The 108,635-nt window shown below is 33.2% G+C and overlaps 5 protein-coding genes across 14 annotated transcripts; 1 reads left to right on the forward strand and 4 right to left on the reverse strand.

Moving 5' to 3' along the window:
* Positions 1-2,015: 2,015 nt before the first annotated feature.
* eIF3d1 (eukaryotic translation initiation factor 3 subunit d1) lies at positions 2,016-19,770 on the reverse strand. Of its 3 annotated transcripts, none has more exons than XM_080169837.1 (21): positions 19,616-19,770; positions 19,001-19,049; positions 18,534-18,650; positions 18,203-18,249; positions 17,549-17,622; positions 17,028-17,099; positions 16,448-16,514; positions 15,949-16,008; positions 15,374-15,480; positions 14,861-14,969; positions 14,524-14,622; positions 12,827-12,901; positions 12,141-12,241; positions 11,642-11,713; positions 10,403-10,473; positions 10,052-10,152; positions 9,631-9,731; positions 8,704-8,860; positions 8,250-8,358; positions 7,332-7,401; positions 2,016-2,070 (listed from the first exon to the last, which is right to left on the reverse strand). In XM_080169837.1, exons 1-20 carry the CDS (start codon positions 19,646-19,648, stop codon positions 7,370-7,372), a joined length of 1,653 nt encoding a protein of 550 aa, XP_080025963.1. In that variant the 5' UTR covers positions 19,649-19,770; the 3' UTR covers positions 2,016-2,070; positions 7,332-7,369. The 3 variants fall into 3 exon arrangements, with proteins under 3 accessions (XP_080025963.1, XP_080025961.1, XP_080025962.1); XM_080169835.1 differs by having other exon boundaries at positions 17,028-17,111; positions 19,616-19,769; XM_080169836.1 differs by lacking the exon at positions 7,332-7,401 and having other exon boundaries at positions 17,028-17,111.
* A 5,221-nt stretch (positions 19,771-24,991) lies between these two features.
* LOC145326474 (histone-lysine N-methyltransferase SMYD3-like) lies at positions 24,992-60,813 on the reverse strand. Its single transcript, XM_080169838.1, has 17 exons — positions 60,753-60,813; positions 60,395-60,462; positions 59,912-59,961; positions 58,477-58,594; positions 58,108-58,160; positions 53,037-53,119; positions 49,836-49,907; positions 45,049-45,184; positions 44,304-44,399; positions 43,911-43,970; positions 43,236-43,339; positions 42,815-42,863; positions 42,556-42,648; positions 42,219-42,306; positions 41,932-42,009; positions 41,518-41,665; positions 24,992-26,224 (listed from the first exon to the last, which is right to left on the reverse strand). The coding sequence occupies exons 1-17, from the start codon at positions 60,798-60,800 to the stop codon at positions 26,132-26,134; spliced, it is 1,437 nt and encodes a 478-aa protein (XP_080025964.1). The 5' UTR covers positions 60,801-60,813; the 3' UTR covers positions 24,992-26,131.
* Positions 29,014-38,242, reverse strand: LOC145326471 (uncharacterized). 3 transcript variants are annotated; one of them, XM_080169830.1, is made up of 4 exons: positions 37,879-38,242; positions 36,063-37,249; positions 32,059-32,198; positions 29,014-31,827 (listed from the first exon to the last, which is right to left on the reverse strand). In XM_080169830.1, exons 2-4 carry the CDS (start codon positions 36,529-36,531, stop codon positions 29,989-29,991), a joined length of 2,448 nt encoding a protein of 815 aa, XP_080025956.1. In that variant the 5' UTR covers positions 36,532-37,249; positions 37,879-38,242; the 3' UTR covers positions 29,014-29,988. The 3 variants fall into 2 exon arrangements, with proteins under 3 accessions (XP_080025956.1, XP_080025957.1, XP_080025958.1); XM_080169831.1 differs by lacking the exons at positions 29,014-31,827; positions 32,059-32,198 and adding an exon at positions 32,697-34,576.
* Positions 60,814-70,172: 9,359 nt separating the features above from the next.
* Positions 70,173-85,851, forward strand: LOC145326475 (major facilitator superfamily domain-containing protein 8-like). The gene is made up of 22 exons (XM_080169839.1): positions 70,173-70,239; positions 78,602-78,704; positions 79,224-79,267; positions 79,880-79,980; positions 80,431-80,520; positions 81,048-81,118; positions 81,505-81,626; positions 81,869-81,945; positions 82,215-82,394; positions 82,475-82,593; positions 82,760-82,845; positions 82,953-83,028; positions 83,959-84,027; positions 84,156-84,225; positions 84,320-84,372; positions 84,502-84,554; positions 84,669-84,759; positions 84,886-84,968; positions 85,074-85,184; positions 85,265-85,304; positions 85,384-85,458; positions 85,705-85,851. Exons 1-22 carry the CDS (start codon positions 70,213-70,215, stop codon positions 85,779-85,781), a joined length of 1,818 nt encoding a protein of 605 aa, XP_080025965.1. The 5' UTR covers positions 70,173-70,212; the 3' UTR covers positions 85,782-85,851.
* Positions 85,852-85,945: 94 nt separating this feature from the next.
* LOC145326476 (uncharacterized) lies at positions 85,946-101,288 on the reverse strand. Of its 6 annotated transcripts, none has more exons than XM_080169844.1 (19): positions 101,240-101,288; positions 100,014-100,075; positions 99,461-99,553; positions 98,503-98,588; positions 97,309-97,333; positions 97,093-97,162; positions 94,701-94,794; positions 93,582-93,659; positions 92,976-93,087; positions 92,665-92,790; positions 92,289-92,356; positions 91,951-92,044; positions 91,286-91,407; positions 90,748-90,836; positions 90,274-90,330; positions 87,490-87,562; positions 86,950-87,060; positions 86,577-86,619; positions 85,946-86,298 (listed from the first exon to the last, which is right to left on the reverse strand). In XM_080169844.1, the coding sequence occupies exons 1-19, from the start codon at positions 101,275-101,277 to the stop codon at positions 86,171-86,173; spliced, it is 1,569 nt and encodes a 522-aa protein (XP_080025970.1). In that variant the 5' UTR covers positions 101,278-101,288; the 3' UTR covers positions 85,946-86,170. The 6 variants fall into 6 exon arrangements, with proteins under 6 accessions (XP_080025970.1, XP_080025967.1, XP_080025971.1 ...); XM_080169841.1 differs by lacking the exon at positions 97,309-97,333 and adding an exon at positions 97,528-97,552; XM_080169845.1 differs by lacking the exon at positions 97,309-97,333 and adding an exon at positions 97,601-97,625.
* Between the last annotated feature and the right edge of the window lie 7,347 nt (positions 101,289-108,635).

A 108,635-nucleotide genomic window follows, 5' to 3' on the forward strand; every position in this document is an offset into this window, starting at 1 on the left:
AGGACTGACTGTCAGTCAAGATAGTAGTCCCGCGGTTTCTAAGCCAGCTAATAGGAGTTCTCACGTTTATAAAACTTTGGGTACTACCAGCACAATTTACAATTTTTTGTTCACTACTTTCCTGAGCAGTATTATAATGATGTGTCTTCAGATATTGGAAAAAAGGTTTTGTATACTTACTCTCACCAGATATAAATTGAACCAACACCAGGGATCTCAAGGGATAAGACGATACAGTGATGTATGTATAGCTTCTATCGTTATAAATAAAAATACTCCATGTGTAGACTAAAATTATTGGTGGAAAAATTAGGACCATACGATCAAGTTTTATTTGAAGTAGGTGTCTGAATTTTTAATTCAACGAATAAGAGAATGTCACTGTAAATAAAATTTTAATAACCAGTATAATTCATGATTTTCCTCTCTGGCTAATAGAGATGCTATGCGTACTGCGTAGAGCATTTTCCCGACTCTGCTGTCCCACTAACAAAGAATTCTTTTAAAGTATAGGTAGAAAACAAATGAATATCCATTAGGAAAATAATTAAGCAATTCGAAAATTTTTATAATTGTAAAAAAAATCTTAAGAGAATTCCAAAACCTCCGTGTCTTCAATGCGACGAGCACCGAGACTACCATGACTTTCAAATAAAAATAAGGGTAGCGGGTAGTTTTTCTTCTGCCTAACATCTGTGGGGCTACCCAGCATACCATACGCTTAAAAAAAAACAATGAAGAAAAACGAGGGCAAATTATCGTAACCTGTGCTCTTTTGAAAAACGACAGTTATAAATATATTTGAAGTTTTTACTCTAATGAGAACTAAACAGTTGTGACTGACATGTTTATAGATTTTCTTTAAGAAAAGTTTACAAGTTCTGTACCAATAAGTGTTTTTACTGGCAAAGATCTAAAGAGATAAGACAATTTCCGATAAATTGATGAACATCCCCAATAATGATCCAAAAAATACCTCAATGTAAGAATAGTTATTTCTCGCATCGTATTATAAACGGCTCTCCGCGGATATAGAAAGTACAATTATGAGATTAAAACTAGTTTTTTTAGCCCCGAGGTGCCAAAGGCACCGGCTAAAAAACTGGTTTTAATCTTATGATTGTACATTTCTATATTCGTAGAGAGCTGGATATAATACGATGCTAGACATAGTTTTTTCGTATGGATGAGAACCGGTTCCTATCCACTGGATTCGAATAAATACGAGAAAAATCATTATGTTAAGTTTTATATAGCTAGGACGATCCTAACGTGCCAAAATTAACTATCAGAGCAACCCGTTACGGACGTCTTAATTCTAAATGTAGATAAGCTTCGTTTACAGGGGTGTATATTTTCAAATTTGACCCTGCTGAGAGGGGTGAGGGGGGGGGGGGGGTAAAAAAATTTTAAAATATGTGGTTGGGGGGAAAAAATGTAAAAATTAAGAGAACTAAAAGCATTTTTTATCCATTTTTCTCACATTTTTGGTGAAAAAAAACTAAAAGAATATGAATAAAATAGAGTTTTGAAAATATTTTTCCATTTCATTTACTTCCTTGCGGAAAAAACCTAGAAGGGGAAAAAAATAAAAAAATTTGCAGCAGGGGAAAAAATGAATCTTGTGCAGAATATACACCTCTGTTCGTATATATAAGAAAAAGCTGAACTGCAAGACGAGGTTTTTATTCTCCATAATTCAAGTTCAAGGGCTTATAATAACTATATATCCATAATCCGTACATAATATATAATAATATAAGATAAATTACAATGATACATTAGAAAATCAAAAATAGAAGTATACATAAAATGATTCTTAGCTATTAATTTCAAATTATAGCAGACTTATATTTTTGACAAATTAAGATGCAATAATTAAATCTTTAAGAAAATGCGGTTAAAAAGATGTAAAATCCGCTAAATTCTTATAACAATGTCAAATTGACAAAGGTTGATGTTTGATTACTGTCAAAAAACAGTTGCTTTTGTTTGAGATGGCAAATTGTTGGTGGTTGAGGAAGCTTTTGATTGGTTGGTATTAATCTTCTTCTTCCTCTCCAGTTTGTTCTAAAAAAAAACATAAGTCATGTTAACAAGTAGCACAGCTATAATAGGAGATTTTTAAGTAAGCTTTTTTGTCTGTAGTGAAAGGATCTCACTAATCAAATTGTAGCTTCTTATAAGTCCAGAGAAGAGTAGGTCTACCCCCCCCCCCCCACAGTGGGTTTTTTGGCTGTTTTGGGGATTTTTTAACTTTATGAGTCACAAATACCAACAAAAGCTTATTTTATCTAAAAATAAAGTTAAAACCTTTCATATACAGGTTATAGCTTATGTAATATAACATATTATAAACATATTATTGTGATTTTATATAAGAAAAATGTCCCTAGAACTAATCTACTCATATAGTTAAAAGTTCGAAATTTCTGAAATTATTCATATTAAAAAAAAATTATTTGAAATTTCTGAAATTATTCATATTAAAAAAACATCGACTGAGACCTCAATTAAAACTTTTGGAGAGTTTTAAGGTGTATATGATTAATATACATAATATATTATTCTAAGTTATCAATAAATAGTATACAGGGCTCGGCAGCTGCGCAACAGCTGTGACTAAGCCGTAAATTTAAACCCGTTATAATGCTTTAAAAGATTTTTGATAAGAGGGATTGTTATACTTGGGTCAGGTTCAAACTTTCAGTTGATATTTAAAATTGTAAATGGTTTCCCGAGGTATACAGGCTGCCGAGCCCTGCAAACATACACCATACAAAATAGGAAAAAAATGTGATGTTCTTCAAGATTTTATATGCATTCTCAATTCGATACTGATTTTAAGTAATGATGTTTATAGTAAAAATATTCTTCTATTCTTCTGGTTTCCAGGGGCTTTTATTTAAAGGGACAGCGAAGCGCTAGAAAAATAGCCTAAACCCATCCCAAGTCTTAATTTTGAGAATAAATTAGCATAAAACCAACACAGGATTAATTTAGAGAATCCAATCGGTTCAGTATTTACTGAGATCTTAATGTTTGGACAAAAAAAATCTTACTACTTTATATTATAGGATATCTAAGAGTTTTTTTTAATGTATCGTGGTATTACTTATACAAAAGTTTTTTTTTAACTTCCTTGTTGATCGTTTTCTTTTAACTATCTCCTATTACTTATCAAATATGACTTTTTAAACATTAAAAAAAAATATAATATATGATATCAGTCCGTAACGCTATGGGGAAAATGTAATTTTCACAGCTAAAATATATGTGCATCTAATCTATACATTATCTTGTCCGTTTATCTGTCATGCTTCAAAAGAGTTTTTGCATATTATCTCTCTCTTTTTATGTTAAACAACTGCTCTATAACTCAAGTTGCCTTTTTGTTTATGCCAAGTTTTTTGGTGCTTTATTACTTATGGATGTTGTCATCCTTATTATATTGTAAAATCTTTTTTAAAAGTGAAGCTTCTCTATAATTAGGGTCCGTCCGTACGTCTGTCAATCTGTTTGGAACGGATAACTTTTTTTCGTTAATATAGGCATGTTAGAATTGTCTTATCAAACTTATCATACTTTGCATGGTGATTCCTGTAGTAGTTATGTACGATTTAGAATGTGTAGCAACTCTATAATCATAACCAGAATGTCCACTTTTAACATGGCAATTTTTAACTGTTTTTAAAAACAAGTTTTGTAATTATCCTGTAATTATTAAGTTTTTCAACAAATTTACTTACATTTCTGTTCAACTTTTATACATTTATGCTCTGATTATTTATGACAATCTATAAGTGGTAATGTTCGTTTTTCCCACCGTCTCAGAGCTTCGCTTTAATGGATGTTGTCATCCTTATTATTTTCAAATTTTAATAGTTGGATGGAAAATTTTAGTAATACAGTAAATGAAAGTGGATTCAGGGACTAATATAAATTTAGAAACCAAGACCATTGAAAGGAAAGAACAATATAAATTAAGTATTTCAAACAAAGTTAAAGGACAGACAGAAAAAAATAGTGGCTTAGAAATCAAATGTTTCAGAAATACAGAAAGGAAGACATACGCACATTTATAAAAATTGAGCAGCTTTGTTACTAAAACTATTTCATAATAATCATTGTATATATGTTTTCAGTATATCCTATAATATAAGGTACTAAGCTTTTTTGTGTGTAGCGAAGGATCTCACTCACCACTGAACCGATATGGTTCTTCTTTAGAGGGAAGCTTCTTATAGGATGGTTTTAGGCTATTTTATTTTTATAAATAAGCCTGAGTATTGTTTTAAGCTATTTTTCTGCCCTTCTATATCCCTTCAAATACCCTAGATGCTAGGGGCGCAGACGTTAGTTTTATATAGAGTAGATTATCATCAATGAGGTAAATCTTTACCACCTCCCCCGAAAAAAAGCTGTCTATCTAAAATTACAGCGAAGCTTTTCTATAATTAGGGTCAGTCCGTACGTCCCTGCGTCCGTAACGTTAGCTTTTTCGTTAACTTAGGCATGTTAGAATTGTTCTATTGATTCCTGTATTAGTGCTGTAAAGCGTATCAACCCTATAATCATTACCAGAATGTCCATACGTTTATGTTGATTTTTAAATTATATTATAAGTACAATATTATAAGTACAATATTATAAGCGAAGCATCTCTATAATCAATTCCTAACAATGTCCGTATACCCTTAAACAGTATTTTATATTTAAGAACTTTTGCAAAAAAATTAGGCAAAATTTTGACAAGACTTATTTATATATATTTTACATATTCACGCTCTACATGACTTAATGTTTGTCTGTCACCCCGTTTCAGAGCTTTGCTTTTATGAATGTTGTCATCCTTGTTCAAATATAAATCAACTGGTTGTCAGACCATTACCGATAGACTGAAGGACTTAGTAAATTATAATCTGGATGCTTCTTAGTATGGTAATAAAGTCTTTTAAATAGCAGCCGAGAAATTCACGTTTTCCCTAATAATGTTTCTAACGGACAGATGTACCGACAGACGGACGTATCATTTACAGAATAGCTTCACTATTAAAAACGGAAAGGTAACCTTTAAAGATTAAATATGTGTGTTATTAAATTATATCAATTTTTAGTAGTTTGACTTCATAATGGTATTTAATTTATATTAATACAACTTCACAGTATCTATTTTCTAAGCTGGATTTCTCATTTGGGGCTACGAGGTGCCAAGAGTTATGAACTAATCCTGAATTATGAATACTTGAATTTAATCAGGGCCTAAATAACTTTTGGCACCTCGTAGCCCCAAGTGAGAAAAACCTTTAAACGTAAAAAATACATGTTATTTTAAGATGCAATATTAGGTGTTCTTGGATTTTAAATTACAGATTTATGACAACTTTTCTTATTTTTCTTTGCATTTTAAAGTAGAAACATCTGTATATATCAATGAAATATTGTTACATATCATTTAATCAGATTTTTACACCAATTTATTCTAGGAAAAAGTAGGAAAAGCAATGTATGATGATTTTAATGAAAAAATTCACTTTTTAAAAATATTCCTTTGACCACGTTCAGCAAAACGGCTGTATTTTGCCTAATTTTGTAGTATATAAAAAAATCTGTTGCATGGCAACTTTTGAATGGTAATACTAGCCCCTGGGACATTTAACTCAAAATTGAGGAAATTTAAAAAATGACCAAAAATCCCACTGTGCCCCCCCCGAAAAAAAATGAAAATAAAGGGTCTACTTTCCCCACCCCAATTCCATCAAGTGTGCCTAGAGGCCTTTAGGGGCGTAGCCGCTAGTTCTTAATATTACACTAGTGTTTTTTCTTTTCGCCCCTTGCATCAAGGGGGAAGGGGGAAAAGTTTATACAGTTCAAAGAACTTAATAGTCTAAAACCATCCCACTAGCTTAAAGAAACTTCCATAAAATGAATAACTCAATTGACCAAATAGTCAGCAAAATCTTAACGGAAACACAAGAAATACTACTTTAATCTATATTATGGGAATAAATATCTAAAGAGGCCAATAAACAAAGAACTAACAGTTGACATGTTCATTATAATGCTACGCTTTTTAATATATGTAAAAGTTTCATGATTATTGTTTTGTTAGTATAAAAAAAACTGGGGCAATTAAAAACAAGAACTCAACCCCACAACAAACCAGGCAACCCTTGCATGACATTACAGAATAAATATAAAACAAGAATGGCTTTTTAAATAGTAGCGCATAAACCATCACAAGACTAATGTAAATAAAGTAGCCAAAAATTAATCCAGGAAAACTCAAACGGTTCAGTCGTTGGCAAGATATCTATGAACTATAATCCTATTTTTTCTGGTATACGTTAAGGTACAAGAATAGATGGGGTATGAGCCAACTGTAAATCTACTCACGGGGTTGGGACCCTGTGTGCTGAGTTTCAATTGGGTCTTTAAATATAAACCATTAAGGTTGGAAATACTAACACAGCCAAGTCGCTAAAAATCAATTTGCTGACAGACGAAAAATGTCCCCCACCACCTGGGCCAGGTTTGGGCTACATTTTTTAACGATGCTTTTCCGACAGACGGAATAACGTACACGTAAAACTTGCATTTAAGTTCATGTTTGCTATTAATAGTTTAAATAATAAAATAGAAAATAAACCACATCAAATGATTATTTGATTCCTTTCAAACATGATACCTACAGGATTTTATTCAAGATTCTATGTCAAATAAACTCCCTAAAAGTTTAAAGGGATAGTTGCACAAGTGCATTTACAGAGTTAAGGTACTTTGAGTAGTGAACTTTAATATGTTTTAGTATAATATATTAGGCATTGGATAGTTATGATTATGAATGAAAGAATTTTTAACTTTGACTTTACCGAACTTTTTTTATTTGACAATATCTAAAAAAAAGTTAAAGTGATTTGCCACATAAATTACACGAGATTTTTGTATAACCAAAACACCAGTATTATATAAGGATTTGTCGCATTATTCAAAAGAGTTATATAAAAAATTTAACAGGGGTTACCCTTGGGGCAAGTTCTCTAAAGTTACTTAAAAAACATAAATAATAACATGATCCGGTTCATCATAGGACAGGTTTTCTATAGATACTTATATTATGCATTACTACGTTATTTAAAAAAGAAAAAACTTACAGTTCGCTATATTTTTTTAAATGCACTTCGTGCAACTATCCCTTTGCATTAGAGGCTAAAAAACATCTGGTTTTGTTGAATATTGACGTATATACCAAGTTAAAGGGATCATCGCATCGATACATTTAAAAAAAAAAGTTACTCCGTTTGCCTATGGATAAACAGATTACTTACTACCTCTAATCAATAGAAAGAGAATGGTTAGGGGTTAGGGCTTAAACCCGCAGTTGCGCGTCCATATCACCATCTAAAACAAGAAAAACAACACAAATCCCAATGGTTAGTTCAAACTAAAATAAACACACGTTAAAGGATAAAAAATTAACTTATCGCATCGTATTTTAGACTTTTGGTCGTGCAGATAGGAAAATGAATAGCAAGGTTTTTTTCTTGGACATATCAAATGTCTATAATACGATGCAATATAATTATTTCTTATGGCTCAGAACTCGTTTTATCCAAATAATTGGATCTGATTCGAAGTCATTCTGGAAAGATGTGATAAAATTTAAAACAAAGGTAGAAATTTCATTTAAAAAAAACTTTTTTGAACAGTTAGAAACATCTCCCATTTTAATGTATTTTCTGTAGGTACAAACACAATATAAAAATCAAATCATTCAAAAATCATCAAAAACGCTAAAATCTACAAACAAAACATACCCAACGCCTAAATAATCCATTATAAAAACAGGTAAAAAAGGATAAATATAAATCTCAAAACAAGTATTCTCATAAAAATGGCGAATCTATTTACAACTTAAGTTACCGTTAATCTATGTAAACACTTTTTTTGAATTGTCAAAATGGGTACTTGATTATACATTTTTATGAGACTACTTGTTGCTATGATTATAAAATGTTGACGCAGTAGCTGTCTATAGTGCTCTAGCAAAATGGGTATAGATGTCACTACTTTTGACGTGCCTATTCTATTGACGTCATAAAATACCCTAAACCCCATCTCTTTTCTAGGGGGTTTCTTCCCCCCCTTACCTTTCCCCTCTACTATGACGTCATTAGAATACGTAAGCCAGAAGCAGTTACATCTATCCCCATTTTGCTAGGGCACTATAAACAGCTTCGTTGACTCACCATCATCACTGGATTCTTCACTGTCCTCACTGTCGAATGTGTTGTCAGGAATGTCATACAGTCTCAGGATGGGCTTGTTAGGGTCCTTCACTATCAAGTACTTGCCATCCTAAATAAAAAAAACGTCCAACAGACGAATTTTTGTTTGCTTATTTCAGGTCACATACACAAATCAATCCCTTAATAAGAGCGCCGAGAATATCGGACGATATAATAGCTTGGTCCCAATAGTGTACACTTTCTAACCTGTAATGTGACCGAATACTGAGTTTTTAATAATCCAACTTACGAGATTGTTCATTTTCTATATTTACTCATATTTCAAAATAAAACAAAAAAATAAAAATACGAATTTTGTGTTTATTTCACCTGTTCCTTATTACACTTTTTAGCAGTCATATTAATTCTACATGTAAAAATATCGGGTTTAAAAGGGTCCTATCTCATGTCTGACCTTAAGCTTCATGATGATATCGAGGATGCATCTGACGATGCCCCAGGCGTTCTCCATGCTCAGGTTGATCTGCTGGGCAAAGTCTGTTGGCTTGAAGTGTTGCATACCAAGGATCACGTGACGGCCAGAATCCTTCACGTTGTAACGGGTCACATAACTAAAATAATATTTATGATTCCTAAAACCGTTCAGTTGAACATCCGACCATTTATCATGTTTTTTTAAGTATGTGTATTTAATGAACCTAAAATCACAAATACTTTCATACAAAAAAAAAGTAGAGAACTAATTATACAGGGGTGTATATTCTGCAAATTTGACCCGCCGAGGGAGGGGCGATGGGGGTAAAAAAAAATGTGGTTGGGGGGGGGGGGGGGGGGTGTAAAAATTAAGAAGACTGAAAGCATTTTTTTTCTTTTTTTTCTCCCCTCTTTGGTGAAAAATAAAAAAATATGTGGAGGGAGGCATAATAAAGAGTTCTGAAAATATTTTTTCATTTTATCCCCCTTCCTTGCTAAAAAAATGAGAGGGGGAAAATATACCTAAAAAATTTACAGAAGGGGAAAAAAATGAATTTTTTTCAGAATATACACCCCTGGACTAATATGTAGTCAATTGTTCTATTCACTAAATATAACTATATAAATATAATAAGTATAATATTCATTCATGCTTAAATCTCTCATTAAAGTGCTAACTTTGGGTAAAATAATTTCAAATCGTGTAAAAGAAAGATACCTAATAGGTATTTAATCAAAGTAACTAAATATTGTAATATCAGTTTTGTTCATTTAAAAGAATATAAGAATACAAAAAAATACAAGAAATTGGACAATTTAGCTTTATGTTAGATGACTAAAGGCCTTTTAAGTTAACACACAACAACGAAATTCCCTATCTAGTACCTAGGGAAAAAATGTGACTTACCCAAACTTAATATAATCAACGCCAGCTAAGATGGCCTGAACTGTCCATTTTCCAAGCTTACTGTTGTTACTCTTCAGCTCATTAGCAAGCACTGCTCCTTTCTAAATATTAAATATCATTAATTTTAGAGGAAAGAATATATTGTGTTTATGGTTTAATCGGTGCGGGGGGCCGGTGTACATTACTAATACGGAGGTGGATTTTTAAAAAAAGTTTGCCCCAGTAATCACTCAGTGGGGCAAAATTGGTTTCGTGATAAATCCACCAAAATCACATTAAAAATCTACCAAAAAAATATACAAAATCATAGAAGGGTTTATGAACATAAGATTTTATTTAATTTTTCTAAAAAACAATCATAAAGATAAGGCTAATTTTTCAATAATTTATCTATCCCATTATTGAGAAAAACGGTACCAACCTGTTGATCAAGTTTCTGTCTCCAGTCAATACCGCCAGAATACCTGGAATCCCACTCGTTCAAGGCCTTGATGTTCAACAGTTGGGGTTCGCTACCGGGTCCTGTAACAGCAAATTATGATTTTTAGAACTGTAAATCATGTGAAATCGCTAATCTGAGTAATATTATTTGTGTGTTATATTATTTTTTTTAAGGAATGGGGAAAAAATGTAAATTTTGTTTTCTCTTTGTTGGCTTCAAACTTAAGACACATCTATAAAATATTAATATGTTGGTAAAATCTAATATTAACAGCGTCCAAACAACTAAACCAATAATTAAAATCTACATAAGGAATGTAAGTAACTGTACCTGTCTGGCATGCATCCACCTCACTTCTGCACACAAGTTGTAGGTTGTTACCAAGGTTCCATTTTCTATACCTGTTTAAATAAAATATTATTAGTATAACTATAATGTAAGAAATATCTTAAGTGGAGAAGGTGGATTGGTAACTTTTATACCCTTTTAGATAGCAGTTTTCGACAGTTAGGTCCCCTTTTTTTTAAAGTTTTACAATGCACTACATTTAAGCAACTCTCGAGCAAAATCACTACTATCATTAAGGCCAAGTGTTAGTACCGAAAATACCAAAGTGTCCCTTCCGCCCTCTCCCTTAACCGCCACTTTTGGCAAGAAGTAGGCTAATTTTTTCCTTTATATCTTTTCTCGTCGAATTATAACACAAGTAATAGTATTATGTACTCAAGGTTTTTTTTTTTAATGCAACCATCTCGTAATCAGTGAGCAAATGGCACTTAGAATTCGAATTTCGATCTAAACTTTTGCATGAGTAATCCTTGCATTGGTAGGACTATTTTCACTAAATCGAACAAAAAGTTGGAAAATTAACAGCTGGCGGCTCAGCCGTTCAGCCGTTTTTTGCCTATTTTCAGGGTAAATTCATCCTCAATTACGTAGGAATCAACTATTTAAAACATATTTTTGGTTTAATTAATGTTAAATAATAGCAATAACCATTTTAGAAACTTCTAGTACCAACAGCTACCGTCTAAAACCGTTTGATAACGTTTTGGAGTGGCAACGAGAATAAGGTGGAGATAGGTTTCGTGAATAATTTGTACTTTAGATATCCAAAAAATGGCAAAACTGCTGAGCCGCCAGCCGTTAGCCGTTACTTTTCCAACTTTTTGTTCGATTTAGGGAAAAAAAACCTACCAAGGGTTCCTCATGCAAAATTTCAGATCGAAATTCGAATTCTAAGTGCCATTTGCTCACTGATTACGAGATGGTTGCATTAACCCCCCCCCCCCCTTATATGAAACCAAATTATTTTTTCTTAATAAAAATCCCTCTGAAAACATTAGACACTTAAATTTTCAGTAGCCAAATTTTTCTTTTTTGCTTTTGTATCAAATATACACTTACAGTAAAACTTAATCTTACCCCCCCCCCCCCCACCACCACCCGTAGGTATGTAATTTAAATGACCTTAGTGAGTTTTCTAAATTTCATATAATGTTTTTATTGTAGCTCTTAGTTAATTCCAATACAGCCATGATACGTCCGTACGTCGCTTCATCATATTACCTGTAAGCAACTGAGCACACCTCTCCCTCTTCGTCAGGATCGTGGAATGGATTGGGCTCAGGGAACTTATACCTGGAATGAGAAAATATTAACAAAACCTACAATCTACATTACCTTCAAGTGTTGGAATAGTTATTTCTAGCATCGTATTATAAGCATTAAACAGCTTTCCGCGGATAATCTTGTTTTAATCTTGTAATGAATGTTAATGATAAATGTACATTTCTATATTCGTAGAAAACAGGATATAATACGATGCAAGACATAATTTTTCCGTATGGCTGAGAACCGGTTCTAATTCACCGGATTCGAATGAATGGAAAAAATCTAGAACCTGAGAAGGCCTCTAGCTCGACTGGGCTCTATTACTTTTCAAATAATCTAATATACGAAATAAAAATTACTTCAAAAGTTTGTTTTTGGTTAAAAAATGTACGGGATCTCTGGACTGGAGTCAACATCCTCCCTCCCCTATTTATAACAATAAATATTTTATTACCTCTCCTCCCCGCTCTTGAGAACCTGCTGGCTAAAGTTATGGTTAATAAAGGTGGCTTCCAGGGCCAGGTTCCTGGGACTGTTTGTGCTGTTACCTTCATCCTAGCAACAAAAAGTATTTTAATACAAATACCTATAGTGAGGATATATTAATGTAAAGGAACCGATATCAAGAAAACACTCTGGGACCAATATATAAGCAGATTAAGAAAAAAAGCTACATGGAATCCAGTATTAAATGTACCATGTAAACCACAGTTACCTGAATCTTCTGTTACTATTTCTAACAGATTAAAATAATAATAGGGAAGTAGCATATTATCATAAGTATTCCAAATACCTACCTATAGATAGAATATCATTTTGATTTTTCCAATTACCTGCTTATAGCAAAAGGTATTAAGTGTTGGCTTTCTATGTTTATTAGCGTTTTAAATTATATATATTTATTTACAAGATTTTAAAATACTACCTAGTCTTTCTTTTTTGTTGGTTTAAAAGAGAAACTAGTACAAATGACTGTAAAAGATACTTTTTTGCATTCAAAACTACGTGAAAAAAGGTTTAGGTATATTCAGCAGAGAGGTTATTGAGTTACACTCTATTCAGAAAAAGAAATAACTATTAGGTCAAAAGAAAAGAGACCTATTTAAAATGATTTTACATCAATCGGACGATTCTAGTTACCTGTGGGGGTTCCGAGCTGGTCTCGCTGACGGTCAGAAGGTCAAATTCAGTGTTCTCGCGCTTGTCAAAAAAGATCTAAAAGAATAAACAAACAATTAAGACAGTAAAAAATATCATTGTATTTTTAGAAATTAAAAAAAACCTTAGGTATCTTTGTACTTTTTTCGCAGTCAATTTTTAAAAGCGAAGCTTTTCTGTAATTATGGTCGGTCCGTACGTCCGTAACGGGTAGCTTTTCCCGTTAATTTAGGCATGTTAGAATTGTCCTATAGAGTTCAAATTTTGCATGGTGAATCCTTTAGTAGTAAGGTACGATTTAGAAAGCGTAACAACTCTATAATCATTACCAAAATGTCCGTACGTCCATTTTAAACATGTAGATTTTTTTACTTTTTTAACAACGAATTTTTATGTGATCTAACCAACCGATTGATCTGATTTTTGGTATATTGATTCCTGGGACAACAAAGTATGATGTTATAAGCCAAGCAACTCTATAATCAAGTCCTAAAAATGTAAGTATGTCCTTAAACATTATCCTGTATAAAGCAGTTTTTTATAAATTTACTTAAGATTTTGCTTCAACTCTTATACATTTATTTTCTGATTATTCAGTTCTGACACTATATAAGTGTTAATGTCAGTTTGTCCTACCGTTTCAGTGCTTCGCTTTTATGAATGTTGTCATCCTTGTTTGGTTTTATTTAATTTTTATCAGCGACTGCTTTAAAAAAAAAGGGGGGGGGGGTTTAATGCAACCATCTCGTAATCAGTGAGCAAATGGCACTTTATTAGAATTCGAATTTCCATGTGAAATTTTGCATGAGTAATCCTTGGTAGGTCTATTTTCCCTAAATCGAACAAAAAGTTGGAAAAGTAACGGCTATCGGCTCAGCTGTTTTGTCATTTTTTTGATATATATATATTGCAAATTAGTCACGAAACCTCTCTCAACATAAAACTCTTTTCTACTCCAAAACGTTATCAAACGGTTCTAAAGTTTTAAAAATGGTTATTGCTATCATTTAACATGAATTAAACCAAAAATATGTTTTAAAAAGTTGATTCCTACGTAATTGATGATGGATTGACCCTGAAAATAGGCTAAAAACGGCTGAGCCGCTAGCCGTTACTTTTCCAACTTTTTGTTCGATATAGGGAAAATATACCTACCAAGGATTACTCATGCAAAAGTTCAGATCGGAATTCGAATTCTAAGTGTCATTTGCTCACTGATTACGAGATGGTTGATTTAAACCCCCCCCCCCCCCCCCTTTGTTAGGTAGGTATATTTTTAGAGTTCACAGGTTAATAGGAAATGAAGCCAAAAGTAAGTTTAAAAGTGGAAATATTTTCATTAGCGAAGCTGCTCTATATTTCACTGTCTGTCCGTTCGCTAAACTATTTGGGTAAATATGAATTTTTCGGTTGCTAATTAAGACAGAAAACTATTTTTGTGTGTGAATATACCCCTTAACGAAGAGCATTCAGTAAATAACTTTTCTTGTCAGTAGTTGGTCGGTCATGCTTCATAAGACACATTATTCATGAAAGTTTAATTACTTTTTAAATAATATTCACATATTTTTCATAACTGCTCTTTAAATTGGATGCTCAAATAAATCTCAATTCCCCAATAGCGAACTGTACAGACAAAGTGAACTATGGATAACTTCGCTACTAAGAACGCGAGTTACCTTGCCACCAATTTTGTCGACAACAATATCCCATGAGTAGACAGATCTGGTGCAAGTCATCAGTGTTGACAGGATTGAGTCAGTCACGAACACGTTAGCCTACAATAATTCATATTAATTATAAGAATAACAGGATTTCTATTTGTCTTCAAACGAAGGATCTATTTAAACAAAAAATCTACATTAATATCACTGAATTCACCTCACCAAAAAAAAACCATTCTATTACACAAATAAAATGTTTGATATCACTTGCATATTGTTTATAACTTTATTGCAGCCAAGTCCCCTTTGGAAATGAAAAAAATCTTGAAAAAATCCCAAAAGGATATCATACCTCGGGCTCGGCCTTAACCAGTTTTCTGATGATGGGATCGTCGGTGGTTGTTACGGTGTGGAAAATCCTGTCGATACGCTGCAACGGTTTCTCTGCCTTTACGTTCACCCTAATAAAATGGACATTAGAAAAAATAAATTGTGGTGTCCATTGTGTAAGCCGAAATTTACAGATTATTAAAATACTTCAAAAAAGCTGAACTAATTCTGCCTGTTAGTCCTTACCGCGTTGGCAAAAAAAAGTTAACAACCTTTTAGAGAGGAAGGGGTAATTAAACTTTAAATAATAATGGCACCCAAAGTTTTATTAACAAATAAATAATCATATTCGTTAGTAAAATTTTTTTGGTGCAATAATTCAATTTTAATTAGCTACCTAGTTATTTTTCAAACTGGTAGTTTTGTTTATAATCATTACATACTGATATATTATATTTTTTCCGTAATAGTGGCTTATCCGTTTGGATCCCTGATTAACTTTTGTTAAAAAAAAATAAAAAAATAGACAACTTACTTTTCATATTGTTTGTCATAATATTCGAGAGAGCCAGCTTGGATTAGATCTGTTGGATCACCAACAGTGGGTAGAGTCAGCTTTCCGAGCCTTGGGAAATCCATTTCCTTGAAGAGACAATACATTAGTATAGTATAATACAAAGTAACTTGATGCCATCTCCATTTTATTAACAAGAGCCAAATGATACCTCAATTTGGTTCGTATCTTCAGAAAATATAAATATTGCTCATGTCATGGTTTTATTTTACAAGGTGTGGGTTAGAAACCCCAATTCTAAAAATAATTTCTTCAAGCCCAGAATATTGTATCTACTAAAGTGGACATTTTTTTAAACGTGTGATATTCTTACCGTTTCAATGAACAAGATATCCAAAACAAAATACCTACCTGCTAAATGAAAATACAAATAAAGGCAATAATACTAGTAACACTTAATAAACCGTCCTTTAAAGTAAGAAATATTAGCAAAATATATCATGCATTTTGCTCATACAAACACCCTAACTAGAGTGTAGTTGCGTTTTTTAAAATAATACAATGCCACAATTTGTAAGAATTTTTGTCATATTTACCTCAATAACAATCCAATCACTCTTAACAGTCACAGAAGATTCTCTGGATTTTATGGGCATCTGAAGTTGCAAGCAAACAATAGTTATTTATTGCATTAACGTATTATATACAGCTTCCCGCGAAAAGTATAAGATTAAAACAAGTTTTGTAGAGTATTAAGGTTCAGGTCAATAAAACAAGGATTAAATGCTAGGTACCTACTGGATAAATTATTTTTAAGTATGTCTCTGAAAATGAGTGCATATTAGGGCAGGGGGGGAAAAGTCGTCTTTTTAGGTTGCAATGTCCCCTCACATTTATTGGCCGGGCCGTTTATCAAGTAGGAGGAAAGAGAATGAGGTAAATGAGGGGGATGGGGGAGATAGTTATTTTATGCCGCTTCATAGTTCACTTTATTACATACAAATCTGGTGTAAGATCCAAGTAATAGTAAATCCATTGCTCTGAACCAGTTTTAAACATCAAAATCATCGAAAAATCAACTTTTTATTTGCTTTCCTGTCTTTGATAGTTGACCCTTCCAGCATTCTGTTTCTGCCACTTCTGTGCTTGCATTAGACGATTCCTGAATAAATAGGTAATAACTGTAGGTCATCAATTGAAAGTATAGAATAATATAATTACGCCCCTAGCATTTTGCTCAAGTTTCATTATTATGTCATTTATCATTTAATTGTTTTTTTTTTAAATGTATAATAACAAAACGTTGATGCCGTCTTTAAGTACACACCAAAGTCAAAGATATCTATTCAAGAACAGAAAATTTACCTTTTGTGAAAAAAAATTGCGGGTTCCCTTAAAAGTGCCAAATCGAGCACGAAACTCTTGCTTTGACACAAATAGAAAAAAGGGGAGGATTGGGGTATTTTTGTGTGATGATTATATTCGGTAATGTTTAGACCTGCTGTGTTAAGGAACCGCAGTTCTTAGGCATAAAGAACAACTACCCTCTCCTTATTTTCAACCGATTTATCATTTAAAAATTGGAAAGTGGAGCGAAGGTTTTAGACAACAGGCCAATTGAGAGGAAAATTCACCAAACCAAATAAATAACATATAAATGGCATTTTAACATTACCTCTCCTTGATCTTCTGCGCCTTAGTAAGTGTCTGCAGCTGTGTGGCTGGCATCGGCTTAGCACTGTTCCACCTACCAACAAATCTAGGTAATATTATCAATAGCTTACACAAATATAGAAGGCAGTGGACCCTTTAATGCGATATCTCCATACCGTTACACTATTTAAAATAAGAATATAGTAGGTTCCTTTAAAGGACTATTTATGAATAAGGATCAATGAAAAATATAACCACAAATATGCAACTTAATACGGAATGATGGTATGTTTAGAAACGACCCCCGGAACTGTAAGCGACGGGGGTAAGGCTGTTATTGTAAAGTAGGACTTCTGCCATACGCAAGCGAGTTTAGTAGGTAAAAATGAGAAAGCTCCAATACGATAGCGCATCTGACACCCGAAGCTAAATATATATCCACTTGATTTAAATACGTAGAGCTCTCACTGAAAAGATTGTATCTCATCTTAATCCATGTAGGTAAATAAAAGACAACTACAACCAATGTACACATAATGTTACCTGCCCCTGAAGTTTCCTCTGAAGTTGCCTCTTCTGCCGTACATGGGCTTCGGTGTACGGGAGGTATCGACCAGCTAAATTGAAATATTCAGTTAATTTTTATTAGTGTGAGCAAAGCTTCTCTAATGATCCAATTATCTGTCTTTCGTCACGTTCGAAAGTCTAGGTATAAGATTCTTATCTATAAAGGGAAGGGCACAATGACATCTGAACTTAAACAGTGAGCAAACTGGTCTAAATATTGAGCTAGATTCTTGAAACTTGGTACATAAGCCTAGTCCTATAGGTACTACATCTAAATGAAAAAAAAATCAAATTCTTATTTTTAGGTTAGATAAGAAAACCCTGCGGAAATGGGATTTTAATTTAGAAACTAACTTTTTTGTGTTTTTTTTTCACCAAAGGAGGTGTTGTAAAATGAAAAAATCTTTTCAGTACTCTTTATTTTTATCATTTTTCCCCCTCCCACATATTTTTCTTGTTTTTCTCTCTAAGAATGGGAAAAAATGGAAAACAATTTTTCAGGACTGTTTATTTCTTCATTTTTCCACCCCTCTTATATATTTTATACACCCCCCCCCCCCTCTTTTACCAGGGTTAACAATACAGAATATCTACACCCCTAAAAAATAAAATATGATTTAGAAATTGTACCTGGAAGCTAGATTCATCCTCATCGTGATAGTAAGAGTACTGCTGACCTGCAAAGAAAAATATATATAGAATAAATTACTTCATATGCATATTTGAGAGATGATTGAGTATTGTTTAAGAAGATTTAAATCATCCAAATATGCAAGACTTTAATCTTTATTGTACTAAATTAAATATTAATAAAAATTCTTTTTTAAAACTTCCCAACAAAGAAAGCCTTAAGAAATATTTGAGGGGTTACTAAATAGATATGTTGTTAATTGCACTGTCCCTTGTTAATTTAAAATCAATAGGTAGCTATGAAAAATTTCTCCAAATATGTCATCCTTACCTCCTTGGAATTGTGAAGCATACTTGTTGGTATGTCTCCTATCCTGGTAGGTATTACCGGTCCAGTCAGCTACCTTACCAATACGGTCAGCCTTGCTGAATGGCTGGTAGGGCATGTCTGTGGATTTTAATAACTTTTCAATTAAAGCTCATAACTAGTTTAACATAACATTTTGCAAGAATCATACATACATTTGATGGGTTTCTGCATCCCAATTGAAATCTTACTCTTGCCCTCCTTAAGTAGGGCCATCCACAAAAGGAGGGGCCATTCCTCAAAAAGGAGGAGAGGGGCTACCTAACGCCACTGTGGAGCTGAAAGTACTGCGTGAATTGGCTAAGGATGTACCCTTTCTTCAAAAGAGAATAGGTATTAAAATTGACATTATTTTATTAGACGTACAAACTTTCTGAAAATGATGATAAACTACGTTCTAAATACGATTTTTCAATAGAAAAGTTATATTCCTTTGTATTGGCTTGGAATAGTATTTGGTCCCCATCCCGTTGGATTATCCTGAAAAATAACAACTCCATAAGTATTTGAAAAAAACATTTTACATTTACAATGGTTTATCTTGCAGAATATCTCCATAGGTATCTTTAAACATGTTTAATTGTAGGTATGATTTACTAATTTAAATAACCAGGAAGGGTAGTCAGGCAAGAGATATGACGTATTGTAAATAGGTATATATGTATATTTTCTGGATATATAAATATAGACACTTTAAATGCAATTTTGCTACGCTGCATTACAGCAATATTAAAAACGGTAATATCCTATTATAGAATTTTTTTCCAATTTTGAAAATTTCCCGGGACCTATGAGAAGCTACCCTGTTAAGGAGAACCCAATCGGTTCAGTGGTAAGCGAGATCCTTCGGTACAAACACACAGACAGACATCCTAATACTTTGGTATAAGGATAATCAGACTTAGGTCTGTTTTATTGGACCCTAGGAACCGCGCGTATGCTCCGGATCAACAAAGTAGCTTAAACTTGATTCCTTTAATATTTATTTACGATTATCAGAATTGCCTAAAACCGGTTTATAACCGGCAGAAGTGATATTAGCAAACCTGAACTACTGGAGGCTCGAATCTTGCAGTCATTTTTATCACTCTAAAATTATGATAATATTTAAACACTTGAATATAATATAACCTTTCATCTAATAAATAGAACACAAATATCACAAAATGTGATTTTCACTATTCAAGTACAAAGCCGCTAAAAATTAGGGCCGCTAACAGCTTAAAAGCAGCTAAAACATAGAATTATCACTAGGGATGGGAATCCGTCGAATTTTTGGGCCGGATTCGGATTCCGGATTCTGAAGGAATCCGTCAAAAAAAGTGACGGATTCTTGCGGATTCCGGATTCTTATTTTTGGCGGATTCCGGATTCGGATTCCGGATTCTAGCAGTATTTTAAAAGGCCGTCCGTCACAGCACAGTGTCCCTAGCGTATCTTTTGCTTAAAAATCGTGACCTCATCAGTTGAAAACATCATAACTTTTTTATTTTTAGGAGTTATGACTTAATTTTTACCATTTTAGAAACGGGATAACATGTATTTTAATTAGAAAGTCTAAAAAAAATAATTTATTTTATAAATTCTACTGTTAATGTAGCAAAATATGCCAAATTTTGACTAAAAATCGTACTTTTTTACTCAAATCACATTACAGAAGTTCTGACAAATTTGCTTAAACATGGTGTAACGGCTTTATCTTTTGAGTTAGATGATAGTTTTAAATATAATAAAAGTTTTTTATATAATATATTATCTACAAGTTTTGGAATTTTTTGGATAGGCCTCCAGGTTCAGATCCTGCAGGCTTCCAGATCGACTCTCTGGACAGGTATAAAAAAAAAAAAAAATTCTTGACTTAATGAAAAAATTCTTTTACAAAATATTATACTATAGGGTGTTTCTCAGAAACGACTTGAGATAAATGGAGCAAACCTTGGGATAACACTTTTGTAGGCCTATATTTAATTTTAGAATTATCATTGACCACCCACCCCCAAACCCCTAATTTAGGGGAGGGGGCAGGGGGATTATACTATAGGGTGTTTCTAAGAAACGACTTGAGATAAATGGAGCAAACCTTAGGATAAAACTTTTGTTGGCCTATATTTGATTTTAGAATTATTGCTGACCACCCACCCACCCCCAAACCCCTAATTAAGGGGGGGGGGGCGGGTGGATCATACTATTGGGTGTTTCTCAGAAACGACTTGAGATAAATGGAGCAAACCTTAGGATAAAACTTTTGTAGGCCTATATTTGATTTTAGAACTTTTGTTGACCACCCACCCACCCCCAAACCCCTAATTTAGGGGGAGGCGGGTGGATCATACTATAGGGTTTTTCTTAAAAACGACTTGAGATAAATGGAGCAAACCTTAGGATAAAACTTATGTTGGCCTATATTTGATTTTAGAATTATAGCTGACCACCCACCCACCCCCAAACCCCTAATTAAGAGGGGGGGGGGGGCGGGTGGATCATACTATTGGGTGTTTCTCAGAAACGACTTGAGATAAATAGAGCAAACCTTAGGATAAAACTTTTGTAGGCCTATATTTGATTTTAGAATTATCGCTGACCACCCACCCACCCCCAAACCCCTAATTTAGGGGGGTGGGCAGGTGGATTTTACATTAGGGTGTTTTTCAGTAATCACTTGAGATAAATGGAGCAAACCTTAGGATAACACTTTTGTAGGCTTCTAGTTATTTTCAGAATTATCGTTGACTACTTACCCACCCCCAATCCCCCTTAACTGAGGGGAGCTGTGAGGCTGGTTTAATACTTAAATAAATATTGCTCACCCCCCACTCACCCCCAAACCCTCTTATAGCAAAGGAAAAAGGTGGGAGGCTGGTGTTTAACACTAGTGTGTATAACTTAGAAACCACTTGAGAACCATGGAGCAAACCTTGGATTTAACATTAGTAGGCCTAATACTATTTTATACTAGTGTGTACTACTCATATACCACATCTGATACATGGATCAAACTTTAGTAATAAACTTTTGTAGGCCTAAAGTGGCTTTTGAAATATCATTGACCCTCCACCCAACCTCAAACCCCTTAATCTGAAGGGGAAAGGGTTGGTGGTTAATACTATTCAAACTTTTGTGTTTTAAAAAAAAAACACTAGGGATATAACCCAAAAATTTTAAAATCTGGATTTTTCCTTGATTTTAGATTTGTATTCTACAAGGATGACAACATTCATAAAAGCAAAGCACAGAAATGGTAGGACAAATGGACATTAACCCGTGTATAGTGTCAGAACTGAACAATCAGAATATAAATGTATAAGAGGATAATCAAAATTGTAAGCAAATTTGTTGAAAGACTGCTTGATACAGAATAATGTTTTTGGACATACTTACATTTTTAGGACTTGATTATAGAGTTGCTTTGCGTTTTCCTAGGAATCAGTATACCATAAATTAGGTCAATCAGATGAATTATATCACATAAAGATTTGTTAGTAAAATGTAGAAATCAGCATGTTTAAAATGGATGTACGGACATACCAGTAATGCTTATAGAGTTTCTACGCTTTCTAAATTGTACCTCACTACTAAGGGCATCACCATGCAAAGTTTGAAATTGATAGGACAATTCTAACATGCCTAAATTAACAAAAATAAGCTATCCATTCTGGACGGATGGACTGACCCTAAGGAAGGGAAGTTTGTACACTTAAAGGAAATTAAATTCATTACCAAATTTTGGGTGGTACATGTATGCTTGTTTTTTAGTTATCAACCTAATTCTTTTTGTAAAGTATCTTATGTTACTGAATGTATTGGTAAAACTTAGAAAATTGAATTTCGGTATTTTCCTTCTAGGGGCTAGTGGAGCAAAAGACCCCTTAAAACACTAAAAATATGAGTTCTGAGCTTCTTTTTCAAGATATCAACCTGATTTTTTAAAAGTAACTTTATCAAAATTACTGAACTAAGTAAGCATTACACATTTTATTTTGGGACTTTCCTTCATCATTGGCCTTTTGGACTAAAAGACCCCATAAAACTGAAAATAGGAGTTCTAAGCTTATACTAAAGATATCAAAGAATAGTCATTTCTCGCATCATAATATAACACGCTTTCCGCGGATATAGAATGTACAATTATGAGATTAAAACTTGTTTTTTTAGCCCTGAGATGCCAAAGGCACCAGCTAAAATAAGCTGAGAACTCCTATTTTTAGTGTTGGGGACTTTTGCTCCACAAGCCCCTAGAAGGAAAGACCCAAAATAAAATATGTGATTGTAACTTAGTTCAGTTATTCTTAGTGGTCATTGGTCAACGATAGTACTAAAATCAAATATAGGACTACTAAAGTGTTATCCCAAGGTTTTTGCTCCATTTATCGCAAGTATTTCTTAGGAGCACCCTATAGTATAATCCATCCGCCCCCCCCCCCTAAATTAGGGGTTTGGGGGTGGGTGGGTGGTGAACGATAATTTTAAAATCAAATATAGGCCTACAAAAGTTTTATCCTAAGGTTTTCTCCATTTATCTCAAGTCGTTTCTGAGAAACACCCAATAGTATGATCCACCCCCCCCCCTAAATTAGGGGTTTGGGGTCGGGAGGGTGGTCAGCAATAATTCTAAAATCAAATATAGGCCTACAAAAGTTTTATCCTAAGGTTTGCTCCATTTATCTCAAGTCGTTTCTGAGAAACACCCTATAATATAATCCACCTGCCCCCCCCCCCCTTAAATAGGGGTTTGGGGGTGGGTGGGTGGTCAGTGATAATTTTTTTTTTTTGGGGGGGGGGGTTGGGGGGTCGAAGATAATTTTAAAAGTAACTTTGGCCCTATAGAAGCTTAAATCCAAAATTAGCTCCCTCTAGCTCTAAGGGTTCTCGAGTAACCCCCCCCCCCCCTGCCCAAATGGGAAGTATGCACATCCTCCTTTATAGAAAATCTCTGCTTTAATAAACAATTATTTTATTCAATAAAAATTCAATTATAGTACGACATATAATGTTAAGAATACAATAATAATCTCCCGTTTATATAACACTACACTGAGAAATAGCGCAAATCGCGAAAAATCACCATAAATTTGCGGCTAAATTAAAGTATGACTCACACGGGGTGAGAGGGGGTGAACTTCCCACGGTTCAAATGTAATAAAATTTTGCACAGTCACGAATAAGCGCATATTCTTGCCGCGTTTTTCTGCGTGTAACGATATCTCTATTTTTAGGCTTATAATAAACGCTCAAAAATACCTTATATTTAATGACCTAAATTGCCCTTAAGAAAAATTAAATATTAATTTTTTTTATAAAAAACGATAAATGAGGTCATAATTAAACTATTTATGCAAAAAAAATTATTAATTTATCTTAAATAAGAACGAAGATACGATGTTTTTAACACCTACTAAAAGGATTAATTTTGTCGGGATTTGGCCTAAATATCGCGTCGACTAAAGTTGTTTACAAAAGATACACTACACTACGCTGCAGGGCCACTGTGACAGAGGGATAGCTTTTTTCATTAATTTATCACTATGTTACTTGGTTGAAGCCTTGATTTGTTTAAAGTGTTGACTTCCAGCATAACTAAAACATTTACATCACATTAGTAAATTTAAAAATTTAAGTGCTACGTATGTCCTAAAAATGTGCTTGGTATTTTCTAACCTATTTAAATTAAATTTAGCCTACCAATTTAGAATCCGGAATCCGCTATAAAAAACGGATTCCGGATCCGGATTCCAAAATTGGCCGAAAATTGGGCGGATTCCGGATTCCGATTCCGGATCCGGATTCCCATCACTAATTATCACATAATGACCAATAACTTACACGTGTGCGTACTCTCTCCTTGATTGAATTCAATTGATTGATTGATTGCAGAAAATCTGTAAACAAAGCGCATTTAGCGGCATTTTTGGACTTATAAATGTCGTATTACATATAAGGAAATCAAAATTAATAACACTAGATATTTATAAAGTAACAAATATTTGTGGCGTGCGAACGAAGGTGGGGCGTTTGAGGCAATTGCCTAATATCTACAATGCCCCTCCCTGCCCACTAGCCAATGTCACTCGCATTTAAATTTTGAAAAATACCACTTTTTGCTCCTCCCTTTTAACACACACGGTAACAAAAATACCCCATTATTTATATTTTATCTAAGGTAATCAAACTCATAAACTAGTTTTAAAGATAAATTGTTTTCTTTATTACAAACTGTTTTGCTTTGATTTCAATATTTAAAATCACAACTACTCTGTTGTAACTAGAAAATGTTTGTCTGGCTATCTAAAAGACTGCAAATTGACACTTCATCATAAAAAAGCAAATCTTTGGAGTCCCCTTATTGTGGCATTTTTGTTAAACTTCGCTCGCTTGTATGGATGTTGTCATATTAATGTTAAAATTAAGAAAAATAATTCACTATTATATATTAAAATTTATTAACATTGATAAATATTTTGATGAAACTTTTAAAAAGAAAAAATATGGAGACATTTATGAATTAAAGGTTAGATCTAGCTACAATATAATAAAACATTTTTAATTTTTTAGAGTGTTTAGATAAAAATATAAAATTAGTCTACTCTAAGCGCATAACTATCACAAAAAGCTTAATCTATATGTTAAAATGATAAAACAGCATTTGGTCTCACCACGCAAAATATAAAAAAAAAATATTTTTTAAGACCGGAAGTTCGAGGCACAAAATTAAGTTTATTAGTACCTATAATATTCAGATAAGTTCAAAACCTAAAGAAATAAATAATTTGGAACCATTGTACCCTGTAAAAATATGTGCAGTTATCCTGTCGATATTTTGTCACCCATAATCAATTTTTATCAAAGCAACACGTATAAGTAACATGTTGTCTGTCTGACTGTCTGTGTGTAGCAGAGAATATCTTAAACCATTGATATGCTTTTCTTTTACAATTACTATTCATATAGGTTCAGGGAAGTTTTTAACTAATTTGAGGTAAGTAAGTAGGGTTCCTCTATAACTTCCCAAGAGAAATAGCCATATAATTGTAGAACCCCCACCCACCCCAATGTTTTACTTTTCTACTTAAAAAGTTAAAACTAAAATTGAAAGTTAATGTTTAACTTGTTCCCCCCTCACTAATCCCATTTATCTCAAGTGTCAATGTCCATAGAGGCCTCTAAGGTTGAGAGTAGTAAAATTAAAGAATCTAACCACCATTTTTTCACAGGGTAAGGGCAACTAAGCTTTATAGAACAGACAATCAATATGGTAATGATAATAATAATGAAAGCACATATTATAATAAGTTATTGAAAATGAAAATATAAAATTTTGTGTTTTACAGTATTTCTAAAATTCATTCAAGTGTTTTGTTGCCTTTAAACGAAACTTTAATACGTAGATTTTATGCTCGCACATAGAAAACGCGGCACAATAAGACCAATCATGAATTTCCAAGATATAGTGATGCACAGGGATAGCTAAATTAAAGAAAACATGCGAAAAATAGGACTCTTTCGTGCTTTTTTGTTAGCTACGAGAAAACAGTGTTTTGTTTTCTTGACTGTTACAAAGCATTCGATTATGTACTGTTTGTTCTTCTGTAGTTGAATTCCTTGGTTTTTCTCATAACTTCTTCTAACAGCTGGGAATCAAGATATGCTTCTACTTGTGCCTATAAAATATGTAAATCATATTCTTAAAAGCGAATCTTTTCTATAATTAGGGTCGGTCCGTACGTCCGAGATAGATAGCTTTTATTCGTTAATTTAGGCATGTTAGAATTGTCCTATCGATTTCAAACTTTGCATGATGATTCCTGTTGTAGTTAGGTACGATTTAGAAAGCGTAGCAACTTTATAATCATTACCAGAATGTCCGTACGTCCACTTTTAACATGTTGATTTTTCTGACTTTTTAACAACAAATTTTTATGTGATCTAATTATCCGTTTGATCTGATTTTTGGTATATTGATTCCTGGGACAACAAAGAACAATATTATAAGCGAAGCTACTCTATAATCAAGTACTAAAAATGTAAGTATGTCCATAAACATTATCCTGTATGAAGCAGTTTTTCAACAAATTTACTTACAATTTTGCTTTGACTCTTAAATACTTTTATTTTCTGATTATTCAGTTCAGACAATAAACAAATGTTATTGTCCGTTTGTCCTACAGTTTCAGTGCTTCGCTTTTATGGATATTGTCATCCTTGTTTATGCTTTCTTTATGGATGTTCTTTGTTGTTTAAATGTATATTTAAGTACAATTTGGCCACTTAAAGTTGCATGAAAATGTTATTTTTTATGCCCTATCATTCTGTTAAAACTAATTTAGAAATTTAGGAATATGTTTATGATTTTTTTGTTTTAAATTTGAGAATCAAGAATACCCTTTTCATGAACTGTGACATACATTATACGACTATTATTTTATTCCCTAAAATAAAAATAAGTCATCATTTACAGACATAAAGAACTATAGAATATAGTCGCATTTAAATTATACAAAATTACGGACATTATTTAAAAACATCCCCAACCCATTATTTGGAAAAAAATTGAAAAACGGGAGGAAATTTTTCAAATGTTTGTTTTTACTTTAAGTCAGGTAATATTGGATAGGCCTGCAGTGTTAGGCATAAGTTACACCCTCCCCCCCACATCTTATTTCATTTCATTTCAAAATGAGGTAGGGGGGGTTCTGTGATCGCTAGTTAATTTGAGGGAAAGACCAAATTAATTTGCATGGAAACTTTGTGTTGCAAAAAATGATGAATTGCATATCTTAAAATATATCAAATCTGTGCAAATTATACAGAGTTTAAACATTATTAAGCAGAACTACTTCAAATCTAAGGTTTGAAAATTTAGCACAGCTACTTTATAACTACTGTATGTCCCACCACCAGTCCGTACGTTACAATGTAAAAGTATTTCAAGAAAGTGAGATGGGTATTAAATGAAAGGGGTATAGAGGGGGAGGGAAGGCTATGGGAAATTAAAAGAAGTGAAATGACGTGGAGGTAAAAAGGTAAATATTTTACACATATAATAAATCGCACCAGTCTAACATTTCGACAGGACAGAAGTACTTAAACTGTTAAAGTGTAGATTGGCTACTAAAAATATGTAGATATGATACGCATTTTGTACAGAAAATTTGGATAGCAACTAGAAATTACAGGGATTAGACAATAGACATAGATGACAAATTATTTATCCCCCAATTTCATATGTAAAAAGTTAAAATTAAGCAGTTGGTAATTGGAAAACAAAAATAATTTTGCACTCTCCCTCCCTGGTTAGCAACAGAACACTTGACAAAGTTTATGTCATTCTCGTCCGTATATTATCATGTCCGCATAGTGTTTCATATTCGCAAAATATGCACAATGGCAAATGTGGGAGAGTTGGAGTTTTAAAAATGAGGTGTAGCAAAGCGAGAACACAAACAGTTTTTCCATGACGGCTTCAAAACCGCTAAATATCCGCTGGATTAGAACCGGTTCTCAGCCATACTGAAAACTCATGTATAGCATCGTACTACAGACAATTTTCCACGATTATTAAAATACAAATTATAAGTTTAAAACCAGTTTTGTTAGCCCTGAGACATACTAAAAATCATGTATAGCATCGTATTACAGACAATTTTTCATTTTAATAATTGCGGAAAGCTGTCTATAGCATGATGCGATGTATAACATAAATAATAGCCTTAAGAATCTCCCATACCCGACATAACCTAACCTATCACTATTGATCACTATAAAAAAATATGCTGTTAACAAAGATTTTAAAGAAGTTTATTAAACCACTGCACTGCTACTTCGCAAAATATATCAAAAGTAAGCTTTAAGACTTATTCTTTTACTAGTAGATTCAGCAGTTTAAGAGATCAAACTGTACATGCATACACATACATACATCAAGCTACTTTCATATACAAGATAAGCATGCGTACATTTAACATTGAATAGTACTAATTACATGTTTTCAGTCAGAAGGTCAGAATGCAAAGAAAATCGGGCACAATAATGTCCAAAAGTAGCCCAGTAATATAAAAAGCAACATTTTAGATGGTAAAGGTGTTACATAGAGTAGTTGTTAGGGCACTACGCTTTTTTTGAAAAAAAAACTGAAGATGCCCTAAGGTGGTAAGGAGTGAGATATGTAAAAAGTTAGAATTCTTCCTAATAAGGAACTTTAGTCATACTTTCCTTCGTCCATACTTCTCATTTGTGTAGCAGTGCCATTAATTAGGGGGCTTAATATAGAACACCTTCTAAAACTCTAAGCTAGAATGGTGTTATAATGGAGTAGCTTCCAGTGGAATGGAAAAAATTTGTTTGTGTGGGGTAATTACCACTTTACCCCCCCCCCCCTTGGACGTCCTTGGCAACAATCAGCTGTTAAGAATAACATAAGGATTCTCATTTCCAAATACTCTGAGAGAAGTTAAATATATTTTTACCTTAATTATTCAAAATTGTAGAAGAATGTAGATCTAAATATAAGATTTATCCTTTTTTCGCGAAGAAAGTGAGCCTTATTACCTAAATTTAAGAAAACTAACATATAATTATGTTAATATTAAATAATACTTAAAATTTCATAGGTAGGTAATAGAATATTAAAATCAATATAAACAAATAAGTACCTACCTACTATAAACATTAATAAAATGTAAAGTATTATATAAACCTACATAATTATATGTTAGATTTTATAAAATAAAATAAAATAATCAAAAAACTCCATAGGGAGAGGAGGGAGGGACATCTTTTAAAATAAAACTGAAATAAAGATATTTTATTAAATATTAAATCTATAATTGAAGAAGTACATTAAATATGTATACTTACTAAATAAAATATCTTAAGAATTATATTAAGTTAATAGTTGTCTTATTATATATTTTAAATAAAATATGACATGAATTGGCTAGAATTTATTTTAATTTGCGGTGGAAAAATATATCCAACTTCACTTTATTTTTACCACGTGTAAAAATGAAATGAGAAGTTAAATATATTTTTACCTTAATTATTCAAAATTGTAGAAGAATGTAGATCTAAATATAAGATTTATCCTTTTTTCGCGAAGAAAGTGAGCCTTATTACCTAAATTTAAGAAAACTAACATATAATTATGTTAATATTAAATAATACTTAAAATTTCATAGGTAGGTAATAGAATATTAAAATCAATATAAACAAATAAGTACCTACCTACTATAAACATTAATAAAATGTAAAGTATTATATAAACCTACATAATTATATGTTAGATTTTATAAAATAAAATAAAATAATCAAAAAACTCCATCCAAAAAGGGAAAAAAGAAAAAGGTAATAAGACTCAAAAAAAGCACGCCAAAAAAGGAAAAAACAAAACAAAAAAAATAGTTGTATAGATAGAAAAGAAAAAAAATCATGTTGATAAAAGGTCTTGAAGGATTTTTTCACCAAGAAACCAGTCTTCAGAAGGTTGTTGAAACCAGGCAACCAATGAGGAAGGCCATCCAGTAGTCAGGTCAGAATGCCATTTTTGGACTAGATTCAAACCTTTAGGGTCTGTTCTGGAGAGCAGGTCCGCCATTATAGCTGGTTTGGAAGACAATCTTGGACAATGTTGTACATAAAGTTTACATTCCAAGGAAACCGCCAAAAATTGTAGAGCTGATATAATAACACTTGAATATACATCAGTTTTTGAACGACCTTTCTTGAAAGCCCAGACAGTGGGAAGATTATCTACAAGCAATATCACATGGTGGTTTTTTACTTGTTGAAATCTATGGCAAATAGGTAGTAACAAACCTATAGCTTCAAGTAAAGTGGTTTTTCGTCCAAACAATTTTTGTTTAATGTCAGAAGAACAAACGAAGGCAGGAGGCCATAAAGCTTGACCAACATAAAAAATCGATTGTAGAGGTTGATAATATCCAACTGCACCAACACCAACATCAAAGGATGGAACACGTTCAGGGTCAGGAAAACCAGCTGCATCAGTAATGAAAGTGATAGCTTTCAAAGGTGGATGGGGCATAGTTTTTGGTATAGGAAAACCAAACTTCAAGTCATGAAAAACATGTAACCAAAAATGTAACATGACTTCAGAAGAAGCACTTAAAACTTGAGGAGAAGATTCATAAGCTTCAGAAAGTTGTTCAATTAAAGGTGTCCTAAAATATTTCAGAGGTGGGCACAACAAAACCAAGGTGTTAATTACACCGGCGACTTTTTGGAATTGATTTAGAGTGACACTGGGAGAATTGAGAACATCTTGTAGAACTTTCATGTGTGTCAAACGTTTACGTTCATTATAAGTCCAGGTCATTGTTTTTGTATCGAAATAAACACCAAGTATTGTTCCTTCAGTACGATACAAAAAAGCTTTATCATCACCATTGGTGTCCGCTAATGGTAAATTTATTCTTTTAGCCATTTCTAGGTAGGTATTTATGAAGGATTCACTTGCTTCAATGGAAGAATTAATATGAATTTGGTCATCTAGAGTTCTGTGCACAGTTTGGAGATCAGTATTAGATTTTATCCTTACCAAATCACTGAACATATCATGAAAGTTATCATATTTAGGAACACTAGAAATACTTCCAAAAATTAATCTGACTTCAATAAAAATCATGCCTAACCAGCGGAAACCTTGCAGAAAATAATGATCAGGATGAACAGGAACTAACTTGTAAGCTGAAACGTGATCAACTTTTGACAAAACCGAGTTTTGGCCCATATTGTAGATGGTATTTGCTACTTGTCGAGCAGTGGACATAGAGACTTTTCGTATTTTATGTGGAATAATTGCTTCGTTATAAGCATTCCCTACAGGCTTTGACAAGTTTAAAATAGGTCTGTATTTATCCGCTTGATTTACTGCAAATAGACTGTTTATTCTTAGGTTTTCAATTGGCGGTTCGGGGAAGGGACCAGCAACAAATCCTTTTTTGATCATTGTGACCAATTGATCAGTGTAGGCGCGACCAACCTCGGAATGTAACACACTACGGCTATTCTTGTCGTCTAATTCATGAAGTTTATTTATGTCGACTAGAGACTCTGCCCCATAACGCATGTCCAATAAAGTTTGCTCCATGTTAAAAACCTGCAAATCATCCAAACGATGTTTTAACTCTAAAAATTCATTCTCAAAAGCATCAACATCAATCTGTGTATTTGGCTCCCCAACTTTTGGTAAAGGATGAAATGGGAAAGCCTCCCAAAACTCAGAAGGAGCAGTTTTACTGTAATCCTATAGAATGAAAATAATACGTCAAAATGTATATAAAAAAAAAAAAAAAAATAAAAGAATAGTGTAAATAAGAAAAAAAAATAAAAATATCACAAATAACAGAAAATAGAATTTAGGTTATGTATAATTCACTTCAGCAATCTTAAATAGGATTAATAAAATGCCGTAGATCGTTGTGAAAAAAATAAATGTCGTCTTTGATGAATTAAAATTACATTTTGACGTAAAAACCTTTAATGCGATAACTTCAGGATTTTTAACTGGTTTAGGTTTACCAGGAGGGACATGTATTGGCGATAAATAAGGTCCAGCATCTAACCATTTCTGTATGTTGGCAGAAGGTAATCCCAAAAATTGTGAACTCACACCACCTTAAAATATTTTAAGATAAATTGTAAAAGGTAGTCAAATTAAGAAAATAAGCGGCTGCGCCCCTAGCGATTCTGTCTTAAAATGATAAATAAGGACAGAAAAAGAACTAAAACTATACCCAGACTTCTTATTTCTAATAAAATTATATAGTCTAAGACCACCACAGGATCAACATAACACTTCAATGTAAAGGACAACCATATCGGGTCAGCGGAGAGCAAGATCCTTGGCAACAGAAAGAAAATCTTACTACTCTATATAATAAGATACTGTTTTAGATTGGAGTAAATGAATGTAAGACTTAACCCTAATAATTATCTTCGAAAATAAAATGCATGTTAAATAATCCTTCTTGGTTTAATTCCAAGATATATATTTAGTATCAACCAAAATGAAATATTCCAACAAAATAGAAAAGGTCTAAAATTGATTATAAATTACACATTTTTTACGAAAATCTGAAAAAATTAAAATAAAGAATAAGTAAAGAACAAAGGTTTCTGATAAAATTCTTCTATTCAAAGAAAAGCACAAAATACAAATATATAAATGTAAAATCAAAAATTACATATTTTAATATTTAAACAGTTGAAACAAAAGTTTCAAAATCGATATTTTTGTTTATAAAAATTGATAAACAATAAAAATTATATAAAATTACCGAGTAGACAGATTGTTTAAATTATCTGAACAATAATATGTATATTTTCATAAAAAAACCAATGAAAGATAAAGCAAAGAAAACTGACAAAATAAAATCCTGATTAACTAAGAAAATTTTAGGAAAAAAATGAAATCCTGATTAACAAAGAAAATTATTGGAAAAATAAAATCCTGATTAACAAAGGAAAAATTATGAAAAAATATACATCCCTAGAAATATTGATAATTTTTTTCTGTAAAGAAAACATCCACGATTAGGTTGAGGGATGGTCTGCTATTTTATGATCACCACCACAACAAACATTAGGACTGACTTCAAAATTGCAAGAATGCATTCTGACATAGCCATTTTTGCCACGGCATTTCTTACCATTTTCTAACTGAAGACGTGTACAAGTACCTTCGTTATAATATTGACAAATTTGACCTTTATTAGTGCCAGTCTTTTGGCCTTGGTGGTTTCGTTTAGAAGCAGTTTGAGAACGAGATTGATTTGGCGTTTTGTTCACAAAACGATTACTAGTTTCTGGCGGCATACGCAAGTCTTGAAACTCTCTCTTGCCTCTACAAAAAGACTCAAAATGATAATTACTAATATCTTGAGTAGATAAAAATGGTTCAGCTCGCTCAAATCTACATCGGTTTAGTCTAATAAGATAATCGCACAACATAGAACAAAACTTGCCAGCGTTCATATCACCGCGGCCTAAACCACGATAATCACAAGTTGAGCTTTGAAAATAATTATTTTCAAGAAGAAATAGGTCAATGCTTTCATTAGAACGGTCAATTGGAAAGATTCTACTGTGAAGGGTTCTGAACCAAAACCATGCACTTTTAAATTCTTTTATATCACTAATTTCATCGAGAACGAAGTTCGTGATTACAGCTGGATCTTCACAATCATTTTGAGCCAAAAATTTCATTGATTTTACTCCAGATGAAATTTTACTAAAATTACTAGGAGCAAAATACCGTAATGTAATTTTCTGAGATCCAAGATTGGCCGCTTCAACAAATGCTTGAGTAGGTATTTGTGTGGATAAACGTAAATGACTAAAATCATCAGCCATTAAAGGAATTTGTTTAGAATTCATTTTTGAACTTGCAATTTGAAAAAGTTTGACTGCAGGCAGTAATGGAAATCTTGTAAAACGAACATCATGTAGATTTGAAGTTAAATTATCATTTTGGGCAGGAAAATGTGTATTATTTGTTACTTTCTTTTCATTCAATTTTAGAGTATCTTCTAAAGATTTTGAGGAATTTGAACTAGAAAAAGCATGTGCCTGCGCTTGAGCTTCCATTTGACTAAGATAACCCATAGTTAGAAATGAGAGTGCAAAATCACTTTGACGGTCAAAAAATGAGGAGGATTCTAAACCAGGATACTCCACTCTCAATTTATCCTTGGTTAAATTTAAATAACCTACAGTAACATTTGAATCCGAAAAATGCGAATTTGTATAATTTGGTTGACTGCGTTGAAAATTAGGGTTTTTTGGTGGGGGAGGGTTTTTATGTTTGGTTACATCAGAAATATTAGTTTCGTCTTCATATTGATATTGAATATCTTCAATTTCACTGTAAACATCGGCAATTGAAGGTGTATTATCAATTTGGTTATTTTTAACGGAATGAGAAGATTCTAGAATTTGTTTCTCCTTTGCAACTTTTAAAGCATTCGTCAAAGTTTCTTGTGAAAGAATAGGACCTAAAATTAAAATCTATAAGATTTAACTCAAAAAAAAAAAATACTTTTTTTAAAAATAACCAAACCAATATTATTAAAAATATATCATAGAAGAAAAACATAAATAAGCAACCATGAGATTATAATTTCTACACAAACCTACTACCTACCTATTATGTAGGTTATAATTTTTTTTAAAAACTTAAACATTAAAAATACCGCAACCAAGAGATTTTAACTTTTAGACAAAAATCCTACTACCTATTAAATAGGTTCAAAATCAATAAATGTTAAAATTCTTAAATATCCAACCAATCAAATTTAGTCCACTAAATTAATAGAATTAGCACTAATATTAATTAAATCTTATAGATAAAATCCTTGAGAAATAAAATTATTGAAAATAAAATATAGCTTCATTTAAGATTTGTCATAAAATTAAAATTGTAAAATTATTTACTAATATTGCTGTAAACTCGTTTAAGAACTCTATTTTGGGCAATACCATGTAAACGAGTGTATCTACGGACTGTATCACTTTTCCATCTGCATGTATCTTTAATATCTTCTACAGAAAAAATTTGAGGGTTTGAAGCCATAAAGCTAGGAAGGGCAGCACGAAAACTATGACAGGTATAATTGCAATTGAGGTTTGGAAAAAATGGTTTTAAATAGAGTTTCAAATAATAATTCATTTTGGAAGTAGAAAAATAATCTCCATTATCCATCATAAAGGCAGCATCAGAATTTTTACCCCTTCCCAGTTTTCGACAAGCTTTGTACAAAATATCCAAGTTGAAAATGGGACAGTAGTTTTGATCAGAATATTTGTAAATATCCACTACTGTACCTTGGGGATTTTCGCTACATTTTGGTACTGCGTAAAAAATACTGTAATGTGTGGCAGAAATGAATTTGATTTTTCCCCAAGTAATACAACGAATCAAATCAATGGCTGAATTGTTTTGTAACAATTCCCCCATACGGGAGGCAGTCCAGAAGGCTAGAAGGGATACAGTCCAGATCAAAATTTTGTTGAATTCCACTAAATCTGAGACAAAAATTGCATGTCCCCAAACTTGTAAAACTTCATAAGAAAAAACATTTCGTACTAGACCAGGTAAGTTGAGACAATTTTGCCAATTTTCAATGCCTTGAAGGGTCATCCCAAGATGAAAATCACTAAATTGAGATGTGTTGCATTTATTTCCTTTATGCAACATTTTAACATGGGATAAATAAGATCTTATTGATTCAATCTTCAATTTTCTCCAGTGAGCAAGATATAAAACGAATTTAATCAAAATTGGCGCCGATGCTGGTAAAGTAAAACTAGATCCTATATGTGCATTGAAACAAAAAAATGCTTCCCATCCGGATCTATAGGATTTCCAAGAATTTGTAGCCAAAGCTAACGAAAAAAACTTCTGTAGGTATGCAGGACATTGTGGCATATACGTGTTAAATAAACTAAAATTGCACCCATACTTAGAAAACATGTAAGTACCTGTTGGTATGTTTTCCGATGGTTCAGTCATCTCTCTGCCAGAATGAACAGGAATATTCGGAAATCTACGCACATTACCAGAGGCTCTCTTTGTTTCTTGTAAGAAAACTCTAACTTCATCATATGTGCAATCCTTCAAGACTCGAAACTTAAACATCAATAATCTGAATCCATCTATAAGAGCCTTTTTGTATTGCTCACGGAGTATGGGTGTGTCAGAAAAAGTTACAGCTCCACACGGATATAAATCGGTAAGCTCAGAACAATGAGGAGGCATCTTATAAGATATAACAGGCAGTTGTAGAACCAGCATTGAACTAACATCACTTGACGCCAATCTGACGTCATCATTTAAATAATTTGACGTAGCGGGAACTGCCCGAACCGAAATAACAAAACCATTATTTCTATTTGAGGGAACTAACAGCTCAAATCTGTAAGATAAAGAGTTTTCAGGTTTCAATAACATTTGTAAAGCTTTGTCTCTACTTTGCGTTTGAGTTTCATCATTGTTCTTAAATTCTACTTTAAAGCCAGCGGCTTTTTCATTGAAACTATGCCATTCGGAATACAGGCAATTTTCCTATATGCATATATAAGTTTTAATGGGTTTTGATTAAACAAAATATGAAAACTTTCAATAAATTTAATGCATTAATAAAAGAAAAGAAAATCTTAAAGGATTCAATAATTAAAATATCAAATCTAAAGAAAAACGATTTTAAGAACCATTGTGCGTGGCCTATGTTTAGTAAAAATAAAATAAAAGGTAACGAATGAATCAACCAAAAAAAAAATAAATATGATTTAGTTAAATTTAAATAAAACAAAATAATATACTATCAACTTATTCGAATTTTATTGCATTTAATATTTAAAGTTTGTTTTGAAAAACCTTTTCACCATTAAAACTTAAACATCCCTGAAAAACGATTTCTCCTGGTTCTACCAGTAACTCAGATTTTAAGGTTTGAAGAGAATCAAGATTCAACAGTTTGTTGAGATTAAAAGGAATTCTTATTCTTTCCGGTCCGTCGACTGCTACACGGAAAATTCCGTTCGGCGAACCTTCTGAATTAAGTCGCATACAAATAGCAACAGTTCTCTTTTCACGCTTTCTACCATCAACATGATGAGAAGGCTTGTAAGTCTCATACTCATCCATGCACTTGCGCATCCCATCAAATCTAAAATAGAATTTTAGATTAAATGCGAGACAAATACGAGATAAAACTAAAGAATTTTTAATTCTATAAAATTAAAAATCTATTCAAGCATATTTATAGTAATAACCAATAAATTTTGGTTTAATAAGAAAAATTCAAATTGGATCACAGTTTTAGCTACAAGAATTAAGGTAAAATAATATTAAAACCAAAAAAAAAATTATATAAGTTAAATCATAAAACTTTAAAATTACTAGAGTTTTTAGAGAAGGGGAAAATTATTTATTTTTAGGAGAAATTATGAAATAATATTTATGGGGAGGGAAAAGTGATTATAACATTCAATGAACAAGGAAATTATCTCAAAATTAAAATAAAGTCATTAAATTTAAATCTTATTTATTAAAAGGGATAATAAAACTGGTCCAATTGATTAATCTTCTATCATTTATAAATTAACTAATCACATTTATCAGTTTTTAAAGAAAATCGATTTCATTTCATTATTTTGTGATAAATGGTCAATTAAATTCAATTAAAATATTTAAAACATATTCAATTATAAAAAAAATGATATGAATTAAATATTTCAACAAAGTATCTATCTAATTTTCAATAGTCTTATAGCTAAATAATATCAAAATACTTACAACGCTGTCTCCTCATGTTCAGCCTCTTTACGTCCAGATCGCCGCGTTCCATCAAAACCTCCTGATCCTCCAGCACCCCCGCCACCCCCAGGACCACCCCCAGGTCCACCACCCAAACCAGACATCTTTTAAAATAAAACTGAAATAAAGATATTTTATTAAATATTAAATCTATAATTGAAGAAGTACATTAAATATGTATACTTACTAAATAAAATATCTTAAGAATTATATTAAGTTAATAGTTGTCTTATTATATATTTTAAATAAAATATGACATGAATTGGCTAGAATTTATTTTAATTTGCGGTGGAAAAATATATCCAACTTCACTTTATTTTTACCACGTGTAAAAATGAAATGATGGGTTTTTGAAAGATGCCGCGTTTTTTCGACAATTTTTTAGACATTATTTGATTGAACGAAGACGATGAAATTTCAACACAGAGTATACAACATAAGAATTCAAAATTTTAAAATTATTATTTTAGCCATTTGTAAGAATTCAAATATTAAAATGTCTAATACAACTTAAATCCATTTTCGTTGCATATTTATTAATGCATCTTTTTAGAGCTGTGTTAGACATTATACAAATGGCTAAAATAATAATTTAAAATTTTGAATTCTCAAGTTGTATACCCTGTTAAAAACCTTATTCCATCTTGAAGATCAATGCCCAGTACGATTTTAACAGAGTATTCAACTTGAGAATTCAAAATTTTAAATTATTATTTAGCCATTTGTATAATGTCTAACACAGCTCTAAAAAGATGCATTAATAAATATGCAGCGAAAATGGATTTAAGTTGTATTAGACATTTTAATATTTGAATTCTTATGTTGTATACTCTGTGTTGAAATCCCATCGTCTTCGTTCAATCAATCAATGTCTAAAAAATTGTCGAAAAAACGCGGCATCTTTCAAAAACTCATCTCTGAATCATAACTTTATATAATCCCGGCTATATACATAATTACATACACGGTCTAAAAATAAAATGAGTGACAAATGAGAAAATTAAAATGCAATTAATATATTGTTGGAACGCCAAGAATATTATTGAAGTCTATAGAGTGGCTCAATTTTGTTTCTAACTTAAATATGTAGCACGAAATAAGTACAAAACAGCAAAAAAATTAAGATGACCAAAAGTATTATTCAGTTTATGTGCTCTTTTAATGCTGAACATATGGAATGCATGGTATATGGATTTACTCAGCTGCTATGTAAGATAGGTGTATGTTTTTTTTTGTGAGTAGATTCCCATTGTTTGTAATATAACCTACATACACAACGTTCGAAGCTAAAATACAATTCAATTGCTTTTTTGTTAAGCAAATTTTGAACTACACAGTGATTATAACAAATAGTTATATCTCGTCCTTGCTACGCGATTTATGGACATAATTGTCATTGTTTAGTAATATTCACCAAACATTTTACAAGGCTACAACTTTATCTAACAATTAGAGGTGTAAAGTGAAGACTTTTGGTGCTTTCCCTCATTGAAATTCTTGAATTCAGAAAACTTCTATCCCCCTTACTTTTTGATTTATTTAAAACTAGCGGCTTCGCCCCTAGCCTCTAGGGGCTTTGCCCCAAGAGGTTTAATCAAACCAATTTTTCGTATTTTAGATTTAAAATAAAAATAAAAAACTTTTTTTTTGGGGGGGGGGAATTTTTTTTTTTTTGGGGGGGGTATTTTTCATTTTTTGGGAGGTTGGGGGTGTCTCACCCCCCAAGAAAATAGTTTTAAACCTTCCCGGGACCTATGCGAAGCTACCCTGTAAAGGAGAACCCGATCGGTTCCGCGGTTAGCGAGATCCTTCGCTACAAACAAACAGACAGACAAACAGACAAACAGACAGACATCGTTCTACTTTGTATTATAGATAAAACCTAACCTAACCAAAGGTGAAACATTAATGCGGTTAATTTTACAAAAAAATTACAACATTGCCTTATTATCTATTTATTTCTTAAAATATGTGGGAAGGGGTCCCTAAGCATTTTGAGGGAAACCGCCAGACCTTTATATTAGGGACATGGAAAGATGCACCTGAAGTATAATTAATTTTTGCCATATTATTTTCTTTATCAGCAATAATTGCAATACTGTTGTATAATGCCTTAAATCATTTTGTTAACAAAATAAATTTTTTTGTTTTGTTTGGTCTATTCGACAAAAAAAATTGATTGACGAGTAGTTTTGCAACATCAATATAACGGTTTTACAGACTTTATCTGAAATATAAATATAGTCATTGCTGATCCATACCAAAGCTAGCAGAAGGGAAGATAGGAAGGTAGAGGGGCCCGTACATCAGCCATAACGTGTCAGTGTCACCCATACTGGATGTACTTATTAAAATAACATAAATCACATTATTTATGTCTCCGTAATGTCATTTAATAAAAGTTAAATTATATTTTGAAGAACAAAATATTGACAGCAATAATATACCCAATACATTAGAGAGGGTCACTGACTGTATGATAGTCAAAACGACCGACGACATAGAAGTTTTGTATTATAGCTTCGTTGCAAAAAATGTTGCAATCTTAAGTTGCAGTATTCGCAACGTCAATCGCATTGTGCAAATTATATTAGGCCGGTGATTTAATGAAAACCACCAAAACACGAAATAGCACAATTTTTTTCCTAATACTTAAGCATAATCGGTTAGATTTACTTGTCTTGGCTTCAGGGGGAAGCTTTGTATTGTTCCGTTCTTCTTAGTAAATTATTTGATTACATGACTTTTTTTACTGAAAGTTTAGCCTTGAGAGTTTTTGACTGTTTTTTTTTAGTAAAAGCATTTCCATCTTACTATTAATGTTATACTACAAAAGTAGTTAAAAATGGAAACTGTTTTTTTTTACATATTCTTAATTTTTGTTAAAGCTACGCTTTTCTGCATTTAGGATCTGTCCGTGCATCTGTGCGAAATGGATAGCTCTCAATTTAGGTATGTTAGAATTCTTCTATCGATTAAAAACTTGGCATGGTGAATCCTATTGCATTTAGGTTCAGTTCAGAAAGCATAATTACTTTACAGCAACAACAGTTTTTGCGCTAGTTTTTAAAAACACTCAACTGTATTTAGTAGGAATTTCATTGTTGATAAAAATTTGCCACATTTTTGTTTAAACGAAAAAAAAAATATTTAAGAATTTAAAACGTGATAATTTTAATTAAAGCAAAAACAGGTATGCCCAAAAATTATGCAGCAGTATTTAGAACCATTTTTGTGTATTTCCCTTGTTTGATTTTAGACTGTATGTTTATGTCATGTAGACTTGTTAGATAAGCTGATGCTTAAAATTAAATAATTCTAAAATTGTCTCAGCCGCCATTTAAAGATTGCTGGAGACCTGGAGGATTAAGACCTGTAGGATCTTTTCTGAAACTGCCTATATTTAGTTTTGTTTTGTACTACAATGTGATATTTAGTAATTTTGCCAAATAAAATGCTTTGTTAAAGTCAAAAATATGTTTGTTAATTACCTGAATGACCCTTTTAGGTTTGTTTGCATCCTGTGCCCGCCAGGAAAAACCAGATTGGGCTTGATGTGCAATAAAAGCCCCTCCCCCGTTATGGTTAAGGAACACTATTTAACAAAAAATGAAATACCTGCTTCATAAAATCTGCTGCTTGGTCCCACTCTCCTAGTTCCTCATGTAGCCGCGAGGTTCGCATGATCAGTTTAACACATGCGCTTGAATGCCGCGCAAATCTACGACATGTTTTCACCAAACTATGGCAAGCGTCAGCTGCTAGTCTGTTTATAGATATTGTTCATATGATTTTGCTAGCCTATTATTAAACTTAATATAAAAAAGCAAATTAATAAGGCATAAGTAAACTAAATATACAGCAACAACAAAAATGAATCAATGATATTATGGACCATGGTACGTTTTTTTACATTTACAAAAGTAAAGACTGACAGTCGCCTTTAAAACTTAAATTTTATTCCTATCAAACGCTTTGTTTCAATCAAACTGCCTAAAAATGAATATATTAAATTGAAAACAATGAACATCCCTAAAGTTGTTTTGAAAGATATAATCATCAACGGCTAGCTCCAAACATTTAATGTAAATTGTAGAGTAGGGATACACTATTCCTGGTTATTTTAGAGTTATTTGTGATGAAAAGATAGATAGATGATTAGATATATTAAAAAAAGATAGACTTATTTAGAAGCATGTGAGAGATAGATATTTTTGATGGAAATATGGATACATAAATAGGTAGATGGGTATTTAAATACATAAATTAAACGATTTTTTGTTTGGTTGTTAGAAAGATAGATATACAGATGACTCTAAATTCCTGTCATGAGTTCTAAGCACTCTTGAGGAGCATCCAGAGGTGTGGTGTCACTGTCTAACATCTGAGTTACTGCTAGTATAACCTCCTGGACAGATGGAAAAGTAATGTTGCAAGGCTATTAAAATTTTAAAAAGTAGCAAACGAAAGTATGTTTGTATGTCCGTATGTCTTTTTGTCACTCCATTACAATGTAATAGTACTGCATCATTACAACATACAAAGTTCGGTTATTTTAGTTTTCAAAATTCTGTTATATTTTCTTAATTTTTCTAAATTATCTTTTTATATTACAGTTCTGCTCTATAATTACAAATACAATATTTCTTTTCCTTCCCTTGTATTCATTGATAAATTTATCGTCTACTTTATTCTGACAAAATTTACAGATGGCTTCGCGTTGACTTGGGGTGCACTTCACCGGTCGACCTTTGGTAAATGTGTGCCTTGTTTTTTTATAATTAATAAACGAAATGTTTTTCTGTATGTATATTTTTATATTACTAGATATTACTAGATAGTCAATCAGACACTCGAATCAGTTCAAATTAAAAAGAAATTAAACTAGCAAGAGTTAAATGAACAGGGTATAAACCTGTACAGTTTGGACATCTCAGGCTCCAGAAATAGTCTCTTTCTTTACCCTTCAAAGTTGTGTTCATTACAATTTAATGGCGAAGCTTTTAAAAATTCTAATGGAGTAATAACATACGTAACCCTTAAGGGGCGTTTCGTCGTATTTTCTCAGTAGCTTTTAAAAGGTTATTTTATGTCAGGTTAATGAATTGCCCCGCAGGGTTATACCCCCGCATAGAAATAGGGAAAAGCTACTATGAAAATACGACGAGCCACGAAAAGGACTATACCCGAGGTTGCCTGTAGGGGTTAAGAACCATGTTCCTAAGAGATTATATATGATAGTAGGTGGTCAAATTTTCAAAACTATAAATTATTAAATTTTGGATGTTGGGAGAGTCATTTACTCCACATATTCCGAATGTAATGAACAACTTTGCCTTGGCGTAATCATTGATGGCGTTAGAAATGCTTGGATTGTTGGAGAGAAGGTCTGCGTGCTTGGGGTTAAATCTTTCAGCAGCCACCCAACTTAATTTCAACCCTAAAGAGATGATTTTTTTCATGATTTCAAGATTGAGCAACTTTTTTAGTGCCTTGTTACATTCTGTATTGCCTACATTCATACGCACGGGGTTTTCTTTTTTACCCATTTTTAGTAGAGAAGCTAATCTATGTTTGTGCCTGTCCTTTTGTCCTTCTGTAATGTTGGAGGATGCAGATTTAAATTTTTTTAAAGTGCCTCTCAAGGACATTAGACATACAATAAATGTATAAGTATAGATGTATAATCCAGACAACTACCTGCCCTAAGTGGTGGAGACCCTTTTCGTATTCTTTGTTCGTTTGATGGGACTTGGTTGTGTTTATATTTTCGTCGCTATTAAGCTGATTTCAAAGACCAAACAAAATCCGGGCAGGGTCCCCACTCTGTGGGTAGAGTTACATACAGCTCATGATTTACTTTGAGATAAAATTGTTGTCGAAAAATCTGCATATTTCAAATTTCTGGTGACGATCGTAGAGTTGCTAAGTTTTTTAAGTTGTACCCAACTGTTACAGGAATCAATAGGCCAATTTAGAAATCAATAAGACAATTCTAACAAAATACTTACCCTGACAACGTAAACAAAGGCATTCAAAATGATAATACTTGAGCAATTTGGCTTTTCTTACTGAGGGATAGTATGGGATCATATTCAAAAAACATTTTTTTATAGAATAAATTATAAGTGAATTAAAAAAATAGAATAAAAGATTAGGTAATCTTTTTTGTAAAAATCAAGGACATCCAAGGAGGTGGGTTATAAGGGTGTTCCCCCAACCCCTCAATATCCTCCAAAAAGTTTTGCAAATACATCAGGTTAACCCTGGTTAAATAATACAATAGAGGACGTCCCCCGCATTAAATAAAAAAATTGATATCTCTTGAAATAATATAATCAATTTAATCTTGTTCTTTCACTGCACATTTGGCTGTTTTAAATTTTGTTGAAATGATCGCACACCTTCTGTAGGAGCTGATAGGCTAATGTAGGAGATAAATATATCTTCTAGCTTACAATTTTCTATGTTTACTGTCATTCGTATCACTATTTCTTTACCTATATACATAAAAAAGAAAACAAACGGCCTTCGTTGCATTTTTGCAGTAACTTTTCATAGGTTATTTTAGGTTATGTCAGGTAAATGTTAATGATTGCCCCCGCAGGGTAAGGCAATAGGCCCCACATTGTTTGAGCCTCCCGCAGTGGGCAGAAATAGTAGAAAAGCTACTGTGAAGATACTACGAAATTTGCTACTTCGTTTTCTTTATATGATCTAAGACAAATTATACATATATGGAATATGGATAGATATAGGCAGATAGGTAAATCATAAAGTTATTATATTCTTGTTGATTGTCTGTTGTCTTTCATTTGAATTTAAATTATTTCCCTACATACATAGAAAATTATACACATAGATAGATAGGGAGATAGGTAAATCATAAGAAAATGGTCTTTAATTTGTATTAATATTTTTTTTACTTATTTACATAGAAAATTATATACGTAGGTAGATAGATAGGCAGGTAGACAAAACATTATGAATTTAGGTTCTAATTTACAATTCAATCAATGTCATTCGTATAAATATTTCCTTACTGTAATACATAGAAAATTATCTAGATAGATATTTATATATTTAAATAATCAGTTTTTAACAATCAAACTTTCTATCGGTCGGTTGATCTGTCGGTCTGTTAATTACCTTCAAAATTAGCTTCTGCGTTGGGTACACAAGAATGATTTAAAATTGAGGGTGCGAGGTATAGCCCCCATCCCACGGCAAAATCGTCTACATCAGTCATTTCAAAACTGTTGATTGTGAGTCGGCCATAAACCTCCTAGGATAAAGGTTGTTAGATTGGTCATAAATTTAGGCAAGATAGAACCACCCTATGCAATTCAAACTCTGCATGAAAATTCCTTTACCAGTTAAGCACAATTTAACAGCTTATAAACATATAATTTTTGTTCAATTAGCCTAATGGTGTTATTATTCTTCAATATCAATTAATAATTGTTTAGCTTATATGAATGTTGCCATCCTTGTTTTCTAGAACATTTGTTTAAATCTTTGAAGGAATTTCAAGGAATTATAATTAGAATTGACAAAAGGTAAAAAAGTGTTTTCATGGATTTCAAATTCCTACAACGAGGAAAAATGTGCAGGGATATATTGATAGATAGATGGATATACCTATTGACAGACGAATAGATAGATAGATAGACACATAGATAGACAGGTAGATAGACACATAGATAGATAGATAGATATACACATAGATATACAGCTAGACGAATTTATAGATAGATAGATAGGAAAAAAACTATTTATTTAACGATTAACCTTAGCCTTGAAATCTAAACTATTATTTTTCTAATTTTAACATATTTTTTTCTCCATTAAAAATATCATTTACATGTCTATCTTAATTTTTACATAATCTATAATACAAAGTAGAATAATGTCCGTCCGTCTGTCCCTTAAGATATTGGTAACCACTGAACCGATCGGATTCTACTCTTCAGGGTATATACCTATTGGTCCTGTGGTGGATTTAAGCTATTTTCTTGGGGGGGGGGGGGGGTGGGACACCCTCAACCCCCCCAAAAAAACAAAACAAAAAAAAAAAATCTCCCCCCCCCCATTTTTTTTGTTTATGGGGCAGTTGGTGACATAAAACTACTGGCAGCACCAGTAGTACGTTTTTTTAAACTACCTCTTGGGGCAAAGCCCCTAGAGGCTAGGGGCGAAGCCGCTAGTTAACCTATACTGTACAACTGTAATATACATATTGGTACCACAAGCTGCTCTATAACGAGGATTATACCGTCCGTACGTCTGTTTGAGCAAGTGAACAAAAATTAGATTTTCTCATAGGCTATGGTAGATTAGTGTATGCCTATTTATATATTCAAATATTTCCCTACAGAACATGTTTGGCCATTTTATATCATTGACAACTTTTTAGATTTTTTCTTTATTTCTAAAAATATTCACGCCACTAATTACAAGCTAACTATCATAAGAAGGTAATGGACGGAAGAACGCACGAACTTAAGTTTTAGTATTGTAGCATATATATATCTGCTACGCTACTTATGGATTGGACACAATTGTCTTATTTAAACTAAATTGAGACAAGCTTAACTAGTGCAAATCATTCTAGACAGATAGATAGATAGATAGATAGATAGATAGATAGATAGATAGATAGATAGATAGATAGATAGATAGATAGATAGATAGATAGATAGATAGATAGATAGATAGATAGATAGATAGATAGATAGATAGATAGATAGATAGATAGATAGATAGATAGATAGATAGATAGATAGATAGATAGATAGATAGATATATAGATATATAGATATATATATAGATAGATAGATAGATAGATAGATAGATAGATAGATAGATAGATAGATAGATAGATAGATAGATAGATAGATAGATAGATAGATAGATAGATAGATAGATAGATAGATAGATAGATAGATAGATATATAGATATATATATAGATAGATAGATAGATAGGTAATAGATAGATCTGTTCGAGCCTCAAAACGCAATTTGCATTGCTAATTTCTTTTTAACTGTAGATTATGCAGAACTACTTTTTCGTGATTTTTTTAGTAGCGTAGCTACTCTATAAATTGGTTTCCTTTTTTTCATACTATTTAGATTTTAAATCAATTTACCTTCCATTGTATTATCCCTATAAGAAACTTGATATTTATGTTTTCATCTCTGACTTTAGAACTTATCCTTTCACATTAAGCTGCGTTGCTTATCAACGTAATTGTCCCCGTTTTAAAAGAAAACATTTGACATGAAAAGTTAAAATATTTCTGAAAGATCTCCCCAACAAATTTTAACTTTGTGTCCGGTGAAAACAACCTAAAAGTTTCCATAAAATAAAAATACGATTTAGGAATACAACGTATCTACTAAAAGTGTAAATAGAGCTTAAAAATTGATTTTAACTACTGCTATGTCAGAAGCGTGATTTTTTCAAAAGTAGAAAAATGGGGGGAGGCTTAAGAAACCCTTAAAATTAGGAAGTATGCTTTTACCCCTTCCATCCGTAATTGATTGAGAGGTGTTGGTCTCCCCTCCCCCCTCTCATTTTTTCAGCTAGTAATTAATCTCCTTCCATTAAAATCTGTCTACAATGTTTTGATTTTAGGGAGCTATTTTACTCCTCTCAAAGATATAAAGATGTTTAATGTTAGTGATTAGTGCCTTATTAAGGTGAAGGTTAATAAAATCAGTAACATATCTATTTTGTAAAATCTTATTTCGATATTCAGTAAATGAATGTATAATATTTGTTTTGTATAAACTCTAGATAATGTGCAGAAAAGTGAATATTCTAACAGGGAGGAGGTGAATTATGAACATCCTTTCCAGGTCGGCTTCAAAACAGATTACAACAAGTGATTCTGCTATACTGAAAAACAGGGATCGGAAGCCTCACGTAAGCCGCGTGTAAGCCTCATTGAAATCGTGATTTTTTCACTATAAAATTCAGCTGGATGTATAAAACGGCTCTTTAGCAGACAATCCTTCTTTCTTAAATTTTTTTTTCTGCTCACAAGCAGGTTTAAAACTGAGGCTTATGCGCGGCTTACGTGAGGCTTCCGATCCCTGCTGAAAAATCAGAAATAGCATTGTATTACAGACAATTTTCCACGAACATAAAAACAGAATTTATCAGATTAATACCTGTTTTGTAAGGCCGGGCCTTTTTCTTTTCAATCTTGTTTAAATCTTATAATTTTTCATTTTAATATCCACGGAAAGCTTTCTATAATACGATGCGATAAACAACTCCTATATGTTAGAGGGCAAGGCAATTAGTTAATTCATTTAGACAATTGAAGATATTTCACGAAATTCAAATATAAATCATAAAATATTACCAGTTTTGGTAGACCAGACCTTCGTCCCTCGAAGCTAACAAAACGAGTTTTAATCTTATAGATTTGAATTCAAATATGTCTATAATACGATGCGATAAATAACCATTTTAGCATTCCCTTAACTTCTGAGAAAATGAAATAAAGGCGTCAGTTTACAGGGAGTAAGGGAGGGGACAATGGGCAATTAATTCAATATAAGGTTTATCAAAGAAAGGGCATGAAATCCAGTTTAATCCAATAAATTTGTAGGAAATTATAAAGGGATTGTTAATTGAATAATAGATTTCCATAGCGTCATGTAAAGTGAAATCACAACTTGTTTTTGATGAAATATATTGAGGTTTTTGGTGTGATTTTTATATTAAAAGATTATTGGACCCGGCCAGCTGCTAGCAAGAATATGACTGCTCCTTTTTATTCTGTTTATTTTCCTTGCCCCTTGCCCCCACCCCCCTTCTCCCTTCTCCCCGTCTGCTACATTCCAAACTAACACAACGAGTCTTTATTTCCCTTCCCCCCACTTCCCTTCTCCCCGTCTGCAATATTCAAAACATACATAACGAGTAGCGGCATTCTATGCGCAAGTCCCCAAACTCAGTCAGAAACTGCTAAATTCTTGCACATTCCCTTTAAGCCAGTCCCCAAAGTCTGAGACTCCTAAAAATTGAATATTCGATCCATTGTCCCCTCCCTTACTCCCTGGTCAGTTTAGCTCTCTGACGCAAATACAGGTTAATATTGCCACGGACACGTATATATTTCAAGCGATGTTTGTTTATTACCTTAGGTCAGGTTAGGTTGGGTTACATTGGGTAGCCCAGCAGGGGTTAGACATAGGGATACCCTCTCTTATTTTCAATTTGATTTTAAAATATCGTATGAAGGGGGGGGGGGAGGGGATTCTTGCTTTAAAGTCATCGAATTGCTTATTCAGAACTTTAGTTTTGTTTAAAATTGATGAAAATATGTCTTTGTGCTTTAATATATCTTTTGACTTCTTGTGTCTAGGGGATAGATAGATATTACCAAAAAGTAATACAATGCGCTCATATGCAGCAAAAATGTTTCAAACAAGTATGACAACATCCATAGAGCAAACCTTGACAAATCAGACGAACCGACAAACAGTTTCAATGTAGAAATGCTGCAATATCGATATTAAAAATAAAATGTTATTTGGAAAAGGATAAAAAATGGACAATTTGACTTTTTATAATGCGTATAGAATAATTAAGCTTCCTAAATTGTACCTATCAGTTACAGGAATCGATATCTTATTTTGAAAAAAACTTTAAATAATTCAAGATTTGATAAAATGATATTAAAATAATGCTAGATAAATAGATAGACAGTTATTGGATATGATAGATAGATTAATAGATGGATGGATGGATAGATGGAATAATATATGGATAGATGAACTAATATATGGATAGATGGACTAATATATGGATAGATGGACTAATAGATAAATAAATGGACTATTAGATGGACTAATATACGAATAAATGGACTAATAGATGAATAGATGGATAGATTCACAGAGAGATAGATATATTTACCTTAAAATAATTCCAAGTTCTAGTTTCTAATGGTATAATATTCTTTAATAAATTGTACAGGTATCTTAGCGCCTAAACAAATAAATCAAACATTATTTTGGTCGGTTTCTATTATATTGCATATGAAAATGGCCTGAAACCATCCTAAGACTTCGTTGCAATGGAGAATTTGTTCAGTTTTAAGTGAGAGTAGTAATGGATAACAAAAAAACCTTACTACTTTATATACTACTAGTAGCTACGCCCCTAGAGGCCTTTAGGGGCACTTGAGGAGGGAGAATTAGATTTTTTGTTAAGGAGTGGAGGTAACTTTATTCTAGGGGCGATTTCTATTCGGAGGGGTATGGTACCTTCCCCCAAAATAGTTATAACCCCTCCCAAGACCTAAAGAAACTAAACTACCATGTAAAAGAGAACCATATCGGTTTAGTGAGATAAGTGATATCCTTCTGTACAAACAAACAGACAGACAAACAGATAAATAACATGTTACTTTATTATACGGATTGACAATGACATATGGAAAAACGTACGGACAATTTCATACACTCTAATCCTAGATTAGCTGCGCTTCAAAAAATGAATTCCTACGTAAACAAAAACCATTTAAAGAAAAGTTTTTCCATCACTTTTTAGACAGATTACTTTTACACTTTACAAAAACATTCTTTTAAGTAGCGAAGCTAACATACAAGATCTAAAACGTACTATCGGCCTGTCTATAAAATGTCAGCAAGTAGAAGTAAAATATGAAATAGAACGTCAATCTCCTGTGTTATCATTAAATCAGCACAATCCTATACTATAAAGTAGTAAGCTTATTTTTTTTTAGCGAAGGATCTCGATAACTGCTAAACACATATGGTTCTCCTTTAAAGTGAAGCTTCTTATAGGTCCTTGGAAGGGTTTTTAACTATTTTGGGGGAGGGCATCTTCACCCTTACAATAACAGATGAACCACTAAAATTTAAAATGGGAGGGGTTCGTATTTTCACTTTCCTACCTTAAGCGCCCCTAAAAGCATCTAGAATCTATTATTCAATGTAATGACATAAATTCTATTTGCACATCTTCGATAGTATTGGACGTTTTCATCCAATTTTTTTTTATCTTTCCAAAAAAATTAGGGTAATTTAGTTTAAATGTTTTCAGATTGAAATCAAAGTCTATTTATACGCAACTAGAGGCTTTGCCATAAGCCTCTAGAAATTATAGGGTACCCTAAACTTTATATATCTTTTTTGGTAAAGGATTCCTAGGACAATTTCCATAAAAAACTCAGCTATTTTCGAGATCTTACTGGACATGTAATTATATGATATTTCATTAGGAATTTTGAATATTTTATTCTCATATATATTCTAAAGCATAGTAACTAAAATGATTACAGTATCATTTTTCCATCCAATTTTGTTTTTGCAGAAGTTTTTCTTTGCTTTTTTATTTTTATTTTATGTTCTACAGTCCAATGTCCTCTCCCTCCATGGATAGACTTATAATAGGAAAATTTTATGTTTATTAGTTTATTATAATGACTTGCCCTAAATTCAGTTTACTGTTTTAATTAAAGTACAAATATTATAAGCTTGTAATTGGTGCGCTACTAATGGAAATTCTCATTGCTATTAAAATAATATTTGTCTCTCTATTACAACAACAAACACTCTAGTGATTTCCCTCAAAGTGCCCAGCGAGCAAAAAAACTGCCTCCCCTTTAAAAAAAAATCAAAATAAAGAGGGGGGGCTATCATTATAGGGCCTAAAATATATGGTGCCCTAACCCTGGGGGCCCACCCGGTACCCAATATGATTAACATATCCAAAGATTAAATCCTGACACAGAATTATGTATACCCTATCCCACTATTATAGTCTAAATAGGGGTGAGGGGATGAGGGGGGAAGGGGGTATCTGTGCTCGACTAGGCACTTTAAGAGAAACCGCCAAAATATTTAAGTTTAACAAGCTTTAAAATTTGTCATAAACGTATAAATTTGACAAGCGACGAGAAAGCGAAAAATTACTAAAGATAACAGAAATGACGTTCTAAATATATTCTTAACAAGGATGACAATATCCATAAGTAGCGAAGCACAAACAATTCAATAAGAATTTAGATATTAGTTGTCAAAAGCATGTATTAGGAAAAAATTCACGAAACCTTTTCAACATTTGTTTTAATTTCTTAATATTTATTTTTCAGTACTATGACTAACAGACTGACGGTCAAAGTAAACTACATACTGGATGCTCAAAGCAACGGGAAATTGAATTTTGATATTTTTAACTACAAAAATTTTTACAAACGGACCATAAACACCAAAGATATGAGGAAAATATAAAAATAGCCAAAAACCTGCAAAAAGGCAGTCTGACCGCCATTGATGTTTTCTTGAAACGATAGAAAATTTAGTTTTGATTTATATAAATGAAAAACTTTGGAAATCGGGCCATAAACACCAAAGGTAAGGAGAAAAATGTGAAAAATACAAAAATAGCCTAAAACCTGCTTAAAGGCAGTCTGACCGTCATAGTTGTTTTCTTGAAACGACAGGAAATTTAATTTTGATACTATAACTGAAAAAATTTTGGAAATCGGACCATAAACACTAAAGATATGGAGAAAAATGTGAAAAATACAAAAATAGCCTAAAACCTGCTAAAAAGCGGTCCTACTGCAATTGATGTTTTATAGTTAATTGTGCTCCTTAATACTGGGAATGTTGTCAAAAAATGTCAGCCTTTTATCTTTTATAGGAGCCGAGAAAATCACGTTTCCCCCAAACTAAGACGGACAGACGGACAGACGGACAGACGGACATTTCAAATTATAGAGTAGCTTCGCTACTAACAAGGACTATTATGTCCATTATCAGCATAGTAACAACAAGCCAACTATAATGGGGGGATGTAAGGGGACAGTAAAGTGTTATACAATGAGGTTTTAATACAATGCAGAAGCTTGTATGTCCCAGATGAAGCTTAAGATCTCGCTAACCCCAAACATCTGCTTTTCAAGCAATCTCATTTAGTCTTTTTTAGCATACCTCTCTTGGTTTTAAGCTATTTTCTATATAACTCCGTCCTAGATAAGCTAGCTATAAATTTAAGCAAAGTTAAAAACGCACTGTCAAACGTAAAAACGGACAGACGAAAAAACCTATTTATAGAGCAGCTGCGATACTAGAAACCTGTATCTACCTGATCATTGTCCGCCAGTTTATCCGAATGGCTGAGAAGATGGCGAAATTTGCGGCTGCGCGTCAAATATTTCGAGGGCTCCCCTGAAAACAAAAATTATGACATTATTTGCAGTTTTTCCTATTTTGCCTTCTAGCAGCTACGTCCCTAGAGGCCTCTAGGGGCACTTGAAGATGGCAAAGTTGAATCAGGGGTAGTTGAATTCGATAACCCAATTTTGTATTTTAGATTTTAAAAGATTTGGACGGGGGAATTTCTAGCATACAAAGTACAATGTTATAAGCGAAGCATCTCTATAAACAAGTCTAAAAAATGTAGGTATGCTCTTAAACAGTATCCTGTATTTAAGCTATTTTGCAAAAAAGAAATACTAACAATTTTATTTATACTTATACAAATTTATATTCTGCTTATTCAGATCTAACAAGTGTTTATGTTCGTTTGTTCTTTCTTTTGATTATGGAGCTTCGCATCTATGGATGTTGTTATCCTTGTTTTTATTTTCTCTTGACCTTTCCAGGTAATTTTGTTAAAATGGGTAAACAGATAACTTAAATTACTCTAAACATGAAATCCTGATATTTTCCTCAAAATTTCACAAATATATGGATACTGTATTGATTTTAAAAGATAAATAAGAGACAGTTATGTCCATAAGCGACGTGAAAATAACTAGAAATGAATAATGAATATAGAAGGTGCTTTCCCTTAAATTGCTATTGGACACAGAATTAAGATAAAAGGAGAGGAAAGTATTTTTTTCTAAATATCTAACCCCTGCAGGCAGCCCTTTATGGCCAATATTGAGGTGCCATATCCCTGCGGGGCTACCATATAAACTAACCTAACTTAAAGTAAAACACTGATACATTATTTTTTAAAAAGGGAAGAATGTTTTTTTATATGCTTGATTAGGCTTTTAAAGGAATTTTTTTATCAAAAAGTAACAAAAAGATTATCAGCCAATCAATATAATCGCGTTAAACGACGGGCATATATAATGCAGTAGCTGTGCTGCAACTTTACTTACATATTCCTTTTTAAAATAATCTATCCATATATAGGATGCTTACGTTTATACACTATTTAATGTCAGGGATTGGCCGATATATTATTGTAAATCCCCGATAATAATACACAAAATTACCCCTCTGTAGATTTCAATTAGAGGTTGAAACGTTTGGACACTCAACATAATGAACCAACCAATCAAAATACAATAAGTCCCCAAAGTTGTTGAGTCAACAAATAAGAAAAAAACGTTTTTATTAAAATTCTATGATGTAATAAGCAGCCCAATATCTCTATGTGATTATATAGATCAGATATATGTGATTTAATGTCCCTAATCCAAAAGGTCAAGAATAAGATGCTGAAAGCAAAAGAACAAAAAAGTACAACTATGTGCATAGGTAGAAAAACAATATAAAATAACTATTTTTTGTATGAAAAAGAAATAAAAGTTATGATTATGAAAATCAAATGAAATGAAGTGAAGCTACTATATGATTAACTTGTTCCGTCCTTTCGTCGGTCCAAATGGGTAAAATTATATTCATCGGCTTATTTAAAAGTTAGAATACTATCTTTATAGTGAAGATACCACTTATTAAACATCATTTAGTATATAACTTACTTTTTCGGTCAGTCTGTCGGTCATTCTACAAAAGATATATACATTTTTCCCCTTAATTTTATGATTTTCTATTATTTGATTATAATATACATTTTTCTGTTCCATAACTCACTTTGTCCGTTTGTCCATCCATGCTTTTTGTGCTTTGCTACTGAAAGGTTTTTTATTATTATTGTTTTGAAGTTTATAAACAGACTGATGCATATTTGTTCATAATTTTTCATTCTTTACATGTTCTTTAATATCACTATATTTATTGTAGTATCTATTGTATATATTGTATGAACGTTCTCCTTTTTTTCTGGCAATTCTATAGGTTAATTTTATAGATTAAGCTTCCCGATTCGTCAATTTTTGCGATTTGTGATTGGCTAGTTTAGTAGTTACAATTCTTAAAATAAACTTTTTATTTTTTCTATTTTTTATTACAATTTTTTAAAACTTTTTCAATTTCGCTTTGAATGGATTCATATTATTTTTCTCATTCTAATGGTATATATGAACCCATATTTTTTATGTCTGTATGAGAAAATATTTAGGTTTAATGTTTTGATTAAACCGAGGTTAAAAAAATAGATTTTTTCAACAATTACTCAACAGAATTTTAAAAGTAAGGTGTCAAATTAAAGATCTTACTATTTTTGTTCATACTGGCTATTTTCTTCCTTTATTTTGTTGTGTTTTAGTACCTTAAAACCGACTTAATTATTTTTTTAAAAAACTTAAATTACTTAAAATATAAGAGGTCTACAAAAAAAACCGATTGCATATCTGAATTCTATGAAAAATTTTACATCTACTACTTACTGAAAGAACCGGCTAGCTATCTTAAATAAAAAGCAAAAAAGTTGATACAACTTCTTTAAAGGACCTAAACATCCTAACTATAGAGAAGCTTCCTTTCTCAGAAATCTTAGAATTTTAAATAACTTTCTTTGAATTTTTGTTAATTCTTTTTTACTATTGATATGGGACACTCTTATATAAGCTAGAGAAGTGGCAAATTTTCTTAAAAATAAGAATAAACAAGGACGATTACGTCCAATAGTAGCGAATCTGTTTGGAATCATAATAGTAATATAATATGACTAAAGACAGACAGACAGATGGACGAACACGTTTTATACAAATATTTGTTTGGTTAATCGTTCAAAAGTGCTGTCCTCGAAAGGATTTACACTGTTTAGAGTAAGGATACATCGTCTCCAATAAAAAAAAAATCAAGGAGGAATTTCAACACCAATTATTTCATAACTAAGGTATGTCCAACATGAAGCATTTTGTTGTTGCGCTACTTATGAAAATACTTATCCAGGTTTAAAATGATTTGGCGTGATTTTAAAGATAAGTTCATGTGACTTTACTTAGAAAATTCCACGTTTTCTATGTAAAAACTATTCTAAAAAAGTACTTCAAACAAGGATGACAATAGCCATAAGTAGCAAAGTACAAAATAAATTATGAAGGAATAAACGGACAAAGTGAGTTATGAGCGGATGCTCAAAAGTTATTTAGTTATATTTATCCTCAAATAGCAGCTTAACAAAACATATTTTCCCTGTAGAAATTTCATGTTCTTAAAAGCATTACAGACAAATCGTCGGCACAATCTATAATAGAGATAGATCTCATTAACCGCTGAACCGATTGGGTTTTACTCTTAAGGGAATATACCTACTAGTCTTGAGGTGGTTTTAAGCTATTTTCTTGGGGGGGGGGGGGGGGTAAGACACTCCCAACCTTCCCTCCCACCCCAAGGAAAGCCCATAGAGGCTAGGAGCGAATTCGCTAATTGTGTTATATAGTGCATGCATAAAGGTCAAAGGAATCTTTAGAAATAAAGCAGCTGTCCATAGATTTAATAAATTTAGATAAGCAATTCTATGATAAAAAATCTGCCCTAATTGTAAGTAACCTAAATACCAAACTTAGAAAAGCAATAATAAATCTAATTAAAGTTTTTTTTAAAATTTTAAACATGCAAAAGAAAATGCATTTGAATACTTAAACAAGGATAATAATGTTTATAAGTAGCGCAGTGAGTTCACGATGAAAAGAACAGTGGTGCTTTCCAGGGAGTAAGGGAGGGGACAATGGTTTGAATATTCAGTTTCTGACTGAGTTTGGGTACTAGCGCATGAAATGCTGCTACTCGTTGTGTTAGTTTTGAATAATGCAGACGGAATAATTTGTTTTGATATGGCTGGTTTTAAAAAAAAATTCTCCAAAAAATATCATTTCATAGATAAAAACTTTATTGTGATATTTGTGTAATAAGCAATCAAAGAACCCTAATCTAACAACCTAAATTTAATTCTCTTGTATAGTGTCATTTAAAATCTAGGAAAACTGATTAAACGAGTTCCAGGGAGATGTTTCTAGTAATTAATCACAGAATGGTTACGTCAGTCTGATATGCTAGTAATCTAATTTTCAAATGATTGCTTTATTCTTGGAACTTTTTTCTTATATTATAGTTTTCCAAATTTTATTAACACCCACTTTACAATTTCCTCCAAATTTTCTGGATTAATCTGGATTTCATGGTCTTTCTTTGAAATCTCTTAAATTGAATTAATTTCCCATTGTCCCCTCCCTTACTCCCTGGGTGCTTTCTCTCGAAGTGCCTATAGATCACTCCCCCCTCCCCCTCATGCTTACTTATTGGTTATTTAACTTATAGAATTTTAGATAATTTCCTCAAATAGTAAAATAAAAAATCTAGAATTAGATCCAGTTTTGTCGGCACTGAGACTCGGGCCAACAGAGCAGGGATTTAGAATTTTTCAATTAAGCTCAATACTGTGTTTATTTGCAGCGGAAGTTAATCAGTTTCATTGCCATAATGGTAATAAAATTATTGTTAACTATAAATTTAAGAAGTGTCGTTATAATACACTAAGTTTACTGAATATGAAACAAACTGAGTTTTCTTTCCGATTTAGATAAAGATTGAAAATCTAAAAAATATATAAACTAGTTTTTATCATTATGACTGGTGAATGTTCACTTTTTTTTCTGTGTTTATGTTGTGTTAAAATGCACTTTAAATGACTATAATGAACATTATACACCATAATTTCTAAAAGCAAGGCTATTTTATAGTTAGGTCCTATCTTTCGAAATTTCTTCAGGGTAAGTAAAAGAATTCGAATAAAAATCTTATTTGTTGACAGATTTTAAGAATTTGAAACTAAGATTGACTAAATTTAGGTAACATTTAAAGAAAAGTTTACATGGTGTAATCATTATATACAATATTTTGTATAATTATTATAGCTTTTTAAACTCACACTTTTACGGAATTTTAGCACAACATTCCTCCCCCTTTGTGATCAATAAGTAATAGGTTAGATAATATAATTGGAAATAATAAAAGTATAATATTTAAATATAATAATATTTTTGTATGTGATGTATCTTGAATAAATGTACCTAAATCCCAAGCTTTCTTCACATCAAGTTTTCTCAAAAGCTTCACCATAAATCTACAAAATTAATCAATTTTTAAGTGCAATATCATATCGCCAATAACATTGAAATCAAAAGTCCAAAATAAAATATAATTTAAACAAGGACAATTATGTCCCAAAAAAGATGCAAATATCAAGTTAAAGGAGGAGCAGCTTTTAGTGCCTAATAAAAAATACGTCATACAATACAAATAACCAATGATAGTATACTTTGCAATTGACCTATTGTAAAATGTATACTGGCCTATCGTTGGTCATTTGTATCGTATGACGTCTTTTTTACTTGGCACTATAAGCTGCTTTGTTAAAGGATAAATCAAAAAACGTTGACCTTGTTTGATCAGAATATTTGTATAATCCAGGTAGAAGTTGACACACAAGGTCATGGTCTTCGTCATCTTGTCGACAAAGCTCACTACAATACAGGCTTCCACAACTAACACATTCAACTGAAATATATAATTTAGTTTATTTAATTGCACGCAGATGTCTATTTACTTTAACACTACTAGCTATGCCCCTAGAGGCTTCATCTTCTTGTCAACAAAGCTCACTACAATACAGGCTTCCACAACTAACACATTCAACTGAAATATATAATTTAATTTATTAAATTGCAGACAGATGTCTCTTTTCTTATAACTAGGGGTGTAGTGAGTGGGAGGATTGGGGGGGAGGGGGGGGGGGCAGCTAGGTGAAGCTAAGAGTACTGAAGTAATGTGGAAATGACAAAAAGTGAATTTCTGCACTTTTAATGAATCGGGCCATGCTTTAATTACAGACCTACTGACAGAAACTTAGACTCAAAGAGTAGCTTCGCTACTAAAGACACAGTTAGAGTATCGAACACCTTTATAAAGTCCAAACTACATAAACAGAACATAACTTTGTAAGTAAATATTCATATCATGATGTAATTTTCATGAGTGATATTTTACCTAAAAAGAGTGAGGAGTGTAAATTGACTTATTAAAATTAAGCAACTATTATAATTTAATCTTATTTAAAAAAAGATAAGTATTTTTTTAGGGGGGTCTTTTTTCTTGGGAAGTTGTGGGAGGGTGTTGGTACCAACCTCTCAGATAGTTATAAAACCTCCCCGCCCTTTAAGAAGCTTCATTGTAAAGAGGAACTGTATCGGTTTGGCGATTAGCGAGATCATTTGCTACACAGAGAAACAATTTACAGACTTCTTGTTTGTTACTTTCCCAGAAAGATATACCAAAGTTATAGAATAGCTGCGATACAACTAGTGGAATATATGCCTTAGTACATGCAAGTAAACTTATATTCCCCACCCTTTTGGACATTGAGACACGTCTTTGAACTCATCCGTAGCAAGCAAAGTCATCTCTTGTCACGTAAAAGAGTCGTTTTTTTCTCTCTCGAGCGAAGCAGCTCTAAAATCGGAACTTTTTTTATAAGTAGGACTATTACAAATGTTATACTGCCTTAATTTATATGAAATTATATAAAAATGTCATCTTTGGTGATTCATTTACGATAACTGTTATTATTTTCCCAATTTTGTTTACATTATTGCTGCGCTACTTGTGAAGTGAACATTAGTGTCCTTGTTAGTAACTATGTAACTATGAAAGGGGTTAAATAATATATTTTAAGTTTTTAGAACTCTTTTAAAGTTGCTTAAGATTTCAACTTTTTTTATTTTCAATTTCTATATCTTTGTCTGTCTATCTATCTCTTTATTTATTTACCTATCTATCAATCTATCTATCTATCTATCTGTCTATCTACCTATATACCTGGATTTATGAATTTATTACAACAGTTTTGACAATGTGTCTCTATACAGCCTAAGGCAATTATTAGTTTTGTTACACAACAATTATTATTATTATGTCTCTAACAAGCGTTCACACAACTACAAAATATTATCCTATATTTTGTATGAAAGTTAAGACTTCAATAACTACTGAACCCATTGAGTTCCATCTTTGGGGAAGCTTCACATAGTCCCAAGAATGGTTCAAGGCTGTTATATTTTTAGATCTAAGACTTGGAATGGTTTCAGGCTCTTTATAGGCCGTCTCCATCCTTAACAGCCGCTAGAATAAAATAAGACAACATATTTGGTAAAATTTCATACAATTTGAATAAAAAAAAGTATTGATTAATTCTGTTTGAGTTATAATTATTTGCTGCTTGCTTTCTACTATTTTAGCAACTAACTTACAAAGGACAGCCCAAAGTTATAATGTAGCTGCGCTACTAATAACAAAATTATTCCTTGCATGACGATGTGTACAAAAGGAGAACTTCTAAACAGCTCGTCATTTCGTTTCAAATTTATCACCTAACAAATTTAAATAGAACAATAAAAGCGTCTTAAAGCAGCTAAAAAGCGTAATAATTTGGGAAATCTACACTTTTACATTTCATATTAGCCGTTTAAAACCTTTAATTTAAATTAATCTGTCATATCTGCACAAGGTTATATTGCTTTGTGAAAAGCGTCATTTATTAAAGTGACTTAATTTGGGACACCTGCCATACTAGGGGAGGGGGATAGTTAATAATTTTGGGGAGAGAACAATTGATATTTTATTGACGGATCGCTAGGTTTTCTATTTTATTATTCTATGCCTCGACAAAATCTTTTGAAATTCGCGGTGATGATTTCTTTCGCGTCATTGTTTCTATTTTTTTATCTGAAATTATAACAAAGATGACAAAATCCATAAAAACGAAAAACATCCAATTAGACAAACGAGGCTAGACATAAAATAATAATGGATTCAATTCAACATTCAAAAGTCTAACAAAAGTTCTATGTAAATCTGACCCAAATTACTTAAATATAGATATGATTCGCTTTACAACATTTTGATCATATGCAGGAAATGAAGTCATTCCTAATAAATGAACAATCGGACTTTTTTCCTGGACAAACCCTAAATGCAAAAAAGTTTCGCTTTTCAAAAATCTTGAAAATTCTCTGCCTATTTATTTTTATAAGCTTGACAAAATTGTTTTCTGTACATATTATGTAATAGTACGCTGATAGTCAGGAATCTAAAGGGATAAGACAATGGCCTATATAATTGATGTAGATCTCCAATGATGTGATGATACACAAAATTACCCTTCTGTAGATTACAATTAGTGATTAAAACGTTTGAACACTCAACTTAATGAACCAACCAATCAAAGATTAATAATACCAAAGATGGATAGTCAACCAATAAGAAAATGTTATGGTAAAACTTTGGGGACTAGTGTAATAAACAGTCCAATATCCCCTAAATCCCTGTCTAATAGTAAATATATACTCTTCAGCTTAGTCATTATACAACAAGGGTGATAGTATTAAAAGCGTAGCTCGTGAATCCATATCAATTTACAAAATTGATAGTAGAATGCCTTCTTATTCTAGTAATTTTGCATAAGTTTAAGACTAATGGGATGATTCTAACATCTTAAAAATAAATGAAAAGTTGGAAAAAAACAAAACAAAAAAATTCTTGGCTTTAAAAAAACATCAAAAGAAAAAAAAGAAAGAAAAACCTGACTTGAAGTTACAATTTTACTTTTTATCTGTCTAGAATTTTATAAAGTGCTGATTTTGCCTAATTTTACTACGACGTAAATTTTTCAGAAATTATCTCATCCTTTTTTTTAGCGCGACGTATTTCTACATTTAGTGTTGCCCCTATGCCCGTAGGTACATCTAACAGTAATATATCGTATCTAATTAGAATTATTCTATCGAGTTAAAACTTTGCATTTTGGATACGATTCCGATTCCCAGGAAAAATCGGTACTATATTATAGGCGACGTATATCTATTATTAATTCTGAAAATATAGGTGCGCCAAATCATCCTGTATTAACCCCATAAGACTTAGAATCTGGGTCGATACAGTAAGGTAAAGGTTAAGGTCCGGGCCCCAACTTTTAGGGTAGCGCAATTTTGCAATAGCGTAACATCAAATTCTAGTTCTAATCCTTCTGTCTTACAAAACGATGTCACTCTTCAACTCATTTGTTTGTTGAGCTGTGCATCTTTTGATGTTGTAATCCTTGTTATATTTGCGTTTTAATTTAAACGCCAAAAAAATATTGGAAAGCAACATTATCTGTAATAGAGAAACGGCTTCACAAACTATTATTGACGAACAGTCAGATTTTGGAATAAATGTATATGTATAACATCTCAAAATAAAAGTAGCTGCACTTAGGATTAACACAGCCATACCAATGATTATAATTGTGGGAAAATTTGCCTTGCCGAACTTAGGAATAAATCAAATATAAGAGTGTGGGTAATTATTCGTTTTTTTGTTTATTACTATAGGTCAGTTTATGTTATGTTGTATTGGTTAATGGTTAATAATGATAATTAAATACACTATTTCCTCTCCCCCTTCACCCACCGTACTTTATCAATAATAGGCACGAAAATATTAATTTCCAATTTATTGCTTTTGTTTAGAGAATTTTAAAATTATAAGATGCTCCACTTTTGTACATTATCGTCCCTGTTTGAGTTAAACCTAAATTGCCCTATAAATACCTTAAATACTTGCTAAAGAGAAAGAGACGAAATAAACCGAATAATGCAAACAATTTGACTAAAGTATAACATTTGATTTTCAGGGTATCGGACGCCTAAAGGAAAGGAGGGGCAACCATTCTTTGGGTTGCTACTCCGACAAAAAATGGATGTTCTCTATCACCATTTCTTTCGTGGAGGGGGGAGGGGGGGGTTTGTGTCCCCTTCCCTCCTATATAGATCTTAGTTTGATATGTATATGTTGCTATATCGAGCTACTCCGACAAAAAATGAATGTTCTCTATCACTATTTCTTTGGTGGACGGGGGAGGGTATTTTTGTGTCCCCTTCCCTCCTATATAGATCTAAGTTTGATATGTATCAAAACATTTCCCTAATATTAAATCCATTTATATATCATACTGAACATTTACTAAATAATTTAATGTTTCATTTTTATAATCATATTTAATACAATTTGTATGTTATTTATCACTATGAAAAATATTTAGATGTTACAAGCATACTTATCTGTAATTTAGGCATAACTATTCTGTTAAATAATTGTCAATAATCTTTGCAGGATTTTTATATATCATCAAATCATTATACAGAACTTTTCAAAAATATAAGTATGTTTTGATATATTGAGAAAGTATTTATAACTGTGCCTAGTTGTTAGCTGTGCGCCCAGAGACAAGAATATGTCAACTAATGCTGACTGAAACTTTCACATTTTTAGTTTGGGCGGCGCCACTAGGATACACCCAGCAGCACTATGTAATACACAACAAAATAGTTTGTGGTAAAGATACACTCTGCACTGTGTGCTAGACATTAAAATAAGTTTAAGGTAAAGAAACATCCAACACTGTGTGCAATATAAAAAAATAAGTTTGAAGTAGAGATACACCCAGCACTATGTGATACACACCTAAATAAGATTAAGGTTAAGATACACCCTGCACTTTGTGCTAGACAACAAAATAAGTTTGAGGTAAAGATACACCCACCACTGTGTTATACACAACAAATAAGTTTGAGGTAATGATACACCCAGCACTGTGTGCTAGACATCAAAATAAGTTTTAGGTAAAATGAGATACACTAAGATATTTAAATGTAGATTGGTAATCAACTATAAAATCCAAAATGTTTCTCCTTGAAAACTTAAATTTTGTTAAAATAAGTAATACAATATTTAGGTTTTGTGCTACTTTGCACAAAATTGTCCTTGATATATGATTTTTTAGGCCTAAAGTTTAATTTTATGGTTAATAATTACAATAAATGTTTTATCCGAAAGTAAACGAAGTGACGAACAGACATAATCTAATTATAGAGTAGGGACACTTCTAAATACTAGCTTATAGTTCATATCATCGATTATTTGTTTGAAATGTCGTCATACTTGACTAGAAAAAAAGATATTATATTTATTAGACTATAAAAGTTGGAAAGATTTTTAATCAATATAATAGATTTGAAATCTGCATAAAATTTTAAGGATTTTTTATAAAATTCGTTTTTTATATAATTCTTTATTTAAAGGCGCAAATACGATTTAAGTTAATAAATTTTGACCAATAGGATAGCTGGATTGGAAACTACCTACGCTCTAATTGGTTGAATGATGTACGTCACTTAAGCTTCTCCAATCAGAGCGCAGATAGTTTTCAATCCACCAATCACAGATCTCAAAATTATCTAACTTAATTTGTATTTGCGCCTTTAAATAAAGAATTATATAAAAAACGAATTTTATAAAAAATCCTTAAAATTTTATGCAGATTTCAAATCTATTATATTGATTAAAAATCTTTCCAACTTTTATAGTCTAATATTTATTGCAGTTTTTCGCTAAAATCAATATGAAAAATTAATAAAATTCATTCTTGTTTTGTTGCTTTTAAAAACTAAGATTGAAGTGGAGGGTTGACTAGACTACCCCCTTAATTTAAGTGCCCCTATTAATAATTTGAATTTAAATAATCACAGCAATTGTTTCTTCAGTTAATTATTAATTAATAACTTTTTCTCATTAAAAACTTGTAAGGTGTACCCCAAAAATACAAACCTGTATCTGTATGAGTTATCGCCGGGTTAATGGTTACTGTATTTATAAGTCCTAATTGCAAGTCCATAGTCATTTCCCATTCAGAGGGGAGTATTTGATCTGTTTCCTCAATCTTAAATATATGAACTTGTTTTATAAATAACTATTTTTTTCTCATCATTTTTGACAATTTATTTAACATTAATCAACAGATTTATAAAATTAAAATTACGTAAATTTAAAGTTTGATTAAAATAATTAACAAAAATCATACTAGATATATTGTTGAACTTACAAAACGAAAACGGTCATAACCCGAAAAGATGACATAAAATTTAATTATATTATACATACATGTTGGAGGAGATTAAGAAAACTGAGGGCAAAAAAACGAAAAAGGTTACCCCCCACCCCCCTTGTGTTCAATTTAAAAGATAAATATGTGTTTTTTAAAATAAGATAAACTTAATTAAAGTTGCTAAGATTAATCTGTTTCAAATGAATTTGAAATCCTCATGTTGATCTCTGAAACAGTAAAACAGGTTAATCTGATATAGTTGACTACTACAATTCCAAGATCAGTGAGACCAAACACACTTAATCCAAACCAGAGGCCAAGTGAACTCCCTTTTTCAAGAAATATATTCAATGTTGTTTAACCTAAAATTGTCAGGGGAAGGGGCTTTGAATGCCCTTCCCCCTTCCGTTTTTTCTATTTCATTTTTTCTTTGTTAAAAAGAAAGAGCTGTAATTAACTGACTATTCAATGGAGTATTGTGACACATATGGGCTTTTATTTTTTTTCAACAGGATGCCAGCAAACCTGGCAGTGTAATCCAGGTAAAGAGCAATTCTTTTTTTTTTACTTCAACGAAGCTTTAGAAATGAGCAAAATACTAAAATATCCCATAAAAAGTATATAGCAATAAATAAAACTATCGAGGTAAATTCCAGGTTCCAGGTATGACCATGCAGGCCCCGACCCTGTATGTCTCCCGACAAGTTTTCACCTAGAAACCTGAAATTTTTAACTTAAGCTTATCTTTAATGTCAAAATTTAAAAAAATGAGTAAATTGAAATAATCTCTTAACAAATTGTTCTTCTAATTCAATATAGAATTTCTTGAATAGCTAAACACATGCTCTAATGAAATAAATATTAAATATACATATTTGTATAAATATATATTTTCAAATTTCCTATATCAATGATGAAGCTCGAGAGACTGTACGTTAAATATTTACTGGTATAAGGAAAATCCTTGGCAAATGTGAGCTTGATCATGTTGGGATGGTCAGAGTAATAAAATTTGAGTCGGGTTGTGACAGCTGTAACTTGACAAGGTTTAGGACACAAATCTTCAATACTGTTGTAGTTGTTATACAAGAACGGTGTTAGTTTATTCTGATAAGAATCTTTTGTTAAATTTGATAAATATTTGGTGGCATTGCATATCTTGAGTGATGACATCCATGGGGGATTACAACCAATATCTGGTAAAACAAGAGATTGAATTTTATCATCAACACAATGTTCAAATTTATTACTTTCATAGAAAAGACAGTTATCAGGCGATCTTGGATCATAGATTGAGTATTTCTTCAGGCTTACCTCATACCAATGTCTGTGAGATGGATTAGACTGAATATTGATTCCTTTCTGGTTTTTAAGATTGATTGAGTAAAAGGTTTTCATTTCATTTTCAGTAACATACACAGAATATTTGTTTGTAGATTCATTTTCAGGATAAATATTAAGAATATGGGATGGGTTGTAGTTTTCTAAATTCCAGCAAAATCCCCAGAACCCAATATAAAACTTCTTTTTTAACATATTTGAGTACATATCTTTTTCATGAAAAATGCCAGAAATACCACCATCAACTCTAAATTTAATTTCAGGATTAAGGCTTGTCTCCAGTAATTGGTCAAATGTTTTGTTCATGTGGGTCCCCCATGTTACTACTGATCCATTTCTATTTTCTTGTATACCATTTAGAAATACTCCTGAGTAACCAAATTCTTTTGCTTTTGTTTCATTTATCTGGTTAAAGGGGCAAATAGTTATTAGAGGAGGTTCAATATTATCTATTGATTTAATTTCAGATATGTCAGCTAACTGGGAATTCAATAACTTATCAAAACTTGTCTTGAATTGGATTATAAACATTACAGATGAAACAATCAGAACCAAACATTTGAATAATTGTAACCTACTAAACTTCATATTATAAAATGTTTAAATAAAATTGAATAAAAGTATTACTTCTCTAATTGTTAAAATAGAACTGGCTGCATTATTATAGAAATAATTTTTGAAGTGTATAATGACAATGTATAATTTATTATCAACTACCTAAATTATGAAGAAAATATGTACAATAAAAGCCTTAATTATTATAATTTGTTTTCAATACAAAAATATGTCCTGTTAAATCGACTAATTTACCAAGTTTTACAAGTAGCAAGTTGATCCGATTTTTCCTCAACATAAAAATAATGTTCAGATTCGAGATTGAAGATTTATTTATCATGTTTAGCAGATGCAAATATTTTTGATTGCTGTTATTTCATGAATGTGAAAACTCTTACCATGCAATAAATTCAAGACATGTCACCAGAGCACTTTATTCTTTTCTTTGTCACTTATGTTGAGGCAATATGAAACAAATTATTGGATTATAGATAATTAGTGACTGTACACTCTAGAACTTGGTGCTTTTACACAAAGTGTCTCTTAAGAAATCAACTCCCCCGACCTTTTTTGGATAAAAAATTTAAATAAGTCGTAAAGGGTAGTTTTTCCACCTATACATAACCCTGCATAACCGATTGGGTTTGAAATATTGCCACGGTCGTAGCGGTCATGCGTCTTGCGTCACATTGGCAGGGTGACGCAAATTTCAGATTTCATTTTTCGCCTTTTGATTTACTATTTTCCTCTATAAGATAAAACCGATGCTTGCTAGATTATCTAATTCGCTATAATATAAAGATAAATTTTTCTCAAATCGCCAAATCTGGGGTCTGAAATTTGCGTCACCCTTACAATCTGAAAGTGGGGAAGAGAAAAAGAGATGGGGTAGAACCGGTTATCATAATGTTTTATCTTCTTGACTTTAAGTTAAACTCTATCGCATAACCTGTAGTCGCAAAAAGAAGAAGGGGGATGGGGTAGCATTGCTCAACAGGATACTTTGTGTAAACGTGTGAGTATTCCTGTAATCTTTTGGTAAACAGCTGAAAATTATCAAAGGACACATAAATTTTTCACAAAAAATTTAAGACAAAAATATTATGTGTTACAAGATTATAAAATAAGGTATAAATGTTGGTGTTGAATGTTTTTTATTGCTGTCATATCCATTTTCCCTTTCAGCAATTTATGCATTTTATATTGATTTTTCATTATGACAGCAATTTAGAATGAATAAAAATAATAAAATAAAACGGGTAATATACATGCATTCCATCGCCATTTGAGCCTTAAGACACTAATCATTTTTCTTTACTTATTTAAAAAGCTATATAAAACTAGCGACGCTCCCCCCCCCCCCCCCCATAGCCTCTAGACTTTGCTAAAAGAGGTAAACAAAAAAACAGTAGTGGTGGTGCAGCACCAATGTTTTAATTATCTGCATAAAAACACAATGGTGCACCAATGTTTCACTTACATACATCAAAATTGGGGGGATTTAAATTTTTTTTTTTTTTTTGAGGGGGGGGTTGGGGATGTAAAAGGTATTCTTTTATTTTTCCTCCGTATCCAAACACACCTGTTTCTAAATACATTGCATTGGAAAAGATTAGCAATTAATTAATAATAAAAAATTATGTAATTGTCATCACAATCATTATTTGCAAAGTATTAAGTGTGTTTTAAATTTCAATGCCTTTATTTAGGCATGTCTGATTTATACATATTAGATTAAATTTTAATTTTCAACGAAGCCATTTCAGTATCCACCTGGAAATCTCATGGTTTTCTGCAAATTTGATGTTATGCTACAAATTGAATATAAGTACTTTTTTTCCTTATCTTTGATAACTTTTTAACCAACTTAAACTAGAATTTTAAGTCTTTTTTGTTTTATTCTTTCCTATTTTAAATTCTTTATTATAGAAATAAGATTTAACTATCTATGATTAATTTTAGAAAAATACTATACAATATGAAGACTGCAATTAATGGCTCTATTTTGAATCGTCAGTAAAAAGTAATATTCATCAGAAATAAGCAGAAATGATAAGAAAAAAACAAAACAAAATTATACAGTATTTATTTAAATTTTGCAAAACTTATTTTTTTTGTGAAATAGTCTGATAGTATTTTTCTTGGTTATGTTCAGTAAGTTTTGTTTGCTTGGAGAATGATTTTTTAGCAGCATTCTATTTAGGACCATTGTCTCATTTTCTATATCCCTGGATATATTGATATAAGTACTATATGCCAATTTCTTACATAGGTGAACTATCTAAACAAATTCGTAAACTTTTATTTAAACATAATTATAAATAGTGTACAATTCATCAAAAAATACTGTAATTGAAAACTTTGAATCGTCAATATTCTTACAATAATGATTTTTAATGACTTATTGTTTACAAAAAAAGTATACTCATGATTATATGTTTTGCAGAATGAAAGTTTTGATATTTTTTCTTTGATTATCAATACAGTTTTGGTAAAAGTCAATATATTTGTTATTTAAGGAATCATTCTTTTTGCATGTAAGGAATGTTGATGGAAATTAGCCACAAATTTATATCTAAACAAAAGTTGTATTCTTGCAATTAATTTTTAAAATGATCTCGAATTGTAAACATTTTATGAAGTCTATATAATATTAAATATTTTATAATATTCAAATCAGAAAATCAGATGGGATGGATCCAAGGACGTCCAAGCTTTTTTGATAATTATAAATTGAAAAATATAATTTTGGGAGGGAGGGTCAATCTGTATTTCTTAGAGGCAAGGATGTCCAAGCTATTTTATTTGAATGGGAAAAAACAAAAAATTGAAAAGTTTGAGGGTGCCTACCATTTTTAGCACCTTTTTATATGTAGATTTTTTAATATGACACTGGTATTTAAATTGTCACACATTTAAATATCATGCTCCTAGTTTTAAATATCTTTGTAAATCATAACTGAATTAAGAAAAGCTAATAATTTTTATTGTGTCCTAACTTGATTTACAACCCATAAATTGTTATCATTCATATATAAATACTTTTAATTCGCTTTATAATATTTAGTATTAGTAATGTTCTGTCATCATTTGGAAATTGAATTGTAAATTATCAATGATTGTTTATGAATATTTTTTCTATTACTGTTTAAGATCAAAAACTATTTTCTTAGCCCATAATTGAGTTTATATATATTGTATATTTTGCTTTGCAAATTGGCAATATACAGTAATTTTTAAAACAAAAAATTAAATTATTTCAGAAGCACAGAGAGAGAGCAAAAGCTTGGAAAACAAAATAATGAAATTTAAAAAATCTAAGAAACAGGTGAACAAACTTAGTAGATTAATTATCACTAGCGGCTACGCCCCTAGAGGCCTCTAGTGGCACTTTAAATGTTTTATTTTAGTTTCAGATATCTAATTTGAGAAATAATTGTCTATATTGCGTTTAAGTCTTTACGCAAAAAAAATTGTTCTCCATTTTTGTGATTTCTCTTGAGAGGGTGGTGGTACCCGCCCCCAAAATAGTTCTAAACCTTCCCGGGACCTATGAGAAGCTACCCTGTTAGTGAGAACCCGATCGGTTCAGCGGTTAGCGAGATCCTTTGGTACAAACATGCAAACACAAAGACGAACAAATATCCTGTTACTTTATTATAAGGATTGCATTTTCACATTTGAACAATTCTTACAATAAATTAACATGACCTTTATCTGTCTGTTTATTTGTCTTTCTGTCTGTACCAAAGGATCTTGCTAACAATTGAACCGATAAACTATTTTGCGGGAATTCACACAAATATTTTTTTTCTTCCAAAAAGTTTTTTATGTGAGGGAAGGTTGGTTCTTAAATGCTTTTGGTGGGATTTTGCTAAATGATTTTTAAAGGAACCATGCAAGAAATATATCGCTTTAACTGCTGAAAAACTGCCACGAGTTGACCCAATACCAAAAATTTGAAGCCTCCAGCTTCAAAAACAAAAAAGTTATAGACATTTCAAAATCATATTTTTAGTACAATAAAAATTTTGAAAGTTTTTCATTGCTAATAATAGAATTTTCATCATTAAAATACGTCGCCCAGAAAGAAAATTATAAGCTTATTTTTGGCAGAAACTTAGGATGCCAGTAACTGATAACATTTTTACAATATAATGTGGTATCCGCCGAGGATAAATGGCAGACACCGGAGTTCAATTAGATTACGGCAGTGTGACAGACGTGGACACCTTACTATAGAGAAGCTACGCTTCTCTAGCTTTCACTAGATAATGATCAACATCTATTTTCAGTTGTCACTTTATTGAAGGGTTAAGAGATACTGGAGCTATATACAACAAACAATAATTACATGGATAGGAATAAATAATCATAACATAAAAGCATAAATAATACATATACAATGGTCAGTTTGGGCAATAATGATTCCCCCATCCCTGGAAAGGGTGGGGGAGAATTAAGAATACAGTTAACCATAATAAACATGACAGATTCAATCATTAATTCTAAGCGTAGGGAGGGGGTCACTAGACCCCTTCCCCAGGACTCGGGGGAGGGTCATTGACCCTCCACCGAACCCCAGATCAGGGGTGCCATCGCCATGGCTCACGGTTGCCGAATACCACAACTCTCCCCTCGGAAGGCTGGGAGGTGGTTTCCCTACCAGACTTCTGACAGTGGTTGAGGCCTTCGGCCCGCTCCTTAGGGCTAAAATATATACAAACGATAATGATTCAATGGAATCCTAGTGGTGAGTATCTTCTTAGGGTTGATGGGCTCCCAATGTGGGATAGAAGGCAGAGGCTGACTTGGGTTGGATACGTTGGTCAGCGCCGGCAGGTATCAGGTTTGCTGGTGGCACAGTTGTTGCTGGAACGGTCAGCAGTGGGGCCTGCTGGTTGTTGTTGGCAGCGGCTGGGGCACTGGCTGCCAGGTTGATTGTCTAAGCAGCGGCCTGTCCTCCTGAGGGGCCGCGGGGTCTGCCAGAGGGCGGTCCTGGCCTACCTGGGCGGTCATGCCCGCTGTCAGTTGATTTCATAGACACCATTTCCTCGGCTGCTTCCCTACCGATGGGAATGGCATCCCAGTCCACTGAAAAGTCCCGGGACTTGGCATGGTTGAGCCTGGCTCTAGCCAGCGCTTTCCTATATAAAGCTGGATGGTACAGGAACACTTGTGATATCGCATTCAGGGCTGCCCGGACTCCTCCCTGTGCTGCTGCCAGAGAAATGATGGTTAGGTCCCCCAGCAGTTTGAGGATCAACAACAGCAAGCACAGTATGGCTGCGCCATCTCCCCACTCGTGGATGGCTTGTCTAAATCCTGCCCAGACATCCAGGGCTGCCTCTCCTTCCTCCGCCAGTCGGTCAATGTTGTAGGACACTATCCCATGGTCTCCTGTGGCCGAACAGCTGCCTTGCTGAACGCAGGAGCCATAGGATAGGCCGGTCAGCATGGCACTCTTGTATGCTGGGAACGCCAGCAGTTGTTGCCAGTCGTTCAACTCAGCCTGCGAATACAAACCACCTGAACTGAAGTCATCTAAGGGTTCTGTCAACAACTGCTTAGGCGTATCCAGCGGGGGTGGCCTCTTCTTGGGAGCAGGGGTTAACTCTATCCAGCCTTCCTCCGCGTGCACAGTCAGGGGGTAGGTGGAGGAGCAGGGAATCTTGGTGGCGTGCTCACTGTATACCCGTGTCACAGCGTCTACAAAACCTGTGGGCTCTACTGGCACTTTGTCCCAACACTCCTTGTGTTCGCGGACAACATACTTGTGCCTTTGGCAGGTCAGCTGCAGCAGGATGTCTCCCCTCAGTACCGAGAACGTGCTCCCCTGGACACGCACCGGGTGGGCCGGATCTAGTTGCTGGAGCTTCCAGCAGTTGGCCGCTACTTCTTCTGCTGCAGTGCTTTTCATGCGCGTTTCCAGGGTAAACCCAATATAACCTGCATGGATCTGTGCTTGAAGGGGAACGTCAACATCCCTGGCCGACACTCTGGGCAGCGCAGCCGCGGCTGGGTCAGCTGCCACGAACAACGCTGGATGGTTGGTGGCATGGGCTTCGAAGTCGCAGTTCACAATCGAGGTGGGGTTGGTCATGTTGATGAAAAACTGGGCCTGATGGTCAACCAGATATGCATCCCTCACCAGGCTGGGCTGGAGGCTGCGGATCAGCCTCAAGGGGCAATCTCTTCCCAGGTGGTCCCACACGTAGGTTGCTTCCCCAGTGATGCAGGACAGCTCCGAATGGGGACACTCTAGGGTCAGGTGGTCAGACTGGGACTCCACCCGTCCATCCTCCACCACATAGGTCTCCTCCTTGACCAGCAGCCGCCGCTCCTGGAGCACTAATTCGTTGCGGTATAGCTGGCCCTCAAAGTGGACGTCCTCCCCCTCGCAACCCACCCCCTCGGGGCTGTTGACGAGGGCGCCCACCATGTCGATGGTGAAGAACAGGGGGTGGTTCAGCTGGAACGTCAGTGGCTGGGTCTTGCCTGGCAACGTGTATACTCGGTTCCTGGCCAGGTCTCGGCACGCTTCTGGGTCTATCTTGGTTGGCCTCATGAGGGTGGGGACCGAGGTCACCTTGAGGTGACCCCATACCCCACACCTGAATGTCCACTGGGACACGGTGAGCTGACAGCTGAACCCAGTGGTTTCCCTCACCTTGACTTGCTGCAGGACGTGTACTTCATGGCCCAGGGGCACCTCCTGGTGTAGGGGCTCCGTGTCACACATCTTTTCTTTATTGTAAGACGTGACATGGGTGGGGTTGGCACAGTCCCACCCCACCAGGACGTAGCTGGTTGTAGGCCACACGGCTGCCAGCAGGAGGCCCCACAGGACCATCCACCAATGGGAGAGGCTTCCAGGTAACCATCTTCCTCGTACACGCGGCTGGGGATCTTCAGCTCTGGTCACGGCTGCTTCTTGGGGCTGGACACGGCTGGGCTGCTCCTGGCTAGATACAAATTTCCATTGAGCGTTATCTGTATGCGGCCGAGGCACCCCGATACCCTCCCCAATGACAGACTGGCAAGCGACTGGCACTTGCCTGGGTGTCGGCTCCCCTAGCCCTAAGTGCTCCCTTCCCTTGTCCAAGGCATGCCCAGTGGCATGGGGCTGAAGTGCATGTGGCACAGGCTCGCCCTTACTCACTGCCCTCCCCTGCCCTAGGAACTCAGGTGCATGTGGCACAGGCAAGTCCTTATTTTCCCAAATTTCAATCTCCCCAGCCTCAGGTGCAGGGGGCACAGGCAAGGCTGGGTGTTTACAATATTTTGGATACAACACATTTAACAAATTCAACTTATCCTGATGTTGAGCAGCTGGGTTCCCTTGGCTGGCAGGGGGCTCTGGATGGCATGTAGCTGGACTCTCCCTGCAGGCTGGTGGCGCTGGCTGGCATGTAGCTGGGCTCTCCCTGCAGGCTGGTGGCGCTGGCTGACTGGGGGTGACGGGTGTCACCCCTTCCTCTGGGACCGCTGGCTCGTTCCAGGATTCAGGTCTCTCGGTGGCGGCGACGGTTGTCGCCCCAGACATCAGGTTGGAGGCTGGCTCGTTCCAGGATCCAGGTATCTCGGTGGCGGCGACGGTTGTCGCCCCAGGCACCAGGTGGGAGGCGCTGGATAGCACCCCCCCATCATCCCAGGTGGCGACGCCGGGTGGCGTCCCATACATCGATGCAGAGGTGCTGGCTAGCACCTCCTGCCTCTCTCGTTCAGCGGCTGCCAGGGCCTCCCCATACACCGTCTCAGGGACGCTGGGCAGCGCCCCTCCATTCTTGCTGGGTAGGTTCAGTCGGGCAGGTTCCATCATGTTGAGGCTAAAAGGCTGGGGCCTCAGCACCTCTGGCTCGGCTATGTTGTTGGGCTGTACCAGCTCTGGCCCCAGATGGTTAAGACTGAAGCCTAGGCCAACCCGGTTGGGTTCAGCCGCACCGCCCAGTACGTTGATCCTAGCTGGGACAGTCCCAAACTGCGGCATCCCATCGGCTCGGTCCGCAGCTCTGGGGGCGGCTGCTTGCTGTGGTGGTGCTGGGGGCGCGCTCCCTTCCATATGGGCCACTCTGCTGGGCTTCCCTGGAGGGGCACCCTTGTCGGCGGTGCGCCTGCGGCTGGCTACCTGGGCCCAGTCGGCTCTACAATCGGCCGCCGTGTGACCGTCATAGTGGCAACGCTCACACTTGGCAGAACGGTCACGGCGTGGCTGGGTGCGTCTCTCCTCTAGGCTAACTTCCACAGGCGTTGGGCAGTCTCGCGCTCGGTGGCCTCTCCCCTGGCAGCGGTAGCAGCGGCCTGGAACCTTGTCATCTGGAGCGACCTTCCCCATCTGGTGGAGACCCGGAGCCAAGGAGCCAATCTCCATTGGCTCCGACTCGTCATATTGGGGCAACTGGATGCAGGCAGATCCAGTCAGCCCGTCGGTCGAGTCCACTAAGCACACACCTTCCTTCAGCTGCTTAGTAACCATGGTCACGGTGAACATGGCCTTACGAGTGTACTCAGGTACACTCGTAATTTCATGGTTCATCATGAGGCGTTTTACGTTGGCGTTACGAATTCCACGATTTAATTCGTCCACCAACAACTCAAGATCCTCATGGTTGTAGGCGTCCCTATACAAGGCACACTTAGTTGATATGTACGCTTGTATAGGTTCTGTCGAGTGTTGCTTGTAATCCCTAAACGCTTGTTTAAGCGTTTGGGATTCAAAAGCAGGGCGAAATAGCAACTCACACTCGGTCTTGACCTGTTCGTAGGTCAAGGCTTGGCCTGCCTCGCCAAACAGATGGGACGCCATTTCCGCCGCTTGCCCTACCAGTGACAGTAGTAGGGCGTTGCGGCGGTTGAGGGAATCATGAGGTGGTACGCGGTAAGCCGCCCATGACATCTCAAGTCTGCGGATATGTGCCGACCAGGATTGCTTGGGCGGCCCTCTAAACTCCGGCAGATTGCTCAGCATCAGCTTGCGGTACTCGGCTGGGGCCGGCTGAGGGTCATCCTGGAGCCATCCTGGGGCTTGGTCACCTCCTGGGGCTTGATGCTGGTCCATTGGGTCAACGGTGAAACGGCGGGCACAAAGTTATACAGTACTAAAATTGAATGGTTTGTCACTTGAGGCTTCCTAGCCTAACAGCCAACACTGTTTGTATCACTAGGTTGGGAGTTTTAGTTACAAAGATATAACTTAGCTGTACTTATCACTAGTTAGGTGTTGAGGTTGTAGGGTAGGCTGGTAGAGGTAGATAGATGTTGAGGGTCTGAACTGCTGTCAGGAACTGATTGGGTTTTCCCTTATCACACTAGAGCTAGAAGGAAAGAAACTTGCAATTCTTTATTTGCTAAAAATACCCCTGTTAAATGCTATGGAGTAGCTCCGCTCTGGTGTGAGTGTGTGTGTGTGTGTGTGTGTGTGTGTGCGTGAAATCTCCTGTCCTTGTAACGCGCGTTCGCGCCGTCCAATCCGCGCACACGGGGAAAACGCGCTCTCACCCCTCAACTCGCTCTCTCATTGGTCCGCTTCGTCCGTTGGATTTATGATATTTTCCGCACTCTGTTGCGCTACCCGTGAATGGCGCTCTGTGTATCCGATCGCTAGCTCCACACTACAGACGGACTTAGTCTAGTGTGGGTAGGAAGGGGGAAGCGCGTGAGGGGACGGGGGTAACTCCGTCCGTTCCCCCTGTGAGGGAGGGGGGTAACTGTGTGCTGGTGTAATAGGGCCTTTTCTTCTTAATCTTAGGCTTATCTATTATATCACCCTGATTGTATTTGCCTTCAATGGATAGGGGCCCCTCCCTTTCCCTTGGAATAAGGGGTGTATTGTTGTTGTGCTGTGGGCTTGAGATTGTTTTGATTATATTACATCTAGCTTCTATTTTTGTCCTTATCACAATTGCATAACAGATTTGTTTACCAACTCTGTTCTATTTTTAGCTGTTATCACAATACACAGTAATCCAAGCCTGTTCTATTCTTAGATTTATCACAACACAACAATTTGTTTGCCAAGCTTTGCTCATAAATCTATTGTTTGGCCATCACACTAGGGTGGTAATCCCTGCAAATGTGATATAATATCTGTTTTCTAGATGGGTGGCTGCGTTGTAGCTTCTCAGGATACTCGGGGTTGACGTAGTTTTTCTCTGTTCTGGTGCACTACACTCGTATGTTAGCTCGCAGCTTGCAGCTATGTGGCATGTTTCAGCCTATCGGCGGCAGGGAATGTCCCGTCCTGCTAGCGCCGCTGATCCAAATCCGGCTGATGGCGGCAGGGAATGTCCCGTCCTGCTAGCGCCACTGGTTCGGATCCTGCTATTTCTTGCAGTAAAGTTGGCCTATTTCCAGCCGTTTACACTTATTTGGCTTGTTTCAGCCGGTCCGCAGGCCTGTTTCAGCCCTTTTGGCGCTCAATTCTCCGTTAGATATCAGCGCTGCTCGCGGTTATTCGTCAGATTTCGCTGTCTCGCTTCCACAACTGCCGGATGCAGAGTTAAACTTTGCTGTCCAGGGTGGGTAATTCAGGTTGCTTGCGTCAGTTTTGCCAGATTCACTGCTGGGAGTACCTTAGCCTCAGATGCGCGTCTGCTCTACACTTGTGGTTCGCCGTAATCTCACACAGCTGTCACCAAAGTTGTGGTATCCGCCGAGGATAAATGGCAGACACCGGAGTTCAATTAGATTACGGCAGTGTGACAGACGTGGACACCTTACTATAGAGAAGCTACGCTTCTCTAGCTTTCACTAGATAATGATCAACATCTATTTTCAGTTGTCACTTTATTGAAGGGTTAAGAGATACTGGAGCTATATACAACAAACAATAATTACATGGATAGGAATAAATAATCATAACATAAAAGCATAAATAATACATATACAATGGTCAGTTTGGGCAATAATGATTCCCCCATCCCTGGAAAGGGTGGGGGAGAATTAAGAATACAGTTAACCATAATAAACATGACAGATTCAATCATTAATTCTAAGCGTAGGGAGGGGGTCACTAGACCCCTTCCCCAGGACTCGGGGGAGGGCCATTGACCCTCCACCGAACCCCAGATCAGGGGTGCCATCGCCATGGCTCACGGTTGCCGAATACCACAATAACACTCTTCTTTATAGTCAAAATTATTAAAAAAAATTCAGTTTAATTTGCGTTGTATTGAGGGCACTGTAGCGTGAGAATACCAGCCTTTAGGATTTCCAGCAAATCGGAGGTCTGAATCCGCGCTAAGTCCGCTGAACAACCAATCACAGCTGAGCATCTGTATTACTTACATTAGTTTAATTTTTTCCCACTATGATTTTACGCTTTAAAACACAATTTAAACCGAATTTTTTAAAAGACATTTTGACTATAAAAAGGGGTGTATTTATTGTAAAAATGTTATCAGTTACTGGCAGTCTAAGTTTCTGACAAAGATAGGCTTTTAATTTTGTTTCCAGACGACGAAATTTATTATTGAAATTTCCATCATTAGCAATGAAAATATCTAAAAAATTTTATTGTACTAAAATAATAATTTTGAAATGTCTGTAACTTTTTTGTTATTGAAGCTAGAGGCTTCAAATTTTGGGTATTAGGTCTACTTGTGGCAGGCTTTCATCAGTTAAAGCGGGGTATTTCTTACAGGGTTCCTTTAAATATGACTTTTAAAAATCATTACTTGTTTTTGTTTAAGGATATAACACTAGAAAATGATGAATTGGAAACACAGGGGGAGAGAAAAAGGAGATTAATCTCACTTTACATTGTCCACTTCTCTATGTTTGTTGTCTCTTTAGGCATAAATATCATTTCCTTACTTATGATAATTAGCTGATATAGATATGATTTAGAAAACAAAGTTTATATCAAATAGATGAATAGTAGAAGATCAAAAATAGACTTAATTAGAAGAATCAGATAGATGGAAAATATTGATATTTTTTTCTAGTATTCTTTTAAGACTTTACCATTTATTGCAAATTTTTAAAATAAGAAACTTATTTTAGAACATGTGTAGATTGTTAGATTATTAAAGAGTTTTTATCAAAAACACTGAAGGGGCGATTCGTCGTATTTTCAAAATGGCTTTTGATAGGTTAGGTTAGGTTATACTGGGTTAGTTGATTGCCCCGCATGGGCTAGAAACAGATAAAAAAACTACTGTGAAAATACAAAGAAACAAATACTTAAGGGGCGTTCCAACGAAAGGGACTATACCCGAATTTTGTTATATCAGGAGATTTAAAAAGAACAAACCATCTTAACCTTAGATTGAAAAATAGATTTGTTATTATAAAATGATATTTAATTGTGAGGTAGCAGTATTATTTTTACAGGAGTATACCCTTATCTTTTAAACGTAAGTAATTTAATTAGCAATTTAATTATATGTAAACAAATAATCAAATTATGTTTACAAAAAAATAAACAATTTAAGTTGCCAATCTGTTACATCATATTATTTATGTTTGTCTAGCAAGTATTTGTAATTGGTCAGATCAATTTTTTGGGAAGCTTATCATAAGTCATTGGCTATTTGACTAAAACTGAAAACTACTAAAATTCCTTTGACACTTTTAAATTATATCAAAATTTCCAGCATTGTTTAAACTCTTTTAAATACAAGCAATTAACTGTTTTAACAACATGGCAATTATATAAACAAGTAAAAAATTTATACATAACAAACATATTTCAAGTTTAAACTAGATAACAATGTAAATACTTTTTATTTCACTGTGGAAATATATTGATTAATTTTTTTTATTTTCATTAGAGTACTTTTTAGAGTAGACTTTTGCATTTTATAATTTATAATGAAATAATTTTAAAAATTTGCTGAGAAACATTGCATGATATGGATGGATAAAAATATATCAAACATCTTTTTAGCATAGAAAAGACAATGTCCTGAAGTAATACCAACTTTAATATAATTATTTTTTTATCATTGACTACAATTATTATTTAGCTTGAGCCAGAAGTTGGTTTGGCTGAGTATGGTATGGTTGTAGCTGCAGATGCAGCCGCTCAGATGGTCTTCTCACCTATCTTTGGTTTCATTACGGACAGGTATGTCAGTTCAAAAATTTCTTGCTCTTGCAGCATTAATAAAAAAATCATACATTTTTACCTATCCCTGATGTTTTAATAATGTTTGATCACCTTAGGTGTTTGTTTTAGATTATTCTATTGATATCTGATTAATATCTCTAGGAACGGTTCATAAAAATGTAGACCTAGACTTTTATGGCAAGTTTCAAAGCTCTTACATCACAATTATTGCAGATAACTAACCTTTTGATTTTACTACCCTTGTCTGAAGTCCTTACTGTGTAATAATGAGTTGTGCCTGTTTTGAACAAAGGCATTTTTGTACATAGCAGCAGTAGGTACATCGTGTAATACCTATAATTATAACTTAGTTTGGAACCCGATTCAAAACCATGTACTCCATGACACTACAAATTCAAATATTTGCTACTTCTACCTAGAAATTAATTGTCCTTGTTAATTTTTTAGATTGAAAACAGTGCGGCCTGTAGCACTTGGCTCCTGTGTACTTTTCTCTGGTGGAAATATTCTCTATGCTCTTGTTGGAATTTTTCCAAGGTAAATAAACTAAATTATTATCTATTGAGCACATCCTACAGATTTATAGGTAACTGACTGATGAAAACACTAAGTTCTTTGAACCTATTGCACAGTTTAGCAGTTAATTTTTAGAAGACTTTCCTGGATAGCTAATAACTGTGCTTCTTAAAATTAGCAAAATTTTTGATGGTTAACATACCCTCTCAAAAAATTTTATTAAATTTTATCTGAAATAGAGGTGATTTCCCTAAAAGTTCCTATCAATCACCAAATCTTCCCCCCTTAAAAAAAATATTTCAAAACAAGTGTGTGGGGTAGGTTAGTTATTTCTTTATACCTCCCTAAGCGTGGCAATTCTGTACTCAAATACAACCTAACATTACCTAACTTAAAGTAACAAACAAAAACAAAAAAAATATAACTACCATTTTTATTTTCAATTAATTTCAAAATTAGGAAGGGGTGGGGGGGGGGGGGGGTCTCTCCTCAACTAGGCACTTTGAGGAAAAATTGCTAAAAAGATAAATCCCTATGCAACTGTATAGAATTGGTCCTGTGACTAGATCCAGAGTTTGGATCATGTTGGCTGCCAGGTTCATCGTAGGAATCGGCACAGGTAATTCAAATTTCAATATAATTGCTAAATTTTTTTTTTTTTTTGGGGGGGGTGCCCCCCATCACTTTTAATTTTAGTTTAGAAAATTAAAAAAAAAAATTGAGGGGGGGGATTTTTCATTTTTTGGGGGGGTTGGGGGTGTCCCATCCCCCCAAAAAATAGTTTTAAACCTTCCCGGGATCTATGAGAAGCTACCCTGTTAAGGAGAACCCGATCGGTTCAGCGGTTAGCGAGATCCTTCGGTACAAACATACAAACACACAAACACACATAAGGATATGTTAGTTTGATTTTCCCAAAGCATTTAATTTTTAAAAATCTTCGTCTCCGTAAACAATATAATTATACATAGATTATATACTTCACTAAAACATTTCTAATTTCAGCAATCAACTCAACATCTCGTTACTATGTCTCTATGGCCACAAAGATTGAAGAAAGAACCTCCCACATAGCTCTGCTCTCCCTATTCCAGACTCTTGGCTTCATTGTGGGCCCAGGAATACAGGTATAAATATTTTTTTTTCTCTTACCCTACCTCCAAATGTTATATTATCTTCTGCTTCATAAATCTAATGGCTGTTTTTATGCAGATTCCACTGACCAATAAGCATCTTATTATTGTTAGGATTTAAGACCAATAACTTCAAAACTCACATGTTCTGTTCACATTTTTTGCTTTGCTACCTACAAATGTTGAAATCCTTTCTTCACTTAATTTTACTTGAACTTACTAAACATTACTTTCAGACTGGACTGGCCCCTCTTGGTCATAAATATATCCCAGCAGATGGAGGCTTGATTTTTGACATGTACACTTCTACAGGGTAAGAATTTTAATTAAGTTAGTATAATATGTCAGAAATAATTATTTTAAAATATTCCAACAGACAAATATATGGCTAACTAGGCCTTAATTTTAAAACTCAAGCAAATGCAAACTTTAACTAATTATAAGCATAATACAGAAGACTAATCTACATATGTTATTCATTCTCATTATGAACATTTTACTCAGCACCTCCAAAGGTTCTCTAAACAAAGGTTTATCAAATGAGATATAATTGGTTGAAACAAATATTTTTATTGTACATAGATGGATTGGAGGAATATCAGGATGTTTGTGCCTGATCCTGTATCTTCCAGGAATCTTCACAGAGAAGTACATTGCTGCTAAGGAGCTGGAGTATAAGAAAACCCACAAGGAGGCCAAAGAAGCTGAGGCAGCTGCTAAAGAAACAGAAGCGGCAAATGCAGCTGCAAAAGTCAAACACAGGTTAAAACAAATTAGTTTTATTTCTAATTTGTTAGATTTGAACTGAATAAAATTTGTAAAATATTTTATTTGGTATTTAGAAAAATCTCTCACATGGAAATTGGACCTTCAATTGAGGAAACCAAGAAGGAAAATCCAAGGAAACTGCTCAAATCATATTCAAGAATTTCTGTTGTTGATGGAGCTGTCAACTTTAGTCGTAAGCTTTATTCGTTTTTAAAGGAAAAAGATATTAAGGTCTTTAAGATTCATTTTTATAAAGAGGTCTATGCTTGTAGTATTGTAAAAAGCAATTAGATACACTTACATTAAGAAGACAAAGAAAAGTTCTGAATAAAAATGCTCTTGATTATAATAATTTTTAGATTTGGAAGAGTTAGAGGAAATAGAGGAAGAATCAGAAGCTTCAGATGATACCAACAACAACAAGAAAGATCAAAAAAAAGAGAGGGTAATTAAAAAATCTTGGAAATGGTCCGTAACAGTTCTATAAGATGTTTGTGCTATTTAAGAGACAAAATTTAGTTATCAAATTACTTTAAACAATAAATATTTTAGAAGATGGCTCCTATACTACCAACAATCACCTGTACTTACAACAATTTCTCATTCATGATGAACTTTGTATTGTTAGGTAACATTTTTATATTTTTTCAACTATTTTGAGAAATACTATTAATTGAGCATATGTGGATTAAGTGCAGTCAATTTTTTTTTTCCTTGGAATAATATTGCAGTAACTTTACAAAAGATAGCTAAATAATAATTCATAATAAAAAAATCATTTTATCATATTAAATTGATAGGAATTGCTCTTTCCATATTCATCTTTTCTTCCCCTAATAAGAAAGAATAATACAACTTAAAAAGGAAAGCATTTTCCTTTTTGTCTGCTATTTTGATAAACAATGGAATAAAATATAAAATAACAGGAATAAATGTATGAAGAAAAAAGGATTGAAATATATTTCAGTAAGATTACAATATTTGAGGAAATCTAATTCATACTACAAAATCAAAAATTTACTTAGTCTTTATTCCTTGTTCTTTCATAAACAATATTCAATATTCAATACTATTTTTTGCAATATTTTTTTTTTGTATTTAGTATCATTTTTTATGAAAGTTGTTGAATATGAGAAGAAATGTAGAACATGTTTTTAACTACATTTATTTTTATATTTAAACATTTTTTTCTTTATTGGTGATAATGTCTGTTGAGACATAAAATTTATTTAAATACTTCTTCCTGTTTTTTTTCTTTAAACCTAGATTTGTTGCAGTCTTTGTCATTTGTATTCTAATAAGACTAAAAGCTACTGTTTTAGTACAGCTTATTACAAAAATAATAGTTTTAAAAACCGGATGTTTTTAGACATTTCATATGGAGAAAATACACTTTTCAGATAAATGGCAATTAAAATCATTATTTATATTATAAAAGGTTACTACTGCACTTATATTCCAAAATTTTTATTGGTTTTAGAGAAAATTGGCTGCACTTTATGGGGATACCTTTATGAAGAATCATCTATTAATTAAAAGTAATTGATAATCTATTCAGAAACAATTGTAACTCCATTGGCTATGGATATGTGGGGTTGGACCCAAGAGGAAGCTATTGTCAACATTGGTAATCTACTTTTTATAATTCTAATCTTAAAAAATACAAAATAATCTCAATTCATTTGTCCCATAAATTAATTTGTTGTTGATTAAAATTATTAAAAAATTTGAATTATATTCCATAAAATCTTAAAGGATTTGTTATGATTGGTGGAGGAGTATTATCCTTATTTGTTTTTGCAACAATTGGCCCTCTGTCAAAAAGGTATATTTTCATACAAGTTGAAATTTCCCTTTAAAAAAAACCTTTATATTAATATAGATATATAGTTTAATTGCAAGTAAATAATCTGCTTCAGATTTAATGAGAGAATTCTGTTGTTGATAGCTGGTATTATTCCCATGATCTTAGGTAAAACTTCCTGAATTTTAGAATCTTTATTAAATAACTAAAATAACTGATTATTTTTATAAATAATATTCTGATTTCAAGAACATGGACTCTAGAAATAACAAATATTATTTTGATTTTTGTTATTAGGAAGAGTAGTAATGTTTCCCTTCCCTGGAGCTGGCTATCCTCCAGTTGCTTCTGTAAGTAATCTTGTATTTAAACTTTTCAATTCCCATAAAAGGAAAGGAAATACCCTTTTTTAATGAGAATTTTATGAAACATGACTATGAAAATCTACATGATAAATTTTGCAGGGTTTGATACCTGGAGGAGGAGGTAGTAACAATGTAACTACAACTACTGCTTTTGATACAACGGCATTTGAAGACTATGATTATGACTTGGGTAAAAAAGAATTTATTGACCTTAAAATAAAATAAATATCTAATGATCAAATCCAGAAATACAATTTTATGTACATATTGTATACTGACTGCAATACCAGTGATATATAAAAGTTAACAATTTTAGTTGTGGAATCAGTGAATGAGAGAGCAGCTGCCATTGCCCTAACTACTGGATGTGGCTATGATTGGTGTAGTGAAATACCAAAGGTAATTATTCTACAAATACTTACAAATCAATTAAACAAGAAATAAAATTTAAGATTATTAAAATTATTTTAGCTCATCATTAAATGTTTTCTCAAATTTTTAAAGATTACAGTGGCACAGTTCATGATTGGATATGTTTTTGCTACTCTTGGTTATCCATTCTGTGTTGCTCTCAATGCTTCTATTTACTCGAAGGTTCTAGGTGATATACCTCAGGTGAAATTTTTGCATTAGATTCTTTATTTAGAGATTTATCGATTAAATAGCTATAAATAAAGCCTTTGATATATTTTTAGGGATTTTGGCTTGGGCTTTTAACTACATCTGGAAGTTTATGTAAGTATTTTTTTATAGTTTCTAAAGCAAGTAAAACAAATATTACCCTACTGAGGGGTCAACTGTAATCATTTTTCAGCCCGAGTGGTTGGACCTCTTGTAGTGACTGGAATCTATGAAAATTATGGTACCTACCTCACTTTTGGTCTTGTCACAGGAATAATTCAATAAATTTACATCAATGAGATTTCAAGGCTAAATTGATTTTAAATATTTTAAACGTTACTATTCATAGAACTCGTGGCTTAACCCATGTTAGTCATATTGGCTTCGCCATAAGATTGGATGGGGTAACCCAATCACTCAAACTACACAATGGAATGCATAGTTTAAAAGTATATTTTTACACAAATGATCCATCATTTTCTAAACACAATGTAACATTGATTTACCTGGATCCCAGGAACCCTGGTACTGTCTGGAATTATAACCTTGATCAGCTACAAAAAGCTTGTTCCACCAGTCACAAATCATTAATCAATTTATGTTTTTAGATTTATTTTATTTTTATAGGATTTCAATATTTAATAAATATACAATAATAATACATTGATGTTTTCATTCCAAAATTCATAATATTACAATTCAGCAACAAAAAATATCCATTTATTCTAAATATCTACAAGAATTAGACAAGATTTTTATTTTCATTTATTTTGAACAATAATAATTTAAAGGTGCATTTTTTCTTCATAATTTTGTATGAACTTATAATAAATTCATAATTTAAAGCATAGAAATAAATAAGCATAAATACTAGTAATTTTTGGTTTTGAAATTATTGATGATTTTTCATCAACTTTTGATAAGCTTAGACAGTTAATTTTAATTATTATAATTTTTAAATATTAATACCATATGAGTAATTACCACTCTTCATCTCCATCAGAGAAAACATCATCCTCATCATCAGTAACATATTCAATAACAAACTCTGCACTACTCTCATCTTCATCACTGTCCTCTTCAATAGTTTGGGGTACAAGCAGTCGTCCTGAACAACAATTATATTTGATTTAATAAAAAAAATATATTTTGAACTTATAGAATCTGTAAAAATGAAAAAAAAAAAAATATTGTCATTGGTTTATAGTAAACTAGCGACAACTCCCCTAAAACCCCCTTACCTTCTCTCAAAATAGTTATAACCTTCCCTGGGCCTATGAGAAAGTACATTGCAAAGTGGAACCATATGCGTCAAGTAGCGAAATCCTTTTGTACAACCAGACAAAAGGACATCATGTTATTTTTAAACAAGGATAAATAACTTACCAACAGCACTAGCAGTTGTTGATTTGCTGAGACTGAAACTGACCTAAACAAAACTATAATTATTATAAATTCACAAAAAAATAAGAAAATTCAAACTTGACCCACCCTGCCCCGGAAGGGGAGAAAGTCACTCAAAAATCAGTTACGTGACGTCATTAAATGAGTGATTATCCATCTCCTTTTGAGGGGGTTTTCTTTCCCACTTCTCAACTCATCTCCCTCATTTTTATGACGTCATGTGTATGATTTTTTAGTGACTTTCTCCCCCTACCACTTTTTGCTGTATATTGTTACTATGGGTATCTTTTCCTTAATTATTTATTGAACATCCCTCCATTTATTTTTCATCTACTTGCAAGAATATCATGTTTACCTGGAAGCTGGATGATGATCTGGCCAAACCAGTTTTACCAGCTTTACACAGTTTTCCTTCACACAGGATGGTTGGCTTCTCCACTGAGGGAGCTAAGCCTCCTTCTCCACCCTAAAAAAGGATTACAAAGAATTTAAATTAAGTGCCTAAAAAACATATAAACCTCCTTATTTTCAAATAAATGTAATATAAAGGGGTCGAAGTTTTCTTTGCTTATGCTTAACCGCTGCGCCAGTACTTTTACTTTGGGGCCCTTAACTGCGATGCCCTTACCTTGAGGGGGGGGGGGAGCTACCCTGTACCCAATATAACCGAACTAAACCTGACCCAAGTAAAAAATGAAACGCACTTAACCCTTTCTAATTTTATAGTATTACTGTTAGTATTGTAACCAAGGGGAGAGTGATGGAAGCAATATGAAATGTATTAGAAATAAAGTACACTTTAAAATATGTTTATTATATGTTAAAATATTTAAATTTATCTAATATAACTATCTAGATAAAATGTAATTGATTTGATTGACCACTGTTTATGTACCTTGAAAACGGCGGCAACAGAGTTCCTTTCATAATTTCTAAGCATATCATAGTGTTGCTCTCCTTCTGGAAACCTAAAAAAGTAAAAAATGGCAAATGAAAATCTTATTATAAAAGGTTAAAACAAAATAACTTAAACTCCCAAGAATTTGTTTGTAAAAAAGCAACAAGAAGATAGAGACAAGGAGGACCTCATCCATAAGCCCAAAAAATCATTGATAAGATTACCAACATGGAGATTTAAAGAGCATTTGTTAAAATCAAGAATTTGTGTATTGTGGTAAAATCACGAAACCTTTTGCATGATTTTTACATTTTTTTAATATTTGTAATTTGTATAATGATTGATAACCTGACGGTCAAACTAGATTATATACTGGATGCTCATAACAATGGGAAATTTAATTTGAAACTAATATCCATGAAAATTTGAAAATCGGACCAAAAACATCCAGTGGCGTGCGAAGCACTTTGTCTAGGGGGGGGCATTTTGAAGATTTTGTAAAATTTTGCCCCCCCCTAAATCAAAGTGCCCCGGGGGGGCACTTTGCTTTAGGGGGGGGCATTTTGATTATATATACTAATTTTAAATAAGGGCGTTTTAAGGGGTGGGATTATTTGATTATGGGCCTTCTAGTCCTTATCCCTTCTTCCCCATCCCTTCCCCCATCCCTATTTCCCATTTATATCCCCCATCTCTTCCCCCCCATCTCTTCTCCCCCATCTCTTCTCCCCACCCTGCAATGACCGAAGGGAAGGAAGCTAGAAAGCATCTTCGAAAAAAAGGACAGAAGATAATTTAACCTTCTATTTTTAATTGCAGTTGAAAAAATCACATTTTCCCCTTAGCATTACGTACTGACAGCCATAGTGAATTATAGAGAAGCTAAAAACATATCCTACCCTCTTTAAATGGCACTTTAAAACTCTGTTAATTTTTGATTAAGTGGTGTTTCCAAGGATTTATAAGGGCGGTGCGTGAAGCGCACCTAAATATATTTACTCCCCCTTTGAAGGGTTTTTAATGAAAATTGCCATAAAAAACATGTCTTTTTGTAAGGGTATGTACACAAAAAAATGATAAAATTATCCTGAAAATAATATGACATCATATATAGTTATTTATTTAGACAGACATACAGTGTTGAGAAAAAGGCTTAGATAAATATCAACGCTGTTTCTTTTTTATATAAAATAACTTTTTGATTGAATATTTGTTGTTTACACATGTTTTTATAGAAATAAAAACAAAATATACAATGTGCAATGTGATAAAAAGCAGAAACCATTTGTAAGGGCGCGAAGCGCAAATTTTTTCTTCAAATATGCAGGGAGGGAGGGGTTTTTGGGCTATTTATTACACTAGTCCCCAATATTTCATATAAAATTTGTTATTCGTTGGCTCAACAACTTTGGGGACTTTAATGGAATTTTGATTGGTTGGTTAATTAAGTCGAGTTTCCATACATTTCATCCACTAATTGTAATCTATATAAGGGGTAATTTTGTGTATCATTATTGGGGATGTACAAAATTTCTTTGGTAAAAAGACTTCCTATTACCTGGTTTGTTATGTTCAGTGAAAAAAGATTATAACCTAATTTCTACAAATCAACACTAATTAAAAAATTTGGTAAGGTTAAATAAATAGTAACTGTCTGTTTGGCGCGAAGCGCCAAAATTTTTTTTTGTTGAGTATTTCTTGATCTTTTCTTTGGAAACTGGGATAGTTTTGCTTTTTGTTGGGTAGGGGGCAAAAAGGGGCATTTTTGTTGACCAGGGGGGGGGGCAAAATGGGGCATTTTTCAACATTTAGGGGGGGGGGCAGGGAGGGCGGTGGCTAGGGGGGGGGGGCAGGGGGGGGCGTTTTGGTCGCTAGGGGGGGGGCGATTGCCCCAAATGCCCCCTTCGGTTCGCACGCCACTGAAAACATCAAAATTACGAGGAAATAGTTGTCTTGGCACGCAAACGGGTCTAAATTGCAACAGATTCATAATGCATTATTCATTGATTTATTTCTGATATAAAAATATATTTAACATATGTATGTAGCATAAAGATTAAAAAGGATAAGAAGAAACATTCGTAGGAACGATTTTAACTTTAATTGTACACCTGGCTTGTATATGACCGCTAGACCAGAGAACTCACCCCCATTTTCCCCTCCGAGGCTCAAATTTGCGGCAGATTAGCTTAACTATACTGCCTTCCCTTTTTTTTGTTGGTAAATTATTCCCCATGGCTTGATCTCATGTATGATTATCATGTATTGGAATTTTCTAGAAAGGAGAATTTAATATTGTTACCTTTGTCTTAACTGCCCGGCAAAAGTTTTAAAAAATTGTCACTTGCTAAAGTTAAACTGATCTTGAGGTGATCGGATCAATTAAAATTTGTTATTATTGTGTGATAAAAAAACAAGGTAAAATTTCTTTAAAAATATTTATACTTTACAGAATAATCTTGAACAAACCTACTTTGAACCAAAGTTTCTTTGATAAAGGGCACATTTATATAAAGTTGAGACATAAATTGATTTGTTGCTAATTGAAAATTAAATTGCACGGATATATTCAGGGAATATACCTGTGATGCTTTGTATAAACTTATTCTTGTTTATTAATATAATATGAATTTATCATGTGAGTTGCTAGCTTATTAAAATTACAGAGCAATGTAACTCTACAGTTAACTGTACAGGCAATCATAATCTAATTAATGTGTTATAATGATTTCTCAACTTTGTGTCTTACGGACGAGCTAAAAAGATGAATTTAAAACTTACGTGTGTAAAAATATTTTTCCATCGCCACAACTGCTAACAATTGTGTCCTTGTAAATACTACAGAGAGATTATATCAATATTTGGTAAATGAATTAATCTTTTCTTTTCCTAGTACATATATTCTATTTTTTAGTTGGTATATAAATAACTAGAGCAGCTAACTTTAAGTATTCTATTTTTTAGATAAGAATTTGACTGTAATCATTAATATTATCAACTAGCAGCTACGCCCCTAGAGTCTTCAAGAGGTAGGTAGGGGGATAATTGAATTTGCTACATCAAATTTTTATTTTAGTCCTAAAAAAAGAAGGGATTATTTGTCTTGAAAGTTACAAAATAGTTATAAACCTTCCCACAACCACTGCGGTACAGCGGTTAGCGAGATCCTTCGGTGCAGACATACACACACAGATCCTGATACTTTTATATAAGGATTAATGCAATTTGAAATAAAGATATTATTGATATTATTTCCTCATGACACTAAGATAATCAGAATGGTCTCTTAGAATCTGTAATTCAGTGACATCTGTCTTCATAATATTCTCTTCAAAATTCTCCACCTAAAATCAAAAGCTTTCAAAGATGTAGTGGCTTGTACGGCATTTAGAACCCGTGGCATCAGCGTAAATGATAGCTTGCCTGCTTTCTATCAGGGAGGTTCGGGTTCGAGTTTGTTCACACTGCATCATAATAGAGAAGTGTAAAATGGTACGTACTGTAGCTATATTTGACACGTCACATTTAAAGTGAGAGTATGGGGAATGCCTTGGCCCATAAACAGGCATATCATAACCATGAACAGTAAGGATTAACAGACAAAGGTTGTGAAATGAAAGGTGTTTTTTTATCGCTTTGCATTACAAGCGGATGATACTCTGACATCTCTGAGTGATCATCTAATATCAAAGGAGAATCTCGCAAAAGATAGAACTCACAATTCTTGATTATTAAAACAGAGTTGTTAAAAAAATAAGTTTAGAACCGACCAAAATTAAAAATTATTACTCACCTTCCAGATTTTAACAAATTTACTTCCCGAGCTGGCAGAAATTAAATATCCATTATCACAGACATAGAAGTTATCCACATTCTTATCATGGTACTTGCTTGACCTCATATATTTGCCTGTACCTGAAATATAGTTCACATTTTTAATGCCATGTGTCTAGCAAAAATCAAAATTATTTTGTTACATTCTTTATTTCACAATTGGTATTTTAAGAAATGATAATAAGTATTTTAACCATTAATCCTTAAAGGTCGGGGAGGAGGGGGGAGGGGTAAGGGAGGCGGGCATGGACTCTCCATGTTTTTTTTCTATCTTATTTTCTGTGTGTAAAAGATAGAATGCCGTAACTGAGTGACATTTTAAAAATGGGTAAGACGCATAACTGAGAGTTGGAATTTTATTAATATCTCTTTCCTGGCATGGACGTCATTAAGTCAAATATTTCTTTTTGACTTAAACAGAGCATTTTATATTAAAATATTCTATAGTAAATCCCAATATAAATTAGAGGTGTTCAAGCCAATTTTAGGTTCCAGGTATGAACCTGCAGGTCCTGGTCCTCCAGGTCTCCAGAGATCTTTAAATGGCTCCTGTGACTGCAATTTTTAAAATTTTAAGCTCAAGCTTTTCATATAAGAAAAATATTAACATATATCAAATCTTACCTATTAAAGTATTAGGCATTAGATGAATGGTATCTCCTGTGCTTAAATCTAACAGGGATAATTTGCTTTCTCCGTCTCCAAAAATACAATATCCCTGAATAATATTCAGTAAATTAAGATTATAATAACTTTGAAATAGATTATATAAAATTAAGGACCCTGTAAAGAAAACGATGTAGCGAGGTTCGTCGTATTTTCACAGTAGCTTTTCTCCTATTAACAGCCCCTGTAGGGGCTCTAACCATTCAGGGCTCATTTCCTTAAAGCTACAGTAAAAATACGACGAAACCTTCTACTTCCTTTTCTTTCCATGATCCAAAAATAAAATATTGTGAAACCTGTCTTAGTGGGAAATTTCTAAGGGAAGTAATTTCTGCATCTTGAGATAAGGTTTGGAGCAGATCACCTAAATAAAAAAAAACGATTTTTTATGTTTCTTTATCTAGACACTATAAACTATGATTATTTATGTACCTAATCCTATGTACTATATCTACCAATTCTGGTGCATAGACCCAAATTCTTTTAGTAGAATATTTTGAGACACTACTATCATTATATATCTAATTATCTATGTTTCAGAATAAATTTATATTAATTCACTTATCTATCTATCTCTGAGTGCCTAAGCTAAAATTCTTGATTCCGATAGTAGAATCTTTACTGTCATAAAAGAACATAAACTCATTTATCCCAATCCATTTGTATATTTACCTGAACTTAAATCCCACATTCTGATGGTAGAATCTTTACTGCCAGAAATGATCATAGTCTCTGTTATCTCAATACAAGTGACCCATCCATTATGACCTTGTAGGCTTAACCTCTTCTTGAACTTTCCTGATATTTAAACAAATGATTAAAAAGAATTGATGAAGGTTTAAATCATAACTAAAGTTTATGTGTAGTGGTTCTTTTAAAACACATTTAACATGAAACAATGGTTTTTAAATGTGTGATTTAGAATGAAATAATTATTTTTATTTGAAAATCCATTATGATAGATTTTAATATTAAATGTTTACCTGATTCCTGAGGGGTGTAGACATTAATGAGGTGGTCTGCACTCCCCCCAGTTGCTAAGGATGTCATTTCATCTCCCAAGCTTGGGATATACATCTTCTTTACACAAATGCACTAAATAAAAAAAGGGTCAAAGCTATTCTTATTTTTCCTCTTAATTTATTTACATGATGTACCATTGTTATCTTTTACTAGCGACTACGCCCCTAGCATCTATGGGCTCTATATTCAAAAAGGATATGGTAGTGCAGACTTTTATATAAACAAAATGTCCTAAAACAATAACAGAATCTATAAGAAGCTTCAATGTAAAAGATAACCATATTCTGCGGTAATCGAGATCCTTCATAATAGGATAAAATATCAAACTTTTCCTGCCATTACTGTGTTTTATCATTTCAAATATTCATTTATCTTACAACCCAATAAATATAAAATATTTAATTGAATATTTAAATTATAATATTTCAGTATTCACTCATTATTTTGTTACATATTTTTTCCCTTTCTTAACAAAAGTTAACAATTTTAAAAACTTTCTTAGCTAGGTATCTCCTAAATAACTTACCAATAAATCTTTCACTTCTTTACATGAATATATTTCTCACCTGTATATAATCTCTGTGATCCTGGACAGACTGAATCATTTTGCCAGTTTTAAGATCCCAGGATTTTAAAGTATAATCCTAAAAAAAAGAGTTTATAATCTGATTATTAGAAAATTGACGTTTTAAATGGAAATTGTTGCTTTGTTAAGATCATTTTTATGTCAACTTTGAAACTAATTTAAATAACCTCTAAAATCTTAAATTTTTAAACTTTTATTGCTGTTAATCTTTTCTATGAGTCTTTTTCTACCCACTCCCCTCTTACATTTCTTTCTTTAGAAACAAAAATGTATTAAAAACAAGGATGGCAACATCCATAAGTAGCAAAGCTCAAAATTTTTTTTTATAGACATCAGGAAAAAATAATCTTTTGACTATGTTAAAAAGACATACATGAAATAAATCACGAAACCTTTTAAAAATGTATAATATCTTTTGAAGCATTAAGCTAAGAAAAAACAAACATAAAATCTAGGAATTGATCTGGCACCCCAACCAATAGCAAGTCTTTATTAAACTTGGTGAAAATATGTTTAATATTGACCTATCTAATCCTTAAAAATTCCAGCTGTTTATCATGAACAGGAGTCGAAAAAATCATGAAAACTTGAAAAACTAGGAATCGATCTATCACCCCAACCAATTATCATATCTTTAAAAAAAACTCTATAGAAATGTTTAGAATGTTGACTTAATTAATCCCTAAAAATTACAGCCGTTTATCTTGAACAGGAGTTGAGATATTCATGAAAACTTGAAAACTAGAAATCGATCTAGCACCCCAATCAATATACAAATTTTAATGAAACGTAGTGAAAATATGTAGGATGCAAATTTACTTAATCCATGAAAATTTCAGTAGTCTGTCATGGTAATCTTCACTAAAAGTTTAAGCTGTCTATCTTTAATAAAAGCCGAGAAAATCACGTTTCCCCCACTTTGTCTCAGACAGACGGACGGACAGACGGACGGACGGACATTTCGAATTATAGAGTAGCTTTGCTACTAAAAAAAACTTCTTAATAGCTAGAATAATCTTAGAATAATTAAACAATTATTGAATTGTTCATAAAATTTGGTCTGAAGTTTTGTCACTAAAGTACAGATATGAAATTTCACCTTTGCTCCAGAAAATAAGATATGATCAAGGATCTGAACAGCTTGACCTCCATAGTCATGACCTGTCAGGCGGTGCAGCAGGGTGAAGTTCTTTCTAAATATATATTGAGGCTCAGATGGATAAACAGATTGATTGATAGATGGATTGGGAGATAGATGGAAAAATAATTAGGCAGATGGATAAATAGATAGATAGTTGAATATGTATCTGGAAAGAAAAATTGAAATAGATTTTTCAACCCAGAATCTTTATTGTATTAGTACTTTTTTTATTACAATTCTCATTACAAAAGAAAAACAAATTAATCAACTTGCTCTGTATGGGAATGTATTGAGATATCATAAACATAATCATAGTCTAAATATTTTTTCTATTGCTTTGCGTCAATCATAGTCAGTTTAGAGAAATATAAAAGTCAGCAATTTCAAAACTGTCTTCCGGCATATTTCATGTAAATTATGTAAAGTTTCCTGCAAGAACCCTCCCCGCCTTGTCGGTCAGCCTGCTTGTTCTAAACTTATGACTTTACAGATTAAGTATTCAGAGTGTGTGGATATGTATATGATGAGTCACACAAACATATAAATTCTACAATTTTATCATAAAATTCACATAGTTCTATGTACCTGTCCTGTTTTTAGGGCAATGACAAAAAGTATGTAGATATATTTTTAAAAACATTTTGTGTCAAAGAATTTTTCGCACACAAAATATAAGTTGCAAAGGTTAAATCCAAAAAAATTTAGCAAAAACTGTGTATTATTATCAGAATTCGAATTTTAATCGAAACCCTGAAACAAGTGCTCTACCATATATTGGGAAATTGTCGGGCGAAGCGAGCAAATGTTTTTTAGGCCACCCTAAATTTTTGGGGTGTGTGGCTGTTGTACCTTGCCAACCCTTGCCAATGCGACAAAGAGACACGGAATCAAAGGGTTTGTCGTCTGGTTATATAAAGAGTGCAGTAAAGAGTCAAACCCAAAAATTTAAGTTGGGAACAAATTTCTATTAATAATATCTGGGCTTTCATATAAGAGTTTAGTTTATCCTATTATATAAAGTAGAAAGATGTTTTTTTGTATTGAGCTTAAGATCTTAATTACTACTAAAACAATTTGGTTCTATAATTTAGGGAAGTTTTACATAGGTTCCAGGCTAGTGTTTATTATAAATTGTTAGAATTGTTTCTAAAACTTTTTGTCAGTTATAACTTTTTATTTTTTCCATTTGATATTTATTTAGAAAACTATAAAAACTGCCATGTCTATCATTTCTGGATAGACATAATATTTTTATAAAGTTAAAAGTCGGACAGATTGAATTTCCTGAAAATTTTTGAACGTCATTAGAATAAATAATATTAGTGTTTTTACACATGCACTAAGAAAAGCTTCTCGAAAAAGTACAAAAGTTACATTTTAAAGAAATCATGAAATTGTTTTAAAGACCTTACTTTAATACTATAGACGCGTAAAAATTTATACAATACTTTTATAAACAGAAGTGAAAATATCATTTATAGACAATATTACAAAGTTAGATATTTTCACTATTTGCAACTTAATGCTAAATTTGTCTTTGTTGTAATTATGTGCACACCCTAAACAGTTTGGACGTCATAAAAGGAAATGTGTTTCCCCAATATTTTTTTTAGGATTCATATTTGAAAAAAACAAGGACAAATTTAACCAAACATTAAGCCTTTTGCATAAAATTTATTAATTGCAATTCACTAAATTCTTTTTAAAAGATGTTTAAAATATTTCTTATTGACAGGAATTTCAAGGTTGTCAGAAAGGTGATTTCATTTCACAGTCTAGTGAATATAATCATATTTTATAGATTGTGATGCTATTTTAGGATATTCAAGAAAGAAAATCCGGGTTGGGAGGATTCAAACAAATTCTATGGTTAGTTTATAAGGGTTTATCTTAATAATAAAAAGAAACCTAGGTACTTGCTTACATGTGGTAGACTGGAGCACCGAAACCCCCCCCCCCCCCGCTTAGTTTTGACAAAAATCAAAAATAAGGGGGGGGTAGTTTTTTAATGTCTGGAAAACGGCAAGGTGGAAAAGTGCTCAGCAAGGCAAAGACTTAACCCCCCCCCCTTAATTTTGAAGAAAATCAAAAATAAGGGGGGGGGGGGTAGTTTTTTCACTGTACAACACGCCACAAAGTTGAGTGAGGTAAATCAAGTAAATCCAGTATACCAGAGGGGAAACCTTATTACAGGGATATTCATGTTTTGGGGCATAATTTCCTTATTTATTGACTGATTTTAGTAATTGATGTATCCCTGAACAGAAAATAAGGAGGAGGGGGGCCTATAAAAGGTTTTAATTTTGCGCAAAATTAAAACCTTTTACTGAGATCTGAGATCTGTTTTTACCTGCTGAAAACATGAATTTCAGGTTCCATGAAATATTGTGCCACAATATAATCATCACTGACAGCAAGACCTGTTACTTCATCTTCTACCTCAAACTAAATATAGATATTGTGCCACAATATAATCATCACTAATAACAAGATTTGTTACTTCATCCTCTACCTCAAACTAAATATAAATATTGTATTATAATATAATCATCACTGGCAGCAGGACCTGTTACTTCATCCTCTACCTCAAACTAAATATAAATATTGTATTATAATATAATCATCACTGACAGCAAGACCTGTTACTTCATCTTCTACCTCAAACTAAATATAAATATTGTATCACAATATAATCATCACTGATAACAAGACCTGTTACTTCATCCTCTACCTCAAACTAATTATAAATATTGTATCACAATATAATCATCACTGACAGCAAGACCTGTTACTTCATCCTCTACCTCAAACTAAATATAAATATTGTATCACAATATAATCATCACTGATAACAAGACCTGTTACTTCATCCTCTACCTCAAACTAAATATAAATATTGTATCACAATATAATCATCACTGACAGCAAGACCTGTTACTTCATCCTCTACCTCAAACTAAATATAAATATTGTATCACAATATAATCATCACTGACAACAAGACCTGTTACTTCATCCTCTACCTCAAACTAAATATAAATATTGTATCACAATATAATCATCACTTACAGCAAGAACTGTTACTTCATCCTCTACCTCAAACTAGATATAAATATTATATTATAATATAATCATCACTGATAACAAGACCTGTTACTTCATCTTCTACCTCAAACTAGATGTAAATATTGTATTATAATATAATCATCACTGACAGCAAGACCTGTTACTTCATCCTCTACCTCAAACTAGATATAAATATTGTGCCACAATCAGGAAGGTAGGGGACATTTGGCTGTTTATTACACTAGTCTTCAAAGTTTTACTATAATGTTTTCTTATTCCTTGGATTAACAACTGTGGGGACTTTTTTTTATCGAATTGTGATTTGTTGGTTCATTGGGGTGCTGCCACTTTTACCACTAGCAAAAATACAGCCACTGTGTTTTACAATATAATCATTACTATAGCAAGATCTACTAGTGCATCTTCAAATCTATCAATAAATGTATCAATAAACCACCAATCAACATAATATATATATTAATCTATTATTTGATCTTTAAAAAATATAAAAATCTATTAATCACTCAATCTATTAATTCATTTGTCAATCAAATAATCTACCATCAATATTCAACTTTGTAAGCATTTTATCAATTCATAAATGAAACAAATATTTATTTTCCTATTTTATTTTTTAAAATCAATTACTCGATCATCTAGCTACCTAAGTGTCTATCTATTTTAAAATGCTTACATTTTGTACTTTATAGTTGACACTCTCCCAATCAGCTCCCTGAATTATGTTCACAGCTACAAAATCATCTTCTTCCCCTTCTACACCTAAACAAAGGCAGCTGTATCAGTAAGCAGTAAAGCATTGGAATTTTTCAATGCTACAACAATTAAATTGTATTAGTAATACAAACATTTTTTTATTTGAAGACCCAATCTTTTAGCTGCTTTTTAATATACTAGCGGCTGTGCCCCTAGCCTCTAGGGGCTTTGCCCCAAGAGGTTTAATCAAACCAATTTTTCGTATTTTAGATTTAAAAGAAAAATAAAAAAAATTTGGGAGGGGGAATTTTTTTTTTTTTTTTTTTTTTTTTGGGGGGGGGGTAGTCGACCCTACTATTTTAATTTTAGTTTTAAGAAGAATTTTTTTTTTTGGGGGGGTTGGGGGTGTCCCACCCCCCAAGAAAATAGTTATAAACCTTCCCGGTACCTATGAGAAGCTACCCTGTAAAGGAGAACCCGATCGGTTCAGCGGTTAGCGAGATCCTTCGCTACAAACAAACAAACAGACAGACACAAAGACATCGTTCTACTTTGTAATATAGAAGATTAGCAGCTGCTCTCCTAGCATCTAGGAGCTCTATATTCGAAGGAGTAAGGAAAGTAGGAATATTGACAAACATAGATATAAAAATGAGAAAGCCCAATCTTTCCCACTTTTGTATCACTTTTGACAAGTACGATTCCAGTTACGTCATATACGTTTCGGGAAAGAAAAAGGGAAGGGGGGAAGAAAATCTCTTCAAAAGAGATGGGAGAAAAGGGAAGAGTTCTCCCCCCTCCCCTTTATATATGACGTCACAGGAATCGTACTTGTCAAAAGTGATACAAAAGTGGTAAAGATTGGGCTTTCTCAGTTATAGGAATCTGAAACTTCAGACAAAAAATCTTACAACTTTATATAATAGGATTAAACATACCATTAGAATGTCCATTGATTTCCTTGTTGATTTTACTGATTCCGTTTGACAAGGGGCTGATCCCATTCTTCTTCACTGGCTTCTCATCCTCCTCTAATAACAGAAAAATAATAAGATTTTTTCATTAACATGTCGTAATCAGAAAAAATCCTCCTGTTGTGGTAAACCAATTTATGAAATATTTAGGATATTTAGGAAGGGGTAGTTTTTTTCTTATGCCTAACCACTTGCTAGGGGCGATAACCAAGGACGTTCAATGGTTGTGGGGGTAAAATCATAAAGCTTGGACGTCCTTGCCTTTATGATATAAAGATTACCCCCCCCCTTCCATAAATTTTGAATTTTTAATTTTTACTCCCCCCCTCCAAATGAAAAAGCTTGGACGCCCTTGGCGCTTGCCCCTCGGGGTTAACAAAACCTATCCTATCCTTAAGTAATAAAAAACCGAAAAACTACCCCTCCCACAAAATTTTAATTTGTCTCAAAATAAGAGTGTGTGTGTGGGGGTGGGGGATGCCTAACCAAACACTTTTAAGCTATACTTTAACTTTACCTGGAAGATCATCAAATGGATTTTGGTACTTGATTACAGGCTCCACTTGAACATCGTCAACACTGAAAATAACAACTTGAGTTGTTTCAACAATCTGCAGCGGCCCACACAATTTTAAACAGTCCAAGCTGCAGCTGCTATCAAGTAAAAATACTACGACGAAAATTCTGAATTTTAAATAATCTACCAAAGTTGACAGCCCAAAAATTGGCTTTATTATTTTTTTTTAATCATCTAGTGGCGTACTTCTATAATACAAAGTAGAATGATGTCTGTCCGTCCGTCTGTCTGTCCCTTAAGATCTCAGTAACAACTGAACCGATCGGAATATACCTACTGGTCCTGTGGTGGTTTTAGGCTATCCCCCCCCCTCCAATTTTTATATTTATTTTAAAAATATTTTTTTTACGAATTTTGCGAATTCGCCATTTATTCGCGAAAATTTGCGACCCATTCGCATTTTTTTCGGCTCGGTAGGTAATAAAGATGTAATTATACCTCTTTGGGCACAGCCAATAGAGACTAGGTGCGAAGCCGATAGTTTATTATTATAGGAAGCGTGTTAATTTAAATTTATTTGGTCTTACTTTTTTGTTCTCTAATAGCTTAAATCTTTGAGGGATAAATTTTCTTTTTATCTTTTTTGATATTTGTACTTTATGTTTCTGTCAATGTTTAACACAACACATGAAAACAAAGTAAAGGTTAAAAAAGCTTCAAAATACATCTTTGAACTAATTCAAAGCATTCAGAAAATTTAATTTTAACTTTTTTATATTCAATTTAGTTCAATGTTTTAATCAACAGCAGTCAAGGAAAATCAAGAATAACAAAGAAAAAATTTTAAAGTTGTATTTTTTTACTGAAAAAAGTAGCACAATTAGTCTCAAAATTAGCAGAAATTCCAGATATGGACGTATCTTAACTACTTACAGAGTAGTATCAATGCTATAACTGTAACTATTTTCTCAGTATCACGTCGAAACCGATTAATATCCGGTGAACTAGAACCGGTCCTCAGCCATAATGAAAAATCAAGTATAACATCATATTATATCTAGTTTTCAACGAATATAAAAATGAACACTCATAAGATTAAAACCAATTATTTTAGCCCATGCTTTCTGCATCTCGTGGTTAAAAAACTTGTTATAATATTATAATTGTACTTTTTTATATCCGCGGAAAGCTGTTTATGATACGATGCTATTAACATTTCTTTTTACCTGATTTTAAAACTTGCTGATCTCTTCAATGGTATCATTTTGTTTATTGAAATCTGAAAAAAATACGATATTCATGATACAAAAGTTGCAAAATTTATTCAGAACTAAAAGCTCGTCAGCCATCAGCTAAAACTATTGTACGTACATACTTTTTCTTTATTTTCGCCTTATTTTCTAAATAAAATTTTAGCTGTCAAATGGCAGAATGTGTAAAGAATTGTGGCGGCTGCTGCTGCTGCCGAGCCGCGATAAATTTTACCTTTTTCAATGAAAAAACAACAACAAATATCCACATTTTAAGTTGCACAATAGAAAAACTAAAATTTGCAACTTCATAGAAAATAAAAAATATTTATATTGCATATAATTTACAACTTTTATAATAAAGAAAATATAAATTTTACGTTTTTTTCTGCTTAATTTTTCAATTGCAACGGTTCGAGCCTTGGCAACTCTTATTTATAGCCTCGGATAGCCAATAGAGAAGGGGATAGACCACAAGAACTCTGAAAAAAAATCTTTGTTAATGATGTGCATTGTGCATCATTATATGGTCAAAAGCTTATAGACAACCAACCCTTTGATTACCCGACTTTAATCTGGAAATTCCTAACTTTCAATGGTGATTGTGTCCGCCTGTTTTGGACCAAGGCATTCCCTTTTTCTTCTTTTATATTGCAAGGTTTCAGGTACATACTTGTTATTAATTAATTTTGACAGATATATGTAGTTCTAATCATTTCACAGCACTAATCTGTCACTTTTTATGTCACTGACCTAAAAATTTTGCTTTTCAAACGCATAGAGTGTTCTTTTGAACACAGTAATAGTGTCTGACTGATTATGACGTAACAAAAAGAAATAAGCCAATGAGAGGCCGTTATTGACCAATGGTAAAATTTATAGTGGCCTCTCATTGGCTAATTTTTTTGTTACGTCATAATCAGTCAGACACTATTACTGTGTTCTGTTCTTTTATGATTGAGAGGTCATAGATAATCAGGCATCTAAAGGGATAAGACAATGGCCGAGAAATTGATGTACATCCCCAATGTAATACACTAAATTACCCGTCTCTGATTACAATTAGTGGTTAAAACGTTTGGACATTCAATCAAATAAACCAACCAATCAAAATACATTAAAAGTTCCCAAATTTGTTAAGCCACCAAACTTTGGGGACAAATTTAATAAACAGCTCATTGTTCCGTTTCTCTCTGTAGATAATATTAAGTTACTTGCTTTGATTAGCCATAATTTGCAATCAATCATAAATTTTGAATTCCTTATTGTTTGAAAATATATTGTCAATAAGTTGTCTTTGATAAAGTTTGTTCTTGTTAAGATCTGTACAGAATTATATATAACTCCAGCATGTCTCTCATTTCTGCACTAAATTTACATTCATTGAAATATTTTTTAATGCATATTTGATAATATACATATAAATAATTTTTTATACATATTCCTCCATCGTTTTCCATGGCATTAATTTTTTTATGCTAAACAGTATGATTTTTTCAATGTGTAATAACTATTTTTTTCAATGTGTAATAACTATTCTTTAGCACTATATCTTTATCCCTAATAGGTCAAACTTAACAAATGCTTCTATCAATGTTCAATTTATCTAATAAGTAACAAAAATTTTCTTGAGTTCATTCAAAATACAAAATAAAGTGCTGAAATGCTTTCTTAAAAACTTTTTAAAATCAATCAAATAGTTAAGAATAAGCCTTTACTGTTCATTGGTATATAATTCAAATATAATTTTTAGAAAAATTATGAGGTTCATAGTGATTGAAAAGTTTAAGAATATTACAAATAAGCAAAAAATAAGCAAGCCTAACAGGATAATCTAAACAATGTTAAAAATGTGATATATATTCTACACATTTCTAATCCTGCATTTAGTGACTTTAAAAGTGATTCACTTCACTTACAATGGGGAATTTTTTCCAAGTACATTTATCTAACCTAAAAATGAAGTTAGCTAATTAGTTGCTTGCATCTACACTGCAGTTTTTTCAGATAAAGTATTGATATTTTGTAAAAATAAATCTACATTAAGCTTATAAAAATGCTTAATAGGATACAGAAAGCCCGACTCAGAAAGCCAGAAATAAACTTTTTGTTTCAAATTTCAGAAATCCCATAAATCTCAAGGCAAATTATTGAGGTTGAAATTTACACTTTAAAAAGTATTTTAAGGGTTGGGGAGGGGGTATATGAGGTAAAGGAAATTGATTTAGAATTGATAAAGATAGTGTACTAAATAATGCCATATCTCCCGGACATACGCCGTCATGCGTCAGGTTGGAAGGGTGACGCAAATTTCAGATCCCAGATTTCGCGATTTGAAAAAAATATCTTTATATTATAGCGAATTAAATAATCTTGCAAGCATCGTTGTTATCTTACAGAGAAAAATAGTAAATCAAATAGCAAAAACTGAGATCTGAAATTTGCGTCACCCTTCCAATATGACGCATGACCGCAACGACCGCGAGACGTGGCATTACTATATCGAGGAAGATGGGGGGGGGGGGGGGAGGAAAGAGGTAATAAATGTGTCATAAACCCAACTAAGGTCACCGGGCTATATGATAAATAAACTGCAGGGATTTAAGGGGATAAGACAATGTCCTATAAATTAATATACATTCACAATGATGATACATATAATTACCCCTCCTGTAGATTACAATTAGTGCTTTAACACTCAACTTACTGATATAACCATTAAAAATTCACTTTGTCCCTCAAAGTTGTTGAGCTAACGAATAAGAAAACATTATTACAAAACTTTAGGTACCAGCATAATAAACAGCCCAATGTCCCCTCTCTCCCTGATAAACTGTTTAAGATGGGGAGGAGTTGTATTATAATTCATAACAACCTCACAAAAAGGAGGGAAATTCTAACTGAAGATTATATTGTTTCTGCAGTGCCACTACTATATAAATAGGAATGGTAAAATATTGCAATTACAAGTGAAATAAGACAAAGTGGTTCTTTGAAAATTTATATAGAATTTGGAAAAAAAATTTGTGTTAGCAAGCTATGCTTATAATGGCGTACATATGATTAAGTATTACATTTGTAATACATAGAATAATCCCTCCCGTTTTATAATTCCCAATTTAAGAAATAAACAACAAGGAGGACAATATCTATAAGTAGCAATAATATCCATAAAAAGGCAAAAACATAGCCCAAAAGATAGAAGAAACAGTGAAGGAAAAGTCAGCAGAATAAAACAAGGATGACAACATCCATAAAAGCAAAGCACTGAAACAGTAGGACAAACAAACATGAACACTTGTATAGTGTCAGAACTGAATAATCACTATATAAATGTATAAGAGTCAGCAAATCTGTAAATAAACTTGTTGAAAAACAGATACAAAAAAAAACTTAATACAGGATAATGTTTATGGACATACTTACATTTTTAGGACTTGATTATAGAGTTGCATCGCTTATTACATTATACTTTTTTGTCCCAGGAATAAATATATCAAAAATCAGATCAATCCGATGATTAGATCACATAAAACTTTGTTGTTAAAAAGTAAAAAAATCAACATGTTTAAAATGGACTTACGGACATTTTGGTAATGATTATAGAGTTGCTACGCTTTCTAAACCGTACCTAACTACTAAAGGAATCACAATGCAAAATTTGAAATCGATAGGACAATTCCAACATTCCTAAATTAACGAAAAAAAGCTATCCGTTACGGACGGACGTACGGACGGACCGACCCTAATTATAGAAAGGCTTCGCTTTTAAAAATACGAAACACAGCATAACATATAGACTGACGGATATAGTGAGTTGAAAAGAAGCTCTGTAATATTATGAGCGGTGAAAATTTTTCTTTGTTCATTTCCTGTGAAAATTTGGTTTATTTCAGAGCAATACAAACTGACCGACAAATTAAAAACTTTTTTGGAGTAGATTTGCAATGGATGCTCATCTCGGTAAAGATAATAATTAGTCAAAAATTAGCCGTCTATCATGAATAGCAGTAAAGAAATTTCCCCATACTGTTTCAATGGACAAAAAGACAGACAGACGAATGGAAAGATGGAAGGAGATTCTGTAACAGAAAGCAGCTTCGCTATTAAAACAAAGCCTTCATTTCATCTATTATTATCTTTTAACCATGCATAATATTAATATTACAGCTTTTACAACGTTATTGATCAATTAGTAACTTCTGTAACATAGAGCAGCTTTCCTATTAAATCAATGCCTTTATTTCATATTTTATAATCTTTAAACCATGCATAACATTAATATTGCAGTTTCTACAACAACTGATTTATTAGCGAAGCCACTCTGTAATAAGTCTTTAATAATAAGCAAATTTACTCTATGATCGTTACATTTATAGCAACAGTTTTGAAGTGATAAAATAACATTGTTTATATGATTATTAGAATACTGATTCCTACCGTTTCAGAGTTTCGCTTTTATGGATGTTGTCATTCTTGTTTTATTTATAGATGTATTGAAACATTTCAATTACTAGCTTAGAGGTTGAAAATATTTTTCTCTTCCTAAAATGCTAGTTTTATGTAGTGGGGAAAATGGATACAATATTGCTAGCTTGCTGATACCCTTGAGGCCTCTAGGAGCACTTGCATTATGGAGTAGGGTTTTTTAACGGGCGGATTCTTTAGAGAGGGTGGTACCCTCCCCTTAAATTGTAATAAACCTATGAGAAGCTTCACTATAAAAGAGAACCATAGTTAGCGAGATCCTTCACTTCACACACCATGCAAAGCCACTCATTAATTATAAATTTTTATTCTTTGATTTTCTTGGCTGCTATGCAAGAGCTACGAATGGAATTTTTTTTTGTAGAGATTTTCTATACCAATTGGCATCCAACATTTAATTTACTTTATCATTAAAGCCTTCCCTTTTTATGTAATGCATTCAAATTAATCAAAATTAAAATAGTGGACACAAGGATCTTAAGGGATAATATAATGGTCAATAAATTGAAGGAATCCCCAAAATACGAGAAAAGTTAGTTAGCGCATCGTATTATAGACAGCTTTCCGCTGATATTAAAGAGAAATATCATAAGATTAAAACCAAATTTGTTATTCCCGAGGGGCCAAAGGTCTCGGCTAACAAAACTTGTATTTATTCTATGATTTTAAAAACGAAGCTTTTCTATAATAAGCGTCGGTCCGTTCATCCGTTACGTTTACCTCTTTTCGTTAAATTAGACATATTAGAATTGTCTTTATATTAAACTTTATATGATGATTCCTATAACTGTTAGGTATGATCTGGTAGCAAATCTATAATTATTACCAGAAAGTCCGCATGTCTATAAAATATGCTGATTTTTTGACAAAAACATCTTATTTATATACATTTAATATTTTGAATAATGAATCCTAGTACAATATTATGAGCAATGCGTCTCTATAATCAAATTCTAATAATGAAAGAAAGTGATTTTACTGTACCCTGTATTTACACCATTTTGCAACAATTTTCTGTACAATTTTTTGGGGCTTATAAATTATTGCGTTGCTTAATAAGTGCTGACACTCTACAGGAGTTATTGTTCGTTTGTCCTTCCTTCTGATTTTAGAAAATTACTTTTATGGATGTTGTCATCCTTGTTTAATCTGTAAGTTAAAGGTGTGAAAAGGATTTATGGAAGCCAAGTGTCACTAATTAGTAGTACTGAGTAAAAGGAAAGAGTTTGAGAGGAGGGGGGGTTTATTAAACAAGGTCAAAATAGTCCAAAATGTACTATAAATAAAACAAGAATTAGATGTAGAATTAGAGACGGAGAAAGAAGACATTTTCACCAATGGCATCAAGTAGAACTAAAGAATCCATTTAAGAGGTAGAAAGGAGAAAAGAAAGGAATGAGGTCATTATGAGGGATGCTACTCATGAAATATGTTGATTTTTTTTATGTTAAACAAGTTGTATATGTGCACTTTTGTTTGATTTATAGTTTTTGATATGCAATTTGCAAATTATGAATTTTGATTGATCTTAAGTAATAAACTACAGCAAGAAAGAAAGACAAAGTGTATGAGGGAAGAAGGGACTTATAGAGATACTACATATCTAAAAAAAATATATACTGGTGGGGGGGACAAATTTAGAAATGTGATACTTCCTATTTTTTTGAAGATTGTGTGATGAACGGGAATGAGGGGGGGGCGAGACATTAGGAAAGGATTATAAAGAATGGATAAATTCTCATAAGGAGGGTGGGGTAAATATCCCTTATGCGTTAGTTTTATAATGAATTGACTATTTTAGTATTTTTTTAATGAACATTTTTGAGTACTTTAATTTATTTTTTTAACACTCAACATATTTTTTATAAAATATTTGTATTTTTTTGGCACAAAAAAACATAACACATTTTGTACAAATTCTATCTATAACGCTTATGAGCGCTATTCCGAGTGTTCAACCCCAATAATTAGCCTTGAGACCTTCAAAATGAGGTGTGAAATTTAAAATCCCCTATTGCTGGGTAACTCAGGCCCGGGGTATCTGATACCTCGTCCAATGTTAGTGTATTACCTTAAGTTTGATTACTTTAGTTACGGAGTAGCCTGAAAGTTTAGAATTACGGGGGAATAGGCCCTGCATGGGTTATAAATTAAAAAAAATAAAACTCACTTTCCCCTTATTTCAAAATTCTTAAAAAAAATTATAAGGGGTGGAGTTGGATTTCTGTGCTCGCTAGGCACTTTGATGGAAAGCACGATAACAAATTTTATAAAATAGAAAAGAATATATACTTATCAAAAACGAAAAAGAATTCTATTGTTTCTTTAAATCAAATAATATTTATATCTATTAGTTCTACTAAAATAGAGTGGCTAACTTTTATTGTAATATTTTAGCTACATAGCTAGAATCTGTCTGTATCATACTTTCTAAGAACTCCTTTAAATGTTTCATAGGTGTACAAATGAACGAAAGAGCACAACCTGATTATAGAATAGCTAGGCAATAATAAAGACAACAGACTAGATCTTTTGGGTCAATGTCATGACTCTTTTTATATTCTGTGTTCATGGCTAATTATCACAAACAAAAACACAAACTCAAAGAAATTATACAAACGTACTGAATTAGTGTTAAATTCCTACTACTTCTTATGCAAGGCAGCTGCCATCTATAAGATGACTCGGCTGCATTTAAATTTTTTGAATTAAATTTAATGCCTTGTTTGGCGGTTTATATTGCCCGAAGACAGGGCGGCTGACTGTAAGTTTTTGCAATATTGGCAATGAGACTCGTAGAGTATTAGTCGGGGCTTTCCCATGTATATTTTTCTTAAATAATGGGGATTCTGGGTTCGACTAGGCACTTGGAGGGGAACTGCCT

Source organism: Acartia tonsa, chromosome 8, assembly GCF_053477335.1.
Source record: "Acartia tonsa isolate MP-2025a chromosome 8, ASM5347733v1, whole genome shotgun sequence".
In the NCBI taxonomy this organism is placed as follows: domain Eukaryota; kingdom Metazoa; phylum Arthropoda; class Copepoda; order Calanoida; family Acartiidae; genus Acartia; species Acartia tonsa.

Bases quoted from the DNA above. Each gene is read 5' to 3' on its own strand.
- LOC145326476 (XM_080169840.1), bottom strand. From the start codon at position 101,277: ATGATACCATTGAAGAGATCAGCAAGTTTTAAAATCAG. The intron at 99,554-100,013 runs GTAAAGTTAAAG...TTCTGTTATTAG, and splicing joins TCCATTTGATGATCTTCCAG to AGGAGGATGAGAAGCCAGTG. The intron at 97,188-98,502 runs GTAAGCATTTTA...ATCTATATTTAG, and splicing joins TCAACTATAAAGTACAAAAT to TTTGAGGTAGAAGATGAAGT.
- LOC145326471 (XM_080169830.1), bottom strand. From the start codon at position 36,531: ATGTTATTGAAACCTGAAAACTCTTTATCTTACAGATTTGAGCTGTTA. The intron at 32,199-36,062 runs GTACTTACATGT...AAATATTTTAAG, and splicing joins ATCGGAAAACATACCAACAG to GTGGTGTGAGTTCACAATTT. The intron at 31,828-32,058 runs GTTTTTACGTCA...TTCATTCTATAG, and splicing joins CTGAAGTTATCGCATTAAAG to GATTACAGTAAAACTGCTCC.
- eIF3d1 (XM_080169835.1), bottom strand. From the start codon at position 19,648: ATGACTGCAAGATTCGAGCCTCCAGTAGTTCAG. The intron at 10,474-11,641 runs GTAATATGATGA...TTATTTAAACAG, and splicing joins GTGTGCTCAGTTGCTTACAG to GTATAGAAAATGGAACCTTG. The intron at 8,861-9,630 runs GTAAGTCACATT...ATATTATTTTAG, and splicing joins GTTGATTATATTAAGTTTGG to TTATGTGACCCGTTACAACG.
- LOC145326474 (XM_080169838.1), bottom strand. From the start codon at position 60,800: ATGACGCGAAAGAAATCATCACCGCGAATTTCAAAAGATTTTGTCGAG. The intron at 43,340-43,910 runs GTAAGTATTTTG...TCATCTCTTTAG, and splicing joins CCTTTGTTTACGTTGTCAGG to GGTTGAAATTAAGTTGGGTG. The intron at 42,010-42,218 runs TTAGAGTCATCT...ATAACCAGGAAT, and splicing joins TTAGAACTCATGACAGGAAT to AGTGTATCCCTACTCTACAA.
- LOC145326475 (XM_080169839.1), top strand. From the start codon at position 70,213: ATGAAATTTAAAAAATCTAAGAAACAG. The intron at 70,240-78,601 runs GTGAACAAACTT...TTTTTGTTTAAG, and splicing joins TTAAAAAATCTAAGAAACAG to GATATAACACTAGAAAATGA. The intron at 84,226-84,319 runs GTATATTTTCAT...AATCTGCTTCAG, and splicing joins ATTGGCCCTCTGTCAAAAAG to ATTTAATGAGAGAATTCTGT.